The sequence below is a fragment of the Scomber scombrus genome, chromosome 12, assembly GCF_963691925.1.
Source record: "Scomber scombrus chromosome 12, fScoSco1.1, whole genome shotgun sequence".
NCBI classification, from domain to species: Eukaryota; Metazoa; Chordata; class Actinopteri; order Scombriformes; family Scombridae; genus Scomber; species Scomber scombrus.
Genome location: NC_084981.1, coordinates 12,289,021 through 12,420,187, shown reverse-complemented (window position 1 = coordinate 12,420,187; position 131,167 = coordinate 12,289,021). Strand labels below are relative to the sequence as shown.

At 38.2% G+C, this 131,167-nt stretch overlaps 2 protein-coding genes across 2 annotated transcripts; one reads left to right on the top strand and one right to left on the bottom strand.

The window, feature by feature from the left end:
- The first annotated feature begins 11,157 nt into the window (after positions 1-11,157).
- LOC133992218 (collagen alpha-1(XIX) chain) lies at positions 11,158-100,835 on the top strand. The gene is made up of 49 exons (XM_062430933.1): positions 11,158-11,245; positions 11,611-11,685; positions 11,773-11,872; positions 16,979-17,102; positions 17,229-17,504; positions 18,161-18,241; positions 18,760-18,879; positions 25,545-25,589; positions 28,709-28,753; positions 42,808-42,837; positions 42,942-42,968; positions 43,432-43,485; positions 60,317-60,361; positions 62,202-62,237; positions 66,107-66,160; positions 66,235-66,279; positions 67,737-67,769; positions 71,630-71,668; positions 71,800-71,844; positions 72,761-72,796; positions 74,370-74,414; positions 74,895-74,948; positions 75,938-76,009; positions 77,524-77,565; positions 78,047-78,124; positions 78,486-78,521; positions 78,723-78,776; positions 79,022-79,075; positions 79,828-79,869; positions 81,594-81,698; positions 81,872-81,925; positions 82,386-82,439; positions 83,822-83,875; positions 84,030-84,083; positions 85,240-85,284; positions 86,396-86,446; positions 86,629-86,673; positions 87,689-87,715; positions 88,895-88,948; positions 89,721-89,765; positions 90,104-90,148; positions 90,246-90,308; positions 90,753-90,788; positions 92,305-92,349; positions 93,419-93,553; positions 94,706-94,772; positions 94,904-95,041; positions 98,500-98,577; positions 100,732-100,835. The coding sequence occupies exons 1-49, from the start codon at positions 11,158-11,160 to the stop codon at positions 100,833-100,835; spliced, it is 3,174 nt and encodes a 1,057-aa protein (XP_062286917.1).
- An 8,466-nt stretch (positions 100,836-109,301) lies between these two features.
- col9a1b (collagen, type IX, alpha 1b) lies at positions 109,302-128,863 on the bottom strand. The gene is made up of 35 exons (XM_062431010.1): positions 128,809-128,863; positions 125,152-125,284; positions 124,393-124,789; positions 122,276-122,353; positions 121,744-121,806; positions 121,614-121,649; positions 121,461-121,523; positions 120,354-120,407; positions 119,862-119,897; positions 119,722-119,745; positions 119,536-119,589; positions 117,854-117,907; positions 117,617-117,649; positions 117,471-117,527; positions 117,311-117,364; positions 115,724-115,777; positions 115,549-115,602; positions 115,376-115,429; positions 115,230-115,283; positions 115,076-115,129; positions 114,929-114,982; positions 114,748-114,801; positions 114,098-114,142; positions 113,945-113,998; positions 113,796-113,849; positions 113,651-113,704; positions 112,959-113,030; positions 112,748-112,783; positions 112,599-112,643; positions 112,458-112,490; positions 112,201-112,347; positions 110,834-110,888; positions 109,736-109,924; positions 109,579-109,656; positions 109,302-109,492 (listed from the first exon to the last, which is right to left on the bottom strand). The coding sequence occupies exons 1-35, from the start codon at positions 128,861-128,863 to the stop codon at positions 109,302-109,304; spliced, it is 2,622 nt and encodes an 873-aa protein (XP_062286994.1).
- Between the last annotated feature and the right edge of the window lie 2,304 nt (positions 128,864-131,167).

Genomic DNA, 131,167 nt, shown 5'->3' with positions numbered 1-131,167 from the left:
TATATGTCAGGATGTATTGATAACTGAAATATCTACACAATATATTGCACATATGATAACAGCAAATACTGTACAGTACCACAAATACAGAATTTTGGTAATAGCAAAGTTTGTGCTTTTTTTTCTTGCATGCGCTCTACTTTTTATTCAGGTGTTGTTCATTAAGATTTATATCTGCTGAAAAAGTGAAAGTAGGTCATTGGAAATTAGGGTGCAGTGCACCTGTAGCTGCATTCCCATGAGTAGAGCAGATTATTGGGGTAAAATTTGTCATCAATTATCTACCGCAGTGGCCCACACCAACATACAGGTACAGTGTTTGGAGCTGAAGGTATTCCCTCAGATGAAATGATAGTGTGCATATTAACAATTTATATATAGGCCTAATTAATGAGGCAGGTTCAAAATTCCATGATATCTGTAGGCTAATATTCCTGCAACATTGCAATTAGCTTCGCTGGGTTCTTTTCTTGGATTGGGTCTCTTGAATATACATATACATTCGTGGTTTATGTTCTCTTTTCACTCTCTTATCTTTGATTAGTACTTTAAACCAAAGATGAGTGCCTCTGTTTGCTTGATTGGGTGAGACTGAGGTTAGCTGTACTGTACATCCGTCATCTTTGCTTAAATTTCCACTAGGACCTCAGGAAATTGTCTTTTTTTCTGCCTTCTGTTATGTGTCATAAACACAGTACAGAAATAAGAACTGCTACTTGAGAAACTTGTGAAGGTGTTTTTTCTTTTTTCTTTTATATGCTTGAGCTCAATGAGTAGAGTGCCCATGAATTCATAAAAACCACTATATGCATTTGTTTGAAGTATAAAAATGCATCAATAGAAATACCTCTCAAGTTTTCAAAAAGTTGGCTCTTTAGAGATATGAACTTCTCTTTCATTCAGCAGGGGATCCAAGCTCATGCAGCAATGGGAGTATATTAACTTTTCTAGACTCTGTGTGAAGTTATAAAAATCAGCTGTTTTTTTTTTTCTGTGTGTGCATGTATCCACCTATATGCCAGGCACACTCACCATTCCCTTCAGGTCTTATCAAATGTAATCTTGCATGCAGACCCCATGGTATCCCAATATAAAAAAAAGTTGCTGTATTTTAATTCTATAACCCTTTTCACACATTTGAGTGCATTGTGTCAAAGAATTGTACTCCATTTAAGGGGTATATTGTCCTTTATATTAAAACAGTCTAGTGTGTAGTCATGCTTCACCATGTCTGGAATTATTGAGACAAAATTAAATTATTGCTTGAGTAATTACTTTTGCAAGGGGCAGACTCCACAGTGACACTGAGATTCTAAAGTTTTTGAAAGTGAAAATAATACTTCTCTCTATTTTGTATTGGGGGCGCATTAGTGAAATGAGTGAATGAAGAATATTCATTCCAGTCCAATTAAGTGGTTACTATTGGTTTGTACACTTTTACATTCAACTCTCTGAAATCAATAGACATATATCTGATCTCAATTTGCACCCCTGACTTTACATTTTTTAATTAAACTTATGTCATTTGTCCACAACCCATTATTCACTTGCACATGCAGTGAAGGTAGGTCTGCTTAATTCATGCCACCTTTCAAACCTGCAAATGTGTTCATCATGCAGCTTGGCAATGTGCCTTAATAGAGACTGTGTAACTAAGTCTATTAAAAGAGGCTTGTGGAGAAAAAGGTAGGACATTGTGAGGATTTCTGTCAGTCAGTGAAGTATTCTGAGAGAGGATGATTGGTGTATGTGTCTTTTTAATCCTTTTAATTTCATAATATACTGTAGTTGACTGAATGGGTTACTGCAGTGAGCAGATCACAAATGTTACCTATTTCCTGTTTTGTCAAGTAGATGGAAGTTGTCACAACAAAATTATAGTATCATATCCACCTCTCATCCACTTTTCAGCTTGGGAGAGAAACCAGCTTTCTGATGGTGAAACGCACAAGAGACGCTGTGGAAATAGTAAAAAAAATACCATGCAAACCACCATCAAATGCGACCTGCCATTTATTGGTTGATAAAATAAGTGGAGCTCTTGTGGCAGAAACACACAGTTATAAAGTACTGGGATGGATGTCATCACTTTGATGTGTGATGTGGTGATGTGGGGTTCATTTCTGAATATAGGGAATTTTTTTAAATAGCTATGGCAAAAACCACACTGAAACCTTAGTAAAATATTTGTCACTTCCTAACCTTGAATAGAAGATCACCTTAGTACAAATATTATGTGCGGATTATGCAGTTAGCTATCATAGGTACATTTATGTAAAATACCATGAACCGTGAACATCTCATGAGAGCAGGTTGCAGATCCACACAAGCAAAAACCAAGAGAAATCTGTTATACAGACAGCAGATAAAAATGCAAGAATGTAGAACAAACATAGGTGAAATACATTCTAACCTATAATAATAACAAAGAACAACAATGTGATGAAGATATCAGAAAAGGCAAAAAAGAAAGAAAAAAGTTGAGAGAAAAAAAAACATTTGTATTGTGTGCTCTTGTGCTTCATGTTCAGCATTTAAACCACTTAATGATTGAGCTGATACTCAAGAGAACCAATTCCATACATCTATTCCAATGTGGTTGAGGCAAATTGATTGATTGTTTCATTAATTTTCAATAGGTGAGTCAATTATATGATTATATTTCAAGAGGACTTCACAGAACTAACAGCTGCAGGCCAAACTAGCGTGTTATTGTAGCTTTTTAATTCTCTTTCTTTTCTTGTCTACATACTGGTAGCTTTCATGCACAGGTGAGCTCTGAGGAGGAATCAGACTCCTTAATGGCTTTTGTGATTTTTACAAGCAAATGAAAGGTACACACCAATGGTTATGTCTGCATACAGATGAGTGACACACAATGTGCTGTCTTTGTCTAGCACACTGCCATATGTCAATTCAGTAAATTATCCTGTAAAACCAACAGGTGTATTGCCCCTGAACCTCTTCGACAATAGTGACTTTAATGGCATAAAGAAGAATGAAAATACAGTGATTAGTCTGTTTGTATTCAAGGCAAACAACTGCTTGCCCAAAATAATAGTGTTTGCTGAGCTTCCATATCCAGAACAAATATGATGCTACACACATTCAGAAACACATACACACAATGGGCACACACACACAAATAGCCTACCTAATTGTATGCATGTTCATTATGTGAGTCAGAGCACTTATCAGGTGAAACAGAATGGAGGCGGTATGGTGTGATCAACATAGTATTATTTTTTATTATTACAATAGATTACAATACGTATCTTTGTTGTTCAACCACCAAATCTCATGATCAACAGATTTAGCAAAGATGATGCACTGCAAGCTGGAGCATGTGATGTTGACATAACGTTTAAACCTGATGGTCTATAGTAGTGTATTCAGCTTCTGCTCAGCATGCTACCTTGAACCCTTATCAGTGTTGTAACTCAGTGATTTGATCACATTATTTTAGTTTTGAGTAAAAAAAAAAGTGTGAAAACAATTATTCATAAACATATTTTACAGGATACACTTGGACTCAGGAAGCTGAAACTCTGCTTTGTCCGGTAGCCACTGTATCATCAAGAAGTCATTTAGTTTGGATGCTATGACCAGCAGGTCGTGAATACTATCATTGAGAGCAGTTCCATTCAGATAAATATACTGTAAATGCATCCCATAAATCAAAACACTACTTTCACAACAACTAAAAAACTCAGAATGTTGTTTTGGGCTTTTCCTCACCTGCAGTAGTTGCTGCCTGTACAACTGGAAAGTCCTCTTAAGTGCATAAAAAAGAAAAACTCAGCAATAATCCAGTTCAGGTTATTCATGACAAAATCAGCATTATCAAGCTTAATTACCTGAGTGATGGATGTTGATGTTCACAGACCATCAGTACTGTGTAAAAGTTTTAGGTACTTTAGATGTTTAGATTCCTTTTACATAATGCAATACCATCAGAGAGGCATCTGATCAGGCCCATATTTATTCTGCAGCTTCACAACTACCACAAACATACAGCCAGAATCATAAAGAACTGTCTTCAGTGACAAGAAGAACAAAGGGTCCTGCAACAGATGGTCTGCCCCCCACAGAGTCCTGATCTCAACATCATGAAGTTAGTGTGGGATTACATGAGGAGACAGAAGCAGCTGAGACATCTAAATCCACAGAAGAACTGTAGCAACTTCTCCAACATGCAGGAACAACCTGCCAAGTACCTTGAAAAACTGTGTGCAGGTGCATTGGGGAGAAATGGTGGTGTTCTAAAGGCAAAGCATGCCCAAACCACATATTTGATTAGCTAATACTATTAGGTTCATTATGTTTACTGAACTTTATTCATCAATTACTTCATACAAAGTAATTAATGAATGAAAACTATTCATTGTATTATTAAGCATCCTCAGATAGATAGATAGATAGATAGATAGATAGATAGATAGATAGATAGATAGATAGATAGATAGATAGATAGATAGATAGATAGATAGATAGATAGATAGATAGATAGATAGATAGATAGATAGATAGATAGATAGATAGATAGATAGATAGATAGATAGATAGATAGATAGATAGATAGATAGATAGATAGATAGATAGATAGATAGATAGAACACAGTCACTGATGCACCCAGAATACAAAGTTTTGTGCAGAAAGGGATCAATTTAGCGAACCGTGGCAGGGCCAATATGTGCATGCATTGGCTCTCTATGATCAGCTAAGCTATGAATAAAACATAAAAAATACCCAAAAAATGGATTTTGGATGGACTTTGTCTTATCAATTTCCTGCAAAGTTCAGAGATTAGTTAGATTTTTGTTCTCCACTCTGTTGGAAATAAATGGTTGTGTTGAAATCCTTTGCCTTGTTGACCTCAAAGAACAGCTAACAAAGGTTATTTGTCATGAAATAAAGGAAAATAAGCAATAGCTGCAAAGTCAATCAGAATTCCTACTTCAGTTAAAGGTAGCTAATGTTTAAACTTATATGTTTCAAGAGCACATTCACAGGAGGAATTAATTATATTTTTCCGTTTGTAACATTTCACAACTTAAGCCTCTTAAGTGAGATGGCATATCAAAATCAAATTGAACGTATCTATTTGAATGCTAATTTTCCATTAGTTCATATCTTTACAACATTGATAGTTTTGTGTACAATGTATTACTGTCCTCTTACTTTGGTTTAACATGAATAAAAGTTAAATATCTTTACTGTGAAACACTTTTTTTTTTTTATTCCAGAGTAGAAGAATTTAGGCAGGGAAATGTCATATGTCTTCCAAACATTGCAAGGTGTTGCCAATGGATGTATTATTTAAAATTGGTACTATTTGTGAGGAACAACAGATACAAGCTGTGGCTTAACCCCATGTTTACAATTACATTTCCAGCATTATGTATATTTTTGAGTCATATCAGGGGTGCGCCAAACATGTAAATGTAATGCCTTGGAGTCAGAATCAGCATGACCATCTGTTGCTTGCCACATAGCCCATGTCTCCAGTTACCTGGCTTTTCACTGTGAAGTGTAAACTGTCTTTTAAAACTGAAATGCCATGAAAATAATCTTTAAAAGGCCAATTCCCCAGAAATACTAGCAGAGTCTGGAGATACATTTCTCCTGTGAGAACAGTCCTGAAAATTGAAAATCTATTTTATTTTAGGTTTTAAACAATACAATGCATTTTTGACCTCTGACATTTGTTTTATTTTTTTGTGTTCCAGAAAACAAGTTGAAAATCCTATATTAGATGTGTTGATTGCAAATAGCATTTTGCTATTAGAGTTACAGAAAATTAATCTTATTATATGTTAATAATGTATATTAGATTTTGAAATAATCAACTAATTAAATGTCAAGAATAATGAAAAATGTTCACAAAGTAATGCCAGACAATAGTTTACTTAGTCCAACAACCCCTTGAATACCAAAGTAATTTTCAAGTATATAAAATGAAAAAATACATCTTGGGAAGCTGTTGAGATTTCTCTCCACCTCAACACAATGGAAGTGGATATAATTTAATTTGTGTTGTTCACACAATTGCAAAAAACAGACTGCAACAAGTATTTTCAGAAACAATGTCCTTGTTATGCTGGGTAATCCAGAGACCTCATAGTGTACAATTTTCATTGGAACTACTTGAGAAATTACTCCTTTTGAAAACATTTGACAGTGTATGATTTACTGAAAATTTAAAGGATGGTACAAGCAGAGCCCAAACCCTTAATTTAAGTCAACAAATCATGATGTTTCACCTTTTATTAAACAGGCACACAAAACCCCACACAATCTTTCTTAGCCTTAAGAGCACCGACCAAGCAACTGCATGGATTTTCTTCACACTGTAAGCAGAGTATGTTCAAAACAAAGATTGTGACTCAATTTGGTGTGGAGCTATAAACTGGGGCCATTTTTCACCGTTGCAATTTCTGCTGCCACCCCGATACAAAAGAGGTGAAGAAAATGTAATTTTATGGAAAACTAGGACATTGTTTGTTTTCAGAATTAATAGAATTTACCATGCAGACCTCACACTGAACAGTTTCGAGTTTGCATATTTTGATGATAGTGCCAATGCACACTGTAAATGTTGTAAAGGCCATTTTGAATAGAAGAAAGAAATTCCTGCATAGCTTGCCGTCTTAAAGAATTACTTTATTGGATGTAAAAGAATCTGATTCCAGATGGACATGGTTTCACCTTTCCGTTGAATGGAAAACTGGTCCCTTTAAATGTCTGTTTACAACCTTGTTATCAAACCATTCTTAGTGGTAAGACAAACTTCATAACTGCTACATGATACATAATCTGGGGGCTGAGATGAAATAAATACATCCAGTTAGAGTGGAAATTATGTCACAGTGGTAGCAGAGCTGCTGAAAAGGCATTTGGTATGCAAAACGGATGTCTTTATTGAAATTGAAATACCCCATGCATACAGAGTATCTCTTTTGCAAAGTGTTAACTTTTTGTGTAGTATAATGGATTTCCATTAACCAGTAGTAAGTAAAAATCTATTTAGTAAAGGTTGCCCTCATATGGTAACAATGAGAAAACCACCAACAGTTAAAGTATTCCAGCTATAACTTAGAACAAAAAAACAAAGAATCACCACTAAAAAGTAAAAATGTTTGTATAATATTCAACAAAGAAATACAGACATCTGCTCCATTTTAATCTTCAATCATCCTTTAAAACGTTTTTCTCTTTGTTTCTTTCATCACGCTGCTGAAAAGTATGTCTGTGTGTGTGTGTCTCTCTGTGGTGAAGGGGAGGGTGCATTAAAATCATCTGTCTAAACAGTTATGTGTGTGGAGCCTTAACACCTGTTTCTGTGGATTTAGTCTCTTGAGCTGTTGGTGTGCTTGTTTCAACAAAACAAAAAAACTTGAGGTGGACAAAAAGTACCTGTGTGGTTTAACCTTCACAGCTTTCACAAACACCTTTAGTTTTAACAGTATGGGAAGCCACATTTTCAACATGAGCATGCACTATAGCATTTGAATAATGAATGATAAAATAATCACAACATATTGGTAATACACTATGACAGCTAAACCTGCATTTGAAACTTAAGTATAGGGAATGTTATGGTTGCATAGTATTGGCATTTGTGTCTTATGACTAAAATAGTATGTGCGTGAGAATATGTTGCCTTAGTTCTAGGCCTGTCTGTACAGCTGAAAGCTGTCACTTCATTATATCAGATCATCTATGGCCTATTCATCTCATGATACATGACTAATTTCTTTGCTTTGATAATTTTCTAAGTTTTATCAAGATCAATATGTGTTAAAGCTCTTTGCATTTGCCAGTATTTACTTTTAGGCTTAACTTGGACAGTTCTTACTGCTAATAACATATGAAACCGCCTTAATGCCAAGCCAAACCATAGGAATTAGGCCTTTTATTCATTACATTTTATATGATTATAATGCATCAAACGGTCTTTAAGTCTCGCACCTGGCCGAGTTAAGTGAGAGAGTTTGTTTGATCTCCCGTTGGGCATGTATTTTCTCTCATATGAAAGCTTTCAGTGTGTGTTCCTCTTGTTTGCTGGAGTCTGTGTCAGTGCATTTCACCGATAATGACAGAGTGGGAGGGCCACTCTGTGCAACTAATAAGGACCGCGATCTAGCAGGCGATCCCACTGTGACTTTTATTTCCAAGTCCTGGAATCCGGAATCGGACTGATCGTTATCACTCATGGATTATACTTTTATCGCTGCTTTTTGTTTGTTTTTGTCTTGAAGGAAACTTTCCCAGCAACTGTAAGTACTTGTGCACCAATTTAATTTTTATAGTAGACTTTTTTTTTTTTTTTTTAAATCAGCATCTCTGCGTGTGTGAGGCATTAGACAATCCTGTAACGGACACCTTTTGCATCTTTTGGTCGCTCGAAATGAAGTGTTGAGGCTTGATCTTTCCAATTTATCTGCCAGCTGGGACACCGAACAGGTTATTTCTGATTTGTGGACGCTCTGCAGCAGTAAACATGTACCGTAGTATTGCATCACTTATTAACAACAAAGTGCGAAATGTGCAGGACACTGAGGGAAAATGGTCCGCTTCATTCCGTTAACTATTAAAAAATAAATCCATCCAGCCAATCAGTGGTCGCGCTGACAAACACGCTTCTGTGAATATTGCAAAGTGTTAAAGTGAAGTTATTTCCCGAAATGAATGCTTTGCTGAATGAATGATGGGGAGACAGGATAGATCACTTCAGTGTCCAAGCTTTAGCGTTGATCGGGCATTCTTTTTTTTCCAAACTGTGATATGTGTGTGATAACCTATAAAACACCTTATATTTAAGATTTAAATCCATGCAGATCTGCGGCATAAGGCGCTGCTGCGTGAGGCAAAATAACATGTGGGTTAAAAGTGCCAATTTAAATGCTATAAAATCTTTATAAGCCTGTATGAGTTTGCCATGTAAAGAGTTATGGTTCGGCTTTGGAGCTGCGTATGTTGCATGCATTTGCAGAACTGAGGTGAATAACATTAAGCTTTCACACAGACAAGGAATGTGATACCTCTGTAGTGCTACTCGTCTACGGCCCTTGCATGGTTGTAGTTGTAAGTGGCATGGTCACTTCATCTGTCGGCCCTGCATGCAAAAGTTCATGATCCAGTGGGAGAAGGCTCAAGTGCTTGCAGCCAGGCATAGTAGGAATTAATCACTGTGTCAAAATTAATTTGTATAAGACATACAGGGTCAGTTAAATAAGGAGAGTATCATGAAAAATTGCATTTGTCACACTTTGTGAGACTGCATATAAATAAACGTAATGTAGCTTTATAGTCTGTGGAGGTCAAGTTCAGTGCGCAACTCTCTTCAGTTTTTTATTCCCCAGTGGAAATGTCAATATGCGTGTGAAGGAAGGATTAGTCTTAAGTCACATGATCTGTGTTGTCATCAAACTATGTCAATGCAGTTAGAGCACGTAGTAATAAAGCACGTAGTAGTTATAATCTGTCACTTTATTTCATGGATCTGCAAAAACATCTAAATGATCTACCTGTTGAAAATAATAGCAAAAACAAATTGATTATATTCACATATTTATTCATTGTCACACTTAGATATAATGTGCTAAGATGTTTGTAGAGTTCTTTTTTCTAAGTCCTTGAAAGTCCTTGAAAAAAAAAAAAGCACCTGAGATAAAAAAAAAATTCACCATCACTGTTCTGTAACTGCACCAATTCTACTGGTATTTGCTGATATTCTGAAACTGTTTAGCTTAAGTTGGAAGAGTACACCGTAGTGTAATATTCAGTGATTTGACTGTACTCTGGATGAGACTCTTACATCCAAGATGACTGTAGGCTACCCTTAAAATTCTTGCCTTCTTTGCAATGGCATGATAGTGATGCAGAAGATTTCGGTTGGCAGCAAAGCTAAATGGTTTGAGACTTACTCGTAACTGGTTTCCAAGTTTTATCCCGGCGTGTGACGTCCTTGACGAAGACACTGCTGACAGCTTACAGATCAAAACACAACAGAGTGTTAATATAATAGGCTACTACAACAACACAGATCAAGGTTTTGGCAGTATGACTTAAACCAGACAAAAGAATACAAAGGGAGCTCGTAGTCATGTAATTGAATGTCTCATTGATATCTTTGTGACACATACTTTAAACTTAAATTGGAATATAAAATATGAACTTTTGAGGAGAATAGACAATGAAAAGAAAATTATTACACTGTAGAGAAAGTAAAATAATGATTAAAACTGCTTGAACCTGTTAACTTGTTGCATCTGTTTAACATGCCACATGCTGCGTTTAGCTCAACATCACACCTAGTAAAATCTCCTCATTATGTTTTTTTCCCCCCCATCTCTTTAAATAGGTGTAGTTGTATTCAGGACTGAGCAAGTGCATTGGCACAGCTCCGCAGCTAATTTGTAGTGATGACATACAAACAATGAATTACAAACTGTCGATAGAGAGTGAAAGTAGGCCTGGAGTATAATGATTTAGCTGCAGTATACGCTGTATGTCTATTCATCACTATGTGGCAGGTGTTCATGGAAACTAATGAATGAAGGGCTCTGGATATTATTCTCCATGTTGAATGACTTTACATAAATACACAGTGAGGCTTTAGGGACCTGTGAGTGGGTATGAGAGTGGGAGTGTAAAATGTGAGATTCATATATGATTTATAGTAACATTTGAATTCACAATAATGCAACTTAAAACATAATCTTGTTATAAATGAACAGACTTGATCTGAAGACAATAACATTGTGAAAAATGGTTGCAACTAGATATAAAGTAGTGAAACTTTCTAAAGTTTTACCTATATTTCAGGTTGCTTAAAAACTGAAACTGAATAGCGATCACACAGACACCAGATTGTTTCAATGCCAGGCTGCTTGAATGAATCCAAAGTCAAAGTTCCTGTTGTGCATAGTGACAACCAGCAGACGAGTTTATAATGACAATCAGCACAGCAACACGTTTTATTCATGCCAGCAGTTTAGTTGTTTCTATTAGTTGTTGTTAAATATATAGCTAAGATTGGTCTAAAGATATTTGTATAGTCATCATTTCTTTTTTAACATATATTCCAAGAAAATGTAACTATTCTATTTGCGTCTAGGTTTTCAAGTGGACTGCTTTCTAGTGTCAGAGCCATGATTTGCTTGCTAAGATGGACTGCTTTCCTTTGGACTGTAAATTCCATTCCTTGCACTTTTGGAAAGGCAGTGAATGAACGAACAGGTATGTGTGTTTGTTGTCCTCAACTTTTTGCCCCCCAAATGTTAAGGGACTGTTAGAATTTAAAAAGCCAGTTTCAATATAATTTTCAATGAAGCAGATTAAGGCTTGTCTTTACATTAGAGTCTTTTCTCTATTGGTTATACATTACAGTATAAACAAAAGACATTAATAGAAAAAAAAAACTGATTATATTGCCTGTTTTGATCTAGATTTAAGTTGTTTTTTTGTTTATTAAGCAAAAGACATTGTGGAAATTAATTCATGGTTTAAATAATTTCATTTTCTTTTATATAAGACTTTTCAAAACTGGTTCAAAATATAAATGTGCAGCCAGCACAAATAACTTGTTGGTGGCTTTCCTCTAGATGGCTCATGCCCCACTCTGAATGTCGAGGATCGCAGGTTTTCTGACATTTTAGACCGTCCCCTGGAAATCACAGGTACCTTCTGAATAAAGATAGCTGCAGTGTAAATAACCCACTATCGACTTGTTTAAATCTACTTAAACATTTTTAATCTGTTCACAGGATTTGATCTCACAGAGAAGTTTCTTCTTCGAAAGGGAACAATTACAGAAGATCTGCCTTCATTTCGTTTGGGAAGCAGTCCGCTCATTAAGCCGACAAAGTGAGTAGCAGGCACGTGTGTGTGTGTGCCTTTTTGCGTCAGGTGCTATAAGCTGGAGCCGTACAATGTTTGAGGATAAATCAGACAGATGGTCTGCATACCTACAAGGAACAGTAAACAATGTCCCCTATACTTAAATCCTACCTCTTATACCTCCCCTTCCAATGGGACTACAGCTCAATGCAAGCAAGATGCAGTCACTCATGTGTAGCCAAAACTATAAACAGCAGTGTTCATTTTATTACTTTGCTGTTCCCTCATGTACTGGTTCTAAATATGGCGTTTCTTACAACTCAAATATTACACTTGAAATAAGTCCTGCCTAAGATCAAATGATAATGTAAAACAACTCAAATTTTACAAGTAATATAAATCTGTATCATTTACACGATGATTGGGGTTTAAGCTTGCTTTCCTTCAGATCTGCTGATATTCTCAGAAAAAACCCCAGCCATAACTGGATTTCATGAAAGGTTGACTTGAGGCAACTCAGATATACGCTGCTTAGAGCAATACTTCCATTTGCCTTGGTTAATAAGGGCAAGCTGTGAGGTGAGCTGTTAGACAGGGAATAATTTGAACAGAATTAAAATATATTGCGTTTATTCAAGAAATCTCCTCAGGGCAAAAAGTGGGACATAAAGGAATGAAAAAAGTCTGAGCACGTATAATAAGACAGGAATATTAAAATAACTACATAAATGACACACTAAGGTGCCATTTACTGAAGACCTTTATTCCCTGGTCAACTGGTGGGATCACTGTGCGACTTCACCTCAATGCTGATATGATTATATATTAGGGGATTGAATCTGATATAATATTTATGAAATCCTTTCACATTTTTACATTTTGTCCTATCAGCTGTGGCAAGTAGAGCATACAGTATGGCTCTATAATATTTGCCAAATCTGGCTTTACATGAAGTTCATTGTTTTGTGTCCTTGGTTTGTAAAAGTGAGAAGGAACATTTTGTCATTCTTCTGGGAGGGGAGGGTATTTTTAGTATTTTTACATGACATGCAACTGTAAACATTTACTGCCACTCTCCTTCTGGCTAGGTGAAAGAATCTTTGAGCCAGGTGATTTGTGATCTGCTTCCCTGTTCAGTCAGCCTGTCGAAAATACATTTACTTCAGCCCTTCCCACAGTCGGGGGGCCATAGTGCAAGAAGATGCTGGTTCTCAATGACACTGCTGACAGTGTCATTGGTTATGGTGGCGAGACTGTGATCCCTCTCATATCCAATTATCTAAGTACTTTGACAGGTGATACTGCATGTCAGCTGAGGAAGGAAAGCGAGGGCAGTTGCACGAAGCAGGAGGCCCCTCTGCCACAACCACTAAAACATTGCTCATTTAACTCGCAGGATATGCAGCGATAGATGCGCCACTCTCTCTAGATCTGGCTAATGTTCTGCCAGCTTCTTGGCACAGTACACTTTATGGTGCATACAGTAGATCAGAGCTGACACACTTAGGGAACATTTGTGTGAGATGACAAATTGCTCTACAAAATGCAACATGTATTCTTAACACGATTCCATACAGTATTAAAGCCCAGTGTTGTAGTGACTCTCTGTCTTTAGAAGCATATCTGTGTTTGGTTTTGCCTGCTTTACATCTTGTATTAACTTCTGTGTCATATTCAGTTATGACTTAAAGTACATTTATATTAATAAGATTACATTAAGAATTAAAAATGCATGGTCTCTAACCACCTTACACATCTTCTTATAGTGAGGTAAGTCAAGTCTTACAAGTCTCAGTCTCAAGTCCTACATAAAGTAGCTTCTATGCTGGGACTATTACATTTTTTATTGGCTGATGATTTTTGCAAAGCAAGACATCACCAAGTATTATGGTAAAACACATAACTCTCTTCATACTTTTAAATGTGTGTGTGCTTTTTGTTGGCTGCATCTTTGTAAATGATGTGGCCTGTTTGTTCTCCTCTAGTGTTAGCGGGTAAGCTATGTCCACAAAATGTGTAGGTGCTGAAGAAGCATTACAAATGTATGTTACTTACAAAGGAGCCACTGAGACTGAGTAGCAGTATCAAATCACTAGGGTTTGTGTTTGTTTATCACTCTGTGGTTTCAGTGGTTGGCTGTCGTTTCAGCGAATTAATCATATGGGCTTACTGCGATCGATAGAGTATATCCAATTAACAGTTTTTCTTCTAACTCCATTGACAAATTATTTGGGGGGAAATAGTTTGAAAGTGTTTTCCTTTTACTTCTGGATTTCTGTGTAGAAATAGCCTATATTATGTCACAATGTACCTGTAGCCTCACACAATAGAGTAGTGTGGAATGCTTTGATATACTGTACCAGTATTTACTGTAAAATCCACATTCAGGGACTGTAACTTGTGTAAAAGTCACACCACAATTGCTTTTGTGACCAAAATGTACATTGTATTAAAACAATTGTATGTTGAGATAACAAATTAATATGAATTAATTTAAAGAATACACAGCAATAATTTACCCATTTCAGCTACATACAAGCATGCTGAGTTGTATTAAATCTCCTCTGTGGAAGAATTTCCTTCTACCAGATCACAAACATGCATTTGATTTGGTTTTATCAGTAGCGGTACTCTATCATGCTGGCAAGAAAAACACCTCCATTTAAACAGGAAAGAGGACTCATGCTGAGAGGAAGTTACAGTCTTTGCTAGCATGAATGATGCATTTAGAAAATAAACTGACATGATTGAGCCTACTTTGATCTGTTGCAGGATTGAGTGTCAGTGATAGGGATGTGAGCCAACTAGGGCGAACATTGGAGGTTTGATTGTTTCAACAAGGGCAATATGATTCCTCTGACTTATTTAAAAGTATCCTCCTGGATAGGATTTCTTGCTAGCCAGGACACTAAAGCCGCTTCCGGGAGATTCTCTGCCAGAGCGGTAGTGTTGCTGTGACATTCTGTCAAACCATTGTCTCTGATTATACAAGGTGTATTATCCGCCAAGCAATATGCATGGTCAAAGACATGTTCCAAGAGTGGTGACAATTTCCAGAAAGCACATAGCCGTACCTTATAAAAATGGAATTAGTTATGATTATAACTCATGTGACAGCCTGAAAGTTACTCTGCAATCTTTTGTGCTTCTACTGATTATTGTTATGGACGTATACTATTTTTCAATATACATATCCACAAGTAACAACACAACATGTTTTTTTTTCTGTTATTTTTTTCTGTTCTTTACTGCTGTGGCCGTTTCAGTAATTTGGCTTGGAAGCAGACTCTGCTACTTTCATAATCACATTGCAGAATCCAACCCTGAAATATTTGAATGTATATTGACTTGCATTGGCACAAAACATTGTCACTGAATGTAGTCCACGAGGTAATCCATTTATGTTTTTTCCAAAACATATAGTATTTGCCAATGCACATTTGATATATGAATGGAAATTGTAAGACACAGGGTTTGAAGAACCACATACTGTATATTGGAAAAGTTGTTTTGGCAAAGTGGCATGGGCGCCAGGGAAATGAATGCAAATCCTTTTTTACTCACTCATTATCGCTTACTTAAACATCCCGAGTAGTAGTAGTTGTCTTAAAAAAAAAACAGTGTTCAACCCAATCTACATTGAGTTCTGGGTTTAACCATTTAGACACAGATGGCAGTCAACACCAGGTCAAGAACTTTAACCTTCGAGGCCCTCAGAGATCAAGTGTGCCGCACTGTAGACACACCATGTTTTGAAATAAGAGCAGACTTAGCTGAGGACTTTGTAAGGCGAAGTGTGAACTCCACAGTCCCGAACAGAAAACAACCCTGCAGTTTATTCAGCAGAGTATATCAGTTACATTAAACCTGCTTCAATGTATTATGTTATGTATTATGTATGGAGTTCTCTTTGCCTATTGCATTAGTCTTTTATACTATTTCCTGTCTCCTATGTGTAGTACTTTCGGTACAAGCAGTTACTGTATATGCAGCATCAAAGCATTATATGTTGAATTTTTTTTTCTAAATCCTCATTTTTATAAACTGCCATGTCACATTTCATATTGAATTGCAGCTGAAATAGCCCTCTAGCCTTTAGGCAACAAATAACCTTCCCAGTCCTTGGCCTATCACAGAAACGTTTGATTTTTCAGGAGCTTTAACTTGGTGTATTTATCATTTTAGTCAGGTACCGTTTACACCGACATCTCAAAGAATTCGAGGGACACAATAGAAGAGGGTATGAAGCTCTGAGAGAATAGGAGATGATATATCGGAGTGAAAACTAATTTCCAACCTGTCTGAAGAAACTCTCTCCTCCTGGCTGTGCTTTGCCTTCTCAACGACCTTATTATTGCATTATTATTATTTTTGCTGATCTTGATTTATTATGTTTATGCTCTTCTGCTTTTGACTGTTAATCTGAATGTAGAGTTAAGGCTAGGGTTAGAACACTTTGAAGGGTACAATGTTTTGTTGTTTTTTTCTTTTTTTTTGCAAGGTATAAAATTAGGAAGGGAGTGTGGAGGTGGGCGATGAGTTACTGAATAAGCAGTAATTCATTTGAGTGGGTGTGTTGTGAAATATGATATAGTTTTCTCTATATATTCTCTATTTTCACTACATATTTTGCCTCTGCTGGAACACATTTTCAGCTGTGAACACAGAATTGTTATTTGACTTTACAGAGCAGCTGAGGTCATATACATAAACCGATGGCTGCATTGCACTCAGCATCTGTAACACTATAACTGTAGCACGTGGTATCCCAGTGAGGTAAAAGATTGGCTTCTGTGACAGGATCAATTTCTATATGTTTTCATTATCTGAATGACAAGGAAGCCAGTATAAAATCCATCAAGCTAAATGGCATCAGGTTTGTCAGGATTATTTATGTGAACGTCTTTCTGTAGTTGAAGGATATTGAAATGTTTTTTATTGATCATTGAAGCTGATTGGCTTGTTCATTGTTCAGCCACTCAAAACTTTAAAATGGTTTCCATTCAATATTGAGAAATAACTCTTGACACTATTATCTTTAATTTTTAGGGTATGATCATGATACATTTAATATATCTTATATATTTATCTTCAGTTGGAATCTGACAGTGCTATATGTTGTTGTTGTTTTAGATCAGTATTTCCAAACGGGTTTTCAAGTGAATACTCCCTTGTCACCATCTTCCGAGTAAGAAAAACTACAAAAAAAGACCGCTGGTATCTTTGGCAGATATTCAACCCATCAGGAGATGCTCAGGTGGGCCCCACTGTATGTTGTAATGTCATGTATCAGTTTCAGTATCTCCACATGTGCTAGAAAAATGATGAGATGGGTGTGAGTTTATGATAAGAACCTTTTTTTAAACTTGTCTTTGCTCCTCAGGTTTCTGTGGTGGTTGATGGTAGCAAGAAGGTGGTGGAGTTTTCTTCCCAAGGCCTGCTAAAGAACACTCTACGCTACACATTTAAAAGTCGTGACCTGCATGCCCTCTTTGATCGCCAGTGGCACAAGCTGAGCATTTCTGTACAGAACAACATAGTCTCCATTTACATGGACTGCAAGCTAATAGAAAGAAGACTGACTGATGAGAAACCCAGCATTGACCCCAGTGGGCGAACACTCATCACTACACGAATGGAAGATGGACGGCCTGTAGATGTACGTCCCACGCTAACTTTGTTCAACGTCTTTTGCTAAATCTACACAGTGTCATTTGAGGATTTACCAATTTTTAGTGCAGTCATTTTACTACTCATCTCCAGTTTCAAGGAATAGCGTACTTCCTGTCGGACACATTTTGAAATGCTCTCTCAAATTAAAAGGGATTTAAAACATGCTTCAGGGGCATATTTTGTTAATCTGTGTAAATCCTTTATTGTGTCATTTGTGTTATGCTCATTCTCAAGAAATGCCCCAAAGTGCTAAAAAGGTCAGCTATGCCATTTGGTCAACCAGTGCTTCTAAGTAGAACGTGGCTTAAGTAGCATTAACAGCTGAAGTCTGCATGATTTGTACAGTTGTAAGTGAGTACATCATAAAATGTGGGACAGTTCAAGTTCTGCTGTGAAGCAGCTGTATTTCATGTAGAAGTTAAAGCCCTTTTTGTTTATTTAAGTTTTGATGGGCTTTTGAGGTCATTGCAGACAGAGAAACTGGCAATGTTAACGACAACTTGAAGCTAAAACAACTGACAGTTGCACAGTTTTCACCAGTGAAGAGGAAACCTTTATGTCAGCTAATAGGAGAACATGAAGTGATGATGGAACTGTTTTATGATACTTGAGTGGTCCTTTAATGAGAGCTCTTTTCCACAGATTGAACTGAAACAAATTGTAATCTACTGTGACCCTTATATGGCTGAGATGGAAAATTGCTGTGAGATTCTCGAGCCGAAGGTAAAACATTTTAATGTCTCTGTACAGTACTAACAGCTACTCTATGATAAATGTCTGAAAGGGTGTATTTTAACCTGTGCAGTGTCAGCAGAGAATGAAAGTGTAACAAGGTTTTTGTCTCTTCTATGAGGACATGTGTCCCCATATAGAAACTTAATAACAGGGACCTTCCATCACCACTTAATCAATGAGATAATGTTACAGTGATTCCAAATGGAGAGATGACCTTTAACCCCATAGCATTACATTTCTCCACAAGCATGTTGTCCTGTCAGTGTAAAGTTACTCCAAGGGAATTGTCACAGGCTTGAGAAGGACTTATCACTCTTCACTCTTTGTTGTTCCACTGTACATGATGCATATATTTTGCTATTTGCAGCATGATGTAAATATATACCACATTAAATCAGGGTTATACTGTGCTATATCATAGTAGCTTTTTTTATACAGTATTCTTGCCATGTAGCAAACAAGACAAAGGAAGGTGTCTAAATGGTGAAATTTCTGTATTGATCCAGTGTGAAGCCGAGAAGACATTTAATGGGACTTCCCCTCCCCTGGTAACAGCCCAACTTCCCCAGATGCTGTCTCAGCCAGCCCCACAGTCAATTGACAGATGTCAGTGTCCAGCTGAAAAGGTATAATCAATTCCACCCAGCGCTGGTTCAGTTACAATACACATAACACTTACTCAATTAGGGGCCCAATTGAGTAAGTGTAATGTCTATTGTAACTGAACCAGCTCTGATGTACACTGCATGTACTCAATTCTTTACAAGCACTAAAGAGCCAGTTAAAGGACATTTGTACCAAAAAGTATTTTTCTCGTAAAACAACCAAAACGCAGTATAGCTATAATCTATTAGTAAACACAGGTGTAATTCTCCCAAACCATTCACACATTGTTAATCTGCACCCTGCTATAAACGTGTAAAAATGCAAAAGGATTCTTTCAACTGCAAATATTAATATTAGATTAAAATGCAAATTCAGACCTGAAAGCTTCAAGGCCCTCTTTGAAGGGAGCAGATGGTACAGCTCTAAGGAGATGGCCAATTCCACACCCAGCCTTTTATGATTTTTAAATTTTGCCTTTAAGTTACAAACAAAATCAGCTGTTCTTTGTTTGATTCCTATGAGGATGATATGTTTATATAAAGCAAACATGGCTAATTTCTATGTATAGAAATCATTTTTTTAATTGGAAAAAAGCAGAATTACAATATGATAAAGAATATACAAGTAACACACATGAGAAATTAAATTGTCAATTTGATTAGAAGAAATCTTATATCCCTGTTTTAATCATATAATGTCATTGTGTGTGCACAGGGAGATGCTGGTCTGCCAGGTATAGTTGGTCTGCCAGGACAAATAGGGGACAAAGGAGACAAGGTGTGTTTCAATATGATGTTGATATATACATTTATTTGTTATTGGCAAGACAACAAACAGGGGTGAAGTGAATGTTAGATGTGCCATACATTTTACTGGAGTCAATACTTAAGTAGGTGGGCAGCATCAAGTTCAGCAACCACAATTTGTTGTAAGTCATACATAATGCAAACAAATGTAATCATAGAGTATATTGCTGGGCCACTGTGATTTCCATTAGTGTGAACAACCATACCTTGTTTTGTTTTTTTTACATGTTACTCTAAACTGCTGTGGTGGGTTTTCTCTGTGTCCAGTACTTCTGGTTTCCCTGAAGTCCCTGAATGACAAATGTCTACTTTGTCATGCATTCATTGTCAGAGGAAGAGGAATTCATATCTGCCTCGGAAGGCAAATGTCTATGTTGTAGTGTCTGACAGAGTTTGACGTTCCACGGTTGAGGGTCCTTCAGAGATGCTACCGTACAATGTGAATGTTGTCCCACATCTCCCAAGATGTTTGATCTGGGAAATCTGTTCAATTTGTTCAAATGCTAGAGAAATATGTGTAGTTCAAAAAGAGAATGATCCTCGGTCAATGACAGCTCAAAAGACAAGTGGGATTGTAAATGGTAAATACCCAGTTTCTGAAAATTGTAGGTGTTATGTTTGTTGGAGGACAACAAAACACATAAATGAACCATCAAATACCCAGACAAAAAAGTGTTATTTTCCTCCTAGACAAATCACATCATTTGGAGTATGAAATCCCCTTTTAGCTGTCTGTGCATGCAAGGTTAAAAAAAGAAGCAAGGGAGAATGTGCTCAGCTATGAATGGAATTCATAGGAATGAACAGGTGGTGGTACTGTATACCTGATAAGACCAGATGGCTTTTGGGGTCAGTGTCCTAATTACTGTGATGTGGCTGTGGGATTAAGATATGCAGGTTGAGTGGTAGACTTTTGTGTCTGGGAACCTGCTCATTGCTGGAAGGCACAAAAGCGACATGTAGAAGAATGTTAAATTATATTACATGTGGAGCCCATTACTGGAATTGGGGTATTTTTAACTGTCTTCATGGAGCTCTGGTCCTATTGTTAAAGTGGCATTGTCTTGACTCTGGTTGAAAACCATAAAAGCATACGTTTTAGACAGAACTAGTGTCCGTATTTTACTGATTCTATAAACAGCACCAACCAGGTCTAATACTGTACTGCAAGTCTGGATACTTTAGATTGGCCTGGTATTTTAAGAATATTTCCTCTCAATGTGGATGTAGATGTAGGTCCTAGTGCAAAATGTATCCTTAATGCTGTCATTTCAGAGTTTTAAATGATTAAGAAAGCATTTCAGGTTTCCCATTTAATTGCAATGTTTAAGGCTTGCCATTGTTATATTGTCAATGTAACATTTGGAATAATGAGCATTGTCTTTTGGAACCTTGTTAATGAGTATATATGATAAAAGGTAAAATTAACAGTATATTTTGCTCTTTTAAACTATTGCTAGAGCTACTGTACTTAGATAGTGTTTTAGCAATGTAGTTTTTATGTTTTTCTGGTATTTTTTGAATATGGCATTAGAACAATTATTGCTTTTTGTATATTAAACAGGCTATGTGGGAGCCCTTTTTCTTTTGTATTTAGCAATGCAAGATATTAAATTCCAAATTGTGCGTGTATAACAACAGATTGTACTAATCAGGTTTGTAAATGTGTTGTAATTGGCCTCTAATGATTCTTAATTGACCTAGCAGGGATCAGCTCTCAAGCTGTAATGTGTCTGTGTATGTGCTCTTTGAGTGTGATGGTACTGGTGGTGATTAATTACTTGCAGCTAATTGATATGACTATATTCAGAAGGCAAGTTTGTCTCAGGTCATTTTAATTTCACAAAAGGGAGCATGTATGGCAAGCACTGCAACATGTTTGTCTTATTGTTTTGCATATTGTCATATAACCACCCTGTTAATGAATGTGAGAGTATGAGTATTTGCAAACATTACCTCTATACAGCAAAAGAATATTTAAAGTTAATTTACTGGCAGATTTTTTAGCTGTTATGTTTTAATACTCAACAATGATATAAACACGCTTTTCAGGAGCACAGGCCATTCCATTTTTTGTATTATTTCTGCAAGCCATGTCTTGTGCTGTGAGTCAGTGGCTCATACTGTTAACACCTGAAATCTAATTTCAGGTCTTCAACAAATCAATACTTGGCACCATTTGTTTACTTACTTACTTACTTACTCAACACCAAAATTCAGAACAAATCCTATTACAGGCTTGAACACTAAATCAATGAAGTTAAGATAAAACATGCTCGAGGAGTAAGACTAAGCCCTATAGTTTAATGGTGGTCTGTCAGCTCATAACACACCACTCTGTTTTTACCCAGAAATACAAGATTTTTATTTATTTTTAACTTAATATTAGATGTGGTGTTCCACTTTGGATTAATTGGATGCATGGGTATATGTGATTGATTCTGCTAAGAAGTTGAATTATCTCAATAGTGAACTGAAACCAAGTACAACATGTTTTGCGCCAATGGAAGGTCCTGATATTAGTAGTTTATTGTATATAGCTGGTACCTACTTCCTAATAGGGTTGGGTATATTCATGTTTTCCTGACTAACAAAGTCAAAGAGATACTGTGTAAAATGCTTTATAGGTTATATTAAACAAATTACTATTTACAGAAACTTTTAAAAAAGACAATGATGTAGTTGTACCTTTTGAGGAGAGAAACACTGGTGCATTTGTTTCCATATACAAAGCAAATGTGGAGTAAAATTGTCACGATTTACTGCTGATCATATCTCAAAAAACAAAGAAACAGCAAACACACTGCAGGGCTCTAATGTCCACTTAGAATTTATTGCATTAAAGTATTGAGTCTGATGTTTTTCGACATTTGTTCACTTTCAGCCCAGCACCTCTTCAGCTTGGATGTGCATGCATACTGCCTCTGCTGATCATATTTACCTTACTTACTTTTATTGTCTGAGTTCATTCAATATGACAAGAATTCTTGCTCCCAGTTTTACTTGAATTCATGGATTGAATTTTTTAACCAAATTTTACATTCATAACTCGAAAGGTACAAGCAGGAACCTTTCTGAGCTGATTCTCCATGTCAAACAATACATGTCATCTATAGCTGAATGTGTCAAAAAAACTGTTTACCATTTTCATTATTGACATTTATTTAATTGTAAATATGAAATCATTATGATGTAAATTTTCTAACCTCCACCTCGTTTCAACCCCATGTTTTTCTTCCACACTGGGTCTCAAGAGGTTCATCCTCTTCATTTCTACCTCCTCTTCCTTCTAATCCCCCTGTATATCTCCTTCATCTCGTAACACGTGCATAATATAATGATTTGTTATTAAGCTTGCAGAGCACAACAATAGTTTGCTTCTTCATGCAAGGTTAAAACATTTTCGCTATGAAAAATGCCACTTGTCATCTAAGATTACATTTTGATGTGATAATTTTCAGGGAGGGTGATATTTGTTTAAATTCTGTTAACATGTGTTTATTTGTGCTTTGAGATCTTTTAATTGATCTGATTTAGAGTTTGGATGAACTCATGAACTACATTTGCTGTGTTTTATTGATTAATGTGCATTGATTTCTGTGACACGTTTGATGTTATCAGTAAATAACTAGAAACAAACCATCTTGGTTTAACTGTGGTAGGTGGTTACATTATATTTATCTAAATAAAGCAGGTTGAGCTGCGCGTGCTTGGGTGTGACTACAGTCAATAAAAACAGTACAGATTTCACAAGCAAGTAACTTGAAAATAATTATCATTCTGACCTAGCACCTTATACTTGAAGACAGCAACATGTCACTGATAATAGAGTGAAAGTGTTTTCTCATGTCTTGTGGGATTTGCAGATGTTGATGTGCCACTTTACAGCTGAGAGAAAAGCATTAGAAAAACAGTGTATTTTGAGCCAACTGTGCAGTTTATCAGTAATGCCATGCTTTGACAGAGTCGTGTGTAGCACTTGCTTTCCTCTTATTCACTCTGACCTTATTGCACATGAATCGCCCTGGTAAAAAGTAGCAGTGCACTTCTGTTAAAGCATATTTAATTCTTATTGATCCCTACATTTTCAAGGTGTTCCAGTGATCATTAAACTATGCTGCACTCGTTTAGATTTACATTATAATACATTAAAAAGGGGTTACAGAGTCATAGCAAATAATGTTAATGAGGTAAACACATGAGACTTTCAATTACCAACATGAGAATCTCATTCTGTATAAAGATTTTAAAAAATAGTCAGAGAACGCTTATTAGCAATTGAGCTTGACTTTGTAGAGATTAATCAAAGACATCTCAGCAATTTAGAGCATTTAAAACACCCATAATGAGAACTGCAGGCCAATCATCGTGACCTACAGTACACCGAGGGCTGCTTGGGAAAGTGTGCGGGGGATTACTTTGGCTGTGTTACTTCAACAGAAAGTACTATCCTGAATTACAGTGAGAGTTTGATGGAGGATTCTAATGCACTGCAAAGGGATTAAACTTCTATGATTAATCCAGAATCCCTCGGGAAATTAAACAGATAAGTAGTGGGTTATAAGAATGCAGCTTACTTGAAAGGAAATCCATTTTCTATGGCCTTGCACATAAACCCTGGCATTACTAGATTTACAGCTCCTGCATACACACGCAAGAAAAAAAACAACAAAAAGCAAAAAACAAAAAAAAACAAGCACACACAGGCATTATAGTGAAATTAAACTTAACTTATTTTCCATTTACAATACCCTTAATTTGTTTTGCACCATTTACAACTCTATTGCCCTTATGGTTTGGGTTTTCAATTAGAACCGTCTTATTCAATTTATACACATTGTACCTCTAAAATGAATAATTCCAGGGATTTTATTCAAGACAGTTTATTATTGCACTGGCACTGAATTTTGATTAGTTGTCAAAGCCTCTCTTTGTTTCTATTGTATTCATCAGTGTTAAAATATTATTAGCGTTTCTAAAAAGGGGTCTGGTGTCGATGGTTAAATAGAAAATTTGAATTAATGGAAGCTGCATCGATGACTGTACTGTGCAATATACATTAATTCCCGTATGCATTTTGTAGGAGGTTTATCTATTATTAATGAACCTCCTCAGCAGCTGTGAATTTAGATTGTCTCTTTCAAAAGAAATGTAATTGCTGAGTTCATGGAAATCATTACATCCTTCCACTTACATATTATCCGGTCATGTCTTCCCTTCACCGAAGAACTGAGTTGTGTTTTTTTTCTTCTCTTTTTTGTATCAAATGTTAGGTATTTGCAAAAGGTAGACTGTGCATGTTGGAATAATGAGTTGATAATACATAGTATAGAGACAGCATCTCAGTTAAGAGGTTGGGCCTCATTTTCTTGTTCTTCTTAAACAAGCCTATTAAGTTATAAGAAGCAGGGCTTGTAATGAAGATGTGACCATGAATGGTCATCATGTTTAATTTGATTTTTAACTTGCAGCAAGATTTCGCTGTTTGCTTAATTTGTGGAATAAGTAGCTATCCCCATCTTATCTTTCTCTTAACAACTTCCTTTTTTTTCATTCCTGTCTTGTCTTATCCATTCCTGCTCAAAGATATAAGCTTATCTTCCATTCCTTGTCATGTCCTGTCCTTCTATTTATTAATTGTATTTTAAATAATACAATTATTAGAATAATACAATGAACCTTAACAAGCTGCTTGCTTTCCAGTTGTTGGGAAATGTATCCACATTTGCAGCTGCTGAGCCACTGTAGCAGAAAGAACTTGTGGAACAGCTGTAGGAGTGAGATCGCTGATGAAATGACAAGCAGTCATAAAGCTATTCACTAATGTGTGAATGAGAGACCTTTCACTAACTGTTCTCTGTGTGCTGTTTCTGTCTCAGGGGGACACAGGGGAGCCCGGGATTCAAGGAAATCCAGGACATAAGGTAGCTACTCATTGAGCAAAAAACTTAAAAAACCTTACCCATAAGATTCCCTTGTGTTGCTCTGACCTTACATCTGTTTTCAAAGCTGTGATTGACATCAACTTCTTTTTTCTTCATAAAGTTTGTTTTAATTTGAAATTGAATTTGTTTTTACTGCATGGTTTACAGTGAACTACATGGGGCACATTTTGTTAAGTGATTTATTGGGTTATTCTAATTGAATTACTGGCTTGCTATGTATCAAACCAATCACAACAAGAATAAAAACAATTTCAAAATCAAACTAAATCAACAAGTGGTTGCCTGGTTGGCACAGGGGTAAATACACCACTGAAGAGTTCAGTCATGGGCAGTTCTGGCACTTCTGCCTTGGCGAGGAGCCCCATTGGAAACAGTTGGCAGTCTTCCTCAGTGAGAAGCCAGTCAGGGATCATGTCCTTGTCACCACACTAGCAATACTAGATGGTTGGGCTGTCTGTCCAAAGAGGGTTTGGATCTGTCTGTGAACCTCAGTGTCTCAGTTATGCCTTCTCTGTGAAACTCATCAGTCATGCATAACTTTCTGTGTATTTGAGGTAACATGGAACTGTCTACACCCTCACCAGGCCAACAGTGGGTGTCGAAAGACAGAAATACATTTAATGGAAGCTTGCAGACGTTCTAAGTGCTTGAATTGTAATTCAGTGTTGCTTACACATTCTTTAAGTGTTCAGAAATGTGCCAGATGTAGCAGATTTCACCAGCTGACTATGTTATTGTATATATGATTGTCATCAGTAATCTTGTTGAGCATCAAATCAGGCATCTCTGATGTGGAAATCTGTGTTAATCTCCTGCCATAAAGGAGTGCAGGCCTAGCCACTATAGGAACCCCCACTTACTATAATGCCAGTAAGTTGGGTTTATTCTGGTAAATGGTAGTTTGTGGGAAAAATGCATAACAAGAAGGGGAAAAAATCCATATCCACTAGACATTTCATTGCATTCAATTGTACTGTAAATCATTGTGGATGCAGATTATTCAACCGCAATAAATAGGATCATTCCTGGATGTGAAAACTGGTTTAATCCTCAACCTATATCCACTGAAGATGTTAAGCTCACTGTGGGGTGACATATTTGCTCATGAGCCTTGATACATGGTATATGGAATAACACTTAAGGCCACAGCTTTCTCCACTTATGTTTGCTGAGATGAGGTTCAAGAGCCAGCTGAAGCCATTTAGTTACACAACAGTGCACAAGTAAAGTAAAAGGCAGTAATATTGATACTGATGCTATTACACATTATTGTGTCTTGTAATGGTTTATACCTCAGCTTTGCTCAGTATCAATAAAGCTTTTAATGTGTATGTATACAGTAGCCATTTATACACCTGTAAATGACATATGTTTGCTGTTCTGTAAAGATGACACAATGAACTTCTGGCCTAGTTAGTGAAAATGGACAAAAGCTAAATGACACACTTTTTCATGCTCTTTTAGTGGTCATACTGTGTGAGAACAACAATTTCCTGCAGCTGTATAACAGCCATGATACAGTCGCCTATGAATGCTATAATATGACAGGACCTTGGCAAGACATTCATTGGCCAGCTGAGGTCATGAAACTGTATAGGTCACACTCTAATAACAGAGCCAACAAATTCCAAGACATCTCACACATCTCTGGCAGAGTGTGTATAAAGTAGTGGCATGGTAGCTTCAGAAAAAAAGTGATCAGGAAGCCTCTAAGATGTTATATTTGAAGAAATAAGCCAACGGCGTATTCTCTGACTGCACATACTCTTACGCATGTTCTAAACTTTGCTGAGGCAGAAACGATGCAATGAGCTCACAAAACAAACAACATTGCTTGGAATTTGGTGTCCAGATCAAAATGTGATTCTGTATCAGTGTCACTGTGGTGCAAGTGTGTCGTTCATTGCTAAGCTCAATTAAAAGGAACTCTGAGTGAGTTTTAGAGTTTTGGATTTAACTTTATTGCATCTTATTACCATGGAACATGATTTATGTTGTTTTTAAGCTTTATTTATTCAGGAAATCTCATTTAGATAAACATCTCCTTTGCAAGGGAGACCTGAGGACAGGTTCACAATAAAATTATCAGAAAACCATCATCATACACAGTCTCAGACACAATACTTAAAAGAATCACAAACATTATGAAGAATATCAGCTCGTAAAACTACCTTAAGCCCCTTAGAGGAACAAGAGCCTCTAAATTCAGTCTGTTTTGCATAATACTGCAACTTCTGCATAATAGCTTCATAATACTGCAAACCAGTCTTCCCCAGTTCAGAGTTTGTATGAGAAACTTTTAATCCATTTGTGGGATACAATGTTTCCCTGGTGGCATCCGTGTATCTGTTTGTGAGGCAGCAGAGACATTCTTATAACCACAGTACTTGAAATACAATACACACGACACACATCTGTTTGTAGTATGAATAGTCTGATTACATTGTGGAGTTATTTGGTGTTTACATTTGCATGCTTCTGAGATTTTTTTTGTCTTGAAACTACTACTATTTTCTTTCTCTCTTTCTATTTGTCTATACTTTGTTTTATTTGTGTTATAATTGGGTTCTTTTAATGTTTCTTTTAATTTTTACTACAATTGGGTTTTATTTATTTATCTTTTTAATTGTATGTTTTATGCTTCCAATTCTTACTGTCAAATGTTTGTTTTTTCATGTAAAGCACATTGAGTTGCCCCTGGGTATGAAATGCACTATATAAATAAAGCTGCCTTGCCTTGCACTGCCTTACTGTAACTCCCTAATGGTTTAATTGTGTGTATGTAAATACCATTCATGTCTCATGTAAAATGAGTTCTGCTGACATGTAGTGGAAATATCTGTGGATTAATGTGTTTATTTGTTCAATTAGCATCTGTCACAACAGATTTTTTGAAGTGACCGTGTCTCTTATTTAATGTTTCTTTTGGAATATGGCGAGGTTGAGTCCAATAATGCCTTATAGGAAGTAGTATTAAAGAACTGTGCCAAATTGTTTAGACCTGCTACATTGAAATCTAAGAGAGAAAAAAAAGATTGAAGTCTAAACTTTTCAAGGGTCTTTTCTATGCCTTTTAACTTTCATTCTTGTCATTGCAGGGGGAACTTGGATCAGAAGGGCAAAAGGGAATCGATGGGGAGAAGGTAAGTAGTACTATCTCCAGCAGACATATATTCCATACATAGCACATCAGCCAGATCTAGTTTCGTCAGGGAATCAATTCTTATAGGCTTTTCATTTTCTGCGTGATGCCCTGGGGGTAGGAGCGAAGCAGAATTTTCTGTGTGGCTGTTTTCAGGTCCCTGTCATATCTGAAGTAGATCTAAGTGTGTTCTAGCCCTCAGTGTCCTTCTGTGGTGAAATTAATTGATATGTATGCTACCATTGGCTCGGCATACTAATGGACTAAACTCATTTTTCAGATTACTGTAAACCCTTTTTATGTCGTTACAGGTTAATCTTTATTGCATGCTCTTAAATTTGACTGCAGTGATTGAACTGTGCATGTACTGTAAACCAAAGTTTTGCTACAGTATTCATCAAGAAGCACTTGTAAATAATTATTGTATTATTATTTTTAACTAAACTCCAAATTAGATCACAGTTCTAGCCAAGATTAAAGTAGGGTGCAGTCCTTTAAAGTATTAGTTATATAAAAAGATGTCTTATGATTGTTGATTGATTGTTTGCCCACATGGCACAATCTCATTAGATGCTGGCTGTGCAGATGGTCAGTTTAAAGTGGCTTAATAAAGAGACATATTTTCATCATCACCTCCCCCCTCAGTAGACAAACAGCTGCTACAGAAATCCACCTCCCTGCAGAGGTTGTGAACCTGCACAATCAGAAAAACAAAAACAAAGACTAGACTAAGTGGAACCATAAGAGCATTTAGCTATACTAATAAAAGTACCTGATATCCCCAAATGAATTAGAACAAGTAGGAAAGTTCCTGATTTAAGATGTACTATCTGTTCAATTACAAAAAGAAAGAGAGTTTAGAAGAATCTTTTAAAAAAGAATAATTAACCATCTCACACTTGAATACTTTGAAAAGTTTTTTCAGTATTTGATGAAATAAATAATTTAGTAGAAATTAAGTCTGTTCTGTGTTGAGCATGGACTGATTAAAGGAAGGGCATGATGGATGACTAAATTGTTAAATTAAGTTTTCCCGAAAAACTAAAATACTTTACTGGTGTAAAACTTTTATATTTTTAACCCATTTCACAGACTGCTCTATGATGACATAATTAATGTTTTAAAATGTGGAAACTGGTTTAATCCTGATGGATTTTATATTCTAATGTAACCAAGTGATATTTCTGTTATGTTAATAGTACATTATCGATGATAATAAGAAAACAAGTGATCCATTGTCCTTTTTTAATGAAGAATTGAAGGAAGTTTTTTAAGAAGACTCAGACAGCGCAGATTTTGTACTTGTACCTTGTTTTCCCTGAACGTTACCCTAAAAGTGGTACCCTGCAGAAAATAGTCTTAAGTGTTACTGTGTAGTAATACAAGTAGAATGCAGGTTGAAAAGGGAAAACATTTTTTTTTTGTTTTTCAAAAAAAACCCAGAATTGGCAGGTTGGAGACTCAAGCATTAATTTGTCCCCCAACAACCAGCATGGCTTGCTTTGTTCTAAGGTAAGTAGGTATTGGCAGCTCAAAAAGCCAGTTGACGTCATGTGTACATTTGCATATGAAAGACATGATCAAGTTTATTTACATAGAAGTTTGAAGGAGAGCGAGACCACCTAACTAGAAATTAACTCCATGCACAACAAAGCTGTCAAAATTGTAGTCATAATATTATAAACTATAATGAAAGAGTGTGAGTGATTCCTTAGTTCAGGGGTTTTTATTCACCAATTGCTTCTGGTGCTTCATCAATCAAGAGAAAAGAGTGACAGAGACTTTGAGCAGCTGTTCCTGATTCTCTGATTGGTTCTAACAGGGCTCCAGTTGACTGCAGATCAGCGGTTCATAAACTGAAAACAGTAGGAGATGAAAAGTTGCAAGGTTTGTCGCTTTAGAGAAATAAAGTCAGCAGGCAGGGGTCTGAAAAGTGTAGTGATTTGTGGCATTGGATTGCCCTGCCCTCTGCTGCTCTCTGGCTTTGTGTGTATGGGAGGCATCGCCAGGGGCTCCAAGTTGCCAGAAATGAGATGCTGAATCTCATGCCAGTACTTATTCACTGATTAGAAATATGGAAACTACCAATTCTATTTTCCAAATGTTCTGCCACTAATCACAGTTATTAATCTATTCATGTGCAATTCAAGGTGCGCTCCACCATTTTTGAGATATAAGCTTTTATGCCAACAAATCCACAGTCAGATGACTAGATCAATATCAATTTCATCACAGTGTGTCCAGTACAGGGATAGGGCAGGGGCACTTATATATTTTTAGCAGGAAAGGTAGCTTGCTTTTGATCTGTGCACATCCCATATGGGCGGTTGTTCTCTCTTTGGTCACGCTGACATGGCTCCGATAGCCTTCAGTGAACTCACCATGTGTACCCTCCAGGGATTTATTATACTGTGCTGCACTTCCTTGAATGACTTGAAACAAAGAGAAAAGTAGATAAATGGGACTACATTTTGAAGTGCTGCTTGTAGCAGGCTTGTTACACACATTCTTGGAATCAAAGTTCTAATTGGAACATGTTTAGCCAAACCTTGTGCAAACTCCAAAGCTTTCATTCCTACCATTTGTTAGCTAGCAAGCTAGTCACCATTACATCCAAGAGTCAAGTGGACTTCTTTCAAGTCTTTGAACTAAGCTAAAGTTAAAGACCCCCTCCGGACATGTTTTAAGAGATATAAAAATATTCTGCTTTGAATAATAATTTATGTTGGATATGGTTGTCCATAAAAAAAAAGTTAAATTACCTTGTTAAGAATTCTTAAAATGACATATACCTCCTTCTACCTTATTAAAAAGCCAGAATCTATGAATATGCTCTATATGCAAATATTTTTCATTTCCAAAGTTTAATTGCTGGAGATAAGATGTCTCCTACTTCAATGAAAAGTCCACTCTTTTAGTGCACTGGAGGCTTCAAGTTTCTGTAGTTATTTCTGTAAGATGCTGGACCACGATTGGCTCCTAAATTAGTTGTGATGTCACAAATCATGCTCGTATGTACACACCTTAAGCTCAGATTTTTGGTAAGCACAAAGAAACTTTCCCCTTCAGCAGATGAATATGAAAACTGTCTTCTCTCGGCAGCCTCAGAGCATAGTCATACTGCACAGTGAAGGGAATATGTTCTTTACCTGTTTTAGTACTTGGAGTACAAAAACGCTCAACGTTGACACCTATGTTTTCAACTGACACTGAGCAAACAAGTGTATTTCCCACAATCCAGACTGTTTCTCAAAGAGTTGCCAGTTTCTGATGCTTGTTGAAAGCTTACACTGCAGTGGGTGCAGTTTAAAATTTTATGATGAACAATACTTCCAAGTAAAACAAATGATTGACTTAAAAGTTATGTACTATAACAGTGTATTTAAATCTGTTTAATTGAGTTTTGAGTTTTAGCCACTTAGGGGCAGGGGAAACAAGCTGTAAACACATCACATGACATAATATTGCCTTATAAGTTGATATGTTAATGTGTAGCAAACAGTTGTCTTCTCACACATCCAGCCGATTCTATGTGTTAATCAGAGCTTTTTTGCTGAAAACATCTGGCTGCTGCGGCTGGAAATGTGGCTAATGAGGATAGTGAACCAAAACAGTAACGTTGTGGGCAACAAAACCAATACTAAAGTGCTCCATTTTGCTGGTGAGAACTGATGATAATTATCTGTAGTCATAATCGTTTACTACTAGGAACTGTTTTCACATCATCCATTGTTAATATAAGGATATTAGTTATAGTGGCCATAAAGTGAAGAGATATAACAGAATTAGTCATTTTTTCCCCTGGTGGTTTTCTTAGTAAATAATCCCTGACTTTCAACCATTGATCATAATTGGTATAATATATTACATTTTCCTTGTATCCACCTTCTGGAAATTAAGTGGAAACAAAATACATTTAAGTTATTACACAATTTCCATACTGATGAAATGACCAGCATGAACCAAGCCGTGATGAGATGTTCATTAGTAGTCTTTTCCACAGCTGTACTATTTTCTCTGATTTATTTGATTTCTAGACCTCACTCGTGTATCTGATTTAGATTAATGTGAAGGCAGGATACTGGAGTAAAATATATAATGTACCTACTCCCATGTCTCATCAATAAGGATTTAGCAGTATGGGATTAATGGGTTAAAACCATTATCCCCAGTGCCTCGAAGTGAATGAAGTTGAGCTTCATTGACTGAATATGGCTGCAATAACGCTGCTTTCCTTAAACAGTCAATCATTTACAGCAATCAGTTCTAAGAGACTTAAAGGTCCCAGAGACATTTTTGCAGGACTTAGATGTTCTAGGTCTATAATGTAGATATTACATTAATTTTCTCAGCTATTAGATGGTTCTCTTTGAACTGTTAGAGCTTTATGAGAGATTTCTTTAACATTATCAAGGTGGTCATAATATATATAATATACTCATACTCGTAGATGTAATTGTATCTTCCATTAAGTGGTGGGTGATTCATTTGGTTCCGTTTTATTTTCCCTGTTTCAATATTGAGAAAAAGCTGAGCTAGTGAATGAAATATTATATCTGTTCCTTTTAATTCTCCCATCAAAACATATGATGTAAATTATGGTCATAATGCTCATATGTATATATATATATATATGTATATATTTAGAGGGTTAAAAAGGAGCTAGTAGAAAGGCACTAGCAGATCGTAAATATGTTAAAAATAATACATATGAGGTTACTTCCTTGATAGTAAATGTTTACAACGTATAAAAAAACTGTAATGTTGTGCAGTTAACCTATTTACCATGAATACCAGATTCTATTACTTGCTCACTCCCTTTACTGCAATTAGCTCATATTCCATATTTAAAGCTAGTATGTTATTTAAGGCTCCAGTAGACACCTGAGAAGCTAGAATTCTGTGTATGAGCATGTGATCTAGTATCGCTTTGCAGATACACGTCCTGTGGGACAGAAGAAGTGTACACTGTGTTATCTTGCGGGTAATCCCAATTACATTTGTGGATACATGATGTTCAGCTGAGGAGTGAAGTGTCATAGAAAAAGGAGTCAAGCAGCACTGATAGAACATGATATCCACTGCACCACAGGATCTCTGACAGTGCACTCTGATATCCTCACACAATGGCTCTTTATTCAGGCTTCCTCTGTAAACTGCTTTTATTCACAGAATGTAATAGACATGCTAATAAGCTATCCTTTCCAGCAGTCAATGTCAATGTGATCAGTCTTATATCGCACTGTATGTGGCAGAGTATGGCTGACCAAATGGAAAGTCGCAAAAGGCATTTCCTGCTGTAACCTCCCTGGCATTTGTAGGCCGGCACTCAAGATATCTATGTTACTTGGAGATCCTGTTCCACAGAGCTTTAAAGGCCTCTCATTCTGTGTAACAACATGAATGCCACCCGAATGTTCTGAATACTTATTACACCTACACTTTTAATTTAGTCTCTCCTTAATATGTAAAAGCTAGATTGTGATGATTAAATTGTGTGCAGTAAATTAAACTGGCAATAATTCCACCTCTTGTCAGAGAAGGACACTCACTTGCTCTGGTTAGTGAAAGGTATAAGTAAACATAATTAGACAACATTTGTACACCCCTGCTTCTCTGGCTCTGTTTATTTCCTTGCTTTAGTTGTCTTGCACTGGGGAGTTGCCAGATTGTCTTGTGGCCCCACCGCTACAGGAGTGACGAGACACAGTGGTGTGTGTAATTAGCAGGCAAGTGTACACAGCTCCCCACAGCGTTCTGACCTCATGCTGCAGGAACGACAGTCACACAGCCAGTACTGGCCTATTCCCTGCCTTGTTCATCCCACCACATAAATGCAACAAAGCCCACAGCTTGCAACAAAAGCTAACAATATATCCAGCCCCTCTAGTCTACATCTCCCTCTGTGTTACTGTGAACCCGAATTGGGCCTGTGGGCTCACAACTGACTTCATTAGACAGAAGGGCAGCATCACACTCTAGGCTGTGATGTGGAAGGTACAGTAGAGTTGTATGAAAGGAAAAAGAAAATAATCTGCCTTTTCCCTTAAGGCGTCATTAGATCTTTCCTACTTCAGAAATGGGTCTGTCTTGACAGTTATCAACAAACTTGCAGATCTTAATTGTAGAATTGAGTGTTGGTCAGTAAAGAATATTAAACATGTCAGTTTAGATGAACATTTCAGCTGCTGCTTTTCTAACAACTGTATTCAACCATTTACATTTTAAATTACCCTTTCATTTTTTAACATTAAGATAGCTGTCAATCGTTAGTAGGTAACAACTACTGCTTAGTTTCTGAGTAGCACATAACAAAGAAAAATCCTCCACCATACCATACCGAAATTGTACCATACCGTTTTGTTGTACTTCATGTAGGCAGTCAGCATTCTCTGTAAAAGCCACAACTCAGCTTTGTATTTTGTATGTGCCTTGTTTGTTGTTTTGCTTTGTAATGTGTGTTATTGTGCTGTTATATATTTTAACTTAATATTGACCTACTAAAGGGACTGCAGAAGAAAATTAGCCATAAGCTAATTATGTTACATCAAATGGTAGCATTTATGTTTAACACTGTAAATGCTCCAAATAAACAAATTACTACTGCTAATTACTACTACTTTTCATGAAGATGAAATGGCTTACCAGAGATTCCTTGCTGCTGTTGTATGTGTGGATAATCTGAAACCACTGTGCAGCTACAACAGCTTCCCATAGTCAAGTTTTCAGTTTTCAGTGACCCAGTTCGAAATGTTATATTTGGCCAGTCAATATAATATTTTTTCCCATTGTAGATTCAACTGATGTAGACTTTCAGTTTTGCTGTTATCTAACTTACAACCAAAGTCTGCCTTATTTCTGAGATATGTTTCACTTGAACAAGTCTTCAAAGTCTCTATAGGTACATGCACAGAGCAGGGAGAGAAACAGGAGGAGGTGTTCTAGCAAATAAACGTCAAACACTCACAAGTGTATAACACTGGCAGGTAACAGTTGACTGCACACATTTATGCAACATTTTCTGCACTGACAACAAGACAGTTTTAATTTAAAAAACTGTTGATTTAGTCCTGGGAAATTGAAGCCAACCTTGTCATGCATCAGTTTTATTAAATACAGTATTTGTTTATCAACTGAATTTCTGCTTTCCCAAAGGAGACTCTAATGAATGAATTGGAAATGTTTTCTGTTATGTGAGAACCAAATAATGGCAGGGTAATTAACACAGTATAGTACAAAATTAATAAGAATCACTTCTCAAAAATGATCACATAAAAGCTTTTTATCTTTGTTTTGACAAGCAATTGTTTTATAAACAAAATAGCAAAGCATGTACAGTCATGGAAAAAAAGAAATTTAGGCAATCAGAATAAGCAGTTAATTGTTTATTACATCTGTTTATTTTATGTGTCCCTGAGTAAGAGTGCAAAGTTTGCATTGCTGCCAAAAACCCCAGCCAGTTTTTTTGGCAGTACTGGAGGGTTCTTGTTATTTAAATAGTAGACAAGTCCAGATGTTTGTACTGTCCGGTATGACTTGTCTACTTTTTACTGTGTGGTCGGGATAATCCCATGGTCAAGACAAAGTTATTATCAAATATATTTTACTTATTGTTAACTGTATTTTGAGATCATCACATAGTTTTCAGCATCATTGACCAAGCAGCATATCTCCACACCTGCACAAAATTGTTCATTTAGTTTAGTTTTTTTCCTGAGTGAAAAGTATCTTTTGTCTCACAAAATTAAGAACCACAAACTCACACATGGGAAACGATGCATCAGTCAACATGAGGTGAGAGTGCATTGTTAGCATTCTGAGTCTCTAATTTAAAATGCTTTGTTTACTTGCAATTAAAATGCTCCCTGGCAGAAAGCATTTTTTGAAGCACACAGCCACACTTAGGCTGACTATAACACAGGTTTAGCGACGATCATTCAGTAGTGGGTGAGCATCTGATTGACCTGGATTCAGTTTGTGATAAGGACATGTTTTGCAATGGAAAAAATAACGTATCACTTTACGTACTTTTTTTTTTTTATTATTCAGTTTGAATTATGTTAACATGTTTTTCTTCTTTAGTATATACATACTGTAGGAAGTACTGGAGCAGGTATTAGTGCCAATGTAACAAACCCACTAGTTTAAATTTATTGAATTTCCAATTTTTTGGATTTTTACTGCAAGTCATTTCAGTTCAGGTCATCAGAGCTTCTTCTGTCTGTGGACCGAGTCAAGCTCTACTTCAGGTGAATCACAAGCCTACGGATTCAAAGAACAAACATATTCTGCAATCAAAGCAGTCAGAAATAATGCAGGACATTCCAATACATGTTATTTATTCAGTTGAAAAATATTGGCATGGACAGATACTATGTTTTCATCGACAGTTTCTGTGACTTAAGGTTAGAGGACTGCAACATGAATGCAGGAAGATCACAATTTCTATTGAAGTGAAAAGGGCTGTTATGATATTTTGTGGGAGCACGTGTTAATGGTTAGAAATCCTGTGGGAGTCAGCGGGTGCAGGAGGCCACTGATAAAATAATTGATCCATGACTCCAATCTCTTGTGCCCTTGGCTGCAGGCTTGTATCATATTGAGGACTATCTTTGACCACCAATATGACAGATGTCCTATCAAGCTCTGCTAGAGTACACTAACAGATGCTTTTCTTATTTAATGTTTCAGGACCATGCAAACTGCAGCTCTTACATTTCTTCCAAAGGGAATATCCATACAGTTCTCCTAGAAAACTATAGTCTAATAAAATGCTGATTTCATGCTGTTCTAAACAGCATATCATTTCTAATTCTCATTTACACTTCACGCTGTCAAAATCATGGCTTCTTTTTATACTTGAGTTTGCAAATGTACGATCAAATTCAGAATTACACCATTTTTTGCTGTTCATATACAAGGAATATTAAAATACCCCTGTGTTGAGCTGTGAATGTTGTGTGAAATTGCTGTTGACAGATGTCCTGTCTAATGAAAATGATGGTACTGTATATCACTGTGAATTGATGATCCTTTTTCAGTTTCATAGATGATGCTAAAGTATGTCTATACAGCTAAAGTGAATAATTTGTAGTAATGTTTGTGGCTTTAGAAATGTGTCCCTATGTGCCCTTAACTCAAAAAACACAAAGCTGTGAATGGAAACCAACTTCAGCCTTGAGGACTCGTTCTCAAAATAACAAGAGAAAACCACATAATGACTTTAAGAGGAACACAGTAACAAGAAAACATGTTTATATTACAGGACCCATTCACCATGATAATGGGACAATGTCTGCTTATTACGGAAATGGTGGCAAAATTCTTACAAGATTAATCAAATACTCTAACCACATAAGCACATAAACAACTCTAGTTGTTTACGTGCTTGTTATCAGATGAGCCTTGTACCCTGATGCTCCTTCATTTCTGCCACATATCTGGTTATAGCTCAAAAGAAATTTGCTTCTGGATCCCCTTGTGTCTTACTGCCCCAGTAAAGTGGTTAAGCTGTCGATTTAAATAAAGACTTGGGCTTTCATGTACAGCTATGAGACAGCTGCCCTATTATTGACTGTATGCATGGGTTGAAGGCCCGCATAAAGTTTTACAATCTGATCAAATCATGTCACTATAAGTGTAACTTACACAGCAAGCTGTATTAGCTGGCATTACCACAGGAGCAATTATTTTACACCAGTTTTGTCATGGCTTCTGTTTTCTGAATGGTGGCGTTTGAGATGAGGCTTGCAGGGAATAGGCAATGAATTAGTCACGTCTCTGGTGGAGCCAGACTTAATGTGATAAGGGTAGGTAATCATCTTCTGCAGATATATAATTCACTATTAATAGCCTTTCTAACTCTATATTTAACCATGACAAATTATTGTGTTTCTGAGTCATTTTACAGACCTCTCACACTCCCCATCTTCCCTGTTCTTCCCTAACCTATTTCAAAGAGTTGCTGCTACTGGCCCAAATGTGTCACACCTAACAAGCCTTGCTGCAAAATTTAGCCTGTCAATATGTGTCAAGTTTCATTCATCAGCTATCAGTCTTTATCTCAGCTGTCCCTCTTTCACATTTCACCACCGTGGGGCTTGACTTTGCCCCAAGCTTGCGTTGTTCAATCCAACCCCCAGGTCCTCTGCTTCGAGGTGTAAAAGCAATGACAACTACAGTCCTCGCTAGAGCTAAGTGCAATGAGTGAAAACAGAGGATGGGATTTGGCAGTAGACACTATGCAAGCAGCTGATTGTGAATCTCTCAGCAGAGTATTGGCACACGCTGTGACTGAGATTATCTGCTGTATTCTCAGTGACTGTTTGTGATAGGCATGAGAATCTCACACCTGCATGAGTCGAAAATAGTGTCAACATACTGACATACAGTAACACATGCTGGGCTATTTTTTAAACTAATTTCTAATTTGTCATTCTCTGTGAAAAGAAATATACCACAATATACTGTATATTTTTTGTTCCCAGGGTCTGAAAGGTGACCTAGGGCCAGTTGGTCCAGTTGGTCCTAAAGGAGACAAAGTGAGTGAGTCTGCCATTCATTCCGGGCTGGACAAAATTACACTGTAATTGTTTTCATTTTTATTTTTCTTAATGGAAATAGATACTTCAGGGAATTTGTTTGACTTTCATGAGCTTTAATCCCAGCCTCAAAAAGGTGTTTGCCCATCTGTTTGAAGTGCTGCTATGATTACTACTCCAAACATGGTCTGCTAAAGAATACTGTTATTGCTATCATAACCTAGCAATACCTAATTGATGGTCATATATAGTAGCTTTCACCCCGGCTGTGAGAAAAATGTTCCACTCATTACAATTGCACAGTATTTGTATATGCATAGGCATAGCTGTTTGTAATGGACATACCCAACAAAATCCCTTTATCTTGCCCTCTCTAAACAGTTTCTATGGGACTAAAGCCGGCAGCAAAAAAGTGGATTGCATATTATTGCCTTCTGGTTCGGGGGCTGCTCATAGGGCCTCTTGATTTAGAATATATTTGACATTTGGTCTCAAATATTAGGAATCCAACAGCCACGTAGGCATGCCTTGTGCAGAAGGCTGTGATTGGTTTCATAAGCCTGTGATTTAAGACACTGAAAAGATGGTGTGAAGTGCAGCAGAGGAATTTGATGCAAAACCTTGTTCTTATCTGCACCCCCTTTATAGTCTGTTCACTGTCATCACTGACATGAATTAAATTAACTCTTGTTGCAATGCAGAAAATATTGGTCTTTTTAAAGTTTTCTTTTCTTTTCATCCCACAGTGGGATTATTTTCCATGTATGAGATGAAATGTTTTTCCTGTAATTAGTTGCCATATCTCCTACTCTTTTATTTTTTTCCCCCGTATTGGGGCTTTTTTTTGTGTGTTGTTGTTGTTGTTGTTTTTGTCTTTTGGTAGAACTCACCGCATAATTGTAGGTGCAATGCTCTGTCTGCCAGCCTTGAAGTTATAATGAGGTCTGTGTGTTTCTGTGAAGACAACAGAGAATCACAGGGTATTTTATCCTATTTTCCGGATGGGGGGGTGGGGGGTGGGGGTGGAGGGAACGTTTGTTTGTATTGAAACTGACAGAGGGAGGCAGATTTGGAAGCATAAAGTAACGAGTCCCCTGAATATCCCAAGCAGGCATATTTTAGCTGTGACATTCATTTAGACAACAAAATGGATGAACTACAAGCACTTTGTTTTTTTCTCTTCATCCACGTCTGATAAAAGGGTATTGCCAGTTGTAAAGTCCACTGATTCTCAACTCCTACTGTGCTTTACGAAGCACTGTTGGGATTATGGTGAAAAGGGGGAGAACTGCAAAAATAGTGGACAGTGATGCATGAGTTTTATCTGAAAAGACAAAAAAGACAAGTGAGGCATTAAAAAGCATGTGAGATCATTGCTTACATTTGCTTATGCTGGCGTGAAAAGAGATCTACTTCTTTCCCTTATATGACTTTTCATGACTGCCTTTATGTCACAGTCACCAAACAATGTTATCATACCTGTCCATGGTTAATACCGCAAAGCTTTTACATGATATAGCACGGCTGCGTTTATTTTAAGGCCTGTCACATTTAATAGCACAAGCCCACCTGCCAGTTGTCTGACAGTGTGAAAGTCATCAGACAGGTTTCATTTCATGACATACTGTAAATACCAGTTAATGGTCTTCTATAGTACATACTGTAGTGCATTGAACAATAACTGCTGTACATGGTCAATCTTATTTCACCTGACATTCAGATTTGATCACAAACAGTATGGTGGGGCTTTGGGCTTGATGTCTAAATATATTATTGCATGAAATTTTAGGAGTTTTCACTAATTATTATCTTCATTCACAGGGTGATGTGGGTCTGCCTGGAGCCGCAGGTCAGCCTGTAAGTTCACATTATTTCACTTCCATCTTATCATGCTGTCTGTATTTGTAAGGACACGCAGAAGAGGTAAAAATGTTGAAATGTACTGATGTGGGTGTGACCTGAAAAGGCTGGACTGCGCTTTGTAAATATGACAGCCTTTTGGCTGACCACATGCTACATGCAGTGTTTAAACATCTGGCCCACAGAGATGGAAAGTGAGGCACTCAGGTGAGCAGTCTCTGTGTCACATTACCATCACCAGGGAATGGGTCAAACAAGAAGCAGATAGACAGGGCTCAGTGGGCATCCTCACTTGGGCCAAGAAGGATAGGGATGAGCAGTCAGGCAGAGAAAAATGGAGCTCCAAGTACTGGGGTGGGGGTGGTGGAGGTTGACAGGTACTGTAGCTGGTCGTATCCTGCGAGGGTGAGCAGTGCACTTATTGGTTTGGTGGCTGTCTCTGCAGACTTCCTGCATTTACAGACACCTAGGAAGAACTACACCACACTTTATGTATCTCGATCTTATAATTGGACTGACTTTTTCTGTGTTCCTGTAAAATCCAGGGGACAGAGAACATAACCCAGACATGTACTCATTCCTGTGCCCATACTCTCACACAAATTGAAGGAACATATGTCAGCAGTCAGCAGATACATGCTGTGGTGGATGCTTGCATTGTCCCCAATCAACACACAGAGTGAATGTGTGGGCACAGATGCGAACACACATACTCTCAATGAGTTGTAGCCAGGGAGTTGATGGGCACTGAAGATTAAAAGTACACTGCAGGTGGTTAGCTAATAATGTCCGCATCACGAGGGGATCAGCCTGCCATTTTCAATCAGCAGTGGAGTGATACAAAGACTGTGCTTCACTCCTTCTGGCTTGCCCCTTTTATGTCACCAAAGTGCTTGCAATACCCACAGATCACTGCCACCATCCATTAGGTATTCTCTAATGCTAAATTTATACTTACAGGGAAAGTAACAGTCTTTCTTTAACTAGCAAAGACAGTTTTAGCCAACTTTCTCACACTATGCCAGTAAATTGGTTGGCGAGTGTGAGGAGAAAATGTTGGGAGGAAGTTGATAAAGTGGTATGGACTTGCTGCTAGTGGATTTGCATGTATTGCTTGTTACCTAAGGTCAAAACCATGTGCTCACAAGCCAACAAAATATATACCGTTGTGCATGAATAATTGACAGACAAAGACATGTTATATGCTGACAGCTTTCTTGCTATTCTTATTTTATTTTACTTTTTGTAACTTTGCGTGAGGTCTCTTACTACCATGAAAGCCATATGTTGCGAATGTCCATTTCTGCAGCTGTTTCCAAGAAAAGTCAACACTGTTTGACTTTTGGATGCCGATTGAAAGAGGACACCAATTATTCGCTTTGTATTTGAAAGCTGAGATGTTGTATGTGGCCTTGTGTCCATTTTGTAGCCTGGTGAATAGACGACTGTCTGCCCTTTCCTGACAGTGTCCAGCAGGGTGTCTGGGGAGATGTAATAGCCATGTCCTAACTTCTCTTAAGGTCATTGTGGCCAAAGGATAATCATGGCCTATTGTGTTGTTTCATGTAACTGGGAAACATGTATTGTTATACCATATATGAATCATGTTTTTTTTTTCCTACTGACTGACATGTTTTGATTGTTTGTTTCTTAGGCTGACAACGAATGTCTTAAAGGAGATCAGGTACTTTAATAAGATTTACATAAAGTACCTAAACATATTGTTCTGGAAATTCATTTTTTGCTTTGTTTTCCTGTAAACATATATTTTTTATTTCCCACATTCAGGGCCACCAGGGTGACAAAGGAGAGAAGGTAAATAAACATCACATTTAGTTATTGTACATCATTTCCATTGTTTCTCTTGTTCATATAACATGTTCTCAAATAATCAAGCACAGCTATTAATTCAACAAGCAATTACTGATGTCAGCATAAGCATGTCCTTACACAAGAAGTCGCGTTGATTAACTTGCAAATAGTTCCTTATCAAGATACTGAATAATGGAATGAGGCGCATCAACCAAGGCAAATTGGCTATTAAGGTAATGGCGGAGATGTCACCTAGAGACCGTTCTTGAGTAAGACAGGAAACTGCACTTAAATGTATTCTATCTATTCACACAAATTTAACTGAGCTAATGCTATGCCTAGAACATGTGACACAAACATCTGTCTGCTTCAGTTTCCGTAAGAAGCAAGCCATAATCTCCCCATGCAATGCCAAATGCCTGTGTATGTAGCACCCAATTCACTATGATACATGTGTTTTCCCTAGGGATTGGCTGGGGTCCCAGGTCAGCCAGGGGAACCAGGCAAAGAGGGCAAAATGGTGAGTAAACAGAAACAGTCCACCAGTTGTGTGGCCTGGCGGGTGGTTGTACAGAGTGAGGGGACCTGGCCTGAGGAAAGGCCAAACAGCAGCTGAGTAACTGTTGTTGCTGCGGAGGGGGAAGATGATCGGTGGCAAAGGCATTCTAGTGGGCCTGCGAAGAAAAACTAGGTGGTGGGGGCTAGTTGTATGACAATTAATGAATGGGCTCCATGGTCAAAGGGTCACACACACCATGACTGGCAGCACACATGGCTATGTCCGACTGGGTGACTGACGGTATTCAGTTTGCAACTAGATTTGGACAGAGACAAATGCCAGTTAGACAATTCAAGTGTCAGGGTTTGTAATGCAACGTCTGAATCAAAACTTTGTATTTACCGTAATATTGTTAACTCTTAAAAGCTTCTTTTCAAATCTTTGTAACAAATTCCAGCTTATTTGTACTTTTAATTAATTTATTGTGTTCTGATCTAAACATTATAACATGACAGAGGGCTAAAGATTTCCTGGCAGCAAGAATGTTATTGTTCCTTGACATCATAGCTGAAAGGCAGTTTTCAAAGACAGGTGGAGAGTTTCCTTTTGTGTCCTGCTTAATTGATATGATGTGAATACCTTCGCCTGTGTCACAGTGATCAAAAAAGGCTCTTTAGAAGACTGAGTATTCCTGTTTGCATTACAGAAAAACCAGGAGGAAAACATTCAGCTCCACCACAGCAAAATATAAAATATATAGCAGATTGAGCACCCATAAGTGGGTCAGGCAAATGTTCTTTTCAGACTGAACTAGAGTCTAGATGATGCACAATACTCGAGACATCTGGACGCAAGTATCTTAAGAATTCCATCCTTCTGTGTGAATATATTCAAACTCAAAACTTGTTCCAATAGCATTAACAATTTATGGCCTATCATTGGTTGTGTTATTTCTCAATGGATCATTCTCCCAACCCTCCCCCCGATGCATGAGGTAACAGAATATTTTCAGGGAAAATATTCTCGGTCAACAAAAGTGAGCTCAGATGCTGGTGCAGATGTCTTTTTTGAAGTGTTTGCCTTTCTACCTCATTAGTTAGCTGTTATTATATCTAATCGGGGACAGAGTGTCAGAGGCATCAATAATGGTGCACACCTTTCTTCTTGGATATAATGTTATGTTGAATCTTTCAATCATAATTGGTTTTGAGGAAATGGAAAGTCGCTCTGTATTTGATGTTGTGGCTTTGTGTTTTTTTATATAGCGCTAATATTCCTTGCACTAGTTATGTCTTTGAATATTTGGAAGGTAGATATAGTGCTTTAAACTGGGCATTTCAGACTTCTGCTGTTGTTGTTGCTTAAGAAATAGTCATGATCTATTAATACCCTGTCTTTGATGGCTTGCTGACTTCACGGTGACTGTTAATGTGCTAAGGTTTCTGCTTATTCTTAGCTCTAGGAGTCACATGTGGCCTCCAAGTTGTTGACCAACCTGTGTTTCTGCAGTCTGACAGCCTATTTTAGGAAGCTCGACATGTATCATTATCAGGGGCTCGCTAGTGGCCAGCTGATACAGCAAGAGACTCTCACCTAATTAGCATCTCTTGCTCATGCTTGCAACTTATTGGTTTCACTAAGAGTCATAGCTGCTGCACAAATGATGCATAATATCTTGACGTAAACTGACCACTCCAGAACCTTCATAAAATAGCCGGGAGTGGAAAGCTTTCACAAGGCCTTAGATTCAAGCCAGACCATCTCTCACACTGTCTACTTCAATTTATTGTTGAGGAAAATACGACCACTCTAAGCCATTTAGATTTACTTCAAGGAGATGCGGAGGACATTGTAGTGGGGGAAAGAGGAATGATGCCATTTGCACTGATCCTTCTCTGAAGCTTAAAGCAACATATGCAAGAGAGGATATCAAGGGCAGTCACCCAACCCCTCCTGTGACCCCTTGTCTAACATTCACAGAATCTTGATTTTATCTTATTACGTTGATGGATGACTGGCTCACTTTGTCGGGATGGAGGTAAGGGCCAGTCCAACTATGTCTAGGAATTTATGGGAATGTATTGCCCCCACATTACACATTACCATTAATAGTAATGTGAATGGCTTGGTTTTATCTATTATGGATGGCATTGACACAGAATGACAGGCAAAGAGTAGGACTTTGGGAGCGAGTGGAACATTACAGCAGATCAAAAGAGAAGATGAGGAGTAACAGTAAAAAGCATATGTCCCCCTCGCTGACTGTAGTGTGCTAAAATATTCATCGGGCGCTGTAATGATGTGCTAAGCTCTGTGTTGTCATTGTAGGCTGCCCTGTCCTACACAGGTTGATGGGGTGCAAGACACACATGGTGAAGGGAACAACCTTGGAACTTACAGTTTTCAGTGATGTAATTTTAAACCAAGTTACTGTAAGCTCATACAGCATGCAGTGCAGTCAAGTGCCCACCTGACAGCCATCTTCAAATATGGGAGACTGCATAATGAAGTATTTTATTAATACAAAAGTGATGTGGGATATGGTGGCAGAAAGAATTGCAAAGGTACCAAATGACGTAAATTTGTATGCTCAAAATAGGACTGAAAACCTACGCTTGGTCAATGCACACTGCTTTTTGAAAGCCAAAATACACAGGAACGCCACGCCAAGCTTGGTTTATTCATGTCGTGCCAAGTCTTCCCAGCATACTTTTCTTTGCTTGTTGGCACAGGGTTGTGAGTGGGTTCAGTGCAGACATGGGTTCATCACTGGGCAAAGCAGTAGGTTCCTGTGGATTAATAAGTAATCACCTTAAGAAATCCCCCATTACAAGGTAGGTCTTGGAATTTTAATCCATGACTTAAACCACATTAAGCCTTATTAGCGGTATATATATATACAACTGTATAGAAAAATAAGTCTTTACTAAATATAAGTCACTGACAAATTCTATGATCTTTAAAAATTGAAAGTTATGTTATTTTGTCATATGTAATGGACAGTCATTTGTTATAGTTAAATGTTTTGGGACCATTACATAAGCATTGTAAATAGATTACCTCTATACATAGATTTTATCCAACAAGAAACAATGCACAGTTTTCTTTGGATGCATTTTGCAGAATGTAAATAATGTGAATGCAAGTGAAATCCACTTTAATCAGCTGAGGGCCTCAACAGTGACGAAGATTGCTTGTCTCCTGCTTTGGAAAATGCACACGTTTGACAGATGTGCTGCACAGTGTTTGTTCTTATTAGACATAGCTGTGCTAGTGCAGAGATGATGAAACTTCAGCAAGCCCTAGAGGAAGCAGAACAGTACAACTACTCTTTCTACGGATGTGTTCTCTTCAAATGAATTATGCAATAGCCTCTTACTGATTTATTCATTTATTTATCTATTTAAATTTAGTTAGTTGGTCATTTATTTAGTTATTTTGCTCAGAGAGTCAGCTATTTGCCACAGCTGGCAAATGATATGGATTGGTAGATTGTGAGTTGCAGCACATGCATGTATCATTTATTGTGCAGGAGTTGAGGACATTTCTGATGCTAAGAACAACTTATTATCAGGTAAGAGGTGACATTCTCAATTCACTGCCTTTTGATCCTCTCCAATATCTCTCTGCTGTAAAATGGCTCGTGTTCCTCATAGAAATATTTGTAGGCATACCTCAGCTAGGGATGTGGGTGGATGACACTGAGCCACATGAGTTGCCTGACTCATATGTCAAGGAGATAAGAAAGGACAAAAGTGACAATAAAGGTGGAAAGGTCAGGGGAGTGTTGCCAGCCAGTCAACACAAAATGACCCAGTGGAAGGAAAAGCCATTAACTGAGAGACTTTTAACCTGGGAGGAATAATTTTCTCACTAAATAATATGATGTGCCACATCAATACTACTGATAAAAGAACCCGCCCAGACAATCGATGGACAATTGATTAACCATTACAGACTTGAGCATTAAAATATGGCAGGGCTTTGATTTTACTAATAAGTTATTCTTCCTACATTGAATCAGCTCCCCCTCTTGGCTAATATGCAGCAAACCCACCATGGTCACTAATTACAGTGTACATGTCCAACAGATGATTATATATTATATATATATATATTATAAATGTACAAGTCATTTTGTTCTTACATCTTTTGTTCAACTTCAAATTATAATTATTAGAATGTTTCTATATTTTTTATATAGAGATATATTGATAGTATAATATTGTTTTATATAACAGATGCTGTTGCATAAGGTTCCTCTAAAAGTGACTTTAATTCATTTGTATCTGACTTAAGGCACTAGACATTCGGCAGCATGGAGTCTTATATTAGTGTGCTTTTTATTTTCCCACAAACACATATCAGTTAAGTCATGAGGCTGCTTAGACAGACAGGTGATCCTTATGTCGGAAGTTGAATGAAACCGGAGAACAACTTGGTGTAAACATGATGTCCACTTGTTAGTTGCTAGGTTTCTCAGTTCTCAATAAAGAGTTTCTCCTCCAGTTATATGTGAGAGATGGCTGTCATCACTTCAGATCATGTGACAGTCCCAGATCAATGCACGTCTGTAATTTTAGTGCAGACAGTTTCAGTTCTTCTACTTGTGTCAAAAGTTTGAAACAATGTAAGCAACGTCCACAACAGCTGCCTGGACATTTTAAAGTGGCATGGATATAATCTGTCAAAACAATAGAAAAGATTATTGGTCTTGTGTGTGTCTGGCAACTGGACTAATCCACATTTCCAAAGAAGAGAGACGTAATTGCTGTCTTTTGGGAAGTGAAAGTGGTGTTTACATTTTCTATTCATGCCCCATGCTGAATGACTGTGACAGCTGACTATAAGTACTGACCAAAAGCAAAGGCATTTTTTTTCCCACATTTTCCTAATTGTACCTTGTGTCATATGTCTCAAAGATTGTCGGTTCACTTAATGCTAAATTACTGGTCAAATATTTTCTACCAGCCAAGGAAACAGCTATGTAATCTTGTATTTTCTTTCCTACCTAATTGTTAGTCATTTCCTCTCAGCACAAGGCACATTGTGTGTGTTTGGCTTGACCAATTGCAAATGTGTCCAGATGATATCCCCAGAGAGGCAGAACCTTTTAACTGGGCACCAATGTCTTACTGGTACTGTCTATTGGATGGCATTATGCAGGTGCACAGAGGTCAAAACATTTGCGTCAGGTTAGATACAATAACATTAATCTACTTTTAAACTAAATCTATGTATGCCCATTGCATAGTTAATAGCTTTTGTCATTTAACATAATTTGGTTTGAAAAATATGCTGTTCTCCGAAAACCAAATGCATGCTGTAACTGGAATTTAGATGCATCTCCTCTACAGGACCGGGCAAATGTTGTTTTGACATAATTGAGCCACCACAGTATATATAATATTCATATTATATGTGATGGACTCGGCTCAGGTTTATTTGGATCAGTCTGTGTGTCTGTAGAGACCAAAGCAGGCAGTGACAGTGATAGGGAAGGAGTTATGGTTTGGTTTGTGGGGACTGGAACATTTGGCAGCGGTTTCTTGCTCCATAGGTAGAAGCAGACACAAACAGCGATGCAACTGTAACAGACTGTTGACCTCTACCAGAGCACCTGCAGGGGGAGATTATTGAGTAACGAGCCCCTGGTGAGCATACCAGCCTTCCTGCCAGAAGTTCTCCACAGGAGGCTACTGCTGATTTGGGTGATACAGTAAATGCATGAAATTACAGCAGTTATTTGATTGGAACCATGTTTTGTGTTGTCCAGGTCAGTATATGGCATAATGAGATCCAATTTTCTTTAGAAAAAATGAAATATATTCATTCTTTCCATAAAAGGCTTTCTTGACAGAAGCCTGTATGGCACTTACATGTCAGTATTTAAAATTGAGATTGAGTAGATTTTGTTATATTTTGTTATGCCTCTGTGCTGGTTCCAGTCAGTTTTAACCTGTTAATAATACTTTAATATCTTGGTATATATTTTTATATATTTTGTATTGAAGATTAGAAATCATGAAAATGTAAATGCACTATTAACTGTTAATTGAGGGCACTGTTTCGAGCTAGAACGTGTAATAATAATGCATTTTAAGTTCCACACACTAGTGTGATATACAATATATGCTATATTCATACATGCACATGTATGTCTATTATATTTAGTTTGACTCAATTTAACCAAGAGCCAGTTTACACGTGTTAAAATATGTTTTTCGGTCATCTAAACACCAGTGGATGGCTGAGACACATTGATGTTCATATCTGTCTTGAGCTGATCATTTTGTGTCATTGACTTTCGCCACTGCTGTGATAGCCACAAGACCCCGAAGAGTGATATGTGTAAGACCTCAATCTCAGCACTGGTGGGAGACATTAGTTCTTGGGACATTCACAGATGACCAGTGGTTCACGCATTTTCACATGCAATGTGACACTTTTGATATCCTCTGTTGAAAACATAGTTTACTTTTGAACTAATGCATTTATGCCAAACCATTCAGTTGAAGAGGAGGGTTGCTGTTGCCATTTGGTACCTAGCAATCGGTACTGACCTCAGAACCCTGTCTGAGTTGTTTGGTATAGGTAAAGCAGTTGTACACTTCTGTGTTTGGGAGGTGTGTGTTGCTATACAGGTATTACAAAGCCAATTCATAAGTCTGCCCAAGGTTGAAAAACTGCATGACATCGTGGACGGCTTTAAATCGAGATGGGGCTGGTGTGCTCTAGTCAAACACAAACATTGCACCTATAAAAAAAACAGTATTTTAAGCCTAACCATTTATGCACAGTTGGTCATCATATTGATGGTCTGTGTCTTTAAAGCGGTGTTTAAATACAGTAGCGTGATGTAGATGTGTAGTTACAGTTGTGGCACGACCCGTTGAAGCTCAATGGCAGAGTAACACGGAGAGAGGAATTTACAGGTCAGCAGGGCTCACAGCTGAGATTTTATGGCAAGATTTACACCCTGTGCAATTTTACAAGCAGGGGGAGGATGTGTTAACCCTTTGTTGAACAAAATGGAATAGGTTCTTCCTCTCTCTCTCTCTCTCTCTCTCTCTCTCTTTCTCTCTGTTCAAATTCATATTGAAGAAATACAGAGAGTCACGCTTTTGACACCTGTATTACACCAGGAGGTAACACGTTTGCCCATTGCACAAGGCAATTAATATTGTCAATGTCAAGTGCATTGGGAGGGAGGATGAAACAAAGATTTGACCTGATTGGCTATGAAAAGGTCTTACATTTGAGCCCAGTTGGGAGAGAGGAGGGTTACAGGGGAAAGCGTTTGGCACATGCAAGGACAGATGCACAGAGCTTTGATTTATCTGTCTGACTCTCATCTTTCCCAGAGAGCCCCAGTATGGCTACATCCATGGGTGTCCAGAATAAACACACATTAATTGGCCAATTAATTACAGGGACGAATACAGGGGGCGAGACTTTGAGAATGCCACTTTGATTGCACATTGTTCACTGACTTTTATAGTCACTGTGTCTGCGCGTTTGGGTGTCTGTAAATTGATGCGTCTACGTATACGTGTGAACTGCTGATGTTCAACAAGGGGTAAAGGAGGTCAACACATCCTCTGAGCATTAGATTAAATCGTTAGAGGCTTTGTATAGATAGCAAGAGCACGGCCCTCAATCGCACACATAACCTCACGATTTTCTCAGAAGACAAAGCTGTACCACACAGCAGGGAGTAATACTATACACGTCCTTGCCGCCCCGGTGTCTGAGTTCATCAGCGCCTTGCTTCCCTGTTGCCTGTGTCTAATACCTTTTCAAATGCTGTTGCAAAGTCTGCCAGGTCATAGCAACACTAATAGAGTGCCATGTGTCAGAAAGGGTCACCTGAACTGAATGCATTCGACTCATTGAGCTATGTCACTGGACAGGAGGTGATTGGCCCCTGTGACTGTTCAAGGTATCGAGGTCCACACCGCTGCTTTAGTCATCCAAACAATGGGATGTCTCTGGCTCCGAACAGTCTAGTAATATACAAAGACACTCTCCTGGTATTCAGGGTCAGTTTAAAGATGAGGCAGAGTTTGAGAAATGCTGAGAATGTAAATACCTTTTAAAAGGGTATTATAGATCAAGGATGCTAAGATTGAAGCATTCCCTCCTGTAAGCTCTGTGTGTATGTGCTGGTCAAGGGGAGGGAGGACAACCCTGGAAGCTCAGAGTACAGGAGGAAGGAGGCTGGTCAGGGAGGAGATGTAGACTTGAACACTTCAGAACACAGAGGCGTGGCAGTAGGAGGCTGCATCTTACAGCACACAGTTACAGCCTGCCATCCATATTCTGATTCTCCACACTCTCATCCTGCCCGCAACCAATTTAGATACATTCATCTGTGTCCACTTTAATGGCATGCCAGGGAGCAGCGCATTGACAGTGGCCTGATATTATACAGATGGTAGTGTGTGGGACCTTAGTGTAATCTGTTGTGAGTGATATGAAGCATAAGACTCGCCAAGGGCTACAGTACCAGGAGTGAGCGCCCTGTGGTTCTTTGCACAGTGTATTCTCTCTGACCTCAAATATTTAGTTTGTGAAATGAACCAGGGTTTATTCAAAGTAGATTTTCAGCCTCTCCTATTCACTTGTTGGATAATGCATTAATGAAACACTCAGTATCTGTAAACATAGGAAGGGAGCAATCTGCTTGGGATGAATAATACTGCCAAAAGTCCAGATGAGACTGTGAAATTTCTAAGAGCCAAGACTAATAACAGCATCCATTAAGAGATGAGAACATTCAAGAGGCAATGCCTGTCTAGTCAGGAGCCAATGTAATAGGCACCCAGCTTGCATGGAAACACTGCACAGACATTCAGCTGATCAGTGGGAATTGAGCTCATAGTTTAATATAGATTTATCATCTTCACCACATAAAAATGCAAATTCAGATAATATCATCAGCCCTCTTTCCTCTCCTTAGGAGTTGTTAAAGTCAATGAGCTCTTACAACTCATCGCTCAAGACGTGGCTGAGACGTGGCTGTTGTAAAGATGGGTCTGGGGGTCTCATGGGACTGCATAGACATCCACTGTCTTTGTTTCCTGTGTTTGCCTTTGGCTCTAGTGTTTGCATACTGTGCAGTAGTGAGGAGCTGGATGAGTGCTGAAATAACTCCATAATGGTTATTTTACCCAATGATATGCTGTGTTGTGTGACTGGGTACCCTTGTAATGCCACCTGTGTCCCTTTGTATAGTGTGTCAGTTGAAAAGAGGCATCATGCAGTATGAAAATGATTGTCACTCTCTCACTCTCATACAGCTTCTTGCTCTCAACTATTTCCTTCTTTTCTCTGCGTTGTAAGCCCTCTGCAGAAAAAAATCTCCTTTACGGTATTCAGCACCTAATTGCCAGACTCCCTAATTAGAGATGTTACCCAACACGCATCATACATTCATGCATTGAAGACATCCATCTTCTCTCAGAGAGAGCATACAGTCTCCTCATTGGCTTTATCCCCCACTATGTACAAGATTTGTGATGAAGCTAGTTTGCCATCTAGTGGCATGCGTACAAATCACCATTTAGTCACATGGGGTCGATGATTGAGTCTCTGTGAGGACAGCCTTCATGGAAAACTTTAGCCAAGAGACTATAGGTGCAATCTTGGCCAGCTGAGCTGTGTCTTAAGTCGGCTGCGGTGTCAGCCATCTCTTTATACGTCCCTGAATATTTAGATGGCTGGAAGTTAAAGAGAGCATTGTGTGCCAGTCAGAATGGTAAAATGCTAAGCTGCATTTGAGCCCCTGCCAGGCAGCTGTCGGCTTTGCCGTTCTCTTCCTGCCCCGGCCGCTCCTCTTAACCCTCAGTAAACAACTGGAACAAATCCTATTTTATTGAGGCTTTTACCAAGTGCAAGGGATCTCTGCAAGCTCCAGTGCCCAGGCATTTTCTGAGCTTGTGCAATGTCCTAAGATGGCATCCAGCGAGGGCAATCAGAAGTAGGGAATTTGCACTGTCTGTCCCTAATTGGATCCTTAATTTAGAAGCAGGTGAGGGTGCGGCCTCTGCTCTGCAGTGTGTTCTGTGGCATTTCAGGAAAGCAGTATAATCAATATTTACCTCAGAAGCGTTGATAGCTGATTTGACACATTGAAAACATGTTTGTTGAGGATTCTGCCTACTGCAGCATATTGAGCTGCATAGTTGGTGTGAATTCACTGAATATTTGTCCTTTTCTCAAGCTGATACTCAGAATGTTGAAGCATACGCCCAGATCCAGCTGCTGTAGTGTATTTGTGAGAAAGTATTATATACTATATAGTAGTATAAAGTATTATTTAAAGTTCAGTTGAGAATGGAGATTTATTTTCTTATAGAGACCTTTTTAAAAAACACACATAGTTGAACTAAACATGGTTAAATATTAAAGAGATTTGCTTCATTTTGGTATTGCAGAGATCAATTGTGCATACTTTATTAAATTTTTCCTAGTCTTGCTGATTCTAATGGTTCATGGTGCAAATTTTTAGATGAAAAATGTGAAATATTTTGCAAGGGGAAAAGATTTCAGAATTAATTATAGAATAAATTAGCTTTTGCTGGAAGTTTGCATCATTGTCTGTATCTTGTCTAAATGTAGACACAATAAGTGTTCCCTAAGTGACTGAGGGTATAATGTCTCAGTCCTTTTTTCCTTCTTTCACAGGTCAGACGCAGACAAGCATTTTCAGTGGGGAATAAATATTGCATCAACAAGTAATGGGCAAACTTCCTGTTACTCACTGGTGTTGTGTGTTATTGCAGCATGTGCACACACACAACAACCCCCAAGGTTTCATTAGGTAAAAATAGAAATCATTACACCACCTACTTTTTGTTCTGTGAATAGTTAATTGACTTAAGGATATTTTGACAGTTTATCATTTTCACTGTTTTGTACACGTGTTTACCAAGCAAATACAGCTGCTGCTCATAAGCTACATAGTCAGTTCCAGTTAAACCCTGCACAGCAGTTAGACAAAAGGCTCAGGTGGCCTGAGTACATGTCCCCAGAGGGAGATGGGAACTCTGCTCAGGCAGAAAGAGTGGGAGTGGCATGTGAGTTTTTCAGTCAAGAAAAGGTCATCTCTCCCATGAGCTACATAACATTGTCACAAAACAACTTGGCTTGGTAATGTCAGATAGTTTCCCCTTCAGGACATGAAACTTCTTTGTCATGCGCAAGACAAGCAAAGGAAAGAAAGGCAGTACAACAAAGATTTCTTTTGATTACACACTCCACAGTAGGTGTGTAAGCTGTTACAAGGCTACATGTGATTAAAGGTCAAGGTATGGTAGAGGAAGATGTGGTTATGTACAATTTGTGACTTATGATTGTGGTCACAAGGAAAAGCTCCTAAACTTCAAGGGCAAAATATAGCAAATGGTGGCTCCAACAAATAAATGTGGATGTCAAAGGTGAAACAGAGTGGATTTACAGTTTTTGTAGAGATTAAATGTACTGTAAATAGAAATAGCAGTAGTGATAGTCACTTTATGTGTTTTCCATAGAAAGACAAATCACTAATAATGAAAAACAAAAATGTGGTTTTATATTTGAAATATGACATAAAAACAAAATGTATATTATTAAAATTTTAATAAAATTGATCTACTGATATTATTCCCTGCATGTCCCTCTGTGCTACGTATCAGGGTTGAGTTGGTCATGTGGTGTCCATTGCAGTAGGTTTCCTTCAGCTTATCTACTGACCCCACTTGACAGAGGCATTTGTCAGGTGGATTATATGGCTTGTTCATGGTATATCTGCTTTATTGCAAAAAATGTGACACATTCTGCCTTCTCCATTTTGCACCACTGTGTTATCCCAGTTTGCGTAGTCGGACATGGAATGTCTCAGAGAACATGTTGACATTTGGGATAAGGATTATGGAGTCATCATAAACGAGTGCCTCTTTCTGTGTGTCACTGTCGTTGTTGACTTTACTCTCAGATCGGGGCTTGTGTTGCAGGATTGAGCCGGGCCCCATGTCTGTGCTTTCCTTTTACATTTCACAAGTCGCGGCAGAGTTGAAGCCAGAGGAGGCTTGGATCCGTGTGGATTAAGTCAGAAGTTCAAAATATGCTGTGAGTCTACTGAGGCCTCTTTAACCCAGCTCTAATGTGTACCCACTCAAGCTTTACTGCTACCATTATTGAATCAGTAGTTAATGTGTAGTACTTTTCACACTCCTTTTATAGGGTTTGCAGGTTTTCAGAGTGTGACAGATAAATAGAACATGTGAATATTTGTTTGGTGTTGCCAGCCCATCTTTCATTTACTCAAGAAGCTAGTTCATCTTTTCACTCATATTCCCTCTCCAATCCTCTCCCCCACAATCCCTTCATCTTTCTCCACCTCCCTTCCCTCCCTCTCATCCCTCATTTCCTTCTGTGCCTTCCTCTATCTCTCCCTCCCTCTAATCTACTGCAATGACCTGAAGGAGGGCTTCACACTGCAGCGCTCAAATAATAATCAAGCACTAGGATGTTGTCAAATTCATAGGACACTGAGCGTTGCATAGCAACAGAGATTGCCAGGGTGATCCAACAAGCGCTGGAAGTTGGGTGAGGGAGAAACAGGGCGAGTGACAGGAGGAGGAGAGGGATATGAAAAGAAAGACAGGAGAGAGGGACAAGATGGGAGTAATAGAATTATGATATTATACACAAAGGGAGAGATAAATGAGAGATAGAAAAACAAGAAGGGAAATTAGAAAATGAAGGTTGGATTAGCTGAAAGAAAAGATCCACAGACCCTGCTGGCTTATCTTGTGAGGTTGCCATTTTGTGGGCATGTAAGTTATAATTATCATGTTAGCATATTTTACTACAGCCTTCATGCATACACAGGTGGTATTAAGTTTAAAGGTGACTTGAATATAGTGTAGCAGAGCAAAGTAGACATTTAACTAATGATTCATTCTCAACTAGAGGCTGCACTCTGAGCTCAATACAAACCTTGTTTACCAGGGAAAACATTTTCTTAGTTAATACACTTGTTTGAGACGATGTAAAAAAAAAAAAAGGATTATCTGTTTTTCACAGTCTTTTGCAAGTTTCTATTATTTTCTTTTCCTCTTTCTGAAGTTGAAATCCTCAGTTTCAGTTTCCTGTTCATCCTTGTTGCCTAGAGACTGCTTTGGACTGCAGTTCACCTCTGACACTAATCGTTCTTCTGGTGCGGTCTCTACGTTTTTCTACCAGGAAAACAGTCAAAAAGAACAAGAGCACAAAAAAAAAAATCCCTGAATTTTGTTCTTTGAAACAAGCAGTTTTGACAACATCTTATTAAACTAGAAAACTTCAAATATACGTGGGCTACTCTCAGAGGTGAAATTGGAAATATTCTTAGAGAATTAAGGATACAAACTAGTTTAGGTAAAATAAAGTTCTGTTTTGGTGTGGTGTAGTCTAACCAGAACTACAGCATCCAGCTACTTTTTTCAATTTTGTCCATATGTATGTATTGTCTGGCACTATTTAAAGTACTGAAGCTAATGGAGAACACTCTGTAACATGACTGAAAATGGTTATAATATGACCTCAATTCAAAATGTCAGAGTACCCCTTCAGTCACACTTCCATGAAAGTCTAGGAGGTCCAAACATGACATTTAAAACGGATCAAATCTGGAAAATGATATTTGCTTGGTTGCTGGAGTATTTGGGTGCTTGTAGGCACTACGGTAGTTGTTGGCACCTTGATTATCTCAATATTCCAGAGCCAGTATGTCCCTTCTGAGGCAGTTATCTCACTGTGTCACTGGCAGGTGTTTCAGTTTGGAGAGTCAACTGAGTGCAAATGGTGATGGCAGCTGTGCTCCGGACTAATTATTTCTTGTCACTGTGCACAGATTTGTCTGGGATGGTGTACAAACCAGAGGTCGTCTGGACAGAAATGTGTCACTCTAACGCCAAGGTCACCTGGTGTAGTCTTTTAATGGATTGCTTTTTTATGAAAATGATTGTCTGACGTGCTGTCTGTAAGTATTTATTATCAATGAAAACAAACTGACGTGGAAAAGTCCACAACCAAGTGAATCTATACTCTGCTGCCAGTTTATTAGGCACACATAACTGATACTGAGGGGTATTTCTAATGTTTTGTCCACCCCATTTGTATCATTGAGGTCACATTACTCAGCATGACACAGTTCAAAACCACCATAAACTACAGTCTCCAAAATGGCTATAACATTTAATCAGCTTAACCGTTATGACAGTAGGATTTATATCATTGCTATTGTATTTGACTGTATTCATTGCAGCTAGGTGTTACGAATAAAGTATACTTTTATAAGAAATAGAAAACTATATATTTCAGCTTTCACAAACTGTTCATATTCTGACCCATCACAGTATCGCCTCATAATTAGTCTCTATACCAATTTATTTAACCATGAATCAATTATAAATTCCTCGTCAAATAAATGAGTGATTAATCCTTAATGAAGCTTTCAGAGAGCAGAGAGTTTGTTCTTTAGTTTTTATGTTTTTCCTTTATGGATTATAAACATTACAATCAAGCTACAATGTTGTAAAGAACGGGATAACTGGATCTAACACTCTACAAAAATGTATATCAACTGCACTAAAATGCTTTTATATAGTCGAAATGTTTTCTCGTCACATTAGAAGTAGTCATAAAGTGTGAGGCCAAAAAACTATTTAGTGTTTTTACTGCTCTCAAATGTTAAAATGGGTCAACAGTACGTAGCTTATCGGTTAAACAAAGATGTTGAAATAAAATCCTAAGCAAAATCATATCAACTTATTAAAACAAGTTTTATAACTTGTAGGTAACATGTATTAATATGGAGTTAACTCCACGCCATCATCAGTTGGTCTGACTTCATTTAAGCATCGTGATCTAGAGTAACACTATTTATTTGGATTATAATATGCAAATACATAAAATTAGTATGCACTTTGGAGTTAAAAGAGATATAAGGGCAAATGTGGAGAAATAATTTTGCCAACTGCATAATTCATGACCTGCTTGGAATAATAGCATATGAAATATTCATCAGCTAAATTACTTATCTATGTAATCTGCTTTTGTTGTTGAGTTCAGGGGAGAAAGGGCAGAAGTGGAGGCAAAGGCTTGAACAAACAGTCTGATCTTTTTGCAATGTAGCAATGATTCAGTGTCTGCCTATTCATTATTTGCAAGAGAGAAAAATAACCCCTTCCACCCTCAGCAAAACACTGTCTTTGTTTGTGAGAAATATGCTTTTACATAAAAGTGATGTTTTTTGAATCTACACATTGCACCCTGGTGCATGAGCTCTCATTGAATATGTTGGCTGCCACTTTGAGTACTCTTTTAGTGCCACAAAGGTAACACACTTCAATTACATTTCAATGGATGATCATTCCAATGTAATATAATGTCAGTCCTTTGAAGAAAAAGGTTTTTAAGGTTTGAGGGTGCCTTTCCTACACATCAACGCAATTCACCATCTACTTTTTTTCTGACAAAGCACTCATTCTTGATCACAGTAGCCTCAGAGCTTACATTAACACGGATGATCAAAAGACGCTGGCCAAGGCTGTGTTGGTACATCAAACAGCATGAACAGAGGAAAGCACACAATTCCCATGAGGAGACACTGGTTCCATTGTGTCATTATTGAGGTTAATATTTACTGTATTACACCTCGACTTCTCCTCTTTTCATAATCCAGTAATCTGCAGACTATGGACAGAGAAACACACACAGCATACAAGCATGAACGCACATGCAAACAGATGATTAAAAGCAATAGCTCTCAGTGAAGTTCCTTCCTTTGTCTTTGTTGCAGGCAAACGTACATGTCAAATTTGACCCAGTTAACCAAAGTCTGCATATACGGAGTGTCAGAGGAAAGAGTGGGGGCGTTGCTTTGTGATTTTCTACTTTTTTCCTTCAGCAGCCATTGATTCTTTCCTCTCCACAGAGCTACACAGCCACTAACTCAGTGGAGGAAGGAAGTGTATATTTGTGTCACCAGTACTGGCACATACAGTAGGAAAGAACTACATTGTTCAAATATAGCAACTGTGTCGGATGATGAAACTTCTATTAGAAAGAAGTAATCATATTTAGGCAGATATCTGTATTGTCTCATACTTCTGCCGTTGATTACGCTTCTGTACAGTGAATTGATATTGGCCAGAGTATTACCATCTCCTAATTGAGTTGATTTTACATCCGTCTTGCGCGTGTGAAAGCCAGTTAATTCCAGGCAGCCCTCATAACACGGAGCCAGTGATGCTCTGCCAGTTTATAGGATAGCTGTAAGGATATCCACAGAGCTTTATCCTCTTTTCTCACGAGGACATAAACCCTCTTGATGTAAATTATACCAACTTTGGTTTGGTTCAGATAGCATTACATCTCATTTAGATGTCAGCTTTTCAAGACTCGCAGACTTCCAAGCACTAAGGCCTTTTGCAATTCAAAAAAGAAAAAAAGAAACAAGCAAAACTGTTCAAAATGGTCACTTCCTCCTAATGTTGTTTTGCAATGCTGGGACAGCGTCGGCTTTGTCGGCCCAGTCGTTGCTGTATCTGCTCTGGGGTTGATTGATGCACCGAGGGATTCACACAGCTGGAAAGGAGGCAGTAAACCAGAGGAGGGAACAAAGAGTAGTGGGCCACACGGGGTGCAGCAATTAAGCTGTTTTCTTGTTGTTAATTAAAAGCAAATTAGAGACTGCGACAGGAGTTGCTGTCTAGACTTAATTGCTGGCAGCATGTATGCACAGCCACACCTGTTGTTGCATCTTCACTCACTCATCTTAATCTTTCTTCTTTCTTTTTTTTTCTGCGCTTGCCTACCTTAGGGACGGAGAGGAAAGACTGGGGAGCCTGGACTCAGAGGCCTTCCTGTAAGTGATATACAGTGACACTGACACCCACATACTGCATTGACACATTTGTACAGACATTTTGCTTTGCTCTTTTTCATTTAACACAAACTGAAATCCTTCAGAATATAGTAATCAGTACTACTGTCTGAAAATAACAAAACATATTGGATCTTTTCCTTTTTATGCATCCATTTCAACATTATCATTACCGGTTTGATATAAATGTCTGCAGTGATTGCAGATGAAAACCAAAGACAAACACTGAGCTTGGCTCAGACATCACAATCAAGCAGCATTTTGATCAGTAGGTTATTTTCTTCCTTTTCTACCATTCAAAATCAAATTTAATTCTACCTTTGTTTGACACAGAATTCCCTTGCGATTATCATTGTCGTTTTCAATTGAATCCTGGCTGAAATAGAACACATTACAAAAATTAAACCATAATCACGTAAGCATATTAAAGCAAACAAGCAGACAGAATACAAAATCCAGCTTAAAAAGTGCAATTACACTCCTCATAGGGCACATTACAAAAATTAAGTCATCATAATTATGTAAGCATATTAAAGCAAACAAGCAGACAAAATCAAAATACAGCTGAAAAAGTGCAATTACACTCTTCATAATGAAACATCTGTGTACACTTGTTCCATTATTTCCATGCTCAGGCTGTATCGATCTGTTTAGAATCTTCTCCCATTCTCCCATTTTGCTGCAAGCGGGCTATACTATTAGCACAAAACAGCAAGGGGTACATTAAAGTAGCACTTGAGAATGCTTGTATTGATGAGTGGGACAAGTCTGCCTATAAGGCCCGTTGACTCCTTGAATTATAGTCTTTTCCTCAGGCGTCCGAACCAATGCCAGACACTGTTTGTGTGTTTGTGTAGTGACCCACACACTAAAGGGCACAAACACCACAATCCGTTAAAGGAGACAGCTTGTCAGACTCTTAACTGCTCTGATGTCAGCACAAACAGGAGTGTTTAGGCATCATGTAGCTGCAATGCTTTGGATGTCCAATTATTTTCATGCACTATTGCCCTGATTACACTCTCGATCAGGACATAGGGTTTGTCTTAACTCATTTCGTCCAGATATCCAGGAAGATTCTGTTCTGCTTCTATCACCGTTATGCTCAATAGGTTCAATTATCTTTAGTGTAATTGAGCTACTCACTGTTAAACCTCTCCTGCATGAGTCAGTGTATCCCCTGCCTCCTTAATAAGTCATAAAGTTGTAGGACACAAAGTCGTAGGAGAAAAGAAAGACGGATAGAGAAGGTGTGACATTTGTAAATGGCAATGTCCTGATGATACCCTTAGCATGTGCCAGCTTTGCCTCCTTCCCCTGATATTGGCATTTATGAGTCACCTGTTTTTCTGAGTTAGAGCTCAGGGGCAAAATCATCTATTCAAAACACACACCAGGGCATCACTCTCTCTTGTCCATTGGCAGCAGGACAGTGCTTGCAGTTGAGGAGGGCAGCAGTTGTTTTTCAAAGTCAAATTAGCACTGCACCATAACAGGGAGTCTGTGAAAGGGACACAACAAAGACACACTCAAAGATAATCTATAGGCTGCTGGGGGGGCAGCCACATCTCCACGAGAGCCAGCATTAGTGCAAAGGTTAGAAAAAAGAAAGAGTGCAGTTGCTGTAAAGTGGAATGTGTTTTAAGTAAACAGGCATCTGTTTAAATAAATTTTGTAAAAAGCTCAAGATGGTTAAAGAGTACTAATAGAATAAATAACTATTCACAAGTGTTCATAAAATGGTTAAACATCATCTTTATGTGACAGGGGATACTTTTATGTATCCACGGTGTGAAAAGACTTTCATGGCGTATAATTGCAGGGTCCCTCAGGAACCTCTAAAGGAGCAAGTACCAAGGTATCACACAAAACGTTATTCATCACAAAACATAGTACTGACACGTGGCATTTAAAGTTGATTTGAGCTGTCTTCTTGTTTGATAAACCGGCCTTTACCTGCACTTCCAGCAAGGGTGAATTGTCAAAATGACTGAGCAGCGTTCAATGTAGCAGTCCTCCAAATAGGTGGGGTTTAATCATCTGCACAGTGTTGTCTATATAAAGATGTAAAGATGTATCATGTGTAACTAGTTGTCCCAATAAGCCAACCCAGACAAGTCAGAACCTGCTCTGTCCTTTACTGACATTTTTTTGTGTTTGTTGTCAGAAACACATCTCCCTTGTCGGAAATGGCACCTTTCAGTCAATTGTAGCCTATCTACTGTGCAAGTTAAATAGCTCTTCCCACCCTACGCCTCCTGCAGCGTAGCACAGCGTGACTCATTGCTCACACTCAAAACAGACAGATGGCCATTACATACAGCGCTTTTGCAAAAAGGGTCTGCCATCATTTTCATGAAGCCCAGGGGTGCTGTTGCTCACCGGAGGCACACGAGATATGTGGTGTAAAAAAATTCCGAGACATGGACCTCTACCAGGCCTCCCACTGTCTGTGTTGCTACCTGCTCCCTTCACAAAATCCACCCCCCACCCCCCCCCCCCCCACCCCCTTAGCTCCTATCCACCACCTACCAAGCCTCCAGTAGCTCACTTGTGATCATGCTGAGAGTGAAAGCTATTGTGTAGTGGCCAACCTCTTGACCGCAGCTGTTCATTTGATGTATAGTTGCATCAAGTGCTGGGGTGGCAGCTCAGGCCACAGAATTCCTCCTGCTCCCTCTGCCCAGAGGAAGGAGAAGTGTCAGCTGGCCAACCTTGAAAAGAAAGTTGTCTTTATGAGGACACACTTATTATACCGTGAAACAAATGGGATTTGCTGAAGGTATACCATAGGTGGAGACATTATGGATAGTGGTTTTGTTTGGATAAAAATATGCCACCATGTCCTAGTATGTCAAGCTTAAGAATGAAATTACAAAGAGAGGTTACCTTGATTAAGTTTTCATGAGTTTTTCTGTAATTGGCTGCTGAGCTTCAGCTTTGCTATCATAAAATGAAGCCGTAAAACTCCAAACTTAACTTAGCAGAAAAGGAAAGTTGCTCTGAGGTTGTGGATTCAGCATAATTTTTACTGCTTCTCTTTCATAGGTCTTGTGTTAAATAATGAGTGAGGAGTTTGAGTGGTGTAACAGAAACATAAAGCCAATTTCATGAAACAGCAACAAATGCGTATCTTGTGCGTGTTGAAGTTCTTGAAAAAGTAAACGAGCTGGCTCACTGTAAGTTGCAACATTAAACTGCATTCAGAATGATGAAATGCTGAGTAACACGTGCAGTTGATGAAGTCTCTGGGAAACAAAGCAAGCCATTTGAGATTCGATTAGATGTTACATTACGATTAAAGAATAAGATTAAAGCATTTGTTTTAAGACCTTTGACTCATGCTGGTGTTACTGTCATTGAGCAAAATGATGCTAAAAAAACATTGTTTCATTGATCTAATGCCAACATGAAATGTGAATGCCAGCCTTGCCCTTGTCATGAATCAGTCATGCCCCGACATTACGGATACATCCTTGCTTTATCATTATGAATTCATGCTTACTGTGGATGACAAGCAACCTCTCTTGTCCCAGAGAATAACTTCCCATTTTAATCTTCTATAATGGAATGAGTACAGCCATGCATTTAAAGGGATTTACACAGCCCAACATGAAAAGTGAGAGAAGCTAAACCCTTACCTCTTAAAGAGGAATGGAAAGTAATAGTTTCCATGGGCAGTAATAATTGAGCGACATCAGGGATTCTCGCTACCTCTCAGTGGCCATCCTTGTGCATTTTTTAGCTTGGACTAACTCAGACTAAACTGCAGCTTGTGTGACATCTGTGTAAGCTGAGCCCCCTCTCACTCACTCAGCAGAGTGTGAATGTTTTAAAGTTTAAAAAAAAAAGGTCTGATGGGCCCGGGAATATGGTGTACTCATGAATCACATCCCCATAACTGTATCTCCCACTGACAGTCTCAAACGGGCTCTGACAGAACACCGCAGATATTGATGGAGAGACGAAGAGGGGTGCAGACAAGCTTAATTGCAGTTTGATGACTCAGGGTGTCTCAGAGTCAACATATCACCCACAGACATCCACAGGTGGACCAGTTCCCTCTCCTATACAGTACATGCAGGGCTTTCTAATTGTGTATATACAGTGATAATCTGGGTAAATAGCAGTTGTTCTTTATTTAATCTAGTTTGAAAGGTTTGCTAACTTCCTCCTTAGTCTTCTGCCAATAAATTGACTTTAAGCTGATCTGCCATAGAAATGCAGCAAAGATAAGTTGCACATTTGTGCCAGAATATAAGATAGCACGTTTTTCTTTTTTTTTACAGCAAGGGGTATTCTGGACTAATACCAGGATTTTCATCCATCAGATGGGATTTACATTAAATGTCCCTCATAAATGATTGCAACTATTTTCCATGTACAGTATGAAATGTTTGTCAGGAAAAGGTGTCTGATTACAAGACAACAATGATATAGTTCATTCCCTGGTAAGATTATAGTGGTAAAGTAGTGATTTCCTGTGTGTTTGATAAAGCTGAACAGAATTCAATTAGTACTCAAAGTCAATTTTGCCACTAGTGTCCCTCCCATGCCTAAAATTTGAATAAGACAATCCAGCTGTTCATACATAGCAGTCTACTGACTTAATAACAGCTCATAATTTGGACAAGGAAACAGTGACTATATCTCAGTAAATGGATGCTATCACAGCGGCTGTCGTTAGCGAGTCAAAGAAATGGGGGAGGGGCTGAAATTGAATAGCAATTATTTTCTGTTCAGAGTCCAGGCGCCGCTAAGGAGTGTAGAAATATGGTGCAACCTCTCTCAGATGTCTCTCTGTCTTCTCAGATTGCTAAACAGATGCTCCTTAATGTCTTTGCACAGAATATCTGAAGCATTCCCTGCAATATTCACACATCATAGAAGACAATAATTTCTGATGAATGACCTATTTTATTTCATTTTTATGTGTTTCTGTTTGAAAAGGTGAAAAAACTAATCAGAACAGGTGTGCTTTATTAAGCTTGTCTGCAGATGTGAAATTATTCATTTATTATACAGATAGTTCAAATGCATTTGGTTAATAATTTAACAAATCTTTTCTGTATAGCTGAAATAATAGCTGCTAATGCCAAAAAATCTACAGTCCAAGACCTTGTTCTTTTTAAAACAGTAAGAATTATGAGCGTGAAAGCAGAGGAAGGTGGGAAATGCATACAGTATGATGAGTCTTCAGCTGAGACCTTGTATGAGAAAGTTCTCCTGCATATATACATGTGATTATATAAAATAGATATCTATCACACATATATCTAATTATTCATTAACTGCATGTCTCGACTTGACCAATGTCCAAGTACATGTGTTTTACAATTATATTTACTTAGAGTATTCCTCACATAACTAACAGAAAAAAATCCCATTAAAATACTGTTAGGGCAGCTCATCAGCAGTCATCAAGTGCCATCTATTGGCAGACAGGAGAATGATTTTAACATAGTAGCATGGAAAAGTGCTGCAGTGCAACAGGGGCTTGAGTTTTTTTTGTATCTTGCTAGACTCACATCACACTGTAACAGTCTCAAAGCCATGGTGTTTCTATTGTAATCATAATTACAAAGTATTTGGATCCTGACAGTATGTTTTGCTGATGATTTATTCATTACGACTGCCCTTGTTTAAGTTTTATTCCCTGAGTTTTCTGTCTTTTTGCCCTACCTTTGCTGTCAGTCACTAGTAAAGATCTCCTCTGTTCACACACAGAAGGAGAGGGGTGAGGCGGGAGTCCCAGGAGTAAAAGGCGATAAAGGAGACACTGTACGTATTTTCCTGCAGTGACATTTACAATGCCATAGTGCTACAGAGTCATTAACCAAGGCCTCCTCCCACAGGGTCACCCAGGTGCCGAGGGGGCCACCGGGACGAAAGGACAAAAAGTAAGTCACATCAATGTCAAGAGTCATACATGATGATTCCTTCTGTTTGTGCTGCCTGAGACTCTACCTCTGCCTCTGAATCACAGCTGAGGAGAGCAGAAAAAGAGGTGGTATTGTATTGTAGTTCAAGCAATAAGATTGGTTTAATACAATAGAATTCAAAGGCTAAACAGGCAGTTCTCAAGTCTGTTTATCCTGTATCCTTTGGGTCATCTAGCACAGATAATGAATTGGCAGCCATTTATTTAAAGTATTTTTGTTTACCTTTCTGAGGTTGGATAGGCTACATGTTATTGTGCTTGTCGATGTTCATATAATTTAGTTTGAATGATACTTTGTGGTGTTTTGCTCTTAAGTCTTTCATTACTTTATAAGACAAATCTAATGTTTCTTGCAGAAAGTTAGCAAGAACATATTACTATTTGTTGCAGGCAGTGCCAGCGTGGCTGTTTATAACATGCTATGTCTTTCTAGTCACTAAGATACATTTTTCTGGTTTTGGCAGTCCAACAAGCATCTCTCAATAGGTCATGATCATTCTTGTTTCAACGCTTCCAATCTAAACTTCACCAAAATTGGAACATAAAAATACACATACAATCATTGTAAACATTTTCTATTTGGCATAAATCTCCAAAGTTCTTAAATACCTTTTCAAACTAATTTAGATGAAAGTTTCAGAAGCAACCTTAGATAGCAGCTTGATGATAGCAAGGTAGTTGTATTTAATTATTGAGAAAGCTTTGTATGACTTCAAACCCTTCAAAATTAGCATGATTCTATTGTATATATTTAGATCCAAATCCAAATGTGGGTTTAAAACTTGTAAACCTTTTTTCCAGTATTAAAACTACAAATGTAGAGAATTGTGTAGGCTTTTTTATGTACAACATGCCCCCTCTGAGTGGTTTCAAGTTGTTAATGTATATAGTTGTTGTTCTGTGTTTTTTTGTTGTATTGAAAGCATGAAAATAATAGCTTGTCAATGTTGAATGGGAGAATGGATGCTCCCAAATCCAATGCATCACAATTAAGAACATTCTAAGGTTCCCTGGGGCACTGAGCACAGTCATTACAAAGGGTTATACTTGGTATACTTCTGCGATAAGCACTGCAACATTGTGCACATGAAATACAAACCATTGCAATATGTTTTTTTAATAAGAGTTCTTTAATGTTTACTTGCCACTCAAATCATGGCTTTCCTCACATCACTTGAGTCAGACAGTATTTTCTCTGAACTCTGGTCATGTTATTGCCTCTTTTATTGTTGCTCCAAAACATATTTAATGTAGCTGTAGTTGAGGTCACCTGTGGCAACTTGCTTTCAGAAGTAGATTCTCAAGAGTATTTTTCCGTACTTTTTGTACCCTTGTCTGTCTGCTTGTCCCTCTGTTTATCAGACACACATATGGTTTGTAATGATTGATTTTGTGTTTCTATTGTGTTTTTCTTAGGGCGACACAGGCCAACCTGGTCCTCCTGGTCCTGTAAGTACAATATAGGGCTGTAAGCTGACTTTAGGCTGCATTTGTAGTCCATGCAAGGAGTTAACAGAGGTCCCGCTGTATACTGTCAGCCTACTGTAGGTTTTGATTTATTTTGATTATATTATATTTGAATCTTTTTTTTATTTTTTATTGAGCATCAGGTTTCACTTGCTGATATCACCACAGCAGCACTGGACAAATGTACTAGACTGTATTATGCATTAATTTTATCCCCCACACTAACCATGTTAACATTCTATCATAAACTCTGTTATACAGAGCGATGATGGGCTACACACATAGAAGCTATGTCAGCTACAGTGTAGGCTACAGCATAACCTTAATGTACGTAACCCCTTCATGCAGAAGTATAAATCTAGTTTTACAATATATTGATTGTCAGTAAATCAGTGCTTCAATCTTTGTGACAAACCAAAGAAACATCCTACTATCAAGATTTTGGGGCCAGGGAGGAAAAAGCAACTGCAGTCCTATATTTACCTATGCTGTTACACTTCCAGCATGTGGCATGTTGTCTTGTAACCAATTTCCATTCTTTGACAGGCTTGCAGATTTATTGTATCTTTATATATATATATGGTAGTTGTTTCTTGTTTTTGTGTTGTTTTTCATCCTTATTTTTTCTGTGCCAGTCATGGATCAGTGTTGATAAAGGGCATGAAACATGGGATACCTTTTTAAGGCAGTTGAGATTAGTTATTTTTTGTTTGTTTGTTTTGATTTTTTAGGTAATAAACTCACTCATATTTGGCAGCAAGCTCCCAGTGAGTGTTTCTTTTAGTAATATACAAAGCAAAGAAATATGCACAAAATAGTTTGCATGGGCATTAAAAGTTGTGAACTTTTGATTTCCTGTGTATCTAGTGTCAAATGAACATCAGCCATGTATTCGTATCATGTTGTAATTTTTTACATAGGACAAAATAATCCTTATACTGCGGGCTGTAGAGCGCATGACGTCTTCATAATGTTCATAATCATAAATTATAGAGAAAGATTTTCCCTGGGTGACCTTACCTTCTATTAGTGGAGAAGCAGACAAAAAGTGAGTACCACTGACGTCAGAGTTGTTGGATGTACTCTGATGGTAACACAGTGTGGGTGTTTAGACATTTTAAAGTCAAAAACACAATATGACACATTTAAAGATCTGCAAGGGGAACAATGAGTGTCATTATTTTTTTTTTTAAATAGAATTTAACTATAATAAAGTGTCATAAAAAATGGTGTTGTAGCCCACATGTCATGAAGAGCTCTGGCATTTAGATGGCTTTTTGATCTGCTGCCTATTGAGTCTCTGAAGGCTTCAGACATGAGCTTGGAAACAAATGTTCATGGCTTTTATTCCAACTCTCACTCTTATTGCTTGTTAGTGAGAGATTCATATGAAAATTAGACAACTTAATTATATAGTGAAAAAATATCACTCACTCACGCTGGCTTCACTGTTTCTGTCTAACCAACAAAAAATCTATTCACTTAATAAGAATAGATATCAATGTAGGCGGTTTTAATAGCTGTTCAAAACACTGAGGTCTAGTTTTGCAATTATTTTTGAACAGTTGTCTCTTTTCCCTAAATTTAATTTCAACTGGTGGGGAAAGATAAAGAAATGTTCTATAAAAACTAAAATGCTCAGTTGTGTTCAGTGTGGTGTATTGAGGTGTGGGCCACCCAGGATATAGGAGATGTATTCTATAGCACACAGTCAAGGGGAAAACATTAGTAATTTGATGAATGAGGCTGTTTGAATATTTAGTACCATTCTCTGTCTGTGCTCTCTGCTTTCCTGTGGCAGATAATTTTGGCAGTTAAGCATTGATTTCCCTTACACAGCAGAAGTAAGGGTTCAGATCATTACCCTCCCTTCATAAACCTTCTCGTGCCTCTGTTTATTAGTGACAGGGAGGAGCAGTGGTCTTACAGGCATGCACTGCCATCACTTTCTCCAACACCCTTAAAGTGGCAAAACAGCATTTTCTGCTCTGAAATAGTCCTGCTTTATAGCTACCAGTATTCACTGTACAATAGAGTTGTATCATCTTTTAAACAGAATTTGTTATTCCACACTATGTTTATCTCCATTCGGTCACATACTGGACTAATGGCACTGAGACATTGCTCAGTATCCAGCAGGAAAATTTACAGAAGCTGCCCTGGATAATGACTGCAGTTTGAAGGTTGACTGATTATGCACACACTCCACTGGGACAGTAGGGGATTCAGCGCCTTATTTAAGGTTGCTTTGGCCATTGTTGCTGTAGGTGGAAAGAGCGCTTCATGTCAAGTTTAGTTTATTTGTATAGCCCTTAATCACAGCAACACTCTCAAAGAGCTCACAGGCACGCTTTACACAGGAAACAAAGGCAAGTGGATAAGAAAGAAAAACACAAAAAAACTTTTATTCGAAGAACATGGTAATAAACCAATGGCAGTGCTCTCAATAGAATCCACCTCCTTTCAAAATGTAGGTGCCATGGGAGCACCAAAATCACCTCACATCACCTGAACATTGCTTTCATTTCAAATGTAGCTTCTATTGGCTCTTTTTTCTTTTACCGTCATGCTAAAATCTCCAAAGACTGGACCGGTTATAATCGCATAGGGCCAAACATGTACAAAACAAAGAGCCTGAGGATATTTATATTGGATGAGTTCTAATGATTATAAATAGATTTTAGATTTTCTTTTTCAGGTCTTAATATATCAGCTTTACTATTAAAACCGTTTGACTGGTTTACACTTAATTTTAATGTAAATCTGAGATATATGTTGTATCTAATTGTGTCTGTGCCACCTGCGTTTAACATATGTGTAAAATCTGAACATGATCAGTCCAACTGAAACAATCGCTTTTAACATCTCTGACTGTACATTTCTGCCTGTACCTGGTGTTAGGGTGTCTTAAAAAGATAATTGTGGCCATTCTTAAAAGACCATTGTATGAAACTTATTTTTATTTATTAAAAATGACAGCAAAGGAAAATATGGGGCCAGATAAAATTTAAACATGCATTTGCATGTACATTTCTGCTCACTGTGGTTAATCACTTATGTCAATAGTTGTGACATGAGAAAAAAAGGGAGAGAAAAAATTCAATTTAATCTAGCAGTAAGTAATAATGTAAGGTATGTTAATAGAGTAGTAAATAGAGTTTATAATTTGATGTGTACCCTTTCTACACTTTGCATCTTGTTAACTGCTGCTTTAATTTGGGATTCACCATGGACAGCTGGGGAGTTTCTTGTAGTCACGTGTAGTAGTTCCAGGCATCAGTTCACCTGACTATAGTTTGTCGGTCTTGATCCTTTCCCATCCGTTTCATATAATTTTGTTGTTAAAGGCTCACTGCCCAACGGTCAGTATCCTCATTTATTGGTTCTTCTGAATATGTAAAAACCTTCAGTAACACGATTTACAATGTAATTTGGTTTGTGAATCACATACTATTAAAATACTTACCGTTACCTGCTATTACTGAAATGCAGATACAGAGGACAAAACAGACATTTTGGAGTGAAAAATAAGTATTTATAAGTAGAAGTAATAAGTATTTAAGTATATGAGTAAATTTTTTAAGAAATACTTCTATGGGTGACATTTAAGCACCAGTTAGGACTGGTAAGTATTTTGTATAATGAAGTGTTAATGTTAGTGTATAATAAGTATTTGTGAGTCAAGATGTAGTTGTTACATGACATCTATATTTGCTTTAAAAGCTTAACTTCTAAGAGGAGTTATTTTTCCCTTTCTCTGATTTTTACTTGTAGTAACTGCAAGATCAGAGGTGTTTCTTTCTTCTTCTTTTTTAGAAAATCGTCTTTTTCATTAATTCTAGGTGATGACAGCTCATGGATTAAGACAGCTCCCTGCAACTGTAAGCAACAGTTTATATCATTAAACCTAAATATGTTGCATCTTTTTCAAATTGTACACAATATACACTCTTAGAATTATATCAGCAGCTGAGTCACATTTTCAAGTGGTCTGTTTTCTCTTGTGTTTGAGGATGAAATGAAAGAGAAAGCCCAGAAGGGAGAAAAAGGGGATGTGGTAAGTATTTTCCTCATTATTTTTTTCTCAGTGAAGACAACTGAACCATAACAAACTCAGTTTTCAAACATTACACCACAGCACCACAGCATGGAATATGTTTCCATTCGTATGTGACGTCAAAAATAGCATTGACATTTAATTCAGAAAGAGCATTTGAACATCACCTGCTGTTCAAATGTAGAGTTCTATGTCGTCTTTGTGCTCTGCAAGAGCTGTAACACAGAAAAAAGTAGGATGCAATTATTGTTTAGATCTCAAAACAACAGATGCAACTGTTTTAGAAAAGAACATTACAAAGGCAACAGTTGAAGCTATTGACCAGACATCAAAAGACTGTCATTTACAAATTACATGTTGAATTAAAGGAATCAAATCAAATAGTGAATTATGGCAGGTACTAAAAGCAAACACTTAGTAAAAGATCATATGATACAAAGGCAAGAGCAAAAAACATAATGTATGACAACTCAGAGAATATATTTTTTGAAAAAGTTGATGTTTTTTTGTTTTTTTTCCCACACTCTCAGAGCAAACTAGATAGATAGATATATAGATAGATAGATAGATAGATAGATAGATAGATAGATAGATAGATAGATAGATAGATAGATAGATAGATAGATAGATAGATAGATAGATAGATAGATAGATAGATAGATAGATAGATAGATAGATAGACAGATAGATAGATAAATAGATAGATAGATAGATTGATAGATAGATAGATAGATAGATAGATAGATAGATAGATAGATAGATAGATAGATAGATAGATAGATAGATAGATAGATAGATAGATAGATAGATAGATAGATAGATAGATAGATAGATAGATAGATAGATAGATAGATAGATAGATAGATTTTTGTATGTGTATTTAATGGCTGTCTATCTCCGTCCTTCCCCTCTGTAGGGCGAGAAAGGAGCTCAAGGACTGCAAGGTTTCAAGGTAATACGTTCAAGACTGAGCACTAACACAAAAACATGAGCATTGATATCCACTAACAAGGAAATAAGGCTCCTTTATCCTTTATGTCTACCGAGTAGCCCTCTGCATCTGTACAACAGCAGTGACAACACAATAGTGCTCTGAGGAGTATACAGATTATTCATCAAGGTCATTTTTATTGTAAAAAGGTATCTGGATGAGGGGTCTCTTTCTTTGGCATACAGTAATTTCAGGGCAAGAGTTAGACATCCAAGATGATTACTCATTTTGTGAGGTGTTTTGAGCTGTTGTGAAAGGGTCTAAAATGACTAGCGACACATTGGACTATCTATCGTCCAATTGCAACAAAAGTAAACCTTTATCACTTTCAGTGCTACAAAACTGTCAGAAACCTTCTTTGAGGCACTTCTGCTGCATGTTGAATTCACGAGGACACCATATGATGTGTATATTGTACTATAGGCTTGCCCTCTGCAGTAGTTCAAGAGTCAAAGTGTCAAAAGTCTGATATTTTGCCTCCCCCACACCTTTTTCTCACCCTTTTTGGTAATGTAAAAGGGAAACATTGGGCTGCCAGGTCTAAGGGGAGATCCAGGACCCGAGGTGAGTCTTTGTATTTATCTCATGTCTGCTGTGCCACTTACAGTAGGTCAAAAAGGGGCCTCTAAAAACCTACCTAATATAAACAATGGCGAGACAATAACCAGATACACGTAGGTGAGAAAGTACCGCAGCTGTGACTGGGGGGGGGGGGGAAACTGGATATACTAATGTATGAAGCTTTCAGGCCAATATTAACAGGTGAACATGTCATTAAATTGATAAATTTAACAAATTAAACTGATGTTTTATTCAGTTTGTTTTGGTGGAAGTAACTGTGTGTGTTTCTATGGCAATAGTCATGGGATATTTTTAAATGCAATATAAAGAAGAATGTAAGGATAATGTCTTGTTTGTGCTGCATATGCATTCACTTTATACACACGTTTTTAAATGAATTGAACAGGAAACTCTTATCTCTGAGGACACACAAGTATTCTTTTGAAGATAGTCCATGAAAATATCATAAAATGTTTACAATAACAAAGATACCTTTTTATGAAATGGGGTAAAGATAACAGCCAGGCTGCTTATGCTTATGTACGGCTTTTCTCTGTTGTTATGACATACGCTCAGTTTCCATGGTAATATGTTGAACTTTCAATTCATCTGTGTATACAAAGACAATAATGAGTCAAAAGGGGGAACACATGTAAACAGCTTATCTAGAATAACCAGGATATACACTTTTATCTGAAATAACATGTGCATGCAAACCCACTGCTACTTGAAACTGGGCTGGTCCGTCAAGATGATATCCTTAGCATACAGGAAATGTCATGAAACTAACCATGGTTTATTAAAAAGGCGGCAAGGGCAGCACTTGAAAAAACATTGCCATTTGAAATGATCTTGAAAGTCAATGTCTACAATGTAGCTCGCTGGGCTATAACGTTCAAAGCCTTGACAATTCTGTCACCAAACAAAGGGAGAAAATAGCCTAAAGTGTCGGTCTTCCTTTATGTTTTGCCAGGGGAAGCAAGGCCTGCCTGGACCCACTGGACTCACAGGCGAGCCAGTAAGTATACTGGCACTAGACACTAGCACTTCATGTCAAGCCTTCCTTTCTCTCATTGCCTTATCTGTCACCTTGCCATATCCTCTACTCTCTAACTCAGCCTGCCAGAGTGAAAGAGAGAGATAAACAGATAAACCTCAACAGGCAGCGACAGAGACGAAGTAGGGAGAAAAGTCCATAATTTTTACACAGACGATCAGTAATCAAATTTAAGAATTAATTAGTGGAAAGAGGCAAATCTAAGCGCTATATGCCAGGAACGGAGGCAGAGGCCCAATCTGTTCTCCACACCTGCTTCCGTAATGAGCATCTGTCTTTATTCAAAAGCAGGGAGGGAAAAGAGGCATTTCATAAATCCTGGCTAAGGGAAATTATGTTGGAACATGGCAGCCCGCTGAAGCAGTGAGGAGGAGGAGATAAATGTGTGTAAGGAGATGAAGGCCTGATGATAGATGTGTCTCTTTTCTCCACTATTTACAGGGCTCGCCAGGGAAGCCAGGGGTGCCTGCGAGAGATGGCCTGAAAGGAGAAAAGGTAGGCAAACTTCAAATCAAGTTCTCACCTTAAAGAAAAAGTATGAATCTATTATGTTTTATCACAGGTTGAACATGCTAGACAACTTGTTAAGACACCTTTCAGATACAAAAAAGATTGCTCACCCTGCACACCATCCTAAATCACATTGTAATTGTGTGCTATTGTTTTTGATGCTATTCTGTTATTTGTACATAATTTTCTTCTTGCAGCAGGACTTTCTCCAAATACTGTGCTGAAAGCGGCAAAGAGGAAAAGTGTGTAGTTGACATTCATGTTTGATGGGGTTTGTCACTTGTCAGAATAAATGAAGCTTTACTCACGACTCCCCGCCCACTGGAGTCACTCTGTTATACTCCAGGGCAAAGAAGTAAACCTAAAGTGCTTAAGCCTCCTACATACATTCACATGTATAATCCTCCTTTGTCATCTTTGCTATACTACTGTCAACTCTGATCCAAGAGGCAGCTGCGGTTATACATTCATGTGGTAGCCTTTGTGTAAAAAAATACAAATAATTTGAAGTATAAAGCTAAAAGAAACGCAAACATGAACTAAGGCTCTAATTTATGTAGTTGAAAGTGCATAAGAAAAGTTAATAGTCTATATTTCAGGGGTAAATGAAAACAAATTAAAACTTCCTGTCGTGGTAGAACATTATTAACATGTGGGTCAACTAATATATTTGAGGCAGGAAACATAAAACCAACAACCTTGTTATGCCTTGTGGACAGCAATTTCCAACATAAAAACTAGTGTTGGCGTTTGATGGGTTTGTAACAGTCCACGCAGTCACAAAAACTGTCCCCTGTAATGAACCATTTTAATGTTTATACCTATTGATGTGCAAAATGGTCCTGGCCTGTAAATGGCGTCTGGTCCTGCTTCAACTCCCAGACTCTCCAGCACATCTTTTCATTGTTTTGATGAAAGACAATATGACGACTTGTCCATGTAGACACATCTGAATACTGTTTGTCTTTTTGAAGGGGGACTCTGGAGGACAGACGGGGCCACCAGGACCTAAGGGTGAACCTGGAGAGCATGGTGGTGGATATATGGTAGGTATCATATTGAGAGTTTAGACACGTTCATCTGACCTTGTTGGCTTCAGTCATCGAGTCACGGGACACAAAAGTAGAAGCTGCTAGCGTAGAACAGAAAAAGACTGAACATTTTACAAAGTTTACAAAGTGCAGATCATCTGCAAACAGCTAGATCAGCAGCAGACAAGTTAAAGGAAACTAGCTCCTTTGGATGCGTAGCTGCCATGACATTATGGGGATGCAATGTCATTAGGTAATCCAACATTGGATAACCTCATCCTGGGTAATCACATATCCTCCCATTTTGGAGCTTATAGCTGTTGAAGCACTCTCCTTTATGGGCATGGCTTTGCATATAGAAAGTTCATTATAGCTTTACCAAAAAGACGGCGCATGTGCAGCCAAGGCCTCAGTCCTGGTTGAGAGCACGCACTCCTCAATCACTAGCAAGTGCTCTATGGCTTTAAACAATCATGTTTGTTTGTGTGTGGAAACGCTAAACTGAACATTAAGCCCAACACAGACTTACTCATCAAGCAAAGGGTACTGCGTTCAGTAGAGCAGAGCAATAACGGAACGATTGCATTCAGGCAGAGGTATTTAAACCTCTTGTGTTGAAAGGAGATGTTTACCGCAGGCCAACGACCCCTTATGTTTTTATGTCGGCCTAAATCTACACAGAGAGAGATGTCCATCGTTTAGAGTGGAAGCATAGATCCTGAGTCTTTTGATGAAGGTCATTTCTGTTTAGGGGCATTGAAAGACAATGGATTTTTAATATGGTCTTTGTTATGTAGGACAAAGAAAGGGAAAAAGCAATAAACAGAATGCAATGCAGAATGTCTGAGCATCTTTAATGAGTCAGCCTCCCCAATGATTTTTCCTTTAAATGAATAATGAGCTATTTACCCTTGTTTCTTTTTACTTGTATTATTTGCATGGATTAGCAATCTCCTTATACTGTGAAGTACTAATATAAAGGTTTTGTTCAGTAGAGTGCCAGTGCATATTTTGCATCTCATGAACTTCTGTAGTTCCTAAACTTCACTGTGTTTTATGTTTGGATACATTTCACCTTAAACTGTAGAATTGCTGTCTTAGTTCAAATCCAACTTCTCCACAGCTAATTTACATTGTGCAATGTACTGTAGGACTTGTAACACTAATAGATGCTGACCACAGAAATCAATGTCCCATCCGAGCTATACAGTAAATAATGCTTTCAGTGGTCTCGATTCCAATCAAGGATTTTTTTTTTCTGTGGTATGGTATTATCAGTCTGCCATTGTACATAGAACATATTAAAAAATGTAAACAATATTGAACATGAGCTCATAATGCAATGCTGTGTTTAGACTGTTTGCACTGTGGAGTGGACTGTAGCTCATATAAATTCAATATTCCTGTTTAAATTCCAGCACTAGAGCAGAGTGCAGTTTTTTTCAGGCTGCACCTCGGGTCTCAAAGTGAATTGCTGATGAAGGTGCAGTGTATCCATATTCTGATTTCTTCTTCCTGTTGTTTTATAGGTTGATGGGTTACCTCTATCTAGAGGGTCTCGCGGACCCAAGGTAGGAAGCACTAAGGTGATGGTGGAGCATCACCAACACATCCATCCTTATAGTGCCCAAATATCTTAACTTCAGCAGACAAATAAGTGATTTTTGTAGTAGCTGTGCTTGTTTCCCTTCTGCACTGAAGTTGAAATTTCAAGGTTTTACTGATGATATCATGCCGAGCTTTGAAAATAATGCACTGAAGATGCACCAATTAATGGTGTTGTCATGGAAAAAATAACGGTACACTTTAATATCCCGTGTTCCTCAACATATTCATGAGTTCAAATGAAACAGATAATGAACATGTGCATGTCACTGGCCTTGAAAATAGTTGTGTTTCTTACCCTTGAAACTACTAAAGGCAAAACATAAAGGGAAAATGAGTGCCAGCAGAGTCTAAATACTTAATGATCATGCAGTGCAGCAGGTTTCCATGAGCGTTGGATTCACTCTCACTGAAACTCATCTGACTAATCCCTTGTGCATATGCCAGGGTGAGAGAGGTGTCCCGGGACTGCCAGGAGATCATGGTGAAAAAGGCGAACCTGGAGAGAGTTTAACAGGACCGCCTGTGAGTATGATGTTGGATTGCTTGGTCTCTGTCTCCCACATTCATTATTTAAACTATGTTAACTTCAAATTCCTGTCATTGTGCCCTGAACGAGAGAGATCCTCTTTGAATATGAGGATCGGTGTTCATTAAACATTCTCGCCAGTCATTACTATGAGGTGCAGCTGTATTGCCCTCTGCCTTCATCATATATGCTCTGCACAGCCAGTTTGAACCTCACAGATTTGATTGTGAGTGAGTCTGCTTTCATTTTTGAAATACAGGATTGTTGGAGACAGAGAATCGATAATCACAATTCCTTTATTGGATCCTGGGTGCTAGAGGGCAAATGGTGTTAACAAGATGTGTGATGTGTTCTTAGGGCCCCATGGGACGCCCAGGAAAGCCGGGAAATGAGGTCTGTGGAAAATTCTCTGAATCCGCAACACACATACAATATGTTCAAGTTTATTTTCACCGATTTTCAGCTCACTGGTGATGTGGCCAGCAGTATTGCAATTATCTCACATGACAAGTAACACGAGGTAGCGTTTGCCAGTTGTTAGTCAGCTGTGTTAAGCAAGATTGTTAAAATCATCAGTGTCTGGCTTTTTTTCAGGGTCTTCGTGGACCCCCAGGAGTATCTGGCACCAATGGAGCTCCAGGAAAGGAGGTGAGTGAGATCAGTCTGTCCTTCCACTGTTATTCACTCCCTCACACATCTGCTGATAAAAGACGGCTGGAAGCATAAAAGAATGTCAGCTCCCTACTGTGGATGAACAAGTACGATGTATCACAGCTCCTGGACACAAATCCCCACCAACTGAGATGGGTGTGAAAGCAGAGTTGTAGTGTTGCATATCTGCTTGATATCATAGCCAGCAGGATTGTTAACTCTGTCCTTTGTCTCAATTAAAGGGCTCCCCTGGCAGGCCAGGCCCCCCAGGCCCTACAGGACCCCCAGGTGAACCAGTAAGTAAGAAAATCTAATTCCTGCTATCTGCAGTTCAGCATTACTTATCTACAATTAAAGCTCCTCTGCTTACCTTCAAATTAAACTAGCTATTTAGAGTGCAGTTTCAGTTTTGGGATAATTAGTAGCTAGTCCTACTGTTTACTAACCAACTGTACTTTAAGGAAAATTTTGCACTTTATGACAAATTGATAGCATTCTGTTGTTAGCACGTTTCAATGTCTTTTCATGTGTTTCAAGCAGGCAGCCTTTAATATAGTTCTGGTAGCTGTAGTGTGAGTTCCATATGAGTACTGCTGCTGCTGCTGCTGCTACTGCTTTTGCATAAAGCCTTGTAAATTCAGCATTTTAACCTATTTATATTCATGTGTTGTAAAGACCCATGAAACCCGTTTAAAGTCCATTTTATGTTCTTAAAAAATACATGGGCTGCAATTCAGAATGTTTTGCTCCACTCCGGAGAACAACAATATTTTGAAGATGTGAGGATTCTGTCTTCCAGCAACAAAGTTATTATACTGTTTCCTCAAGCGTTGCGGATAAAAACTTAAAATGAAACACTGAAACTGAAATTTGTTAAAGATGCGTGGGCTAAAATCATATTCTTTAAAGGCATGTAAGACAGGCTATAATAAATTGATGTTTTGTGCAATTTACATCAGATCAGTTGGTGTAAAACTAAAGAAACACCAGCAGAATATCTCTGAAACTCTGAAATTAAGACTGTTCTTTCTTTTTCTTTTTTTGACAGACTGCCCTGCCAATTGTTGGAGACATGAGCGCTTTACTTAAGGTATTTTATCTTCATACAGTAGTAATGATAATTACTGTTTTTTTGTTTTTTGGTGACAATAACATGCAAAGGCTTGCCTCAGTTATTATTTCAAAATGATCCATTCTTATTCATTTGAAAGAATACTATTCATCTAATATATGGATACTATCAGTATAGAGTGCATATGAAAGCCCTCGAGTGCCTCCATCAGGACGACTGGGAGAAGTATCTGTGGAAAGATGTTCACTAATCTCACAGTAATTCTAATAACTCCCTCCTTCACCACAGTCAAGCCCTATGACAAAAAACAATTAACAAAGACTTTCAGTGGAATGTAATACAGAAATATAACACACATATAGTGTTCTGTAAATGTTCAGTGCAAAACAGAATTATCAGAAAATACACATGAAACCCTCAGCAGATATGCAAACATACTGTTTTTAAAGTACTTCTTACTGTATGACAGTTTTCCTCCCACTATATGAAGTGTCATGCAAAGTCCAAATAATAAAAGCCTTTTGAGAATAGCTTTCACTTCTTCTGCGATTCTAATGATTTGATTTAATTTCCCCTGGTAGATTCTCTTGTCACTTAAACCTTTATCCCCAATTATCAAACGTTTAAACGTTTGGTAAGGATGCTAAAACACTCCACAGATAAGCCTTGAAGCTTGTACCTTCATTCTTTCCCTTTGAAACTGTGTTCAAACACATTCATCACACATAAAGCTTATTGCCCCCTAATCTTGTCATCACTTTTTGCAAACAACACACAAAGATCCCTTCTGACCAAATGCAGAATCTACACTGTGGCCAGAGCTAATGTGAAACTATTTTCAGCCAGTATTACTTGAGCATTAAAGAGTCAAAAGTGCTATTACAATTTTAAATGAGCATATTCTTTCGAAATACTGATATGCTTTTTTTTCATTTGATTAAAGAAGATTAGTCACCTTACACCATGTTGTTATCTGCAGGACAGCACTTAGCTAAATTCAAGCATTTTCATTTTTGATACTTAATGCATGTCAGCTGTGACAATAACTGTAATGCCTTCATATGACTAATTATTGACAGATAAAGTGAGATGGCAGTAGTCTTGCAATTTTCTGTCTATCTTTTTTTTGTTTGTTTTTTATCATTAAGTGCTCTGACAGATCAGCCTACAGTTTATAGCCATCATCAGAGTTGCTTAGTGGCATTACCTTCAACACCTTAATGACAGCTACAAAAAAGGACTAAAATATTCAACTCTGGCATTTTTTTCTTTTTATTCGTGAATTCAATAATAATGCTTTATTTTAGTTTATTAGTCATATTTTTTTGGGCTCTTGGAAGATAATTAAATGACAAGGATGTAGAGATCTGTTTCTATTCTGTATTTTAGACTTAGCTCTTATTACGATAAATGCTGCTTTTTCATGGTGCAGTATATCAGTTCCTGCTGTATAGAAGGTGTGGTGCCTATGTGTAGACTGGATCAGGGACAATGATATTTAAGATTCTCACCCAAATGTCACAGTCAATGAGTTTGACAAAGTTCACCACTCACCTAGATGAGCGATGTTCTTGGTGAGTTCACATTATATCTGCTCTGCAGACATTTAGGGAACACTTTGTGTCAGTTGGGGTCTTGTCCTCCACCCAGGGGATGTGACATAATAAAGGGCGAAAATGCTCAACTTGATGAAATCTTATCTGTGCCACCACTTTTGCTTCCTGCCTCGCCTGCGCTGGCAGAATGCCTGCAGTGTGTGCCAGATGAGAGTCCCAGGGCTGCCTGGGCAGAAAGGAGAGAAGGGATCCCTCGGGGTGCAAGGAGTGGAAGGCATGTTGGGAGAAAAGGTAAAATTAACTGCATGGCAGGGCAATTAAGAGAAGACACTATGAACATATTTATCTGACTATCTTACTTTGCATTACAAATGCACAACTCTGTATATCTAGTTGGGGTTGCATATTAAATACTTTGTGTACATCTGTGTGCATATTCAAGTGTGTAATTCTGTCCTTTACAGGGGGATCCAGGTGTAAGAGGCCCTATGGGTAACCCTGGGAAAGAAGGCCCAAAGGTAGGCAAGGAAATAAAAAGCATAAAACACTTTTTAAATGTAATGGTTTGCATGGATCTTAATGAATTATTCAGCTTCTCGGCACGAACTCTATCTGAACAAATACAAAACAAATAGTGTCATTTTAACGTTATGTTTATTGAAATATGTGTTTAATAATAGTGGTTTACACTGACAAATGGTTTTCATAAATTGCTTTTTGGATTATCTCTGGAAGCCTAACCAGCTATTCTACAACTCATATTATTCTGAACACTCTTACCTGCTTGCTGCAGAAGTTGTTGCTATGGATACAGTGTTGTACCTCGATGAAACAGGCTAGGCAATTTCAAGTCATGTGCTGTAAGAGGAGAGCAGACATTTTGAAGTTTTATACCCATCAGCCTTTAGTTTTAGGCCTTTTCATGTCTGGTGAAAAACATTCACTTTTCCCTCCCTCATTGGTTCTGCCTTCCTGCAGGGAGTAAAAGGAGAGAGAGGCTTCCCAGGCCCTACAGGGGATAAAGGCGATGAGGTGAGTGAAAAAAGTTTAATCTAAACATATTAAACCTGTGGTTATGTAGCCATCCCGAAGTCACTGTGTCATTGAGAGGTAGTTTTCAAAAGAATGTAAATATATTGTAATGTGGGCCTCATCTTAAATCCTGTCTGCATTGAGAGGGTGTTTTAAAAGGAAGCTATCAAAAACTATCCACAATGCTGTGTGTGCACTTTGCCCTATCTTTTGCACTCTGAGGACTACCTTATAAAGAATGTAGCCTGCCCTTGGATGTGTGTGTGTGTGTGTGTGTGTGTGTGTGTGTGTGTGTGTGTGTGTGTGTGTGTGTGTGTGTGTGTGTGTGTGTGTGTGTGTGTGTGTGTGTGTGTGTGTGTGTGTGTGTGTGTGCTAATTAAAAAACACAAGCCACTCTTCAGCAGAGCTTAAAAGCATTCCATAGGTCAACTTTCTGTATTGAACTGCAATAGCAGGAGATTTTCACTAATAGGCACACTTGTTACTAGATTTTATAGGTTCAATAAAAAATGTTTTATAGTCCTGCTATGCTTAAGAAATAAGAGAATCTCTAAAATCAAAGAAATAGTACAGAAACATCTTATCTTTGCAAATGCAGATGCTGCATCTAACAATATCACCACGTATGTCACAGTAGATACAGGATTGTTTTGCTGTTACATTCAAGGGCACCACAAAATCAAGAAAATACTCACTGCAGTAAATAGAAAATCATTTTACAAATTCCACAGAAATCAAATTCAAACACAATCATAGAATGACAGGTTTACAATTATAAAACAAGCATGCTTTGGTGTTTAAGCAGTAACTTATACATTTGATGTGTTTTAAGTTCCTTGTGGCCTAGAAGTTGAACATGCATGTAATTCCAATATCCCTTGTTTAGTTCTGTCTTGGGACCTTTGTTGCATGTGTCCTCTCTGTGTTTATCCACCATCATCTGTCAAATAAAGGTTAAAATGCCAAAAAAAAAAAAAAAGAAAGGAAAGAAAGAAAGAAAGAAAGAAAGAAATAATCTAAAAGAAAAAGTAAGTTCTGTACTCAATGAAGTAGTAATAATTTGTTAAATTAAACTATGGGAGGAAGCTTGGTGATGTGTATAGAAACTGGGGAATAGAACTTGAACTTAGATTGAAAGTATTAGACTACAAATTGAATAGAATAAATGTTTTACCTTGCCCATAAGAGAGCAGATTGTTAGTTGCTCAGGCTTCATTATATTTATTACTTTTTTAAAGGAAAAGGAGACTATATTTATCTCCCATTCATCCTTGTGTGTCATGTTTCTGGACAACTGGCAGTATACTGTAGGCCCAGTGTTGCTGTAAAATTTGAATATTTTGCCGTTGTGAAAAATGTTGATATCCTTTGTTTTCCTCTAGGGGCCTCATGGAGTGCCAGGACTTCCAGGTGTGGCTGGTCGCACAGGGGCCCCGGTAAGAAGAATGTGCTTAATGTGGTCTAATATTATACAGATTCAGTATCATAATTTCACACAAAGTAACCTTTTCATTATTGTGGTTATTTTTTATCTTTTTTTTTTGTGAGTTAATGCCCAGATTAGAGTTCACTGTTCCGTTCTGTTTGCAGGGGCTTATGGGTAGACCCGGACCAATGGGCCAGTCAGGAGCTAAAGGAGACAATGTAAGGTCAATCGTCTTTATAATGTAGGCACTGTGCATGTCTCCCTTACAGGATATTTTGGCTAATTTTCTTACTAAAACTCTATAATTGCTGGTCAGATAGCTGTAGATGAATGCCATGACACACTGCCTGAAATTAATAAATAGTTCAGACTAGAACTAAGTATACCATTTCTCATATATTTTCTTTCAACTATATTTAAAAGACTGATTGGTAAAATGGCTCCATGGTTGACTAGTAATTTGTGTCTTGTGATTTTTTCACAAAAATTCAATACAATTACCTCCTTTAAAGTCATTGAAGTCCCCATGACATTACCTCAAATTATTTCTACTTCCTGTAAAACAGAGTATATCTTAAATGGTGAAATCATCCTGCACTAGTTTGCGTAAATTAAAATTTCAATGAATAAAACCTTCATAAACCTTTGAACATCCTCTCTTATCCACCTATCCTTTAACATAAAATTGTGTTTCTCTGCCAAATTGATATCTTATTGGTTTACACTTGTAAATGATCATTCCCTGCACTATGCCCCACCCCAACATCCTGTTTCAACAGGAAATACATAAAATCAAGGAAGTAAGAGTGTCATTTCATGGGGACTATAAAAATGACTCCTTCTCCTTCATTGTAAAATGCAGCATCTATGAATAGGCAAATATTGTCTAACTGCTGGACACAAGATGTCTCCTACTTCACTGTAAAGTGTGAGTGCACTGGAGGCTTCAAGCTTCCACATCACACTTGTGTAAGCTCCATACTGGACCATGATTGCCTCCATACTATCTGTGTGGTCACAAATCATGCCATAAACTCAAATTTCAGGTGAGCACAGAGGAACTTTTCACTTTTAGCAGATGGATGTCAAAACAGCCTTCAAGTGTCAAACCTCGCACATACATCATTCTGCACAGTGAAGCACAAACATCCAACTGAAGGAAAAATATATATATATAATTTTGACCTGAGGAGAATCTTAAAATCTCACCATTTACTGTATTTTTGAAAAAAACAACACAACACATTAATTTGTTTCTTGTGTTTGGCAAATGAGTTTCCATATCATGGGATTACATTAGCCTTGAACTGTGCTTGGTAAATATTTCAATTTCCAAAGACATGTTTAAGCATTCCTCTGGTCTGTGTTTGGCAGGGAAATGAAGGCCCCTCAGGCAGACCAGGGCTTCCAGGGCCTCCGGTGAGTTCTTCCTTTCTCAACAGGGGCCAGCTGGTGATAATAAATCTCAAAACCCACCTTAGACTTACAACTTCATAACCCATATACAGTATATACACTTAAATTAACTCTCTAATATTGTTTTCATGTTAATGTTATTGTAGTACACACACTGGCTTTTCTTAAGGATATAGCCTGGTAGTCATCAATTCAGCACACTTCAGTACATTCAAACATTTAAACATGATGTTGCCTACTTTAATCAACACTATCCAAAGCTATTCTATGCCAATGACAAAGTAAAGGTTAGAGCCAGAGCCTTGCCTTGGCATCTGTTCCTACTGAAATGACCATGAGTGTGCTTTTATTTACCCCAGTCTAACAGTATTTAGTGTAACACAAGAAACACAACTGACAAACAAGTACAAATATGATGAAATTGTGGCGACCTGCTCACTGGCATTGAATCATGTTCCCTCCTTTTAAAAGGCCAGTGAGTAAGCACTTCCAAAGGCAAATCTATAATTCATCAGCCGTCCCCTTGAACCTGCCATGCCACCACCCCCACCGCTCCCACATACACACACACACGCACCCTGGTCTCATAAACTGCAGTCCGGGAGGACAGGGGGTGGCTCAGTGGCCTGAAAAGGGCACAGGCATCCACTTGCTTCCAAATGAGAACCTTGACTCCTTCTACATTTACAATAGCTGCCCTCTACCAATCTATTAAGGGAAAAAAACATTCTTTATGTACTAATACTAGCCAAGAAGTCTATCTTACTTAGTTCTCATACCCAAATCTATTTTAATCAGTATGCTCTTTTGTATTTCTGAGATACTCTTGCTTTTTTTTTTACTTACCAGTGGCTCAAGGATTATTAAGTCTACTGTTCCCTGTTTTTTTTCTCTTCTTTTCACTCCTCACTCTGTCTCACTCTCTTTCTCTCTCTTTGTGTGATCACCAAATGAGCTATTGATCTCTCTCATGTAGCTTTTAAGGGCTTAACAGTGTATAACTGCTCCAGACCTACTGTACAGTTTTCTGTAGAGTCTTGGTGCCTAAAGCTCACAGAGCAGTGAGGAAAGTCTCTAAGAGGAGATGTCTGATTTACTGTTGATTGTGTTTAAGGGTGTACCCTATGTGGAGGGCAATGGGATGAGCAGTCTGTACAAGCTCCAGGTAAAGGCTTTTTAAGTGACTATTAATCTGTGATAATGTCATTGTGATACAGTGATTCATTGAGTGCATGGTGCTGTGCTTTCAATCATATTGGCAGAAAAAAATGTGCTTGTGCTTAAAATGTGTTTGACCCATATTGTAAAATATAAAGTCATAAAGTAAAAAAAAAAATGTCTTTTCAGAGTGGTGGAGCTATTTTAGGAACCCCGGGAGCTCCTGGTGCTCCGGTAAGCATAATCATTGTTATGCCTGAAGCAAATCCTTTACAGTGTACGGTGAAGAAGCACTTGCACACAGGCATGTTGATACTGTATGAGCCGCAGAACCTGGGAGAGCAGAATAACAAATAACCTGACCAGCCCTGCAGTGTTATCTCTGCTTCTTAGGCCTTTATATCACAGTCAGTCATGTTCATTGAGAGCTGCTGCTTGGTGAAGGCTAGGGGGCTTCCTGACTCTCAGACAGGTGTGTCTGACCCGCCCCAGGACACACAACATCATTGTTATGCAAAATGGACTTCGAAGTTCAGCTGCTCTGCACAGTGCCAAGCAGAAGTGACCTGATTTGCTTATCAACCCTCCCTGCTCCTCCTTATCAGACAGTTTGTAATCTTGTCCAGTCCTGTGAGACGTTCACTCACAGGCCCTAGAGGGATTTATCCACCACAACAAACACTTAAGGTGGTGACAAAAAAATAGACAATCCAATATCCACAGTGCACAATGCACATGAACCACAGCTACATCTTGACAACACATGTGCCTGTGCTGAATCCATCACAGACCTAACAGCTCCTCTGGAGCAATCAATAAGATAGCATCTTCATCAGTGTTATAAGGGACAAGGCATCCAATTTATCAATAATTCATAGATTGTTTCATTTTATATCAATAATTCCTAGTTGTTGTTTTTTAATGTGGAAAGATGCAGAAATGTTTCACCAAGATGTTTAACATGCATGACAGTGTTTTACAAAGATTGGGTGATAAAAAAAAGAAAAAAGGTTGGTTTATATTATCTTGATCATTTTAATGGTGTTTAAAAAGGTCACAGTTACATGTAATGCAGTACAAGCATGATTTACAGACATAAACCTGGGAGAAAAGAGAAGCTATAATGAACATTATACAATTTTAATGACAATAATAGACAGTAGCCGCATGCCAATTCAGACTATATTTATGATTTTTATGGTAGCAGTTGTCCCATTCATGGGAGTAATCTGTCCTTTTTTCCTTTAAGGGCCCCAAAGGAGATGAAGGACTTGCAGTGAGTTGAAGCTTTTCATTGTGGATTATGTTTTGATGAAATATTTGTCTAGTTTTTGTGCTGGCCAAAAATGGAGAAGTCAGATCGGCCAGTTGCTTTCTATCATTGTCTTTGTGATTCTCTAAAACAAAAGTCAATATACCCCCAAGCCTGAGCACTTAACCACTTTAGAAATCCAACATACAATGAAAAAATGATCAAGTCTGCTGCAAATATGAAACTGTTGTACCATATTGTCTTGCCAGTGGGAACCTATGAACTCTCCCTGCACTTCAAATATCCCCACCCCCACCCCCATACTGATGCCTGAAAACAATCCACACAGACATGGAAACAATTCGATGCTTCTGCCATCAACTTGAATTCTTTATTCTCATGGGGCCAATTGCATTTTTTATTGTTTTGTTGCACAGTGATTTTTCACCAGGATGTTAATTTGACATTTTAATAAATTGTGTGAGCGGCTCCAGTGCTGCGGTGGAATTGCCCCAATCCGTCTCACAGCTGATCCTCTGGCTGGCCCACTCTCCTCTTAGCCGCACTCGCTTATTCATGACAATCTACATGTGTGACAATTACCTGCACAATCTGTCTATGTCAGCACCGGTTGCCCCTCTATTCTGTGTAATGGCATTTCTCCATGGCAGCTTGAGCAAGATGAGGTAGATAGAGGCCATCACTTGTTCGTGCTCTGGGGATGGGTCTCTATTTTTAGTGCAGAAAGCAAGTCTGATTGTGATTGTCAAATGGGTCTCTTTTTCCATCTCATCTATAGCCTACAAGGCGTGACACCACATGTCATAGATCATATAATATAATACACTGAGGCTGAAGTATTGTCCTCTAAGGATTATCTTCATATTGACAGATGAAGGGTTGTATTAAAACCTGACTGAGGATATCTAGAGGAGAGATGGAATTGTGTGAAATCTTGGCTCTTGCAGAATTTAATTTACCGTCCTTCGGGTAGCTTGGATCTATATTTGCTTGTTTACGCTTAATGTTTACTGACAGCCTTATAATAACACATCTACCTTCCAATAGCTCATCACCAAACTCGCCCTTCTATTGATGGCTGAGAGACAAAAATAACAAGGGGGGAAACAAACAGCAGTGAGACTACAGTGGTGGTGACTTTTTTGTCTTGACACAGCAGGTGGTGTGTTTTTTCTCTCATAGGGGGAACCAGGGGCCATGGGATTACCCGGGCTCGAAGGACTGCCTGGTGCCAAGGTAAGCAACAGTGTTGGCTCAGAGAAGCGTCTCCTCTACCATGATATAACCTGATTAACAGAGTGAGGGAAAGAGCTTTCTCTATACTTCATTTTCATTCAAGAGTTTCTTATATCTCATATCCAGCTCTTGGAAGAAAAAAAAAAGCTCCCCAGTGTGAAAGTGCAACATATTATGGGTTCCTGTTATGAGTCGACTTAAGGGAATATAATTATGTTTAGGGGAATCCAATCGCTTGTCATTTTTTAATATTGGCTGAAGGAATTTAAGGTTGAAATTTTTGAAATAAAGTAATAGCAAGGCTCAAAAATATCCCTGCATTTAACTTGTCAAAACTTCTAAAATCTAAGTCAGAGTGGAAAAGTTGGCACTGGCTGATCATGTGTTTTTGCACGTTTGTCTGAGTGAGTGCTGAGGAGGTGGAACATTTCAGTTTCTGTGACATCCCAAGTAATTTATCCTGTAGGGGAATACTGACACAGGTGTGACATATGCAAAGTGCTTGCTGTTGAAATATAAAGAAGGCTTATGTTCATAAAGAGGTTTTATCATAAAATCATGCTTGTGATTGTGAATAGAGATGAAAACTGTTTTTGCTCTGCATTTTGTCTCAACAGCAAGGAGCCGAAGAGCATTCATTATACCTGGGTTTATGCCATTTCTGATATCAGTATCTATCTGTCTGCTTGACGTGACAGTGATTTATGTGTATTATTTATGTAATGTGTGTGTGTCTGTCAACTGTCTGACATGTCTGCATTGTTTCCTTCAGGGTGATATTGGTTGGCCTGGTCCACCTGGGATACCAGGTCCTTCCGTAAGTGAGATTTCTTTTTTTTTCTTTTCAACTAATTTACACCAACTGATACTACTCCTCAATCAATCATCTGTGCTGTTTCAGTCTGTTTCTGGCAACAAGTCAATGATGTACATAGAATAGCAGCCATCAAAACACAAGTCCCACAACGGTATGATGCTTCGATTAAGAACTAAGATATAAAGCCGTGTTGTGTTGGATGTGTGTGGATTTTCTCTGAAGCTATAGTAGGCTGGTTGGTATATTATAAATGGAAGGCTGCAGAGGTGCTGTAGATATGACACCATTGAGGACCTGTCAAACACAGGCTGTTCTCTTCATATGTTTGTGACTGACAGGGGAAGCCCGGCGCTCGTGGAGAGCCAGGGATCCCAGGAGAGCCGGTGAGCCGCAGCCTCTAACTTTCTTTGAGCTGTCAATCCATGCGTCATTCCTTTGTCACTGCAGACTGACACATTGGCTGTCTCTGTTCTCTGACAGGGTGAGAGGGGGCCGCTCGGAGAGACAGGATTCCCGGGGCCCGAGGGACCCCAAGGTGTTCCTGTAAGGATGATACATGAATTCTGCTTTCTGCTCTTTCCTTTCTAATCGGTACTAGATGTTGCCAGAGCACCTTCCACTGATGTCCATGCTGTAAATAGGGCTTTGACTAACACACTGCTTCTTTGCTCCTTAACTATTGTTGTTTTAGCATTATGTGACAAAAAAGTACATGATTCAAGGACAATATGGATAAAATATGTATGTTAGCTATCACTTGTCCTGTAGATGATTACATTCCTTTATGTAATTACCATCAGAGATGGTTTCGGTAATTTTCCCTGTAGGTGCACAATGGAACAGTGTTGGCGCAGCAATTAGGATCATTATCCCTTGGTTGAGATATCTCATTAACTGTGGAGATTACTAGGAGTGCAACAGTGCTGATTCAATCGAATGTGGGAGCTGAAACAAAATGTCTTTGTTTTTGTTGCGCTTCTTGAGCAGGGCAGACCTGGAAAAGATGGAACTCCTGGATACATGGTGAGTTGTGCGTACACGTTGCAAATCCCCTTATAGAAAGTGCTTTACATCAGCGGAGCTACAGAAAGATGGCACAGCAGATTTTTATCCCCCCCTCAAGCTACAGCATCCTGAGTGCATTAAACCTATTTGCATATTTGAGATTTTAACGATAAAAACTAAATGGAATCCTGAAGATTTAAGGCTTTGTTGACTTTTAGTCTTTTTACCCTAATTATACAGTTAATGCTTTCAGGCAATGATAAAATGTTTGTAATAGAGGGCAGTAGACATTTCGATTAAATATGCATTTTCCTGCCTGATGAACCTGGCTAAAATTGAAACAAATACGGCAGCAAAGTCTGCTTTTAGGTGACTAATGAAATATATATACACTATTTACTGTGTAATCACACAGAATGAGCTCACAGCATGCAGAACAAATATGCCATTAATAACCATTTCCAAAACATTATACAATCCACAATACCCAAACTGGGTTGATTATGAATATTACTGTTGTGTCTTTGATTTCCAAGATTGTGTCACTTACCACCTTCATGACAACCCCAACAGTTTATGGTTTTCTTATTATAATTAGTTAATATTCCTCCAGTGAAATCTCAGCATTGCACAGAGCCATTCCACAATCTTATCCTCTTGTCTTTAAGCCTAGCTGTCTGACATTTTGGTGTGGCAACAGTGCCATCTAGCAGGTAGTTTTTTACTCCCCTACCCACACTCCTTGCACACTGCTTTGTGGTTTAATGTAATGCTCAGGGAAGCAGATTTCAGTGGGCAAGATGATAGATTTAAGCCTCCCATCAGGCATTGGGGAATACAGAGTACTGCAGATTAAAGCAGGCAGGGGAGAACAGCCTCACAAAGAGATGCCCGCTTTAAAACCACATCATGCCAGATTGTCTTTTGCATGGCTCCTGTAATCCAGCAGGAAATTGATACAAAGATGCTCCCAGAAGTATTGCTGTGAGCGCAGTAAAGGAAAGCAATGAGGAGTGACAGGGAGGGATTGGAAGACACAAGATGTTGTGACATGAAGCCAGAGACAGGTATTTTCTCTCCCAGCTCCTCCATACAGTAGAGACAGCTGGTGGGAAAGCAGCCGTTTTTCAAACGAAATAGGAGTGATGCAGAGGAGCCATGACATTGCAGAAGGTGAAACACTATTCAGGGAGATATTATACAAGCAATACACCTGAGCTGAGTAAGAAGTATATGTTTTTCAAAGTCAAGTAATTAAGGGAAAAACTGAACGGAAGCTTCCGCAAATATCAGTGTAAATATCAGCAATATACCAATTTGGCAATTTAAATAACATATTTTTCACTGTATATGCACAGATTTGAGTAATTTATTGTATGTGCTGCTGCATGTAAGTTAACATCAGTAGGCTGCTGTGTGAAATGAAAAGAGATTAAAAAGCTTAAGTGCTAGCATAGTTTTCTATTATTCCGATGTTACTGTTTCACATTTTTCAATGAAAGTAAAGCATTCAAATGTGTTTTTTCTTACTAAGGGAGCTACAGGTAGACCAGGGGACAGAGGTTCCAAAGGAGAACGTGTAAGTAGCAACACCTCTGTTTTCCTAAAAAGAAGCTGTTTTTATGATTCAGAATATAATGCACAAAAAAGGTTTTGATGAATAGTAATGAAAGTCTTCACTTCTGCACAAATATGACTAATCCCCACAAGCACATAAGCACTATATAAAGGCATTTAACGCTCCGCACAGTTTCCTTTTGTATTTGCAAGCCTAAATTAAAGAGCTCTGTCACACTTCTGCAGTAATCTATTGCAAATGCTGGTAATAAAGGATGCAAAATGAGGCTTTTAGCTTTATAGTTGGCAACACAATCTCAGGACAGGTGACAGACTGGACACATTATGAGAAATAGGTCAATGTGCACAGTATGTTAAGTGATACAATATTGGGTATGAGTCAGGCCAGAAAATAGTAGTTGTTAGGAAATTTTCCATATTAATGGGTCAGGCATGGACCTTGACATCACAGTGAGGGCCACACTATCATCTTGGCAGAGAGACATACTGTTTCTCTCCTTGAGATGGTGAAGGCAACTGTCTGTGGTGTTTTGGGGAATGCAGGAGTCACTTTGATAACGGTGGTGCAGCATTGCTGTGACACCTAAGGTCAGAGGATATGACTGACTCCCTAACCCCACAGATGTGTTTCCTTGTTTGTAGAATAATTAACCAGTAGGCTATTTCCACTACTGTACATGCATTTAGTATGACCATTTATGGGCATAGAGTATTCGTGGTACTATTTGTGAAGGCTTAAAGACTATCCACGGAGGATAGTTTCTCCAGAATCGTTGTGACATCATCCATCAGACGGGTGTATTGATAATACTTTGATTCTCCTTGGCCAAGCTTCAATAAATATTTTCAGCTTAAGACATCCTGGGCTCCTGCAGGCACTTTCTCCACTGCTGAGGTTAACCATTGACAAACAAATTCTCCATAACAGTAGTGACTATGGTATCATTTATGCCAGCCAGGAAATGTAGCTATGGATGTTATACTGCAGAATGCAACTAGATCTAAACAATTTGTTCAGTAATTCACCACATAAATATTACATACTGTTTGTCTGGGCTTCAATACTGCAGGGTGACCCAGGTATTCCTGGAGAAAGAGGTGTTCAAGGCGAGAGAGGACATGCGGGGGATTCTGGCTCACTTGGACAGAACGGACCAAAAGGCCAAAAAGGTGAACCTGGCCTTCCAGGACAGTTAAGTCTCCTGGTGAGTTGTACATTTGCAGATATCTTCCAAACAATGCAAACAGACACTGTCCTCCCAGATTATAAAGAAACACAATCTGCCTACTTCCTTCGCGAGCTTGTGTAACTATTTCAGTTCTTGTTCCCTCCATGGAAAATGGTGCAGGCACAGATTTCTGCATGAGACATCAAACAAGGCTAGGGAGGTTGCTGTTCTCTTTCTGCTCAACGCTTCCCACTCCTGATCATCTAGGCGCAACAGAGGGTCAGAGAGGGAGGGAGAAGGAGACACAGAAAGACAGAGATATGTGGGCGTGCCTAGAGCTCTGCAAACTGCTAAAAACACCTCTGTGTGTCACAGACATTTTAAACACAGTGTGCACAGTCACAACAATTATATAACATTCACAGCACAGATGAAAAAGTGTTTTGAATGCGAAGATTCAAGGTCCAAGGCTACTATTATTTTCCATTGTTACTCGTGCAGCAGCCCTAGGAAGCTATAATAGTGCTGTTGACAAGGGTGCACATGACTGACACAAAGTGTACTGTCTATTTAAACCATGTTATTTGTCAAATTGTTTGAGTGGCAGAGCATATATAATTATATATACTATGTTACTGTGAAAACATGTAGAAGCATAAAAAGCTGGCATGACAAGCTACAATTTTTAGCCTGAGGCACAGAAACATAAATATTACTGCAGAAGTCGACATTAAATAACACCATGAAATCTCTTCATAGCTATCGTTCATGTCATGTTTCATTCAATATTCTGCCTCTGAATCCATTTTATTTCTAGCTGTGTTTAAGCCACATATGTTGTGTTACAGTATAATGTAGTGGGGATTTAACTGAACAGTTAGAAAAAATAGGAATTTTGAAAAAAATCTAATTTTAACAGTAATCTCTTCTTCCCGGAGTTGTGTTCAACATGGATGGTTTCCACAAGCTGTTCAGTCAAGAGATTGTTCAGTTGAGATTCATGACAGACTTTCATTTGATTTTCATGCTGTGATGGCTATCATCTCTGCTCTATCACCTCTGCTGCCACTTCTTTGTGTATGAAAAATGACTTTACTATTGTCTCTTAATTGTTTTTTTTTTTTTTGCTGCTGCAGTTATTAAAAATGATTAAGTAAAGTGTGCTTTAATCTCTCTCCTCAAATACAGGATGATCCCAGCTTCATGGAAGAACTCAAAATGTTTATCAAAAATGAAGTATTGAGGATCTTTGAAGGTACAACTTGTTTAAAATGTATTTTACATGTTTTTTTCTTTCTCTGTTGTCCATCTGTATTCTCTTTTTTCTGACATCTGTCATCTATCCAGGCATTCTAAATGTGAATTTGTATTTTTCTTACGTTGTAGAAAATATATCAAACACTGCCATGCTGCAGAAGACACCTGCAGGCATCTTAGCTTCGCAAATCCATGGTCCTCCAGGACCTTCTGGCAAGGATGGATTACCAGGCACACCAGGAGAGCCTGGACCTCCTGGTCCTCAAGGTAGGACTTCAGGCTGTCAGGGTGAAGCTCTGGATGTGAACGCCACCTTCTCTTAAAAAATGAATTAGAAATAACACTCTTAACCTGTGACTGCTCAAAACTATTGGTGAAACGTTGTTGTCTGTTGTTTGTTTTGTTGTCTAATGTTAAATATCTATATATGCACATGTGTGTGTACGCTTCATTGGTGCTTTAATTACCTATTAGTCCAACACAGTATGTTGTACCATATCTGTTTATTTGAAGGTGGCATCATTTACAACTGTACACACGAGACTGCACGTTGACATGAACCTTGCAAAGTGAACTTCCAACAGCCTTCAGTTAAAGATGTTGTGTTTTAAATAAACATCTGGGATTAAGCATTGGTGATTAGATTCGGAATGGGGCTACCAATGCAGGCTGACAATTGTATTTTGTAGGGATTCATGGGTATTTTTCTCTTGCTTAGACCCATATATCAATGCAGACTGAGGGGCGGGAAGCAGAGGAAAGGCCAGGAGTGTGGTGCACAGCGACTCTCTGGGAAATATGAAGACATACGAAGAATTGGCTGTGAATAAGAGAAAGAATTATCAATGTGGACAGGAAAGAGCCCCAGTATTGATACCTCACTCCAGGAAAGAAAGCTCTAAAATACAAAAGGAGCATAGTCAGGAAAAGAGGGTGGACATTCTTTATCAAACTGATACAACTTCCTGACTGCTCATACAACACTAATGGTGGTCAGGCTTTATACCTCAAACTTGCTTAGGATTGTATTGTGTGTGCAGCAGAACTAAGGTATCTTAACAGTTGAAGAGGAGGAGGTGTGTTACCTGTTGGTGCAGATGAAAGCACCACTGCACTGGCCTTTCTCTTTGAGCTTTGTATCTACCTCACATTATTCAAGACCATTTAACCCACTGCTATAATATAAGATGATGCTTTCATTCATGAATATTATAGTTAATGTAGGCATCTACTGGACTATAAATATGTGTGCTGTGTCAATGCAGTTTGCACTACACATGTTCTGGATTTGTTTTGCTTGTTTTACTTTTTTATGCTTCAAAGGTGTTTTATAGGTGATTCTTGATGCAGCTTTGCAATAAATATTTATTGAAAATAAAGAGGAAAGTTATTTCCCTTGATAAATCAGAAATTCAACAACTTCCTAATTTTTTCTTTGTTGACTTGTGCCTCCACTCAGCTGGGGAGAGAGTTTGGGGTAATATTTCCTCATTATTTCTCGTCATCCTCCACTGGAGATTGTGCTCCTCTGGAATATCCAATTTGACTTCTTCTCCAATATGCCAAAATGAATTGTTTATGGAGAAAAATAACCCCTCTGTTGAATTCACAGTCTTTTTTCTTGCTGTGGTTTGATTTCACATGGGCGAAAGTCTCTGTTAGATAATACCCATAAGGATGCGTGTCGAAGAGCATCATTTCTTTCTTTTTTTGTTTTTTTCCCACTCCTTTGTTGTGATTGAGTGTCATTTATCATTCTATTCATTTTTTAAAAACGTTTTACTTTTGAGATCATTATGAAATTACTCACTCATGTAAGTCATTGTGTTTAAGTGCAAATTTCATAAATTTTACATTTTGTTGTTTTGACATTCATTTTTGATTTTGTATCTCAGTGTCTTCTGTATATTATTTTATCTGACTGAAACAAAATCTGTCACATTATGTCAGGCTGTTAAGTGTGGATTTCAGAGCTGCTCCTCTTTGTGCTGTACAATATGGAAATATCAGTAAATATCCCACAGTAAATGGTCTTTGATGGAGCAGCTGCTCAAAAAAGGTGTTTTTCCCCCGCCTTTTATAAGACATAGCCTGAATAAATAGGTGTTGCTGTTACTGTTTACAACAGTGTACAACAGATGACTGCAGTACTATCAGTCAAGCATGAAAAGTAACTCTGTGGCAAAATGATTGTTTTTTTTAACGTATTTTGTCCATTAGTGCCCCTAGAAACAATTTGTTTTCAACCAAGTACAGACACACTATGGCATTTTCGATTTATCAGAGTGCACCAATCCAGCGTGCCACCCAAGCTTATTGCCCTGTGTGCTATTCAGTATTTTTTTTGCTTAAGGTACAGTGTTCTTTTCTCCATGGAACGTCTGCTCCCCGAATGAATGCCCCAGGCTCTGTGAGTGTTGAAAGAAGTCTCATTATTGCAGCAATGTGTGGATAGCCCCTCTCTCTTTGAGACTCAGTTTTGGAGCATTCATAAGCCTTTTTTCTGAGATTTCCTCTGACATGTAAGCGTTGAAGCATTTCCCCTTTGGGCCAGGCGGTGCAATGCTTGATACTCCTGTCAATGTTTCTGATGCACACCATGCAACCACTGGTCCTGAGACTCCATTACTTTAAGTGCCTCATGGGGAAATATTTTCACAGTCCCTCAGATTCTTACTTGGTATGCTGCTGTTTTTGAACTGTAAAGACTTACTGGCTTTGCATGGAGTGAGAAAGCCTTTATAAAACATTTGTGTGCATGTTGCTATAAGCAAAACACAAGCCGGACTGAGTTGAATGCTTTGATTTCCGTACACAACAGCCTCTTTTTTTGACAGACTAAGCATGTGCTTGTGAATATCACTGCTTGTGGTTACCTCAAAGATTTTTTTAAATGGGGTAACAGCAACAGCCGATCACCATTATAAAAAACAGATAACATATATTAACACAGGAGAATCTAGTTTTCTTTCTGTAGCCAAACAGAAAAACAGTTTTTATGCTTTAGCTTTTATTCCATTTTATGATCATGTTTATGTTCAAAAAGGAATTGCATCTCCTTTGAACATTATGAGAGTTGGTTATCATGAATAGACATGATTGTTTTCTGCATCTGTTGCATCTATTTGTTTCCCCTAGAATGAACCAACCTTTGATTACGCCTGTCTTTTCACTCTGTGATTGCCTTTAGTGACCCTCGAGTATGACCTCTGATTGAAAAAAACCCTCTTTGCTCTGTTTTGAAATCTTCAAAGATATGTGCTTGTGGTCCTATTGTTGACAGAAAGCTGTATAAGCCCACAACGCCTCCTTCTTCCAACACTGATGCACAGATGGCTTGTTTGATGATTTCTATTTTGACAGGATGTCAGTACATCTTTTATTATTCAAAGGCTTGCGACTGAAACTGGGAATCCAGAGTAGCCTGTTTCTACACCAACTACCAAAGCTTCTCTTCTCAAAATGAGTGCAGAGATGATGCCTGACATTATCGTCTCATTGATGTTATTTATATCATCAAGAAGCTAATCTGTATGTGTCCCTGGACAGTTGAAGAGGTTGCAAAAGTGTATCCTTACCTTGAAAGTACTTGGATTATAACGTGTTGTGGCGTTAGTACTAATCTGACTAACTGTACACACACCGTAAAAGAGACACTATAGAGGTCTTCTTCATCTTTCTAGTATTTGTACTTTGTCCAATCAGAGTTTTGTGTCTGTCCTCAGGATACAGAGGTCAGAAAGGAGAACGAGGCCAGCTTGGTCTGGGGTTACCAGGAGATCCGGGAGCCATGGGGCCACCAGGTAAGACGCATTAGCATCAAAAAGCCTTACTAGTTCAATGATGTCATTTACAGTATGTGTTTGGACATTTGTGGAGAAATTAAGGTTTGGCCTAGTGGTCGAGCTAAACTCTGCAGTTTCCCTCAGCTCTACAAAGACACTTTTATTGTATATAGTCACATAATAAGCAGCCATTGCCCAGTTAAAAGTAAAGAGGCAGGGCAGCCCTGCCTCCCCTACATTCTACCACTGTCTATCAGGTTTCCTAGTACCTTTCCATTGAAGAGAGGGAGGTGTAGTGTAAGACCTCACTTTGATATCAGAGAACTGAGGCCATGTCAAGCCTCAAATCCTAAAGTTTTTCCAGTCTTTATTTAATAGCTCAACATGTTGGAGATAGGCACAGCTCCCAGATTGCATTATATTTTATAAAACTCGGGCGCTGCTGTGACATAAATGGGACCCCAATGGAGGACAAATGCTGCAGTGACAGATTGGTGATGTTCTATTAAGTAAAAGCACAGTTTGCAAAGTTTCACGGAATGCATCCTGACATGTCAGTTTGTCCCCTGCTCCTATGAACCAAAAAATAACTTCCCATACCCTGATTTAGAGAGGAGACTTGGCTTCCAGCCTGTGACAGTAGGAGTTTATCACTGAACCTAAGTCCCTCACCCTGTCTACAGTATGTACAGTATGTGCATAATGTACATGCAAGGCAAAGGGAACTTGGCCGTAGGTCCTCTGAAAAGGACAAATTGAAAGACATCATCTATAGGGGAGCGCAGTGATAGAAAACACCTTCAGCTCAATGTGTTGAGAGAGTTGGAAAGTACTTGAACTCTCTGCTACAACAGAAGGAGCCATAACACCAAAACATTTCTGCTAGCCAGTGTTTCCTTTGTTGTTTCTTAGTGAATCATAATGAAGGGACAGCTTATACTCCTAGACATCCACATAGAACCGGTTCCCTCTGGACCACCTACAGATTCATGCGGCCAGTTTGTTATTTGCTCTCAGGAGGACTTTGTAACACTGGAGAAAAGGCAGGAAGCATCTCAGTCAATAGAGAGAAAAAACTATCATTTTAGGTAATTTATGTGAGAGTGACCGTAATGTCAATTTGCTGTCTTTGGTTTAATAGCTTTGTGCCCTAATGGACTTTAGACTTACACTGATTCATCAAATGAAAATTTGGACTAATACTGACACTATGTGCAGCCACACTGTGGTATATGAGCAGCTATGCAGGAGATGGATGTGGGAGTGATGAAAAGGGCAAGTTGTATTTTCAGAGGGAGGAAAAAGACAAGGTCTGTGATTCCCTTTGTCTAAACTGTAGAGGAGGAAGGCTCTCATGTTGTGCTATGACTAGTCTGACTGATGTAATGGACACTTCTAAGCTTGGAGGGCTTTTTATAAAGGGTTATAGAGATAAACCAGGAAAAAGTATTGTGTTTGGCAGAAAGAAACAAATAATTTGTGTGTTTTTGTTTGTGCTGTATGGACATACAGTAATATGAGACAAAGCAGCCATGTGGACTGCTTTGCCACTTGTACTAGCTGTTGCTAAGTAACATACTAGTATCTTATCTGCTTTGATGACCTCACCATATTGGAGAGCAAGGAAATGTACTTTGCTGTCCTTCATTTTCATTAAAGAATTACAATAAATGTATATTAGATACACAGCTTCTGAGAAAAAAAAGAAACTGACTATTAAAAATGCCTGTTGGCATTAAAGTGAAACATATTATGGGTTGAGGTACACAAGGAACATTTACGGCTGGATGATGAATATATGACCACATCATCACTGTATGATTCAACTGAAATTATGGTCTAGAACTCAATCACATTTCTGTACAGCTAACGTGTGTATTGACAGTGTTTATTGACAGTGTGTGTGTGTGTGTTCGTGTGTGTGTGTGTGTGTGTGTGTGTGTGTGTGTGTGTGTGTGTGTGTGTGTGTGTGTGTGTGTGTGTGTGTGTGTGTGTGTGTGTGTGTGTGTGTGTGTGTGTGTGTGTGCGTATGTGTGTGCATGTGTGTGTGTGAGAGTGAATGTGTGCTTCTGCCAAACCACAGTTTTTAATTTTATCACTAATGGAAAGCTCTACTGAAATGATAAAGTGCAGCCTGCTGCAGGAATTAATAATGTCTAAATCTCTGTCAAGGACCTCCTGGGATCACTTCTTCTCAGGGCCCCCCTGGCTCTCAGGGGCCCCGCGGACCTCCTGGGACATGTGACCCCAGTGACTGTCTTCTTCCATCCTTATGAACCCCAGCAGAGTGGTTCGAGCTGGCGCGATGACGGCCATCCAGCTCTGAGCTCAGTACTGCAGCCAGACACAATGAAAAGCAGGAGAGGGACGGCCTCAATGTATCTGACAGCTTTCTCCGCTCTGGTTTATCAAACACACTCACAACTGACCTCTTTTGTTTGGTTCACTATAACATTTGGATGCAGTAGGGGCTTTTTTTCTGGGATTGCTATTGGGTTTGTTTTGACTACAATAGAAAACCTTTGAGATTTTTTTTGTTGTTGTTGTTCTTTTTTCCCCCATTGCTTTACTTTTAAGTTATTTCTTGATTTCACATCCCCTACTGTGATGTAATGCATTCCTTGTCAACTCTCATTATGTCTTTCAAGACCATGAAATTACTTTGTTTTTTGTCAAGTGCAGTCCTGTCTGAAAACATGATCTTAATAATTTGTTTTCCTCCTTAATGGGCATGCCTATGCACTCTTCTGTTCTTATTCAGATAAGCCATTGTGCTGGCAGAAGGTACATCTCATGTGTGTGTGTTTATGTGTGTGTGAGAGAGAGAGATTAGGTGAATGAATGTACTTCTTTTATGTGTGGGCGTGAGAAAATAGGATTTTTGAAACTCCTTATGCAACCAAAGTGCAGCAGATGTGTCTGATATAGAAATTATTTATTTTGAGGGCGTTCTTCAAGAATGTATTTAAAAGATGGTACTGATAATTATAGCATGAACATTGACTAATACGATTACCAGAAGGTGGATTCACACATTTCTGGATTACTGACTGTTTTTTCAACAGTCACTCATGACAGATCTGCATTGTGCATGATAATCATTGTTTTAAAACACATATGTGGTATAATCATTATTAAAGATGTCTTCCAATTTTCTTTAGGTTATGCATTAGTACACAATCGCTCATCATTGAGATTTGCCATAGCTTTTATAATACAAAAACCTACAACTCATACTGTAAAAACCACATTCACAACAAGGGAATATTTCTACACATTAAGAGAATGTACCTTAAATGTTGTTTATGCATTTATGTGACGTGACCTCATTAATCTGTTAATAATTTAAACGAGTGATTGTTTTTTCTTTTTCCTTTTTTCCTGTCTAATGGAGCTTATAATGGGACCTGACAATATAATTACATAAGCAAGTTATATCATTGCAATGATGTATTAAGGTTCTCACTTTTATTATCGATCATACATCATTTGCAAATGTTGGATATTTTTTTAGTGTGTGTGTTTCTGAGGTGATTTATTAATATTTATTGTTTACATGGTGTTGTGTATGATGATTCCTCTGCATGGTTTATATGTATATTTTTGATTTCCAGCCACACAAAGGTAATCAGAATACTACACTGCAATGTCAGACATTTTGTTTTGGTGAAACACTGTACTCAGAAATCTACTTGAACTTTCTTGTTTGTTAAACAGTTAACTTCCTGGTTTTTCTTTTTCACTGACCAGCACTGTGTGTCATTATTTATCTTTGGGTTTTGGGCGCCTTATGACTGGAGTTTTGATTTAGTTGAAGGTTTTGAGTCAACTTTACCTAAATAGGCCATATGATATATTTTTTAATCAGAAAAGATTACCATAACACTTCATTTTGATGTAAATTCACCTATTAAAATCACCTATTTGAAGATTTTAAAGAAAATGGCATTTTTTTCATTGAGCAACAGCCACAACTTTTTAATCACACAAAAGTAAGTCTATCTTTTATATAAATAGATAATTACCCTGTATTACTTTCCTTGAGCTTTTCATTTTGAGTGCTGTTTAATGAGAGTTTGACTCAAAGGCTTTAATTTTACTTTTAAGTGTCCTGCTGTGGTTAATGTTTGAAAAGTTATGTGGGTGTATCTGAAATTCAATTCTGTCTGTAATTCATCCTTCAGATCTGTGACACTTTTTTTTACTTCATGTCTCACATCACAGAAAGTCATCATGCTTCTCTTACACATGTAATTTATAACTCATGTCTCACTCTGAAGTTGCAGATGAATTATATATATTTTTTATTTTTTATTTTTTCTCAGCATGTCGGCTTGTTTTTATTTTTATTTTTTTTATCTCTGCCCAATTTTATCATTGTGAGTGGGTCTAATCTTAAGAGGGGTGTTTAGGTGCCACTGTCTTCATTTATGAGTTGAAAGAGCCCCCTGCTGGACATGTATTTATTTTCTTCTTGCTTGCAATGTGAATGAAAAACAATCTTTCTTTGGGTTGTAGACTACATAAAACCCCTCCTCTATTGGTTTCTGTCCTCTCATCAGACTCATTTTCATATTCTGCCTAATGGGTTCCCCTCGGAGACAATAACGCCGACCTTGACCAAATTCAAATGAGACAGCACCAGCAAACTAAATGCGATCTGAACTTTTTTGGTTTTGCTTTTGATGAGAGCAACTCTCGCTGTATATTGAATTTAGCTTGAATTAATATTAATGTGCACTGGTTTGTGACTTCAATTTAGCTAAACAGTATGATAACTGGGGAGGACACAAAATGGCTGCTGATGTCACAGCCCACTTCACTTGCAATTTTGTGCCAGTCATTTTACATAGCTCCAAGTTAAAATCCATTTATTCTAAGTGGAAAATGTCAGATAAACGCAGACTCAAAGGATGGAGGTATGGCACGTTGTTGCATCCTCTGGAAATGCTGTTATACATCCTCGGATAGGCTGATCAAATAATGCAAAATTCACTTAGAACAATAACATCCATCCACATATTTCATTATTTCTTATTTTTACAGTAATGTAAGTTGATCCTGTTGCCACATATAATCTAATCTTGTAAATAAGCTTGTAATGAGGGGGAATATGGATCAGCCTCTCAGCATGGTCCCTCGGATTAAAAATGTTTGCCTGCTGCTCTTTCTGTAACTCTGCTCCACTCCTTTCATAAGCTCATGCCATGCTGAGTGACTTTAATGTGTGTTTTTTGAAAGTCTTTGTTTCGTTGAATATCTACCTCAGTCTAATTTGCCACATGTCTACAAAATTAGCTACTTTGGGGAAAAAATATCACAACAGTAACTGTTGCATTTTTACTGAAAAGGCAATTAAAACCTCATGTGTATGTGAAAACAGTCCTGGATGTTCACATTAGTATCAATGAGTTGTTGATATAGAGGAGGGCCGATAATGTTTCTGTGGTGGAAGATGTAATATTCTGTTCCTTGCCTGCGTGGCTCTACACAACTGATAACTAAATAGATGTACTAGGCACTAAAAGGGTTAAATGATGATCCAGACATGGAAGCAATGTTGAGGGCTGTTTATTTGTTTATCTTTGTAAACTTGCTTCCTTACATTGTTTTTTCCAGAAACTCTGTGAAAATTAAAGCAAATACACAATAAAATGTTCATTAACATAAGTAACAAGAGTGTAGAAATGTAAACACTTGCTTGATACAACAAAATGATACAGATGGCTGAACTACACGTGGCAAAAAAGGGTTTAGGTGATAATCTATAAATCTCCCCAAATATGAAATAAAACAACAAAATGTGCATTATTTAAACGTACTCATATCTCAAGACAAAATAGCTATAACCATACCAATGTGACCATAAATGACCAAATAGAGAACAATGTCATCTAAAGCTACAGTACAATCAACTGATCACAGTCTTCAAGCAGCCACTGGAAGATGCTAAAATGCTCTTCAATTTCTACAAACAGGACACCCCAGTTTGTTATGCATCCTTTTGTACACATGTGATGATGATACCCTTTGACAGTGTATCAGCTATGTGAGGCTTTCAACAGTGATGCTAACCGTTCTAATTTTGTTAGCTGCTGTCCTTTCTAGACCTAAAGGACTGAAAGATGTGGACGAGGTAGGCCATAGCTCTGACAAGGGTTGCAATGTGAAAAAACCCTTTCAAGGTGATGCGAACCAATGCCTCTGTGGGAGTCTGTGGCTGTAATGGTGTGGCATCGAACCTCCATATAAGACTCTGAGTTGATTAGGTAATTTGATGTTTCTTCAGCTTTGTCTGTTTTCACAGAATGTGCCAGGAAATCTGGACCAGTAAGCCAGTTGGTGTTTAAGATTTGAACTGAAGACATTGGCTTGGTGGCAACATCTGCAGGGTTCTGATTGGTGTGGATATAATGCTACTGTTCAGGACATGTGGATTTCCTTATCCACTCCACTTTGTTTCAGACGTACACCTCCTGGTTTCATTATAGATGTATCCCAGCGCCACCTTGCTGTCAGTATAGAACTTCAGACTGTCCAGCTCACTAACAACCAGCTCAGCAATCTCCACTGCCAGGACAGCAGCACCTAATTCAAGTCTGGGAGCAGTTTGGGCCAACATGGCATTTACCTTCAACATCCATCATCTTGAGGTGTGCCACTGTGCAATGGCCCTGTCTGAAATGTGTGGATCTCTGTTTGTTGAGCAGTGAAGAGGGAGACTGCAGTATAGGTTCAAGGGGTTTCAAACTGCTCTAGATCTCGCTGTGAATCTCTTCAAGCAATCCATTCTGCCTCCTTTTCAGGTGGGAGGGGAGTATCCCAGTTTCTTGTACGACTGGTGAGCTGTTGTAGTAAGAGCTTCCCTTGGATGGTAATAAGAGCCACAAGACCAAGTGATTCGAACAGGCTACTAGTGTTGGCAACAGAGAAAGTTAAAGTATCATTCAAAAGGTTTTAGCTTAATCCAAGACTGCACTTTACAGGAGGTGACTCGATGTCTAGATCAAGGTCTTTCAAGTCCTTTGCATGGTCTGTTGATGGAAATGCCTGCATGACAACTGGGCAGTTGGATGCTATTTTATGGAATCTCAGGTTGGAAATAGCAAGCATACATTGGGATCCTCCCCATGTAGAGCTACCCGCTGTAGCCCATAGGTAGCAACTACCAGAGAGGGGCAATTTCCACTTACATGGAATTTGATCCTGTATTCCACAACTTCCCTGGTGGTTTGACTGTCTTTGAACCAGAGGAATCTGAGGAGGTTCCTGTAGTGCTCCCTGACAACTAAGATCTAGAACATTGGTTCAGAATCTGACATTAGTGCTCCCAGCAAGCTGTTGTTTAATTCCAGTCCTGTCAGCGGCACATCAATGGGATATGGAGCACTAGAGTCAAACACAACACAGATTTGACCAGGCTTGCTTAGCTGATACCAGCATTCTTCTCAGTTGTGTAGAGGTGGAGCCCATTAAGCATGATCCTGGTCAAAGATTTTCTGCATGAAGCCAGAAAATGGCTCCTCATTTCAGGCTTTCTTTTGATAGTATGGCAGAGCCTGGCTGACTCCTCTACTCTCACTTTTTCGAGCATGAGCTTGTTTTCTCTTTTAACAAAGGTGGAGCAAGCACGTACTGCAAATTGCACATGTTTTAACTGGTGTTAGACTTGCTGAAGATTTGCTAGACATGTTAGAACTATCAACAGATCTGATCACGTGACTTTACAGATGGATTTGATATTGAGCCTTCTGTTGAACTTCTGTGTTTGCTTTGTTGTCTATCTTTTGTACGCTCTACACCTCTTATTTGGTATGAAAGACGCAATTAAGATGAAACAGGGCAGTAAATGAAGTGCAGCTGTCTTTGTTTGCAGGGATTGTTGTGTTGACCCGGCCATGATACTGTTTTTTCACTAGTCTTTCTCCTGTGTGGGTAGCTCTACATTAGGTGAGTGATAGCTGAACAGATGCACTAGGCACTGAAAGAATTAAATGGTGACTCTGATGTGGAAGTAAAGTTGAGGGCTGTTTACTTGAGTATCTTCGTCAATTTGCTTCTTTACAGTGTTTTTCCAGAGACTCTGTGAAACTGAAACTAAATATACAATAAAATGCTCTTAATGTAGGTAAAAAGAGTATAGAAATATAAATACTTGCTTGCTACTACTACATAACTAGACAGGTGGCTGCGCTACATGTGGCAAAAAAGGTTTGAGGTAATTATCTATAAATACCCCCAAATTTGGGGTAAAACAACAAAATGTGCATCAAACCTTATCCATAAAGATGAAACATGTGATATAAACTTACAAACAAAGCTTCTCCAAGGCTCAACACAGGTGGATGCAAATGATTGAACAGCCATAGTTCAAAATGGCTGGTCTCAAACTATGACCATGCCTGTTAGATCACAAATGAACAATGGGCTTGACGTGGTAATTAGTGTCACTGGTGTTACACTGTGTTCAGGCATATACTAGCTACATGACTTGCCAACCGCCCACACTGTTTTTGTTTCTGTTTTGTTTTTTAAAAGAAATAAAACCCATTTAGTTCATTTTCACGTAGGTGCCCACGTTTATCAAATACAAAAAAAATGTTATTATTTAGTCAAATATTATGTTATCAGTACTTAGTCTGATAATAGATGCTACAATTATAAAATGAGACTGTCTTCTCCATGTAGCAGAGTCGCACAGAGCAGAGTGAGACGTCTGTCCTCCCTCCTGCTCTCTGCTGTAAACACGTGTAGCTGTTAGCGAGCAGCTGCTCTCATGTCTCCCAAGGCCTCAGTGCTTATTTAGCTACTGCAGAAACCATCCTGCTGTCAGTCTGCTCTCAGTGTGCCTCTCTCTCTGGCGGGTTGCTCTAGTGATGGTTCTAAGCAGCGGCTGTCCTCTGGCTCGTCCCCAGGTCTGTGTAAACCGCAGCCCGGCTGTACATGGAGATCAACCCACCAGTGATCCTAAGCAGTAACAGTCTGTCATTGTCACTAACTCATAAAGGGAAGAGCTACCCTAAAAATCTAACGTTAAAGATTAAAGTAAAGATATTGAGCGCCATTGACGAATATCTTACCTTGTAAAATGTCTGGTGTAACTGGTTAACAAGTTTATTAACCAGTGCTAAAATTCTCTTCATCTATATGTAACATCACATCCAGTCTGTGTGTGGTAACCAGGCATCAGAGGTTGTATTTTACACGTTTCCTTGTTGCATCTTTTATTTACACTGATTAATGGCACCTGCTTCACACTTGTGCAATAAATGTTATTCAGTGCTTTATTTCCTGTGTTCTGTTGTTTTTCCTACACTAACAGCATAAGTGAAAGTTCTTTTACAATAAGTCTCTATTATATATAGAGATAATGTTAACATTAATAACTCATTTAGTAATATCAGTTGCCATGCAAAAAACTCACAATCAAGGTTTCTTTGTCCTGCCAGACAGTTGAGATTGTAAGTAAGCTTGAGTCTTTAAAACTGATTTTAGATGATTATTAGAATGCAATTATAATATAAAACCCCTTTTAATTAAACATATTAAACAGTTGAGATATTTTTGAGTTCATTCTTGATCTTGAAAACAGCAGGAGGCAAAACAACCTCATGCCGATTTAGTAGCTGGTCTGTAGCTTTTTGTAACTTGACCTTGTTGTTCATGAAAATGTAGACAGAAAGTCCTTTAAGTTCCCAGAAATCTACATTTACATCTGTTCATGAATACCATGTGATGTGATAAAAAGCTCCAGAACAGCTAGGTGAGATCATTCTGTCATTTTCTTCCTATTTTAGAATAGTTAAATAAACAAAATTTGGAAAAGCAGGTAAGACTATCAGTTCATACATTCCTCATATTTGCAACAAATAATTTAAACACAGAATGGTACCAGTATGCAGAATAAATTAAACACTGCACGTGTTTTTATTTTATTTGTTCCATTAATGAGGATTTCCCTCATTAAAAATATTCTTCCATATATGCACACCTGCACTCTGTTGTTATTCTGTACAATGAGGCAAAATTTCACATCAGGCTGTTTCGTAGGAAATATAATTAACCACAATTCAAACATTTTTTTTTTTTACAGATTTACAACACACACTGAAGTCAGTGTGACTTGATGACAGTTTAATCCTCTCTCTTTTTTATTTTGAACTGCGGAGCTGAAAAGATGGTCAGACGTGTAGACATAAAAAAGGAGTTTTCAGCAGGTTTGTCTTTGGTATGTTAGCACATACAGCACAACTGGAAAAAGGCACTCAAACCGAACATACTGTGGTCCAATCCTGATTTGCTTCTTGGAATTATTTGAAGTGTTCTGTGAGACAGTAGAGGAGCTTTTACTTGAGAAAACAGTGTAAATAGAGAACACAAAAAGAAAACGCAGACAGAGGTACGAGGAGAGTGGGATAAACAAACATTTCTGATCATTTCATCTCATCTCAGAAATGTGAGCACACCTTCCTGAAATATCAAAAATATCTCTTGGGTAGAAAAACACGACAGAACAAGCTAGATTTTTTTTGCAGCACATAAAAAACTATGTTTCATGTGTTTTTTACAACTTGAAGAAGCAGACTCCTTCTGATGGAGATGCGGCTGGCACAAAACATGCTTGCAAGACTAGAGGTTAATGGATTGAAGGCACCACAAACCACAGCCCCTGAGATGAAAGTGTGAAAAATGTGTGCTCAGGGAAGATAATCCAACAGTCTTTCCATCTATGCCATAGAGACTCAGTTCCCTGCAGGCCCCTTCACATCCTGGTGGGCAGCTCCTGGCTGTAGGTTGCAGGCTGATGGGTCACAGTAACCATTAGGACCAGCTGAACCAGGAGGCCCAGGCACACCGGGCTGTCCAGGAACACCGGGAGGTCCCCTCTGCCCATCCCGACCATCTTGACCGTAGCCAGGTTTGCCTGGTTCACCTGTGATCACAAAAATCTTATTAACCAGGATGTTACTTGCTAGATTTAAACATAACAAATAAATTAAAAAGGTAAAATGTTCTCACCAGGAAGTCCAGGAGGTCCTGCCTGACCTTTAGGTCCTCGCACAGTGGGTCCTCTAGAGCCTCTGTCACCCATTTCACCTGGAACACACATCATGTAATGAAGATAGACATTTCTCACCCAAAACATGGGCACCTAATAACACTATATATTAATTACCTTTGGGTCCTTTCACTCCAATAATTCCAGGTGGTCCTTTGAGTCCTGGAAGGCCTCTTGTTCCTGCCTGCCCAGGGAAGCCATTGTCTCCCGGGGACCCAGGAGGCCCTGGAGGTCCAGGTTTGCCAGGTAAACCAGCCACGCCAGACTCTGGCCTTCGTAAACTAGCAGCTAACTGGGCCAGCTGTTCTGTTGGAGCACAACAAACATAATATGATGAACCATGAGATGTAGACCTAGCAGCTAAATAATTGCAGTCGACTGTTATCAAGGGAGATTTTAAGACAGTAACACTTTGTAGTAAATCATGCCATAGCATAAGAAGGCTCATTTCTGAAAGCCCAAAGCAACTCTGACAAAGGAGATGGTATAGGAGCTCTTGTTTTTCAGTTCAGAGTGAAGCACAGTGAGGTGAAACTGTGTTCATGATATCCCTCGAGCTTCTCCTGTTTTCCAACAATATTTCCATAGAACCTCAGTAAATTGAGCAGAAAGGAGATAATACTCTTTATTTCAAGCAATCAGCGACAGGAAATTTATGTTCATGCCACAACGGATCTAATATTAATCTCCTGTGGCTCCTTGCTGCATGGTATTTTGCACTTAAAGATTCCAGTTTTCTGGCTCCTGATGAAAATTCATGCAGTGGCTGCTTGACTGCTCTTTTTTAAGATTTCCTTTCCAGGCAGACTCTTTGCTCGGAGCGGAGGAGTGCAGGTCTGCTGGAGGTGAAATTAATTTTTCAGCACATAGGGTATAAAAAAGTCATGAGTGTAGGAGATGAGTTGTGAAGACGTAAGAGTAAAGAATGAAGAGAACAGAGGTTGTGACTTTAGTGAAACATTTCTAAAGCTCGGGTTAGGATTAGAGGAAAATCTTTCATCAATCACATAAACAAAAGCTGAAGCTTATTTCATGTTCTGGTTATGAGACCTTCTCTTTTCAATGTGGGAGTATTCAGGAACCTCCCAGATCAATGAGACAATGGAGGGGAGGCTATATGTGTGGTTGTATAATGAGGCATTCTGGGAAAGATTAAAGTCATGAAATGAGGCACAAGCGAATGATAAACAGGGTCAACAGCCTATCAGTTCTTACCTTGCATGACTCGCATACAAACTTGCTTGATGTGCTGATCATTTGGCTCTTTACCCTAGAAGAAAAAAGATGACAGAATATATTTCATGACAGCGTCTAAAACATGTACATCAAGGTTCCATAGCACTTTTACCAAGTGAAAAGAGTACTCCTATTTTAGTGACTTGCCTTTCTTCACCACAGTTTAAAGATCATGGTGTTAGAGAGATCATTCGCTTACAAAACATACTTGATAAACTCAAAGTAAACTCTGGTGAAGCTAAAAACGAGGCCTCAAATCCCTTGATAGGTTGGTATTTTAGAGATAAACGGATAGTGTTTTATAACAACTCAGATATCGAATTTGAGTTGGGATTTTACCAATCTCGATAAGAAAAAATGTTCTTTTTGCGCACCTCCTCTGCAGAGATGTCAGAGTGCAGGTGAGCTGGAGCATTCAGGGCTTCTGATTTCCTGAGGCAAAAAGTTTAAATCCCAATGAAGCACCATTTTCAGAGTATCTTGCTGACATAATTCCCTGCATTCCCCTGCTGCTGCAAAATATTTTTATATTTTATAAAATTATAAAAAGGACATCAGAATAACAGAGATAAAAGTGTGTAGGGAGTAATCCAGAGGGCTTCTACTTTAGAAAAATATTTTCTGAAGACTTATGTAGAAATTACCCATTTTAACCAAATGAAGAGCTTAGTGATTTAGTGTTTCTCTATCTTATTGAAAATTAGCCTCTACTGGTTAAGTGTTTGGGAATATGAAGGTTAGCATTAAAGTGTATCTGTAATTTTGTTTAAGTAAAACATGAAATAATATAGGTTACAGGGAAGGTTCATTTACAGTCTTTCTTATATTTATATATGTATGTTATTTAGGCAGAGTCTCTGTGTCTGTGTATTGCTTCCATTTTAACCTGTACAAATAAACTCAAACAATTATGAATCATTATTTAAGAGTGTGAGGGTTCAAGACTCTGTCATGGCTTTTTGAGTGGAACTTCTGTTTCTGTAGTTTCTTAATGGGTTAAGTTCTAGGAATTAGAAGTTAAGTGTTTAAGCTGTGGCATTGGCTGTCACATTAGTGTATAGATATGGAACATTTTCTAACAAGGAGGCAGTATTCCATTTTTGAACTTTAACTGTGTAGAAAACTAATGATATATCCCCTTGTTTGGTTAAGTAAACAGCCTTCTATCTACTGCGAGAGAGACTAAAAGGACTGTTTACATTCATTTGTCTACTCCCTGTAAATATTAATGCTGACATAAAAGTTTTAGGCTTCTGAGTTTTTGGTCATAGTTTATGGCACTCTGATGCTCAGGTTTTGTTGGTATACAGATACAGTCGGGTAGAAATGTTTTCTTTAGGACGTACCGCAGGACCCTGGGTCCCTCTGACTCCAGGTAGACCCCTGTTTCCCTGCATGCCACGAGGACCAGGTGAGCCAGGAGGCCCCTCAATGCCAGGCTGGCCTCGACTTCCCTCAGGACCCCTTCTGCCAGGCTCACCAGGATTACCAACCTGGACAGAAAATAGGGTACCATACCAGAGAATTATTACAAAACTCTTAATAGTTTGGCACAACAGGAAACACAGAGCTACTATGTAAAAAATAATCCACTTGAACTCACGTCTCCTTTTGATCCACTTTCTCCTGTTTCCCCCTGTAAGACAATAGGTAAAACAAAAAAGATGGAAACAGGGTGAATTGTACTTTTGTGGATGAATAACTGCAGAAAAATAATAGATTTTGTATTTGTATGACAACTTACAACATCCCCTTTGTCTCCAGGGTTTCCCTCATCACCTGGCACACCCTATTAAATTGCATACTGTAAGTTATTTATGCAAAGCAGCCCACTTTTTTTTTTTTGGTAAATGCCATGTTGGTGTTGGTAAAATTAATATCGGGATTTCATACCTGCTCTCCTTTAGGTCCTGCTTCTCCACGATCTCCCTGTAATAAACAAAACAAATGTGCTAAGTAGTTAAATGCTCATTGCAACAGGCCAGAGTGTTCATTTGTCCACACTAGAGGGAGCTGCTCATCTGTTTGTTGATAAGAATTAATCTTTTAAACAATAGCCTTCAATCTGAAAATCTTTCTGAATGGGATTGTGGTGCTTTCTTACCCTCTCTCCTTTCACCCCAGGCAGGCCAGAAGGACCGGGAAGACCAGGAAGGCCGGGGTCACCTTTGGGTCCCTATAACAAATTAACAAGCACATCTCACAACTAAAACTCCTAAGCTCAAGTTTTAATGTTGATAGGATATGTTTTGCGCCATAACATCCACACATTGTGCTCATAATTAACATTCAGCATTGTGAGCTATTCTCTCGGCCATGTTTGTGTGTGCCATTCTGCTTTGATCGCTGACCCACTGTCAGGAATGCCAGGAGAACAGAGAGCTCTTTCAGCCTGCTGCGTTCTAGTCTCCCCTTACTGTGAAAATAGACCTCATGTGAGATCCAGTCCAGGTCTATTCTGTGACACATTCCAGAGAAACAACAGCCAGGACTCAATACCCTTGTGAGGCTTTTTTCCATTTTCTGCTTCTTTCATTCAGTGTCTTATTGTTGAGTGCCTCTCCTTGTCCATGTATTCTCCAGAGGTTTTTCTACAGTATGTGACACTACAATGATCAGTGCTCAATTGTTAGATGACACTGGCCAACAAGGACATTGTAACTGTGCTTGTTTTCAAAATAAACACCTGTGTACAAACTATAAATAATCTTTTAAATCAAATTCAGTCAAACAATCACAATACACATTCATTTAAATTGTGTTCTGCAGCATGCATGTTAATAGCTGATAACTTACCCTGGCACCTGGCTTGCCGGCTGGACCTAAGGGGCCTTGTTCTCCCAGATCTCCCTGTAGGAGAGAAGAGGAAATAATAAGAACGTAAACTCGATGTGTGAACAGAATTTAAACAATGGAATAAACAACCAGGAAAAATACTCACAGAATTACCAATAGGTCCAACAGGTCCCACCTCCCCCTGTTCTCCGCGCTCTCCCTGTGTTGTGACAATAAAATTACACAAAAACACATCAGAGAGGTGATAAAAAAAAACACGGCTGTTCTTTCTGTATGTATGATGCTAATACTTACTGTTTTGCCAGCAGGACCCAGTGTTCCCGGGAGGCCTCCTAGACCAGCATCTCCCTGCATACAGACAACCAAAGCAACTCTCAGATTTTGAACATTTAAAAAGAAAATTTAAAAGAAAACAGCTAATATTTAATAATCAGTCAAGCAAACAACCTTAGTTCCACTTGATCCTTTTGGTCCAGGTGAACCGGGTAACCCCTAAAACAGAGAACACATTTAGACACAATAACCAGGTTAACATTTTCTCAAAAGGAAAAAATAAACCTTCCAAGCAGTGTCAGTTTTAAAAGGAAAAGCTCCATGTAAGAATTACTGTGTACTAAAACAAATAAATAAATAAGCTTCAAGTGATGCAAGTGCTCTCAGCGTTTAAATCAGGTGATGACTTTCACGCCTACAAAATATTTGTTAATGCTGCCACAGTCAGGTTATCCATGTTTGCCAACTGATTCTCACTAGCACCTTTCATTTAGCTAATCACAGATTAGAGGGGTGGGAAATGTTTTCTCTCACATTTCTGCCTGAGGAAGATGGTAATTATTAACATGTCGTATTTGTCTTATATCATAGATGGATGGAATTCAGTATTTACTTTAAACATTAATGTAGATAAAATAGGTCAACTTCAATTTTCTGGACTTTTAAAAAATAAGACATGCAATAAAATTATTTTGAGTGCTGCTTGTTTAGAGTGTTGTGGTGCAACACAAGTTGTGGTGCTTTAAACTGCTTGAGAGGAGTTTACTCAGGTGCATCCAATCAGACTCAGTCTTGACAGTTTGGGGGTCAAAGGTCATACTCACTGGAAGTCCCTGAAGCCCAACCTCTCCGGGAGCGCCTGACTTCCCAATCTCTCCCTGTGGAGGGAAACAGTCAGTGAAGATAATTATTCTACTAACAGCGATGCCTCAGTGAAAGTGTTTATGACAAACTGAAACTGATGTTTTTGTTTTATACATGTAAAATGTAGAATTGACACTACACCTTTGCTCCTGGCATCCCAGGAATACCCTCACGACCATCAACACCCGGTAAGCCCTGGTGGAACAAAGGGGAAACTGGAATGAGATTTGTCTGGACAGTGTATCTGAACCTTAAAGTTTTGTTTGTCATTATTGATCAGACACTCACGGCCTCTCCCTTGGGACCTGGAACTCCTGTGATTCCTCTTGGCCCTAGAATACCCTGAATGACAAAACAGCAATACATTTTTAAAACATATGTTAAAACAGTAAAAACAAAATCCAACAAACCAACGTGTCCGTCCTAATGCGTGTCTACTAACCGTTTCACCTTTGGGCCCAGGCTCACCCATCACACCCCTCTGACCTTGATCCCCCTGAAGTAATGCAAATAACCATATATGACTCATACAGTACATCCTGCATTTGTTGCAAAAACAATAACATCTTCATTATTGGACAAACTTACAGTTGCCCCTGCAACACCCTGGGGACCTGGATCTCCATCAGGGCCTCGAGCTCCCTGCCACAGATTAAATGATAAGCATTTTATCAGATACATATTAATGTGATTCACTCTGTATTGGCAAACGATGTGTATAAAAGGTATCGCGCTTGCATAGAAATCGTAAAACCACTTACCATTTCTCCCTTGGACCCCATCATTCCCATGGCTCCACGAATCCCCTGAGGGCCCTGAAATAACAAACCGATCCAGCAGGTGAGCAGGGAAATAAAAGAAAGAGAACATGGCACAGCAGAGACCAAATTGTAAATTGAAAGGCTCCAAAATCATCAAATAAATAAAGCTTCTAACCGTTGGTCCCTGAGATCCAACCTCCCCTGAAGCGCCCTGGTCGCCTTCTTCACCCTGAGTGTGCATTTGAGAAACAACATCATCAGCAGAAGTAGCAGTGGTGCAGAAAAAATATAACTTTTTTTCTAAGAGAGAAAAAAAATAAAAAGAATGAAACCACATATTAAAACATGATGCAACTAGCATTTAATCTATGCCTCACTTTTCAAACGGAGCCAGCTTGTTCCAATCAGCTGTGGCTTAATTAGAAAATGAGCCAGCATTTCTTAAAAGTGTTTAATGCCTAGTTTTTAATGGATTGTGAAGTGGCAAAAGCAGACGATTTAACTCCAAATTACTGTTCTCCACATAAGTAATGTGCTGACTCTGTGGTAGACCTGCGGAGGGATATTCATTGAAATAGATAGCCTCGTTAAAAAAGGCATTTTTTTTCTTTTCATTTTGCATATTACAATTTGCTATTAAGACAAGTAAACAGGACATTTCTGACCGTCAAATATTACACAACAGACGAGTGAACATGGTGAAACAGGTCAGCATGTGTTTACATCACAGAGCAGAGCAGAGGGGGGATTTTCAACATTGTCTAAATTCAGTCTGATTCTCTCTGCTGGAAAATTCAACAACCCATATTCTTTTAATAGAGACAATGTTTCTGTTCTGCAAAAGGAGGAAGATAAAAGCTTGAGTCAACTACACTGCTGAATGATTAAAGGAAATGTATTCTGTTTGTGGCAGGAGTGGGATATCTTCAGGTTTTTTGTTTCTTTGGTTTTAAAGTGAACAAAAATCACTAATATTGTTGTATTTTGCATGTAATTACTGTAGCCTCTCATTGTTTCTGTTCATTGTTTGATTACAAATGCACTCTGTGCACTGCATGTTTTGTGTGTAACTGGGTCGCACAGTACTCACATCTTTTACCATTACAGTGTGCACTACTAAACAGTCTGTCAAACACTAATTTTATATTTCAATATTCACCTCCGATACTGTGGACTAATAATAAATGTTCAGCCCCATCACATGTGTCCGTTCCATTGTTAACTGTAAATATCTTTACATTTGTGAATTTTTGAATGGAAAAACAGGCAAAAGGTCGCTCAAGTGAAACTTTCAGTGGAGGAGAAAATCATTCCGGGGGACAGAGCACAGACTGACAGTAAATCATATCCTGGCACGAGGTGATAAAGGGAGATAGGCCCAGACTCATTTCCATTTATATAGTGCATGGACACATTACAGGGAAAGGGGGTAGTTGTGCTTGAACATCATTTTAAATAAATCATCCTCCGTGCATTACAAGGAGTCAGGGGCATTACACACAGGCATGTATCACCTCCTCTTGAAAGAGAGCAGAACAAATAATACTCGTCTCAAAGGCGCCAGGGAATCCCCCTTTTCACGTTTAAGTCGTACATAATTTTTGTCTGATGTGGCATGTGTGACAGTTGTGGAGGGAAATAAATTTTATGTTTTTATGTAACCGTTTAGGCAGTTTTATGTGTGAATGCATTCACCATGTTGATCTCACTGCAATAGGAATACTTACAAAGATTATTTTCCCCAAAACTGAATCTATTTTACCTTGTGTCCTTGTTTCCCAGGTTCTCCTGCTTCACCTTTTACACCTTTATGGCCCTGGAAAAAAGATGAGGAAAAGAAAAGAGGGGACACCAATTAAACACACTAGATCATGTCACAAGCGTGATTTTAGTACAACGCAGCAGACTTGACTTCAACTGACCTTCATGCCAGGAAGGCCAGGGTGTCCGGGGGTCCCAGGCGGACAAGAGTTTTGACACTAAATAACAACATAAGTTAGAAAATATTTTAGGGTATGTTGCACAACAAAAAAATCATAGTCATAATCTTCAGAGAGCAAAGCTTTACCAGGTCAGCACTGCCTAGCATTCCAGCTGCACCCTGCAATTGAGAGAAAACGTGTTAACACCTTCGTATCACAGTCTATCAACATCATGATGAATCTTAGGAGCTTATAAATCACTAGAGCGAGGACGTGCATGTGCAGTGCACTTAATAATAACTTTAGTTCATCCCTTATGAGATAATGGGTCAAAAGTATTATTGTCCACATCTTGATCTGTCAAATGAAGTTGTGTCACTCACTCTGGGCCCTGTTGGTCCATTAGGTCCCTGTGGCCCTCTCACTCCCATTGCCCCCTGTGGTATTAAACAAATAGTATTAAAAAAAAACACAAAAAGAAGAAATATACAGTGTTCTCTACCACAACAGAATAGTAAGCCAATGCCAGCTAGACAAGCTTGCAGAAAGATGAGAGCATTTATTTATAGCCTGCTCTTTACTACAACAAATTTAGGACAAGTGGAATCTCGTGATGCAGCTTTTGGCAAAGTTAAAATGATCATATAGTTCTCTTTCAGTATTTCAATCAACTTTCATTCAGCAAACAATTTTCTTTCAATTTTCATTTCTTACACATGTCAGGTCACTTCTTATGTGTCCTATATGTTACCTCAGAAGTCCATACTTTCATGCATGGTGATTAAAATGTACTGTCACTCATTAATCTGATAGCCAAAGGGAAAATGTATAAAACAAATAAATCAAAGTCTTAATTCTGAAGTATGATTTCAGGGACATGAAATGGCAATAAATAAACTACAATTTAATCACATGAAATTCTGAATATTTACACATTAACACACTCATTGCTAAATTGAGAACAATACTCGACTTTCTGTATAGAAATAAAAAATGCTCCACTATTCACCAGAGAAAAAGAATTATAGAAGCACTATTTTTATCTGTTTTGGATTATGGGGATGTCATTTATGGAAGAGCAGCTGAATGCTGTGTACCACTCAGCCTTAAGGTTCATAACCAATGATCCTTACAGTACCCACCACTGTACTCTCTACCAAACAGTTAGCTGGCCTTCCCTGGCAGTGAGGAGAGATCAGCATTGGTTTTTATTCATATATATAAAGCTGTGTTACAGTTACTGCCTCCTTATATTTAATCTCTGTTAACCCTGAAGTCATATGATGTTGGTACGAATTGGTTGTTGCTCTGTACTCCATTAGTCAAAACCGAAATAGGAAAAATGTCTTCCTCTTATAATGCTCCTTACACATGGAACAATCTGTAAAAAGGCTTTAAAATGTGATTTTTTTTTTTACCTTCAGTACAGCTGTTCAAAAGCCTTATCTCAGGCCTGGTTTTATTTGATTGTAAATGTTTTGAACTCCACCGTATCTTAACTGTTGAACTGTAATTATTCATTGTTTTATTTTATTTTATATTATTTTTATTTTTCCTAATATTTTCTTTTATTCTTTTTCTTTTCTAATATTTTTCTTTTATTCTTTTTCTTTTCTTTTCTTTTACCATATATTGTTTTGTGTGTTGTTGTGTTGCTGTTAATGTTTCTCGACACCATTGAAAATGAGGATTCCTTCTCAATGGTCTTTCAAGATAAAATTAAGGTTAATAATAATATTATCACTTTTTTTAGCACTTTTTGATTGATTGTACAGTATATGGTACACATTGCATGTGTGTGTTTTGTAAAGATTTGTGAGGTTTAAGGGGTTGCACCTCTTTCAGTTTATGAATGCTAAAGTACTTTGAGTCTTCATGAAGTCAACTTAGACTGACTTTCACTTTCTTGTTGGCTAACACATGAAGGGGAATACATCTGTCCTGTCATTGGCCATTGTAATGTTTAAGCTTATCAACATTTTGCAGCATATGCAAATAGTTTTTGATGTTTTAGTCTTAATTAAATTAATTTTAAAAATGTATTAGTCTTTTTCTCTGTACTCACTGGTGGCCCGACTTTTCCCACTTCACCCGGAAGTCCTCCAGGCCCAGGTGGTCCCTGTTAAAAGTCACATTCAGATAGAGTTGAAATATTTATTTGCGACACAGTTTTGATGTACACTGATGAACACTGAGGTTGTGCAATAGAAACTGTGGCATTAACTGTGTTATCATTAAAAAATAGACTTACAGGGGGTCCATCTGGCCCAACACCCTAGGAAGAAACATACACAGTATGACTTAGTGTTTTGTACAGTTTGAGGCACATGTGACTAGAATGACTTGGAGATACAGAACTAAATAAAGGTGAAGAGACTGTTTGTAACTCACAGCTGCTCCACGAGGTCCAGATTTTCCAGGTTCACCCTAAAATCAAAAAAATCACATTAGATAGATAGATAGATAGATAGATAGATAGATAGATAGATAGATAGATAGATAGATAGATAGATAGATAGATAGATAGATAGATAGATAGATAGATAGATAGATAGATAGATAGATAGATAGATAGATAGATAGATAGATAGAACTGAGCTGTGAGAGACTGCAGCCAGTCCAAGTTAACATTCCTCCATCTCATCACATGACTGAGCTGGCCACACTTGACCCAGCAATGTTTAGCTTAATGAGGAGCGATGCTGGAGCTTCACTCCCCACGGAGATTACACAGAAAACTTGCAGGATTAAGTCTCATTTGTCATGAGGAATTGGTTTATGCACTGCAGCTCTCCCTGCCATGCCAAAAGACCGGACAGCAGCTTGGCACCATTTCACTGACGGCCTCTGAAGCAGGAAGGCAAAGGCTCATTAGTCACTCACTTTCTGTCCAAGGGGACCGTTGGGCCCAAGATCTCCAATAGGGCCGGTCAAACCCTGCAAAGAGAAGAGACATCAGGCTTAACTAAAACATCATAACAAACCTTAGAGCACTTGAGCGCTTCTATATTTTAACCTGGTGTGTGAATCTGAAAAGCAGCATGAAACACTGGTGTCCCTCTGTCAATATTTCTAAATTCAACATTCAACCCCTATAGGTTACATCATTATAACATAAGCATGCTCCTTATGGGAGGAGCCCTGTGTTGTTAATATTAACAAGTGGGATTAACTTGACTAACCGCCTCCTCTAAAATGTTTCAATATATACTGCACTGCAGCTTGCTCAGTCAGATTGAAATGAAAACTGTTTTCAAACACGTCACAATGCACACAAGATCGTGTTCAACCTAACAGACTAACAGAGAAGTCAGCAGCAGGGCAGAGGGCAACATTCCTTTGGCTCATTTCAAACAAGCCCACCGACAGAAATCATTCCACACTGTTTTGAGGATTCTCAACAGGAGATACCAACAGCAGCTAGTGAACAAAGCTGCTATTGTTTTCAAAATCCCAGTCAACACAGACAATGAATCAGAAGTCGTGCATAAAAATAAATACATTTTATAACACATTCTGTATGGGCATTTAAATAAACCATTAATCACCAAAATAACTGTTTTTTATCTGGCTAAATATATAAGGTGAATGAAAGTAACTAGAGTACAGCCTATCTACATCATCTGGACCAGTATTATGTTTGGATGTTTTTTTAACCCTTTTTTTTTTTACTCTGAAGCAAGTCAAAGTTAATTATACTCAGGCCCTGGTTTGGACAAAATGAGTGTCTCACTGTTACAAAGGAAATTTGTATTTGTTCATCCTGTTTAATAAATTCCTCACATTCTTGTACACATTTATCCAAGATCCCCTGCTCCAAAATTTCATTGGCCCATTATAGAAGACTAATAAGAATGTTTATGTTAATATATAGTGGGAGGATCGTACTTTGTAGTTCCACCCCCTTTGTAGCCTGGAGTGTTGCATGCAGACCTCATTGAAGCAAACTCAAAAGAAATACATTATGAATAAAAAACATAGAGTACTTACATCATTTCCAGGAATCCCAGGTAACCCTGAAGATCCGGCTTTACCTGCGTCTCCATCAGGCCCCTAAAAATAAAGGGTTCACATACATGAAAAGCCCTACAATAAAGAGCAATATTGTACATTGTTTAAATTTGTATTAAATGTTATAATTACAGGAAGACCATCGTCGCCATCTGCTCCCCTTTCCCCCTGAAACAAAAGATATTTATTGTTTTCAGGGAGCACAAACAGTCAACTATTTTCCACATGATATGAACAAAGTTACAGAGCTGAGAGAACTTACAGAAATGCCATCAATTCCCGGGACACCTGCAGGTCCAGGAGGGCCAGCAGCTCCTTGACTCCTCTGAGTAATAATAATAATAAAAAGTATAATATGAATACACCGCTTTATATATCTGTAAACCACTTTTTGCCACGTTCGCTTTTGCCATATTGCTACACTATCAATATGGAAATGTTAAAATTGGAACAGGTGCACCACCTTACTGTATGGTGTTAGAAGACTAAATTATCTCTTGGATGAATTACATATGTTACAGCCTACTGAGATTGTATTAATTCAGCATTATATAGATTCAAATTTACAAAAATATAAAGTTAATAATGAGAACTCCAGACTTAATTTTTTTTTCATGTGACCAATAAACTTTCAAAATGAAACAGCCCCAAACTCTATCCATAATTGCAGGTGAAATCAATGTTGTTGTTTTTTAGCACAAGCATCAAGAAAACACTCACCTGCACTTCTGTCACATCAGTCTACAGAGACAAGGAGAGACAAGAAAGACAGACAGAAACATAATAAGTCTTACTTGACCGGAGCATATAAGGACAAGCTGTAGGAGCAGCACCAGAAGTGGCCCTCTGAAGCTGGGGACCCGAGCCATGATCTTCCCGTGAGCAGGAAAGGTACACATTGTAGTCCTTTCTCTGGGATTTGTTGGGCTGAAGGAGCCCCCGACAAAAAAACCCCAAACTGAATCCGCTTCAGCTATCTAGACCGTCCGAGGTCCCATCGCCATCAGGGGCTCATGTATATTCATGAAATGTTTGGTTACAGGAAGGGATTGGAGGGTTAGCTGAGAGGACACCGCGGGGAGGGGTCACACTGCAGACACCACCAATAGGCAGGATCAGCGGGTTATTTAACCTCTGCTGTGACCCAAAATGATTTTGTTTCAACTAAAACCAAATGTGACCAATTAAAGTTTTTCCTCAAATTATAGTAAATAGCTTATGAAGACAATTATATGGAGACAATATCAGAGACAAAGATAACATTAATCTCAACATTTTGTCTCACGTCACATCTTTTACGCACACAGTTTGCATGATTTTACGCACATAACTTGGATAGTGCTTGACTTTATTTCGCTCTACATTAACGGCAATTTAGGCTCCTCTTGCTAAATCAATCTATTTGAAGTTTTGCAGATTCAGATTGTGGCTCATTGTGTGGTTTAGTTATTTTCAATCTCCTTACCGATGTCGTGGCTGGGAGGTCGTAACAAGCTTCAGCTCGGGCTCGTGTCACATCACAATGAATCAGCATCGATTGGAGTTCAAACTTGATGAATAAAACAAAACAAAACAAAACAACACTAAATTAGCAGTGACATCAGCAGTCGATGTAGGATACCGTGTCGTCCCCCAACACTGGAACATAAGTTAAAGATCCACCAGGCCTAAACCTCAAGTGCAAGAAGCTGTTTCCATTTATTAAGCCTTCGTCTGCATTTTCTCTTGCATACAGGAAGAGCAGAAAAAAGGCGACGTTTGCACAGTAGATGAGTAACAATCTGGGACTCATTATGAAAACATGACTATGGGCTATAAACGCTTATATAAGAATTATAATGTGATCAAAGTTGGGAAATACATTCATATGAGTACACAAAAAGGCGCTCATAACAAATCTTTGAAAATGATGCACCTTAACTGCGTGGTGTGGTATTGCAGGATTGTATGGACTGTGCACTGTATGTGTTCTTAGACAGAACCTGCAACAATCTCCACATATTTGTCTGTTCAACCTAAATGAAGAGACAGCAGACCGCAGCTTCTAGACATTGTCACAGACAGACCAAACAGACTGGTGAGAAAACGCAGGGATTCCCAAACTTTTTGCATTTGTCAAGCACCCACGAATGAAACCTGAAAAGTTTCTGTACTTACTAACCAAGCAAGGGTTTAGAAGTTTAAGAATCAAAAGTTCAACTTCTCATTGTGGATAGTCAAACACATGGTTAGCACTGTCCAAGGAGTAACTAATAAACAAGCATTTCAAATCATGCACAGTGTCATGTAAAATAAATATACAACACATTTAAACAATATATATGTAAGAAAACAAAATCAGAATAATATTAAACAAATTGTCAATTTATGATATTAACTAGACAAAACACACTGACATACAAAATGTCTTTAAAGTCAGGTAGGTCTAGTAATGCGTAATATTTTATGCCACTCTACGTTTTGCTGGCTAAACTATATTCTGTATACTAAATTGTATATACTTAAAACCTCTTCAAAATCTGGCCAGGGACAACAGATGATTTTTTATTCCCAAACCATTTTTTTCTGTCGATTAATCAGTATAAAGTAAGTAGGCTAAATAAAATATAATAAATAGTTAATTTTTAAAAATGCCCTCTACATTCTTCGATTAAATGTGAGGGAATAAAACTGCAAAGTGACATGAAAATTAAAATAGTCTTTAACCCTTTAGCTACTTTAACTTTAGCGCCTGAGGGTCTCAAAGGCCCCTGCATGTGTGGGTGAACTTTTCATTGAATGTGGATAATTGTGACAGACAGTTTCACGAGACAATGACCACTGGATTGAACTCCTTTAAATAAATAAAAATTAAGTTTAGCCTAGGTCTTACTTTGTTTGCAACAGAAAATGAATGTGTAAACAGACGTACCGGAACGGCCATCACCGGGTTCTCCTTTATTTTTCCAATCAACGTGAAACCATCCAGACTAACTTTTTGTCGGGGTGATATGTTCTGAGAACCAATCATGACACAGTCCACGAAAAGTGTTACAGAGCGCCTGCCGACGTCCAGCAGGACTCTGTGCCACTGGTCATCGAAAATAAAAGACAGAGAGCTGAAAACAACAGTCTGCCTCCCGGTGTCTGTCGCTGTGAAGGTGAACTCCAGAGACTCAGACTCCCCGTTGAGTCTGACTGACAGCTGTTCGTGTCCATTCACATCTTGCATTTGCCAGATATTCCAGTTTTTAGTTATGGTGCTGCCACTCATGCGCAGCACCGACACAAAGGCAAATTTCTCCGGTAAACCCAGAGGATACGCTGATCTGAAAAGGAGGAAAAAAGACTATTAAGACCCCAGCTTGAATCTTCGGGAGGAAAAAAAAGATATTACCGTGATACTGAATATTAATTTTGTATCACCTTATAGTCGTACGAATACTATTTTTTGTGGTTCTTGATTGGTTGCAGTGGTGCAATACTAGTTTTATCATACAAAATGTCATAGTTGTATAATGTATATATTTGAATGTATTACATATGGATTGTGATGGTGCAGGTGCACCCAGTCTTAAATATTCAGGACCATGGACAGGGTAATTCTCGTTGTACCAGTTCAACCACTAGGCGTCACTGCTTATTCTTCATAACTCCATTTAAAGGCCCTGTTCCATGCAGAACCACATACCTCGTGTTTATTCTGAAGTTGAATGCTGGGCCTATTTGATAAGCAACATGCTGAGGAGATGATCCAGCAACCTTTTTAACAGTGCCTCTTCGCGCCAGCTCAGCAATGTGGAACTGGGACAGGATGTAAAATCCTGAGGGTACAGGGACAGAAGAGAGGTTAAATCAAAAATCATCTCACAGGTTTTGCAGTAGTCCCCTTAAGTAGATAATAGGTACTACACAGTGAGGGCTCTTTACTTCATTCTTTAAAATATTTATTATGCTATCAAAATATCCCTATAATGTTTCTTTAGAGGAAAATGTTTTTATCATCAAGCTGCAAGCAAAAAAAAACCCAAAACGTATCATGCTTTAGTTGCTATTGTATTACTTGATGACTTTAACAGTTTAAATATACAGCAGCTAGTATTTATGCATAGTATTTTTAAAGTCCACCTCCACTCAAAAATGTATTTTGCTAATGGTTACTTTACTTGGATATTTGATTTTTAATGTGCATAATGATCTATATTGTAAGAGTTTGACACTAAGTCTGTCTTCAGATTCATTCTCTGTGCTTGACTTAAGTCTGAGTTGAAGACATGCACATACAAGCATGATGTGTAGCATCACGATTAGTTTGGAAGCTAATTGTGGTTTACAATCAGAGTTACACAAGTGTGATGGGATAACTTGCAGTGGTGTGAAGCAATTTACTCAAGTACTGTACTTTACTGGAATATTCTATTTTATGCTACTGCTAGTTACTTTTCAGATGAAAATTTGACATAATAGGAATAGAACACGGTTTTAAAATACAACATATTATTAAATATGAAACCAGTGGTTTCCAACCTTTTTGGCTTTTGATGTTTTACAAAAAGCAGTGTGTTGTCAGTGGCACATTTCAGATGTCCATGAGTTGTTAAAAGCTTCACCAAATAGTGATTTTTTCCTCTAAACTTCTAACATGGTTTCATTTCAGTAAATGTTCAAATGATCCTATATCTCATTATCCAAAAACTGAAAAATAGATTTGTGTATCAGAGCTTGTTTCTTCTTCTTCCTCTATCTCCCATTAATCATCTCACAACCGTTTGGATTTATCTGGTGACCCTCTGGAGGGGCCCGACCCCTAGGTTGGGAACCACTGAACTAAACTAGCTAACTGTAGTTGAAATTACCGCCAACCCCAGCAATACAACAGTAACATGCTGCTTACACACTGATGCTTCAGTATTAATAACACAGTCATGTCATTTATAATAATATATTAATCAGATGGACCAAACCACTACTTTTAATGCAATACTTTAACTACATCCAGCTGATAATACATATGTACTATAACTTAAGTTAAATTTTTCATGCAGGACTTTTACTTCCAACAGTTTGTGTCCAGTGTTAAAACTTTTGAAATGAGGCAGCTTGACTTGACAGCTTGATTTAAGAAATTTGTTGCAGAGCAAATTGACTTCTTTCTTGAAACAAATGACTGCTCAGACATATCACGGCACGTTCTGTGGGAAGCACATAAAGCCTACATTAGAGGTCAGATAATTTCATACACAGCTCATCAGAATAAACAATGCAACAAACGTCTTTCAGAAATTGAGCAGTCCATCCTGGACATTGATAAAAAATGCTCAACATCTGCCACATCAGAGTCACAGAAAGAGCGCATTTTGCTTCCGATGGAATTCAATAACCTCTCTACCCATCAGGCAGTAAGAAACTTACTTAAAACTAAACAAAAACTTTACGAACATGGAGAGAAAGCAGGTCGACTACTCACACACCAACTCCGTCAAATAACCAGTAACTCCCAAATTACATAGATTAACATTGGCCCAGGTGTAACTACATGTGACTCGAAACGTATTAACAGTCAATTCAGAAAATATTATTCAGATCTATATACTGTACATCGAACACATATGCAAACACATGTACAATACAATCTTTTTTAGACTCTCTAGATATTCCCACTCTTAACTCAGATGCTCAAACCTCGCTTTATCAACCTCTTACCGCTAACGAGATACAAGCTGCAATTAACTTCTTAACTAACTTGGTTTCCCATCGAATATTACAAAACATTTGCATCCAAATTAATATTACACTAATATTGAAAAAAGACAAGAATCCACTTGGCTGCTCGTCTTATAGACCCATTAGTGTCCTCTGCTGTGACTATACAATCTTGACTAAATCACTGGCAAACCGACTGAATGATGTGATACCAACACTTCTACACCAGGATCAAATTGGTTTCATTCCAGGTCGACAGACATTTTTAATATGAGGCGACTTTTTAATGTAATGTACTCCACTCACCCAATACAGCTGCCTGAGGTAAAACTATCACTTGACGCCGAAAAGGCCTTTGATAGAATAGAATGGGAATATCTACACGCAGTCATGAAGAAATTTGGATTTGGGGAAACGTTTTGTAATTGGATTAAAATTCTATAGGGCAACCCTACTTCGGCTGTTAAAACAAATGGCTTGATATCAACATACTTTCCAATATATAAAGGGACACGTAAGGGCTGTTGCTTGTCACCATTTTTATTCGACTTAGCCATAGAACCTCTTGCTATTGCGGTGAGAGGTGACGAAGGAATCAAGGGCATTACGAGAGTAAACACAATTCATAAGATGTACACATACATGCCACAAATACACAAAAGAGAGCATAGCATTCAGTAGCCTCATAGCGTGCAAGCTGATCTTAATGAACTAGAAATCCAACAAATGTCCACCTTTTAAAAGATGGATCCAGGAGGTATTGTCTTTACTCCAACTGGAAAAAAATCAGGCATACATTAAATGGTTCAGTTGACAAATTTGTGAGTGTTTTATTGAATATGTGAAGGAGTTAAATTTCTAATCGATCATGTCATTCAAGTGATATGTATAGTTGATCTGTCTGACTGGTCCACTGATACTGTACTTCGGCATTGACAGTTTTAATAATGGATCCTTTTTCATTTTTTCTTTTTTTAAAATTCTGTCATGCTTTGTCTATGTTTAATCGGTCGTCATTATCATTATCCGAGGTTCACGGCCATTACCATGTTTGAAATCTTGTCAAATGTTGATGGGTCTGTTTATCTATTTATTTATTTTTCGATTCATTTTTTTATTTTTTATTTTATCTTATTTTATTTTATTTTTAATCTATTTATTTTATTTGCTTCTCTCTTTCTCTTGTGTGCTCTTGGTCCCATGGGAGGGTATAAGGGGAGGGTTATGGGGAGGTATACGGGATTATGTTCACTGATGTTCTGTATGTCTGTAAATGTTTACTTGTTCATATAATTGAAAACCTGTTAAATAAAGTCTTTAAAATTTTAAAAACTTTTGAAATGAACAACATTTGCATATTATTTTCATTTATTTTTCCTCATCAAGTAGACAGAGTATCATTTTAAATTTTTTTAACAAGATCATTTAACTTTTTTATTGAAAAATCATATTGGCCTTAAATTACTATTCAGAAGTATTTAAAACGGAATATTTTATATATGTCTTAAAACATTTCTGGAGGGGACTGTTAAGTTTTTACTTTTCCTTTTTATGCAGGACTAATATGTAGTTATTTTCTTCTATGATCAGGGAAAATGTCAAGCAAATTAAAAAAAGCAATGATAGTTAGTTGTAGTGAGTCCACCTGGGAAACGATCCTCCCCAACGTTGATCTGAGGGCACATGTGCTGCTGCTCCATATGAATACCAACTTGAGATGAAAATCTCACAGCTGCAAGATGGAAACAGAAAGCAGCCCGTTAGTAGTCAAAGAGTGTGTGTGTGCTGTGGAGAGGGAATAAAAGCTCAGTGTTTGGAAAGCTGCACCACTGCCTTGAATAAATATTAGGCTATATCTAACTGTTTGTGGTTTCCTCTTTAACACTTAGGCTCTACTTTTGCCTGTTTTCACACATCTGGACAGGAAGTTAAAATTCTTTATCAAGTTTGAGTAGATGGCTCACATAGCCAGCGACTGATTACAGCATCCTGCAATTCTCCATTTTCCAAGCAGGATGCCAGCATTGTAAGCATTGTTTTAAACACCTGACACCGTGTAAATGTATGAATTAAGGTTGATCCTGTATTGTCATCTGATGCTTTGCCAGTATTGCAAATGATCAGTGTATTTTACTCAGCAATTTCTATTTAGTTGAATCTATAACCATAGACACAACCCAGTGTTAGTACTGCTAAACGAACCCACACATACATGTCATAAAATATACATATGAGCAGCAGTACAGTATGTACAGAGGGGGGCCAGAATAAGGGAAGAACTTGGAAAAGGACTTGAAGCAATGTTCAGGTAATAATTGCCTTACATAAATGAATGCCAATTAGCAGAACTGTGAGCTATCATTAAGGTCCTTGCAGCACGAGACAGCTCATTTGACATTTATGAGTAAAAAAGAAAAAAAAACTGCACAATTATTCAACATGTTATGAAGAATATATGCTGCAAAAGTAAACCAAAGAGAAACCACTTCAACAAAGAGGAACAGCGGTCACAAATGGAAACTTACCAGCAGGGATGTGATTAACATATGGAGTACACAGAGGACTGACTGATACTGTTAATAGGTATGAAGGTCCACATGACCCTCCTTTACAGCAAATTTTTTGGATGTGAAGGCCTTCATTGTTGAAATGCTCACATTCATTTTTCAACCCTTGTCATTGTTATCTCACCATTTGCACCTACCATGCAGTGCATTAGACTACTTACCCTGAGAATGGAGTCCAGTGCAGAGATATTGTGGGATCACATAACAGCAGCACAGTGAGTACAGAAGTATATTTCTGGAATGCAATCAGAAATCGTCAACCTTAACATGCATTATGATTGAGCAATTGTAATAATTTACATTGTGTCTGTCAGTGTTGAAGTCAAGCTATCAGACTGTCGGTATCAGTTACATGACATATCATTCATACAGTCGATCTTGAGTACATTTTTACCTTTTAACTCCACCCATTTCATAACTTGATCTGGAAAATTAAAAAAAAGAAAACACCTGCTGCTGGATGTTTCTTCAGATTGGTTTCCCGGAGAATACAAGACCCTGGACAGTTGTTCCCTCAGCAGGAATGAACATCTTCAGGTCATAGCAGTGAGGGGTCTCTTATAGGCTTGACTGTTGTAATTTATTTGAGGGAGTGAGTCAACAGTCTCCACAGTGTCAACTCTACATTCCAATGGAGTTCCTCTGCACCCATCTTAGATAAGTAATCCATGCTTCTTGAAGCATCCACTTACAGTAATACATCACATGTGCAGTTCTACATTCATGACTGTGTATTATGTATAACACTAAATAAATTATCTGAGAAAAAGATCATGTAAACCTGTAGTGGTTTTATTTGCTTGGCACTACTACAAACACATTCTCTGTGATCTCTATGGTTACACAGTAGTCAGAAAGCATTGTTTCCAGTGCAGTCCAAACTGAAAATCATTGCTGACTTAAAGGCAGTTCAAGATGTGTGCATGTCTGTATGTAGGCCAAGTGGCAGAGTAAAAAAAAGGAAAAAAAGAAGCAAAGTTCTCATCCCTTTTTAAATGATAGGTTCGTATTTGATGTTTTTATAAGGTAGGACGGTTTTATAATGAAAGCTGTGTCAAGAATTTGTAAATGTTCATTCAGGGAAACAAGACATGAAAGTGCTGATCATATGTTCCTCCCCCGCCATTTCCTCTTTGATTCTACTATGTTTCATTTGTTTCAAGTGATAAAATGGCCACTAGCACAGACAAACCAAATTGTACTATCTGAACACTAATATCTGAAGTATCTCAGGTGATTATATTTTTCTTTCATAACAACGTTGTGTATGTTTGCACCAAATTTATGATCAGATAAGTGTTATTTAATGTATTTTGTCCAACATGATCTAAGTGTCATTCTGCTTGCTAGCAAGAACCAACCAATATACACAAAGAAGTGCATTTATACAGGACTCTTGTTAATTGCATATAACAACGCTGTGAGGATATTAAAAGT

Bases quoted from the DNA above. Each gene is read 5' to 3' on its own strand.
- LOC133992218 (XM_062430933.1), top strand. From the start codon at position 11,158: ATGATTTGCTTGCTAAGATGGACTGCTTTCCTTTGGACTGTAAATTCC. The intron at 82,440-83,821 runs GTGAGTGAAAAA...GTTTTCCTCTAG, and splicing joins CAGGGGATAAAGGCGATGAG to GGGCCTCATGGAGTGCCAGG. The intron at 85,285-86,395 runs GTGAGTTCTTCC...ATTGTGTTTAAG, and splicing joins CAGGGCTTCCAGGGCCTCCG to GGTGTACCCTATGTGGAGGG.
- col9a1b (XM_062431010.1), bottom strand. From the start codon at position 128,863: ATGGAGCAGCAGCACATGTGCCCTCAGATCAACGTTGGGGAGGATCGT. The intron at 114,143-114,747 runs GTGAGTATGACC...TCTCTGTTTTAG, and splicing joins TTGGGCTTCAGGGACTTCCA to GGGTTACCCGGTTCACCTGG. The intron at 112,491-112,598 runs GTAAGTTGTCAT...ATTGTCTTACAG, and splicing joins CTGGAGACAAAGGGGATGTT to GGGGAAACAGGAGAAAGTGG.